Source organism: Nomascus leucogenys, chromosome 18 (genome assembly GCF_006542625.1).
Source record: "Nomascus leucogenys isolate Asia chromosome 18, Asia_NLE_v1, whole genome shotgun sequence".
Taxonomy (NCBI): Eukaryota; Metazoa; Chordata; class Mammalia; order Primates; family Hylobatidae; genus Nomascus; species Nomascus leucogenys.
In genome coordinates this window covers 66,934,194-67,056,089 of record NC_044398.1, presented here as the reverse complement: position 1 = coordinate 67,056,089, position 121,896 = coordinate 66,934,194, and the positions used below count along the sequence as shown (strand labels likewise).

Genomic DNA, 121,896 nt, shown 5'->3' with positions numbered 1-121,896 from the left:
AATGAGACTGGCTTCAGTCATCGATGGAGTTCTTTTGGTAACAGATTGTGCAGACAGTTATCTATTGCAAAATAAAACCTACAAAGTTAATTCTAACATTGACAACATATTTGAATGCTACATATGCATATTAATATTTTGTAACACGATACTTGAGCTGTAGTGGTAAGCATTTCACATTAGTGTGTGTAGTTAAGACATTAATTTTCTCTTCAGAGGTAAGCTCTCTAGCATCTATAATCAGCATCTCCACTTTTGTTCATCTCACATCTTAGAAGACAAAAGTCTTGGCCAGGAATGGTGGCTCACGCCTATAACCCCAGCACTTTGGGAGGCTGAGGCAGGCAGATCACGACGTCAGGAGATCGAGACCATCCTGGCCAACATGGTGAAACCCTGTCTCTACTAAAAATACAAAAAAATTAGCTGGGCATGGTGGCACGTGCCTGTAATCCCAGCTACTCGGGAGGCCAAGGCAGGAAAATCACTTAAACCAGGGAGTTGGAGGTTGCAGTGAGCCGAGATCACGCCACTGCACTCCAGCCTGGTCACAGAGTGAGACTCTGTCTCAAAAAAAAAAAAAAAGACAAAAGTCTTAGATCCAATTTCCCAAAGCTGAGATTCCTAATTTTCTACCTTTTTTGTTTTCTAAGCCCAGGCACAGATCAGAGGTCAAAAGGTAGTCAGCCACAACTCAATAGTCTAGCCCAAATAGTTTTTATAGTTCTTAATAAGGATTTAGTTTTTAAACATCAGGGAATTGCACGTAAAATCCAGATTTCCAGCTTCTCTTGAAAATTTAGAGGATTTGACAATACTGGGCTTTCATTCTGACATGGTTAACTATGACCTCCCTTGTACATGAACTTGACGCAAACTCTTAGGTCCGCCACAAGCCTTGCTGGGGATCTAGTCCCATGGGTGGTTTGAGTCTGTGACCTTTGGGTCATTCATTCATAAAAACACATATTGTGCATTCACTACATGCCAGGTACTATTCTAGGCCATTTATATAGGCTCTTACTTCTCACGACACTGTCACTTTCATTTTATAGATGCAGAAATGGAGGTTCAGAAAGTCAAAATGGGGATCACGTAGCAGGTAAGTGGCAGAACCAGATTTAACCCAGGTTGTATCTCAGGTCCTGTAATCACTGTATCCGTCATTACCTACTTTAAGAGACGCGTCCTTTCGTTTTTAATCACAGCTCAACCTGGCATTTATGCTTATAGCATAATTTAAAACGGCCAAACCATGTCATGACACAGAAAGACAGCAATTTGTGTAAGTTTCCATTAGTCACTGTTTTCCCTCACTGGTTATTTCATGCATTGTTTTATAACAAATGACTTACATCAGCTCATAAATGCAATCATCGGCATTTCCATGAGCACAGTACCCCAACATTTTTCTCATTTCTGACATGAAGACTGTCACCCATTTTATAAAATTATTAATATCATTTAAATAGAATTAAGGAGCAATCGAATTGATTCTATTACTTCATCTGGAAAAAAAACTTTTCTCCAACTTAATATTTTTCTTAAGTGACAGAAATGTACCCTTTTGAAAAATACCCAAAACCTATTTAAAAGACGTACATTTAAAATCAAATTATACTTTGGGAGGCCGAGGCAGGTGGTTCACCTGAGGTCAGGAATTCGAGACCAGCCTGGCCAACACGGTGAAACCTTGTCTCTACTAAAAATACAAAAATTAGACAGGCATTGTGGTGTCCACCTGTAATCCCAGCTACTCGGGAGGCTGAGGCAGGAGAATCCTTTGAACCTGGGAGGCAGAGCCTTTAGTGAGCTGAGATTGTGCCACTGCACCTCAACGTGGACAACAGAGCGAGACTGTCTCAAAACAAAAAAACAAAAAAAACAAAAAAAACAAATCAAATTATACAGAAACTTGAAACCAATGTAGAGAAGCAAAATGGCTTCTGAACTCAGCGACATTAATCATCTTGCATGGAGACTGGTTACATGGGGGAGGGAGATGAGGAAGAATTAAGCAAGTAAGTCAAAACGTTGGCAATAATCGGAGTCATGATTCTCACTGCCTGAGAAGAAAGTTACAAATTTGGAAAAAGGGAAAGCTTGAATGAACCCTGTTGGTGTTGGATTGCAATTGGAAGGTTGGTGTGAGCTCATGGTTTTTATGTGTACGTAGATGGTAGGTATATGTATGCATAGTTTGCAAGTGTGCACAGAACTGTGTATATTCATATATACATTCTAGCTCTACCAAGAGAGCCAAGGAGCGGTGACACCCAGTAGAATTGAGCCTATCTAGCACCCAGATGTTGGTTTTAAAAATACCACTCTCCATCAAAGGAATCAGGGCTTTTTGGGAAAATGGCTGATCCCAGGGCCAAAGGAGACATTGCGTAAGATGGGGCTGAAAGTACGGAAGTGTTCGAAGAATAATGGTGGCTTGCCAAGGACAGAGAAGCTAGCTCTCAGACATTCCTACTGGGCAAATCCGCAACAAGTTGAGCAAATATATGATGATACATGATAAATAAATGGGAGAAGGGAAAGCTCTTCTTTGCAGCAAAATGTTGCAAAGAAAAAGTGAAGGAACTACATCACCACTTGGCAACCATCAGAGTAATATATTCAGGCAAAAAAGCTTAGAGCAGAGTTAAAACTGGGCAAGAAACATCATATTTATGTAGTCTCAAATATCACCCCCAAAGAATACTTTCAATTATAAAGGTGGATTTTAATTATAAAAGGAAAGAGTAACTGTACAGTGTTACTATCAGTTATCACCAGTGACGGGGCAAACGACCTCTATGCCTCCTGACATGACACACCGAGAGGAGCACAGCATCACCTCTGTGATATTCCTGCCAAAAGTGCACACTCTGAATCTAATCAAGAAGCAGCACCAGACAAACTCAATTTGAGGGGCTTCTATAAAACAATAATCTGAAATCTTTCTTTAAAAAATTAAGAAGGCCATTAAGGTCAGGGAAGAACTAAGGAATGGGCCTGGATTCAATGAGACTGAAGAAACATGACAACTGAGAGCAACCTGTGATCCTGGTTTGGATCCTCTTGCTATAAAGGACATAAATGGGCAGCTGGCGAAACCTGACTGGGGTCTTTGGGTGAAGGGTATACAGAAGTTCTCTGCAGTATTCTTGCAACTTTTATATAAGTATGAAATTATTTCAAAATAAATAAAATTAACAATTAACATTTGTTCAAAAACTTTTATTTACTATAAAGACAAAAACACCAAAATAGGTACAAATACTATAAAATCGGTTCAATGGGGTAAAAATTTTAATTAAAATATCTCAATATATTTAAAATAACAAAGGATACATTTAAGCCAAATTTTCTTAACCCAGAGATTTTTTTTTTTTTGTAACATTTGCTTACACAGTAAGGTGCTAATAGAAGTTAGCCCTTAAGCCCTGGAAATCTTAGGAATCATAGTCACACAGCAAATATAATTTCATTGTGAAAGTGAACTTTGGTAGAAGAAAAATCTATAGGACACCTGAGGTAGTAGAAACTGGAATAAACAGTAGTAGACGTTATTTACAACTTGAGTACCAAATAACATTAAGAACACAAAAATAATTACATGATACAATTTCCAGTCCAGCTTTGATCCAAAGAAAATAAGAATATTACATCACATTTGCATTGAAAACAAAACAAAAAACAAAACACCACAATTACCAGCAAGCTGAGGGAACTGCAAACAAACTCAAACACAATGGATTTTGAAATCTGCAGATAGTTTGAGTTTGAAATGTGGTGGGCATGGTGATCTACAAAGTAATACTGATTAGCTGAGGTTCCTCAGTTTATACAGTTTACATTTTTGTCAGACACAGTATTCATCTGACCAATGATCTTCCAGTACATAAAATGGCAAGAGTGCATCCTTTAAAGCTTGCACATGAGAGACTTGGAAACAATCTTATTAGAATTGTGAAAATTCTAAGTAGTCAAAAAAAAAAAAAAGTCAAGTACAACACATTTAGAGCTACCAAACTTCACATTTCTGTACTATTTTTAACTCTTCAAATATCGCCAATCTTCCAAAACAAAGGAATGTAAAATTTCACTAAGAAACATATTCACATAAAAAACAAACTGTCTTTTAAAAATTATAAGCAATATATCCCTGTAAACTTATCTTGTAACTTATTTTATTTCCAATTTGTATTGTACATTTTAAATGTACTCTATATAGCTTATTTAGTTTATCCTGAGTCTTTGAGAATAACCAATTCTATTTCACACTGGCTTCTGAAGAGTTAAAACTAAAATCTCAAAGTTGTATTTAATAGTTAATCAGTACTTGATTTAAAAGACTCACACACACACACAAAGATTAAAAAGCTACCATTTTCCTTCAGGATTCCATGCATCTGAATTTAACTCCAGACTAAAACCATTAGGTAACTGTGCAAAATCCAAGGAATTAGTGTATAAATGAAATTCAATTCCCCGAACACATTTTCCAAGTTCAAAGCGAATGTACTGTTTAAAAACACTACTGATTGGTAGTTGAATAATCTTTTTAAAAAATGATCTGCCAGGCCTACTGTAAAGAGATGATGCATGGTAAAAGGAAAATGGCAGCTATATGTTATTACCAGTAGTGAAGGTGAATGATGGATTGTTACATACAGAGTAAGACTTAAATGTTGTGAAGTTTCCTACAGTTTGACAACCAAAACATCTAAAAAAACTCAAATAAATTTTAAGGTAATCTTGATCTTGGTTGTGAGTTGCATCAGAGAGGACAGTTAATTTTTAGTTAACTTGTACTTAACCTGCACAATAAGAGTGGTGACTGACCCAAATGTAGGTAGTACTTTATTGTATTCCAATTTAAAAAAACAAAATTAAGTCTGTATTTTAAAAACTCTGACAACAGCAAGGTATTTAATGAACTCTACTTCATATCTAGTTTTTTTTTTTTCTGGTTTGAAAAAAAGATCACCTTTCCCTGAATAAACAAAAATGAATGTAAATAAAAATGAAAATACAAAACCATAATTTCCAAAAACGAAATGAATGGGCCAACAGTAAAATGCACAATTAGCCACAATTGCCCTGGTATTTAAGAAAATAAAGGTCAACTGTGGGTCATAAAGAAGTATCAACTTTTAAAAATATATGTATGTATTGCTACTCGTAGCATACTATGACCTAAAAGAGGCAGATACTGATTTTATAGCCAGTGACAAAAAATTTGAACGGAATTGCAGAACCCCCTGCTTGTGATCACTATATGAAATGGAAGAATAATTGAAATATTAAAACAGATCCTGAGCCCCTCAGCCGCTAATATTGCTGAAAAAGTGCTCCAAAAAAATAAAATTATGCTTCTGCAATTTAGTCATGCAAAATTCATTGTTTTCCTGTTCACCTAGGGCCAGTTCTTTGAAAGGCACGGTTTACAGTTTCTGCACTAGTTGTGGGCTTTTGCATACTGAGCTTAGGTACAGATCATGATTTGTCAATCACATACTTAGGTAAGGGTTCCCCACTGTTCTCGTTCATAGCTGTTCAGTGGCATCATGGCCAGTAGAATATCAATGTGGTTCCCCACAAGTTTTTTTCTCTTGTTGAGCATCCTATTTCTATTGTAGTTGATCTGCATAATTGGCTACCACGTAGTACGAAAGACTGGATGCTTCAGTAGCTCTCTTGATGGAGGTCTGTCCTGAGGTTGAAGTTCTAAACAACGAAGAGCCACATCTCGTAAACCAGGAGACAAATGTGAAGGGATCGATGGAGCAGTAGTTGCACTAGCAATCTGTGGAGAAAAAGCCAGAGTGTTGAAGCTTTGCACAACTGGAACTTCTGATACAGAAACACATGTGCATAGACCTCAGAACCCTTACATTTACATCCTGAACAGAGAGGAACTGAAGCAGAAGTGGGAGGATTTTCTGCTATCAAAAAGTCTATGAAAAAATTCATCCACTGGATGGGAGGTTTTCTCTAACAAGCTTTCAAATTTTAGGATTTTAGGATTTGATCAAATATATCCTATTCTTTATTATTTACATCAACAAGGCTAAGTACATCAAAATGTTCAGGTAGATAAAGTATTCACTCAAATGAATTCTGCTGTCCTCATATTCAGTCTCTGAGATGGTTTGTTCTTACTGCACGTTTTCTATTTCTTCAGCATAGAGGGCTATTTAGATTAAGAAAGACTAAAACTGAAGAGTCAATTTAATACACAGAAAATACAACTGCATTGTTTTTTTCCTTCCATGTTGGACAAATTCTGATTCTTAGTATCAAATACACTATGAAGAATGACTTTTTTATAAAAAAAGTTTTAAGTCTGAATATTTTTTTTTTTTGGAAAAAAAATTTTATTTGGTCTTATTTGTAGTTTTTCTAAAAAAATTCAAAATCTGATAATTATTTTTAAATTGTGATACACTCTTTACATTCTAAAATTTGTGCTGTATAACCATATTTTAATTTCAAGTCATATATAAAAATAATGTATTAGTTTTCTAACAAACAATTTTTGAGCACCCATTATGAATCAGAGCTGACTCCAGGCAGAGATAGTGTCTTTCTTGCATATCTGCCTATTAGTGGAATCAATTTTCTTTTTCTTGAAATGCATTCCTAAAAATAATTTTTTTCAGTGAGTGTCTGATGAAGGTAAACTTCCACAATTCTCTTGTGTCTGAAAATATGTCTATTTCATTCTTATTTTTTGATGATCATTTAGCTAGCTATGAACTCCTAGGTTAACTTATTTTATTTCAATCACTAGAAGGTACAATTTGTCTTTTGAATTCTCTTGCTGCTGCTGTATTCTGTCATCTATATAATTGTTATCAATTTTTTTCTTGTAATTTGTCTTTTCTCTTTGGTTACTTCTTGTCTTTAGCATTCTTCAGTTTCATTAAGCTGATAAGCAACTTCAGCAAAGTCTCAGGATACAAAATCAATGTGCAAAAATCACAAACATTCTTATACACCAATAACAGACAGAGAGCCAAATCATGAGTGAACTCCCATTCATAACTGCTACAAAGAGAATAAAATACCTAGGAATCCAACTTACAAGGGATGTGAAGGACCTCTTCAAGAACTACAAACCACTGCTCAATGAAATAAAAGAGGACACAAACAAATGGAAGAACATTCCATACTCATGGATAGGAAGAATCGATATCGTGAAAATGGCCTTACTGCCCAAGGTAATTTATAGATTCAATGCTATCCCCATCAAGCTACCAATGACTTTCTTCACAGAATTGGAAAAAACTACTTTAAAGTTCATATGGAACCAAAAAAGAGCCTGCATTGCCAAGACAATCCTAAGCCAAAAGAACAAAGCTGGAGGCATGCACGCTACCTGACTTCAAACTATACTACAAGGCCCAGTAACCAAAACAGCATGGTACTGGTACCAAAACAGAGACATAGACCAATGGAACAGAATAGAGCCCTCAGAAATAATCCCACACATCTAGAACCATCTGATCTTTGACAAACCTGACAAAAACAAGAAATGGGGAAAGGATTCCCTATTTAAGAAATGGTGCTGGGAAAACTGGCTAGCCATATGTAGAAAGCTGAAACTGGATCCCTTCCTTACACCTTATACAAAAATTAATTCAAGATGGATTAAAGACTTAAATGTTAGACCTAAAACCATAAAAACCCTAGAAGAAAACCTAGGCAATACCATTCAGGACATAGGCATGGGCAAGGACTTCATGTCTAAAACACCAAAAGCAATGGCAACAAAAGCCAAAATTGACAAATGGCATCTAATTAAACTAAAGCGCTTCTGCACAGCAAAAGAAACTACCATCAGAGTGAACAGGCAACCTGCAGAATGGGAGAAAATTTTTGCAATCTACTCATCTGACAAAGGGCTAATATCAAGTCTGAATACTTTAAACTCACCTACCCATAATCACAAGAAAACTCTTTCTTTTCCCCACCCCAGTAATTTCATAAATGCTTTGGGTTAAAAAATGCAAAGTAATATAAAGAAAAATCTTCTAAGGTCTGTGATCCTATATCATGATATACTCAAATGATATATACACATCTTACACACCACAAAAAGGAAAAATACAAAACAAAAAATGAAAGTCCCTCTTCCTTCTCCCCAAATGTAACTTACTGATGATGTGTGTGTGTGTGTGTGTGTTCTGTGGAGAAAAAAAAGGCCAATATATACACAGACTTAAGATTTTCTAAAATGTCTACAACAGAGAAAACTTAATTTAGAGACAGGGTCTCTCTCTCACTCTGTCACCCAGGCTGAAGTGCAGTGGTGTGAACATGGCTCACTGCAGCTTTGACCTCCTGGGCTCAAGTGATCCTCCCACCTCAGCCTCCTAAGTACCTTGGAGCACAGGTGCGTGCCACTATGCCCAGCTAATGTTTTTTTTTTTGGTAGAGGTGGGGTCTCGCTAGGCCCAGGCTGCTCTCCAACTCCTGGGTTCAAGTTTTGTTCTCGCCTCAGCCTCCCAAAGTGCTGGGATTACAGGCATGAGCCACTGTGCTTGGCCAGGATCACTTTATATACCTTGCTCTTTTCACTTATTAATGTGTCTTGCAGCACTTTGTAAATCAACACCAACAGCTTTAAACTCGTTTAATTTCTGTATAGTGTGGATAATTTAATTACTTTCTTGAGTAGAATGAATAATCCTGAACTTGGCACTTGGTACTTCTAGAGGTAATCTTGAGTAAATTCCTAACAATGGGCATAGCTGAGTCAAAGAATAAGTGCATTAAAAATTCTGGCAGATATTGCCAAATCACTCTCTAAAAAAACGTGCTACAGCAATTTATACTACCATAAACAGGGTATGGAAGTGTTTGAGAAAGCTTTGGGGTGCTTCCAAAGACCTCAAAGTATTTACTCCAAGTTAAGGAAACTGAAAATATTACAGTACAATTCTCTTTAAACTCTACCTAGGAAGGAGAATGCAATGAAATCTGTTAAAATATGAACCGTGCCAATTTGAAAATCATTTACAATTGTTTCCAGGGTCTCACCAAAACTCTTAAAATAACATCAAACTTTCAAATTGATCCTAGCCATGAATATTTATTGAGCAACTTCTGTATAAGACTCTGGGAAGAAAAAAATGAATCAGACGTGAATGGACCTCAAGGAGACTTAGTTTGAAACAGGAGGCAAGATAGGAACATAACTAGCGGACAAGAAACAATGTGTCAGAAACAAGTATGTACTAAAATGCTATGAGAATCTCGAAGGAGTAAAAAGGGGGTGCCCAAGCAGGAGAAGCACAAAATGTGGGCCTTAAAGAGAGTAAGAATTTGAACCACGTAGAGAACGGACATGGGACGTCTGAAAGAATAGAGGAAATGAGGTGATAATACGAAACCAGTATTGTCAGAGAAGTGACTGAGGAGGTTATATAGTAAGTGTGGGGAGCACTGGAGGAGGTTACGGCAGGTGGAGCTGACTGTGTGGGCTGAGTGCTTCACTAAGGCCTAGGTGTAATTTTGTTTATCTTCATAATAATCCCACGAAGTACATGCTTCATGGGGTTCTTGCACCAATTTTACGTATGAGAAAATGGAGGGTAGACACAAAAAATAATTTTCCTATGATCACATGTCCATTAAGGGGTAGAGCCAGGGTTTAAAACTAGGTCAGTGTGACTCCAAAGCCCATGATTTCAACCATCACATCTACTGAAAAGCTAAGAATCTCAACCATTACCTATTCTATGGTGGAGAAGCAGAGAATGGATTTGTGAGTTATAAAAAGGTAGGAAAGGTAGACAGGACTGAACTGACTTGGGTGTGAATTTTTTAAATATACAAAATAGTAAATTAGGCCAGGTGTGGTGGCTTATGCCTGTAATCCCAGTACTTTTGGGAGGCTGAGGCGGGCTTGAGGTCAGCAGTTTGAGACCAGCCTGGCCAATATGGTGAAACTCCATCTCTACTAAAAATACAAGAATTAGCTGGGCATGGTGGCGCATGCCTGTAGTCTCAGCTACCTGGGAGGCTGAGGCAGGAGAATTGCCTGAACCTGGGAAGTGGAGGCTACCGTGAGCTGAGATCGTGCCATTGCACTCCAGCCTGGGCATTGCAGCGAGACTCTGTCTCAAAAACAAAAACAAAAAACAAAGAAAATGGTAAATTAGATTTTAAAATTTTTGAATTATGTAAAATGCATGAAGAATTTCACGTTTTTAAAGTGATGGATGGATATATATACACACATACATATACATATAAACGCACTACATATTTCTTCTAGGAGCAGTGTTTTAGTATTTGCTAATTCAACATTTGTAGCAACAGAGCATAACTACCTCAAATAACAAGAAGTGACTATGTATGTCACTAACATTGACAACACCATTGACAATTATCAACTCCTGGAAATACACACACACAGATGCTCTTCAACTTATGCTGAGGTTATGTCATGATAAACCCCTAAGTTAATGATACTGTGAGTTGAAATTGCAGTTAATACACCTAACCTACCAAACATTGTAGCTTAGTCTGGCCTACCTTGAATGTGCTTGTAATACCTACATTAGCCTACTGTTCAGCAAAATCATCTGACAACACAGTCCACTATAGAGTATTGGTTGTTTACTCTCGTGATTGTGTGGCTGACTGGGAGCTATGACTCGCTGCTACTGCCTGGCATCATCAGAGTGTATCATAGCACGTATTGCTAGCTCAGAAAAAAATCAAAATTCAAAGTACAGCTTTTACCAAATTTGTATTGCTTTTGCACCCTCTTAAAGTAAAAAACTTGTGTATCAAATCCTCTCTGAATAAATATACAGACTATTTATTTACCTTCATGCTAGATTGTTAGGGAGAACCCATCAAAATTTGCCTCCTGCCAAATTCTGCTGTACTCCTTTTAGCACAAAGAAGTAATTTTTATCTCACAATTACCTTAAATATCAAAGCAAGATGATTGGAGTGTTTTTCTGCATTCCATGGTGGTTTTGCACAAGCCATTTCTATAATAGCACAGCCAACACTCCATACATCACAGCTCCTTCCATACTGTTGACCTCTTAGTACCTAAAATAAATCAGAGTTAATTTGGAAATAGGACTCATTTGAAAAAGAGAGGGCCATTTTGTAGTTATAGATTCTACTTTCTTACTTTAGGGAGAAAACGTACAAACAGCAATTCTGTGGGCTACCTAATATCTAATTTATTTCATTAATGAGCTTAATTTTCCAGGTAGCACAAAAATATTTTGGGGAATTGTGAGATTCTGAAGCAGAGTCACATCACAGAATTTTGCTCTTAGCAATGGCAAGAGGACAACAAATCATTACTACATGTGAACATGAATAATTATGAACACGACAGAAGAGGCTGAGTCAGAAGAACAACGCTTAAACTCTTTCCACTACAGACAGGACCTGCCTCTGTATGCTCATCTCCTTTTAGAATAGAGAGAGAATATTTTTAAAAATTTGTTATGTGCACTTTGAGTTTACTACAAAACAACTGCTATAAATTACCCCAAAATTCTTTATTAGTAACAGCCCTTAAGCAAATCTATTAAAACCTATTTTTTGAATATTGCCAAAGCAAAGAAAGGTCGGGAATAAGGGTCTGAAAGATATTATTAAAACCGTATTTTAAGGGCCATGGACTTCTAGTTGGTAAGTACATACTGGATACCACTGCAAGATAATTTAGTATAATGCTGTTATACACAACTCCAAAATATTTTCTTTCATCACACTCAAAGATGCTTCTCACCTCAGGTGCCATAAATGCAATTGTCCCCAGTAATTGTCCCTGAAACTCTCCTGCACCAGTTCCTTTTGATGCCAACCTGGCTGCAGCTCCAAAATCTGCAATTCTTAGTCTCTGACCAGTGCTGTCAATTAGCAAATTGGCACCTGTCAACAAACACAGCAAATGACCTTGTATGTTAAAAACAAAATAAGGACATATAAAAAACCCAGTACAATACTAATGAACTAGGACAATGACAAAAGAAAGAAGTGAACTACATGTCAGAGGTGCAGACAGTTATCTCTTTTCCTTTCACTTCATTCTTGCTAAAGGCACACAGCTCTCTCTAGCGTACGCTAAATTCATAATTAGAGCTTAATTAAAAAAGTTATAAAATTACTTCAACACATTATGTCAAATACTAGCTAAAAAGACTAATGACAGAAAACCAAATTTGCTCTTGAGAAAAATAAACTGATGCCAGGTACGGTGGCTCACGCCTGTAATCTCAGCACTGTGGGAGGCTGAGGCAAGCGGATCGCTTGAGCCCAGGAGTTCAAGACCAGCCTGGGGGCAACATGGCAAAACCCCATCTCTACAAAAAATATAAAAAATTAGCCAGGCATGGTGGTGCACACCTGTTGTCCTAGCTACTTGGGAGGCTGAGGTGGGAGGATTACTTGAGCCCAGGAAATGAAAAGTTAGTGTGCCAAGTTTGCAACACTACACTCCAGCCTGAGTGACAGAGAACCTGTCTCCAAAAAAAAGAAAAGGATAAGAAAAAGAATGGGAACTACAAAGGATTTGAAGGAATTTTTCTTAAAAGAAGTTGATGATATCCCAATATCCCAATTATTCTAAATAAAACCAGGAAAAGGAACTTTCTGGGAGTCAGTGTATCATGAGGCCAAGACAGGGAATCTGGAGACCTGTATTGTATACTTTCTGTCATTAACTAGCAATAAAACTGTAGAAAAGGCACAGCCTCTCTTGTATTCAATGTACTTTTCTATTAAACGAGGAAGGCAGATTAAATGACCCCTAAGACTCATTTCAGTTCTAATATTCTGAATTACTCAGAGAAAAAAATCCCATAGTTAGAAACTATCAAGAAAGGTCCATTTTTTTTTTCTTCTTTGAGACAGAGTCTCGCTCTGCCACCTAGGCTAGAGTGCAGTGGTGTGATCTCGGCTCACTTCAACCTCTGCCTTCCGGGTTCAAGCGATTCTCCTGTCTCAGCCTCCCAGATAGGCAGGATTACAGGCATGCGCCACCTTACCCTGTTAATTTTTGTATTTTTAGTACAGATGGGGTTTCACCATGTTGGCCAGGCTGGTCTCGAACTCCTGACCTCAAGTGATCCATCTGCCTTCACCTCCCAAAGTACTGGGATTACAGGTGTGAGCCACTGCGCCTGGCCCCAAATTTTAAAATTAATTTTTTTATTGTCACTAGATAATAATTAAAAGAATTCCCACCTTTGACATCTCTGTGAATGATTTGGTTTTCATGGAGATACGAAAGGCCACGAAGTAACTGTTCAGTGTAGTTAATAACTACTGATTCTTTGAAGGCTCCATATTTACTCAGCAAATGAGCCACCGATCCCCCTATAAGACAATAGAAATAATTATCATAAACTTATGACAGAATTAAAAGTATTTATTACACTTTGGTTTCTAAAGTTTTCACTGCATGAACTCACATTCACATCTGAAATAGAAGAAAAACATTTCAAAACTAACATATTCCTGTATCATCTCAAAAACCTAATTAGGAGACATTTTCATGGAACCCACAGGGAACCAATTTATTGGAGAGTCAAGATTTCAGAAAGCTGTAAAAGTTAACAATTTTGGATTAAACTATTTCTGAAATGTACAATTCACTTCTCTGTCTTCTCAAAATACACAAAACAACTTTATTAATGACTAAAGTAAACAATGTTAACATATTATGTAGTAAAAGGTGGAAAGAATGAGAGGAGGAACAGAAAACCCAGAGTTAGGCTTCATATCCTACCATTTACTAGCTCTGACCTGGAACATGTCTCAAATTTAGCCGCTTTTAAAAGTGTTTATAGTAGTCAACCTATCTACTGTAGTGTAAATCTTTATTAAGACCAACAACAGATAACGTACTTAAGAACTGACTGGTAAAGAGAAATGCACTCTTAAATACACACACAAATCTAAGAAGTTAAACCAAACAATCTGTTCATCACATCAGGTCATTAATTTTATTGTATACATTGTATAATACAAAATAAAACTCAGTCTTCATTTATTTCAGCAGATGACAAGGTTCAACTTTATGCTTCAGTGCTAGTTTACCTGTAATAAGTTTTCAAGTTATATGTTAATTTTGTTTTTATATTGTTATGTTAAAACATTTCCTCATCTGTCCAATTTATCATGGCTACCTGGAAATATACATATCTTATACATATCAGGTATTAAAAACAATGCTATACAATCATTTAAAAACACGCTGGAAAAATTTAAAAGGTAGAGGTAGTCAATATTTCATTTATATTAAATGAAATACAAAACGCAGTATTTGTGGTTCATACTAATATATTGGGGTGATTTGTTTTTAGAAACCCAAACTATTTGATAAAAATAAATTTTAATTAAACCGGTTTTTCCTAAATTTAATTGCAGAAAGTTAAATCCATGTACTATTTTGTAATTTAAAACATTAACATACCTGCCATCCATTCAATGAAGAGATTATAATTGCTCTTCTCACACGTGGCTCCCAACATCCTAATGATGTTTGGATGATTCAGATGGCTCATCATTCTTATCTCTTCTCTTAATGCTTCTACTACTTCTTCTTGCTCAGAAGATGTGTTTCTGACATAAGTCACCTGTTTCAAATAAACACGTTCACAAAGTTTTGCATATTTTCACTAGCAATCTGATCTAAAATGAACAAATGCAAACTAGCATTTTATTAGCAACAGATGGCATTTATGCTCATGGATGCAATGTACTTTAAAAAAACCCAAGTCAAACTCCTTTAAACAATAAGAATCTAGCTTAAGCAGCAGTAAACATCAGAAAAATGACAAAAATATTGGGATATAGTCAATATTCCAATAGTCTCAGAGTAAAGATGAGAAAAGCCCAAATATGGGAGAAGAATCAACATGATTTAAAAATGAAAGTTTAATAATTTTCCTATCCTGATTAAGTATGCTCATTATAAAAAGTAAACCACTGAAACCCCAAGATGGCACTGCACCAGTACACTGTTGAAAGAAGTACCTGAAAACCATACCTCTACTACCTACAAAAAGCAAAACCAAAAAACCTTTGTAAGGCCCATCTTGATATTGTAGTCTTACAATAATCATACTTCAACTTTTATTTTTTTTGAGACAGTCTTGCTGTCGCTCAGGCTGGAGTACAGTGGTGCGATCTCAGCTCACTGCAACCTCTACCTCCTGAGTTCAAGCAATTCTTCTGTCTCAGCCTCCTGAGTAGCTGGGACTACAGATGCCTACCACCATACCCTGCCAATTTTTGTATTTTTAGTAGAGGCAGGGTTTCACCATGCTGGCCAGGCTGGTCTTGAACTCCTGACCTCAAATGACCCAACCACCTTGGTCTCCCAAAGTGCTGGGATCACAGGTGTGAGCCACCACGCACGGCCTCAACTTTTAATAATAACAGAATTCATGATGTTTCTGGTGCTTTAGAAACATCTACTTTGAAACGTAAGTTTCTCAAAGTTTAAAGAACTAAAGTACACACACGTGGACATATCCTTTATTCTTTTTACTGAACATGCTTCATTTTGTGATTTGAATCACTTCATTTATATGCTCACTGGATATTTACCTGTTTAACAGCCATTAAAGTTCCAGTTCCCACATCTTGAGCCTGGTAACAAGAAGAAAATGCTCCAAGGCCTATCTGTTGACCTTTCAGCCATTCAGTGTCTTCTCTATACGGCTGTTTTGCTTTGGTATGTCCTGGTAGAGTCTCTGGTGTCTACATATTAAACGAAAGCAATCTTTTTACTGTTAAAGGAGTAAGATTTTGTGAAATTAGTCTGCAAGATATTATTCTTATTCAGTCTGGCTTCCCAAACCACCTATAAATGTGACCTCTGAATGGAAGGTATTTGTGACCGACAGCAAATGCAAAAGTGATCACCGTTATACAATTAACCAGAAATGCCCATAGGCAAGAATTATTGCTGAATTAGGTTTATTTTAGTATGGTCCAAGGAAGCTCTCTGTGAGACAGTGTCTTGCTCTGTCATTCAGGCTAGAGTGCAATGGTGTAATCACAGCTCACTGTAGCCTCAAACTCCCAGGTTCAAGTGACCCTCCCCACCTCAGCCTCCTGAGTAGCTGGGACCCCAGGTGTGCACCATCATGCCTGGCTAATTTTTAAAATATTTTGTAGAGACAGGGTCTTGCTTTGTTGACCAAGCTAGTTTCGAACTCCTGTGATCAAGCAATCCTTTGGCCTCAGCCTCCCAAAGTGCTGGAATCACAGGTATGAGTCACTGTGCCCAGCCCCAGGGAAGTTTTCTAACCTCTTAAAGAATCTATACTTACATCCTGTTGAATAATGATGATATCTTCTCCATTTTCAACCTGCAGCTGAGGAACTATGGGGAGGGCATCCTGAGATGCTGACATTGCCATGGCAATTGCTAAAGCTTCTTCCTCTTCAGCTTCCATCTTTTCTTTGCACTTTTGATTATGATTCACATCATCTTTGTAAGTATCATCATTTTCAGCCTTTTCAGGAGACAGAACAGCAACTTCTGACTTAAAAGTTACTGTTGTATCACTTGAAGGCATAGATGCTTCAAGAAGGTCCTCAATACTGGAGTTGAGCTCTGTATTGACATCTAATCTGCATTTCTCCTCTACTGGGGTGAACACTGTCTCGTCACTGGGTATAACTGCATTACTACTATTGCTGCTACAGCCAAAGCTGTCATCACATTTGGAACTACTGTTCAGATCAAGTGTCATGCTATTTTTTGAGGGCTCTCCCTGTTTACTTGTATTACCTGGGGTAGGTCGAGATGGCTTTGGCCTGTGTATGTTACTGGAGGGCAAGGGTCTTGACTGAGTAAAGACTGGGGAAAGTTTATCTGAGTCTTTGTTTTCAGGACAGTTTCTGTGGAATTGTAGAGAAAACTTGCGCTGTGTTTGAGGAGATGCAGAAGGTATTCTGCAGGGAACGAATCCCTGAAGTCTGTGCTTAGAGACATCTGTTGCAGTGCCAGCTGGTACAGATGGGGCCGAAGAAGAAGGGGTTGACAAGGCTGGAAACATTAATTGGGAATGATGAGATAAAGGAGAGGAGTTCAAACACTGACTGTGGGGTCTGCCTTTTGTTTGAACCATTGGCTTTGGTTGCTCTGTTGTTGTTGTTGAACTAGAAGGTCCTACTGAAATGCTGGCCAGTCTCTCAGAAATGTCCTCTGAACTGGCACTCAATTTTGTAGCACATAATCCTTTTCCAGTTTTCTCTAAATGGATTGTGCACTCAGGGGAACTGTTCTCTGTGGTTTCCGGACAGTTGTTGGGAACAGATGTCTGCAAGAAGCTGTCCTGTTGACCATCCAAAGTGTCTTCTACGCCCAACTGGATGGCTTCAGCAATTTCCACCTCATCTGCAATAGCCATCAAACGGCGACGCATCCTGGTGAAGTGAGTGGAACTGGAAACACTCAGCATTTCTAACAGTTTTGAAAACACATGGGGTACTGTAGTAACCATTCTTGCAGAACTCAAGTAGATCCTTCTGGAAAGTTTGCCAACCATTGAGTGGGGATTATCAATGGACTGCAAAGCAAAGGTTAAGAGGGACAGCAGCTTCTTATACCTGAAAGAAAAAAACATTCATTACCATATAAGTTCCGATTACTGAAAAATACATGGAAACTTAAAAAATGGTAGTAATTCACAGCATGTATACTTCAAAAACCATTTCAGCATAAAGTATCTATAAATTTTTAATTAAACAGCCCAGACTTTGGGTTTTCATATGTGAATCAAATATTAAGGTATCAGCAACCTATTCATGCTCTGTATTTTCTGAGTCTTTCAAAAATCTAAAATGTGTCATTCCTGAGGAGGGTGTAGGGAGGGTAGGAAGATACAAGTAATACGTTTTCAGAAGAAAAATTACCTGATTTCAACAGGCTCAGCTTGTGAAACATCAGTACTGACAATATGAGGATAAAATTCAGCAGGAAATTCCAACAACAGTCTATCTATAAGACAAAGGCGGCCAAGAAGTTCTTGCCAATTGTTTGATTCAGTTTGGTTTCCAAGAATACAATTTAAGACATAATCAACACCACCAATACCAATGGATCCTACAAAAAGGAAAGTAAAAATAAATGATTAAAAAATGGTGATATTAAAACCTAAAACAAGACATGATTAAATGGTGTAAGGCCAACAAAAATATTCTGAACTATTTTAAAGAATTTCTCTCTCAGAGTAATTCACATTTCTAACTGTAACACAGTGAATCAATTTATAAAATTAACTTCAAAATCCTGTAAACTGCTTCATGAGAGATTATGAGATTAGACAAGGCTGCTCAGGAACATGATAAAATATGCTATATTCATTGTAAGTGAAAAGTTATTACCAGCTTTTAGTATTTCTCTGCCAACTGCCAACTCTCCTGCTTGGCCTTTGCATAGTTCCAACAGTGTTGATATGGACAGCTGACTTGTGCGGCTAAAAGCAAAGGAAAAGCAACATCAATCCTGGATCTTGGCTAAAATACTATACAATATTAGAGGAATAATGCAATGCCTTGTGAAAAAGTGGAGAAATAATGTTTTCAGGAGTATATACTTTTCCACCACTAAAATCACATTGACAATGTCACCATAAATAGTAATATTCATTTATTAGGTCTAATTTCATAAATTTAACATATCCTCTATGTTAAGCACAGAATCTTCAACAATGGCTCTTAGCAAGTACTGATTTAAATACCAAATCCGATAAAAGTCTTATATTTTGTTAAAAGAAAAAACAAGGACCTTGATATTTTGATTTCTGAATTTTCACTAAGAAGCTCTTGAATTAAAAACAAAACCTTCCTATCCAAAAACCCTCGATTTCCTTACATAGCCAAAATGAGGTCTGAATATTATAAAATCTCTCTACAGTATTTCTTATGTTCAGTCATTCAGGTGACCAGGTAAACAACCTAAGTTTAGAGTTTCAAAAAGTGAACAGCACAACAAATACCATGAGAACACTGAATTCTCAGAAATATACCTATTCTAATATTTAAAAATGACATTTTTCCTATGCATTTTGCAAATTACTTGTTAATTTGCAATATTTTACAGATACACAATGTTTTCTCTAAGCAACAAGAAAACATCCAGTATTTTCAATCTACAGAGAAAACAACAGAGGCAAAAGACAGACTTCATGAGATGAGAAATTCATTAAAGGTAGGTACCTAATTTTTGAGACCCAGTGCAAACTAAGTCATTATGACTTGCAGAGGAAGAGAAAGGTTGTACTGGGAGAGCTCTAAATGGGTGAAATGGAAGAGGCAACAGAAGGGAGATTCAACTCTTGCTAACCAAGATCTGCTGGGACAGAAATAGGAACTACCAAATAACTGTTCACAGTAGCTATGATTATTAAATGAAAATTGATCTTTTCCTCCTATTTTATGGAAGGGGAAAATAAAAGAGAACCACTGGTCTGAAAAAAGCATGGCTTGTACTCATCTTTATTGTCACTGTACCTCAATTCTCTACTTCATATTTTTCTTTCCAGTTAGGGTTATTCTTGTTCCCTGTCAATTTTTAAGGATATTGCAGGAATACATAAAATCTAAAAATTTTTTGACAAAACTGTCATAAGTAGAGTAAAATTCCATTACACTGAAAATGAGATGGATTTGTTAATTTTTTATCCTGATAATAAGGCATATGCAGGTGTAATGATTTTACTGGTTCCTATCCTGTGTAACCCATACTCTAAAATGAGATTATAACTTATAGATATAAGTGTCAACTACTGTTCTTATCGACTGGACTTCAGATTATGAATGTTATTAAAGAGAGTAAATCACAATACAATAATGTGGAGATCCATGCAGTTTATTTGCCTGGCTTTTACTTGCCAGTAGTTCTTTCCGCCAGTCCTTAAGACCTTTAAGTGCTGCATTTTCATTTTAAATCTCACATTAAAAGACAATGTTCAAAGACTCATTTAATAAAATGTATCAGATATTCACACTAGGTGTGAGGCTTGCTGCGAGGCACTTTTAAGACAAGAGGGTTTGAAATGGTTCATCAATAAAGCCTTACCTATTGGCATCTGCACATTTGACTAGGATGGTGTCTACAACTGGCTGGAGAAGTCTCTGAAGTTTGATTCTTTCCGCTAAACTGTGGCAAGGAGTATATACCAGCATGGCTCTCAGTGTTTTCTAAGGAAAAAAATCTGAAGGTCAGTTTATGTACACTTAAAAAGCATCAGAGATAATGGCCTAATTTGAGACAATTTGAGCAACAAAATAAGTAAAGATAGGAATGGATTATAACCCATAGAATAAAATAAGAATTCCATGCTTCTGTAATGATACAACTAACTAACAAAATAAATGAGAGGGACAGGAAGGAATTTTCTGAACTCTTTTCTCTGCAATTTTTAAAAGTCTGAATTCATTTCAAGATGAAAAGTTAAAAAAATTATTTTAAAAAAGAAAATGAGAACAGGGGCCAACCTGAAAGAGCTCCCAATGGTCAAGGCTGGAATAATTAGAGCAACAAAACAAATGATAGTAGTGTTGGGTTGCAACCCACAGAACAAAATGAATACCCAGGAGCCTACACCAATATAAATTAAAAATTGAATAGGTACATAAACGGAGAAGCTCTTCTTTATAGAATAATTCCAATTAATTAATGTAGAAGGAATGAGGAAAATAGAAAATCACCACTAGAACACCATTTTTTTTATTATACTTTAAGTTGTGGGGTACATGTGCAGAACGTGCAGGTGTGTTACATAGGTACACACATGCCATGGTGGTTTGCTGCATCCATCAACCCGCCATCTACATTAGGTATTTCTCGTAATGCTATCCCTCCCCTACCCCCCGACCCCCGACAGACCCCGGTGTGTGATGCTCCCCTCCCTGTGCCCAAGAGAGCACCATTTTTAATGGTGTAGTAGTAACAGCTATAGGCAAGATCCACAAATGCTTTTAAAATCAGTGGACAAAATTTTGAGGTGAAATAGGATATTTGCATAATTTCAAAGTAACTCTCACAAGATATCTAGGAATATTAACTTTACAGCAGGGAAACTTGGTAGACATTACCTTAACTGACACCATCACCAATAATAAAAGCCATGGGCATATGTACCCACTGATACGATGCACTGAGAAAGGCCTGTCACCTCTGTGGCATTCTTGTGAAAAATATGTAACTTCCATCTAATCATGAGAAAACATCAGATAAACCCAAATTGAGGGATATTCTACAAAATAACTGGCCAATATACTTTGAAAGTATCTGTCAAGGTCATTAAAAACTAGGAAAGGCTGAGGAACTGTCATGGATGAGAAGACATTAAGGGGACATGGTGACTAAATGCACTGTGGGATCCTGGATTGGATCCTGGAACAGAAAAAAGACAACAGCAGAAAAACTGGTGAAATCTGAATAAAGTCTGCAGTTTAGCTATGAAGGGCACTGTTGGGCAACTGAAGAGATTTGAGTATGAACTTTATAGTACAAAACAGTATTGTGATTAATGTTAATGTGCTGACTGTATATGGAAGAATAAATGGAATTATGTATTTGGTTTTAAGAGACACATATTTAAGTGTCATGATGCCTGCAAAAAACTCTCAAATGGTTCAGCAAAAAAAAAAAAAAAAAAAAAAAAAAAAAAAAAAAATTATATATGCAGAGGGAGGGAGAGGAAAAAAAGGAAGAGACAGAGGAAGGGGAGATAAGGGAAAGGGAAAGGGTGAGCTTTAACAGCAGGAGCCATTTCTGCCTCCATGGAGCCTGGTATCCTTTATACAATCTTTGTGCTCTAGGAACTCATAAGCTAGTTAGGAAACAGTCTGAACTTAAGAAGAAACAACCACAACAGTAAGGCAGTTACGGTGTGTATAAAAAGAGTAACACAGCAAAGGCTTTGCAGAAAAGGAACTAGCAAAAAGAGGATTTTATTTAGTCAAGTATGCCTGAAGGTTTGTGTTGGAAAATACTAAGTAAGAGGCAAAATATTGGGCCAATTGGTCTTTATTCTATAGTATGCTGGTCCCTCCAGATGCTACATGAAAAAACAGGGTGTAGCAAAATAACTCTGGGAAACAATGCATTCTATCCTTTGATCCTTTAGGTTCGCAATATACATTAGCTTACTGAAGGATCCTAGAAGCCTTTCAGTCAACAGACCTAGTTATCCTTGTGTAATCCAGTGTTCACCAATCTTAACTGAATACAGGATTCTTTCTTCAGGGAACTTTTCACAACCCTGCCAAACTTCCACTGAATATGTTTTAGGAATGTCAAAGAAACAGAAACCTCTAAAGGTTTCTAAATGAGTTGGGGGATAATCCAAGTTGTGTTTAAGAAATAATGATAACTATTACACAATATTAAATGTTCTTACAATGTGCCAGGCATATGGTTGAAAGTTTCTACATAATCTAATTTCAAATCTAAGAGGTATTTTCATTATTTTATGGGTGAGAAAACTGAAGTTTATTTAAGAGAGGTTAAGTAACCTTCGTAAAGCCACCGTGCTAGTAAAAGGGAGAACCAGAATTTGAATCCTGGTCTGTCTCTATGATCTTGTTCATGTATTCAGATTGCCTAGGCTAGTCCAACTTTAACCAGCACATTATGCAAGCATTGTGGTTAGAATGATAAATTATGAGATCACTCAATTGTGACTCCAAACCTATGTTCATAACTGTCATGCTGTATTACCTGTCAAGAAGAAGATTCATTAGGCCCAATCGGTAGAGGATGCATTAGAAAAAGACTGAGGGAGGAAGCCTACAGACTGCTCATGAATTTTAAAAACAGACTAGATAAGAATTAAAGTAGTGATTCTGAACTGGGGGCAGTTTTGACCACTGGAGACATTTGGCAATGCCTGGAGACATTCTTGGTTGTCATAACTGGGGGCATGATCGGGTGGGGGTGGGTTTGCTCCTGGTATCTAATGGGTAGAGGCCAGGGATGCTGCCACAGTACACACAGGACAACATCCCTGGCCCTCCCCACACCCTCCAACAAATAATTATCTAACAAATGTTAATAGTACTGAGACTGAGAAGCCCTAAAGAGACATATACGCAGAATGGAGAAAGTCCAGTTAGTCTAAATTACCTCCTTGTCACTCTAATCCACCCAAACTTTTAACAGGTTAAACTGGAAAAGCAACTCAATGATCTATGTCATGGAACTCTTTTCTTTGAAAAGGCTTTTGAATCTCCACATGACAATGTTTATTAAAAATCAATCAAAATGTTTATTAAAAACATATCTTCCTTAATATCTGATAAATTTTTTAAAAAATGAGAATAACGTTGATGACTCTGCCATCCCAAAAAGCATTTTTAATTTTGTCATGTATAAGGTATCTTCTCAGAAAAATGTAAAGATATGAACAGCAAGACATTAAAAAAATCTTTAAAAATTACCAAGCTTGCCTAGCTCGCCCTATTTGTTGTTATTCTGTTTTGTTTTGTTTTAGGCTTTAGCAGCCTGAAGCCGTGGTTTTTAGTCTGTCTCTAGTGGTAAGTGGAAAAGGAGGATGAGGAAGGAGCTTTACTGGCCCAAACAGAAACGGAAACTAAGAAACCATGACTATATTCTCTCCCTTGGATACCCCTGCAAAGCCTTTAAAACAATGAAACTAAAAAGTAAAACAGTTATATAAGAAACCCTGGACATCATAAAAATCAGTAAAATTCAAATAAACAAAATAAAAGAAAAACTGTAATTTCTTGGAATTATGGAATAAAAATAAAATTTGGATTTTCCAAAATTAGGTAAAGTAGCTTTATTGTATCTTAAAAACACTATCTACCAACCATCAAAAAACCCCAAACCCACAATGATATGATTATGGAATAAAGCTACTTACTAAAGCAGCAACGTACACTTTGTAGACAGGGTCAGCACAGACCATTGACAGAACGTTGCAGCATGCCTCCACCACATCTCCTGAGATACTGGTCTGGGAAGACCCACTGGTGGCTCCCCCACTCGGGCTGCTTCCACTGCTGCCCCCAGAATTTCCAGTGCTCTCCCCATTTGCCAACAGCAGGGCCCCACTGACATCATGGGAAAGACGCCTGAGGGCCATCTCTCTCACATTCCAGTTTCTAGAAAATAAGCAGCCAACGAGTTCCATTCCAAACACCTGTATCAAACACACACAATGAATTCAAGGTAAAGAAAAGCTTATGGACCCAGAGTATTTTGAGTTTAGCATCAGTTTTGATTACTACATAAAAACTGGACATTTCTTAAATCTTTACCATCCTTCACAACTTCAAATATATCCAGCCACTTAAGCATCATAAGGAAGAATTTTATATTCAAGTTTAACTGGTAATTATCCAAAGTCATTAATATTTATTAGCTCAGGTAAAATTAATAATAAGCTCCATTAAGTCACTAGATGGCTATACATACATTCTATGCCTCTATTGTCCCACATGCTTACCAAAACGCCAAAAAACTGTGAAAACCTCAACTCTGTATTCATATTAAGGTAGTTTAAAGAGAAAAACTGGAGCAAGACTAAGAAAACAAACAAACAAAACACAAATCAAAAAAGGCACCAGGAGAAGGTTTCAGGATATATGGAGTATTTCTCTTACAGACAAGAGCAATAAGCAAAATGCATTTAATTGGTTTTTGTCTGCACAAAAAGGTTTAAAAAACTAGACAAAACAGGTAGGACTGTAAAACGAATGGAATGGACAAATCAAACAACTGAAGAAAAAATGCTTGTGTTCGAGTAAGCAAAGGATAATTATAGACGAAGAATTATAGTATATGCTGTTACCGTCGTCAATACCATGCCCCAAAAGCCAGAGTCCCTACAGTGAGGAAAGGGTGAATGGTCTTGACATTATGGGCCAATTAGCTAAAAGTAAGCTTAATACCTAAGATAATTCATTATGTGAAAAATGTCTAAATATTAAAGATGAATAAACACAATTTTTGGAAAAACAGATCATAACATACTTATTTACATGTGTTTTGCTATAAAGGGATATTATGGGAGAATGAGCCAACTAGAATATAGTGAGCTTCTGGTACTGTTAAGTAGTGTACCACTACCTATGTTTTAACTGTCTTACCTAACATGCTTAATAAAAAGCTAGGAATGTAGAGCCTAGTCTGACCTAAAGCTTAGGCAAAACAAACTAGACCATATGCTTGAAAGAATGAAATCTAACAGCTCAGAATCAACTTGAGAGTTCTTTGATGGGTCATGAAAGGGCAGGTGAGGGCCTATGTTCATTAATAGTTCATTAAATTTCGTTAATGAACTAGGTACAAGAATATGTGTTTAATATTTTTGCAGATTTTATTAGATTCATAAATGGGTTGCTAATATGCTAAGAGAATTCCAAAGCTGCAGGACTGTAATGGTCACAAAAGAAAAATGAAAGAAATCCTAATGATATATAAGCTCAATGTGTTAATGCATCTGTTCACAAATTTAATTCAACAGAATTTAACAGATTATTGAAAATAATTATTTTACTTTATTATTGTCTACTGGAGACCCGTCTGGTTTTAGATCCTACATTTAAAAAATAATAGACTGAGCATTCAACAACCAAGAAAATCATTACAAACCAACCGACAAAAAAGCCCTACTTACCAAGGATGAAAAAACATTCAATCAGAAGAGATGTTAAAGGGATGGGAAACTGTTCTTACAAATAAAAATGATGAACTCAAGGTAACCATCACATATTTGTTTCTTATTCATCTCCTCTGCCATTATTAAGCACCCATTGTATGCCATTAGGATATGAAAGGAGAAATTAATTTTAAATGGCAGCAAATAAGAAACATGATAAAAGTTCTTGGCAGGCATGGGGATTAAACACTGAGAAAAGTTAGCATTGAAGGGTTCTGGTTTCTATCCTTCTATCCTTGAATAACCCTGTATGTCTGTTAGTTCAGGAAGAGATGTTTCTAGATATGTGACGTGAAACCACAAGAAGTTTTGAAGTTGAAGCTGTACAATAAGCAGTACAGTATTAATACCAAAAGTAACATTAAAATTTCCAGTGGAATAAAGGTCATGATGGAGGCAAGTAAAAGTGTTTTTTTAAATTATAAACAACTGAGGGAAGGAGACAAATACATTAATTGATCTATAAATATTTCTTTGAGAAATGAAAAACAAAGAACTACTTACCTGAATCCATGGCTCAGCTAAATCTTTGTAAGCAGGAGGGATCTGCTGAGTTCCATAATGAGTAAGGTTAAAATTGCTCTCTTGATTCCTTCTTTGTGATGCAGCCAAAGACTGCTGCTGTACGGTTTGCTGCTGTGTGGCTCTGAGGGAAGAAGGGGAATCCACAGGACTTGACAACTCGTGGCTAAAATGAAAAATAACAAAACTTACTTTAAAAAAATAAACAGACTTAAACCACACTTTGAGAAATTTTAAAAAATTAAACATATACATATCATTACTTCAAACTTATTACCTGTAGAAATCATGAGATCTCCACTTAGATCTACAAAGGGGACATATTAAAGGTTCTCTATTTCTTCTACACTCTTCTGCCCCTGAAAAATTACAGATACAAAATCTTACAAAAATGTAAATGCTTAACGTTATTTTTATTTCATAACTATTTATAATTAGTTTATAGAATTTATATAGAAGGAACCTCAAAAATAATCTAATTAAATATCTGAAAGCAAGTAAACACAGCAGGTTAAATGATTTTGATTTGCAAATGCTATTTTATTCATTCTGATAACATGTACTCTGCTTACTATTTTTCAAAACATTCTGCCCTGTTTGACTACTGGGTAAAGTCCTTCCAAACCTTACTTTGATGCTAGCCTTTCTGTAATGCCTGCCCAGGTCTTCTTCCACCTCCTTCCCTTCATGTATACCTTCCAGACTGAAATTGTTTCTAATTCTGTGCACTTCTTCCATTATCACATATGTCACACACACTTTATTGCATTTCTTTGCTCACACAGGTCATCTCCTAAAGATCCTACATTCCCATTTGTTGAAAACTTTTCACATAGGACTTAGGACTTAGATATACTTTTTTTATTCTCTCACCAATTTCCCCTCAAGCCATGTTACACTCTTAAATAACATAGTTAGCTCAGAGAGCAACTGTGTTGAGTAAGCATAGGGAGAAAAAGAGCCACATACAAATTGACATGCAGTGGTGGTGCAGCTTGTTCCTGCAGCCGTCTTCACACACTGTAAGACTTTCTTCATCAAGCATGCCCAATAAGCAAATAGGACACATCTGTTCCTCTTCATCCTTTATGCTATAGAAAAGGGGAAGAAAAAGTATTAAGCATAAAAGAATATAAAGTAGAACTGATATGCTAAAAACACTTTCTGCTTGCTTAGAATATAAATACATTAAAATTCTTATTTAAGAGCATCTTATATAACTAAGAGATACATATTTATGCTATTAATATACAGTAATTTAAAATCAGATTAACACACGAGTACTTATAGATTGTAGGTGTGAGTTAACCTTCTTTGCTATGAAAACAATTCAATACACAGACTACAATCTTAGAAAGAAACATTTGTATCCCCCAAATTCTGCTACTGTACCTTCTGAATAGACCAACAGGTTTGACTATGTACAAAAATATACTACATGGTACCAGTTTCAAGATTTTAAGTACTGGCGGACCTTAGAGCTCAAAGATTCCACATCCTAAATTTAAATGCCTATTTCAGAAATTTCTGGTGGCAGTATGAACTGGTCCAACTTTCCTAGAAATGAATCTAGGAACACATCACATTTTAAGTGTACACAATCTTTCACCTAGACTTCTAGGAATGTATCATAAGGAAATAAAAAGATAAACATATAGAGATATATGTATGAAAATGTCCACCGCAGTATTATTTAGAATAACGAAAAGAAATCAAAACAACCAAATGAAGCCAAAAAGAGGCTAAACAAATTATGGCAAACCCAGACACCTTGAAGCTTTTAAAAAGGAACAGAGAGATCCATAAATGAGGTCAAAATAAAACTACCATGTATAGAATGATTCCATTTATGGCAAAATTGCAACATAATGGTTAATTATACTGCATATACTTGAGTATTTCCATTATACAAAGTACTTTTAAAATCAGTAAGAAAAATACTAATAGATAGTACAATGGACAAAGGAAATAAAAAGGCAATTGGAATAAAAAATAATAGATTGGTAACATCTGGCCCTGATAATGGCACAGAAAACCAGGTTCTCATATAGACTGCTGGTAGGAGTAAAAACTAAAATCTCTGGAAGCAAATTTTGTTAGTATTTCTTAAAATACTACATGTATATATTCATGACCTGAAAATCCTATTTTCTAGGATGTTATCGCTACATATTTTAAGTATGTAAACAAAAAACTGGAGGTGTACTTAATGTACATTAATTAAGGCAATGGCTAAATTATGGTGTACCAACATAATCTTATACAGCCATGAAAAAAAAAAGTATGTAATTTGGTAATGATGTGGAAAAATATTCTTGATATATAAAGTAAAAGTAAAAGAAAATTGCACACCAGAACATATGGCATGACTTTGTATTTATTTAAAAACAGTAAGAAAGTTAGAGAAACATGGATGGGGGAACGTGCGTGCATGTGTTTGCTGAAGTACGGAGTGTGCAAAGAAGAGTTTCATTCCTTGATTTATGTAATTTTTAAAAGTTGTATTAAATAGTTAACAGTAGTTATTTTGTGTGCAGCCAGGCTAAAGAGGGCTTTAGTTTTCTATTTCATAAATGTTTTTATTTAAACCTTCATGATGTGAGGGATGGCTTTTAAAATCAATAGCCGTATTTCCATTATAATGTAAAGACAAGGCTCTGGGATGTTAAATAAGTTGCCTCAAATCATAAGATCAGTTTGTGGCAGATCTATCATTACACTTTTATCTGAGAATAATATGCCATAAACTTACAACGTCTATAAATTTTAGAGTCTGCTAAGCTAGGCCCAATATTGCACTTCTACTATCTTAAACTATTAGGTTGGTGCAAAAGTAATTGCGGTTTTTGCCATTCTAATTTTTTTAATTCTAATTTTGCCATTAGAAGTAATGGCAAAAACGGCAATTACTTTTCCCTGAAAAACAGATCTGCGTAACTACCAGCAAAATAACCAGTTCCCCAAATGCACAAAAAGCTTTCCAAAAAGCTAGTCAAACAAGTCAGCAAAGTCATAATGCGTCATTCCTGTGATGAAGGCACACTTACTAGTCTGTCCCTCCTGATGTACCTGCCCCATCTCTTTTCCTAATTATGGAGCTACTTAGGATGGGGAAAAACTGTCAGACTATGCATGCATTAGTAACAAAGAATTAACAGCAGCATTACAGAAATGATGTATACAACTACCTATAATAAAAATATTCATGGCAAAAATAATCCAAGGTCAACTAACCCTTCAAATAATTACACCAAAATTAAGCTTATTCATAGGGGAAAATAAAGTTTCACAATTTAGTCAAATTATAAGTGCAACTTATTAAACTCTCTGACAACAAAAACAATACCATTCTGGGGTATTTCCTGCCCATCTTTTTTCCAAGTACATATTTTGTAAGCATTGTTCAGATCATTTATATACATATATATGCACTATTTCATATTTTAAAAATTTTTATTATAAAATTGCACTTAAACTCTTCATATACATAATTCTTTTTTTTTGTTGTGGCAACATATGCATAACATAAAATTTACCATCTTAACCATTTTTAAGTGTACAGGTCAGTGGTATTAAATGCCTTCATGCTGTGAAACCATCACCACTATGTGTCTCCAGTATTCTTTTCATCTTGTAAAACTGAAACCGTATACCCATTAAACACCATTCTCCATGATCTCCTTCCTCCAGCCTCTGGCAACCACCTTTCTACATTTTTTTGAGACAGGATCTTGCTCTGTCACCCAGACTGTAGTACAGCGGCACAAGTATAGGTTACTGCAGCCTTGAACTTCTGGGCTCAAGAGATCCTCCTGCCTCAGCCTCCTGATTAGCTGCGACCACAGGGGCATGCCACCCATGCCTGGCTAATTTTTCTTTTCTTTCTTTTCTGTTTTTTTTTTTTTTTTTTTTTTTTTGGTAGAGACAGGGTCACACTATGTTGCCCAGGCTGGTCAGGAACTCCTGCAATCAAGTAATCCTCCCACCTAGGCCCATTCTACTTTCTGTCTCTATGGTTTTGACTAAGTATCTCATGTAAGTGCAATTATACATTATTTGTCTTTTTGTGACTGGCTTATTTTGCTTAGCGTAATGCCCTAAAGGTTCATCCATGTTGCAGCACACTTTCTTCCTTTGTAAAGCTGAGTAATATTCCACTATGTGTATACACCACATTTTATCCATTCATCTATCGATGGACACCTGGGTTGCTTCCACCACATAATTTTTAATGCCATCATAATTTTCCACTGACTAGATAGATCCTGTTTTAAGTATCCATTAATGTTGGACATATAAGCTGTTTCCATATTTTTACATTTTAAGAAACCATTACGGCCGGGCGCAGTGGCTCACGCCTGTAATCCCAGCACTTTGGGAGGCTGAGACGGGCAGATCACGAGGTCAGGAGATCGAGACTATCCTGGTTAACATGGTGAAACCCTGTCACCACTAAAAATACAAAAAATTAGCTGGGCATGGTGGCGGGCGCCTGTAGTCCCAGTTACTCGGGAGGCTGAGGCAGGAGAATGGCATGAACCCGGAGGGCAGAGCTTGCAGTGAGCCGAGATCACGCCACTGCACTCCAGCCTGGGTGACAGAGAGAGACTCCGTCTAAAAAAAAAAAGAAACCACTACAAACATCTTTGTACTCATTTTTTTTTGACATTTCAGATTTTTTTTAGCATAGTTTTTTCTGAAGCAAAATTACGAGTATAGAGCAGGGAGTAATGAACTTATAAGGAAAACAAATCAGCCTGTGGACTACTTGTGTACATACAGTTTTACTGAACATAGCCATCCCCATTCATTTATATATTGTCTTTGGCTATTTTCAGGCCATAAGGGCAGAGCTGAGTAGTTTTAACAGAGACCAAATGGACCACAAAATATTTACAGTTTAAAAAAAGTTACCCATAATAGCACCTCCTATTAATAACCAGTGAAGTTTTTATTCCTTCCGATTTTTACATACTTGTAATACCTTTTCTACATAAAACTGGGTTCATGCATAATACATTATTATAACCTACATTTGGTTTTACTTATCGACATTTTCCCAGGCCATTCAATGTTCTCCAAAAGCATAATTTTAATGCCTACATGACATTCGTAACATGGGCATATGTTAATTTAATCATTCAACTGCGGTTGGATATTTAAACTATTTCTACTTTTTCACCATAATACTATGAGAAACAGTCATATATGATATATGTGAGGCTTTTGCACTTCTCAGATTAAACTTTTACTTAAGAAGAACATTTACTGGATCAATGAATATAAATGTTTTTAAAAGCCGTATTACTTTTTTCTTCAAAAGGCTATATGGCTTTACATACGATCAAGCACATCCTTACAATAACTGAATTACATCATTTAAAAAGTCTCCATTATTTCGGTAAATAAAAACTGGTATCTTTTTTTAAAAAATGAACATTTCTTTGGTTATTAGGTTGACTGAACAGTTTTTGTGTTTCTTAGCCCCTTAAAATTCTTTTTTGGTAGATATTCTCTTTATGCCCTTCATTTTCAATTGAATTTTAAATTTGTTTATCCTAATTGTTTTATTATTGTTTTGGGCATAACATTTAAAATTGTAATCAGATCTCCAGATAAATTTCCTCTGTATTTTCTTTTTATTGATCTTAGATATAAAAATAGTGGTTATACGAAACAAAAATCTATCCATCTATATATAGTACAATCTCAGTAACCGAGATAACTTTTGTGGTTCCTCCCATGGATATGCAAATCCAAATATATATATTTAACCTCAGAGAGAAACTTTCTATTTTAATTTTGACTACTTGGTTTTAAGCATCTGTTATTTTTCTCCACAGTAAAAAGTTACAGAAATGTCACTCAAAAGGAAAAAGGAGCTGGGTGTGGTGGCTCACCCCTGTAATCCCAGCACTTTGGGATGCTGAGGTGGGAGGAATGCTTGGGGCTAGGAGTTCAGGAGGCTGGAGAAATAAAGCTCATTTTTTTCATTTTATTTAGAAGAGATGAGCGGTAAAACAAACATACCCAGGTGGTTCTGGTTATACCTTTCCTCAAATGAGCTGCATAACCTCTTGGCTTCACTTATCGCTGTGTCACTGAGACATGCCAACTAGAAAATCTTCAATGTCTAAAAACTCATAAAACTCTAGGATTCTAATATTATTTCATTTAATCAAAATTAAGAAAATTCAAACATTTACTTTTTCCACAGATGAAGAAAACCTCTCCTCTTCACCGCACCCTTGTTACGACCCTGTCACTTTTTCATTCTTCATGAATTTTGAGGTAGTTACAATACCTAACAGATTAATAGGATGAAGACAGGATTTAACCACTCAGAACAATGCTTCTCAAACTGGGCACTTCGGGAATAATATAGAAGGTGCCCTGGTAAGAGAAGCAGCACTCCTTTGTGGATTTTTAAAAATCTAATTTTTACACTAAAACCAATAAAGCAATATACAGAATAGAAAGAAGATTCACATGAATACTGTAGTTTTTAGCACAAAACGTCTATATACACACACACACTCTCACGTGACCTTTAACAACATACATACATACACACACCCACATATTTTTTAAGAGACAGGGTCTTGTTCTGTCACCTAGGCTGGAGTGCAGTGGTGTGATCATAGGTCACTGGAGCCTTGAACTCCTGGGTTCAAGCAATCCTCCTGCCTTGGTCTCTCGAGTAATTGGGACTACAGGTATCACCACTCCCAGCTAATTATTTTACTTCTGTAGAGATGGGGTATCCCTATGTTGCCCAGGCTGGTCTTGAACTCCTGGACTCAAGCAATCCTTCTGCCTCAGTCTCCCAAGGTGCTGGGATTACAGGCACGAGCCACCATGTCCAGAGAACCTTTAGTATCTTCACCCTTGATTTTAACTTGAAAGCCAAGATTCAATAATTAAATCATTTTAGAGCAACTTAACAAGTAGATATAAAAAACTACCCCTAAAATTAAAAGTAACACTGGATTAATGCTTTGAAATCCTTAAAAAGTACTAACCTGTTTTCTGAACTAGATGTAGAAGTACTAGATGATGACAATGTATGAGAATTTGACATGCGTGAAACAAACTTCTGGATGGTGTTACGAGATGGAGCTTTGATCCTTGAGCTACGCCTACTGTGATATTTCTGGAACAAACTCTCAACCTAACATTGGAAAAAGACAGTAACAATGATATTTGTGCCATAATTATACATATGAAGAGTTCTAGAGGCTGAATGATTTATCTTTTATTTGCATGTTTTTCATAAAGTTGATTTAAGAGCTTCAAAAATAAGAACACATTATAGTTTTTACTAAGGACAACATTCCTACAGGTCAGTGTTTACTGTTTTTTTCAAGCTAGAAGAAAAAGTTTAGTAAATATCTCGAGAACTGTTTATAAGCATCAACTAATTCCTACATACCTTCACACCTTTAAAATGATCACTGCCTAAATTTAATGAAGGATAAATTTTAAGACTATATCATAAGAATATGCTAACAATTTTACTCTAAGCATTTATTAAAAACTACCTCAAAATTCTTTAAAGTTTTTCTCCATAACATTGGGTCTGAAGGTTCTAGTTGAAATACCCGGAGCATCACAAATAGCAGATGAATACAGAATGTTCCACGTGCACAGCTGCAGTTCTAAAGAGTTAAAAAGAAAACCTACAGGTTAATACATCTGTGGTTCATAAGAACTTCTAAATTTATCACTTTTACAATATTTCCAACTTTTTATACTAAAGTTTCTATTAATTCATATTCATTATCTTTGTATATAAGAAAAATCTACAGCAATTTCCATGATTCAATCTCTCATTTTCACTGAATTTATTAAATAGATCAAATTTCAATTCTATGGTATATTAAGATAGCAAAACCTCATAAATACATCAAAGAAAAATATTAGCCTAAAATACATTTTAAGTTTACTTTTGTTTACTATAGGGAATTAATTGATCTAAATTTAAGAACATTATAGTATATAAATTTGAGCTAGTACCATATACTACTACTAATAAAATATAAAATGGTGACGAATCCTACCTGAGGCCCAATAAACACCCGGTATTTATTGTCTGGGCTGTCTCCTCCAATCAGGAAAGAGTTGGGCCCTATCTGCTGCAGTAAGTATAGTCTGGCTCGCATCACTTTGTTAACACGGCGGTTTGTTTCCTCAGGGCTATATGGTGAGAAGCCATCTGGTGAAGGGGCTCTTCGGGGTGGTGTGATTCTGCCACTCTGAAACTTCACGACATTTTTTTATTAGGTACTTTTCTCATTTCTTAATTAAGAAACTATTATCTGGTCAGGCATGGTGGCTCACGCCTGTAATCCCAGCACTTTGGGAGGCCGAAGAGGGTGGATCACGAGGTCAGGAGATCCAGACCATCCGGGTTTAACATGGTGAAACCCGTCTCTACTAAAAATACAAAAAATCAGCTGGGTGTGATGGCACATGCCTGTAATCCAGCTACTCGGAGGCTGAGGCAGGAGAATCACTTGAACCTGGGATGGAGGTTGCAGTGAACTGAGATTTTGCCACTGCACTCCAGCCTGGGCAACAGAGCGAGGCTCCGTCTCAAAAAAAAAAAAAAAAAAAAGAAACTATTATCCAAAGAAGATCATACAAGACAGTCATGTGGCAGATTATAGTCTGAAAAAATGTCAGATTTAAAATATTATGGAACAAAGGCTAAATGATTTTGTCTGACATACTCATCTCAGGTGAACTTTTAAAATCTCAGTCATCCCCATAAATGTTGACAAATATCTGGCTGAGAGAGACAACCATGTGGTAATTTTATAAATTATTCTATAAACATTTGAGTTCTTCGAAACATCTAATATAAACCAAAACAAAAAGCATAAAAAGCATATATCATAAGCAGGCAGAATGCTGTGTCTAGTAGTAAAAATTAAAAATCCAACTTCCTGGGATCTATTGAAGGCTTTATTAATCTTCTTTAACAGGAAATTTACAAACGCTGCCATGGAATGCCTCCCAACGTACACTCTGCAGACTCTTCCTCAATAAAAACAAATTAGTGAAAGGTGACAAAAACGCTCCTAGGGTGAGGGTAATATATAACACTCTCACTATACTAATTTTCCTAGAACTTGGTCTTTCCATCAATGTCCAGTGGAAATTCCAGTTTTTTTGGATCCCTAATTAAATAGTTAAGGGTAATAAATGTTGGCAAGACCACAAAAGCAATCAGAATTCTCATATAGTGCTGGCAGAATGTAAAATGTGCAGCTGGTTTGGAAAACAGTATAGCAGTTCCTCAAAATGTTAAACATATTACCCAGCAATTCCATTCCTAGATATAAACTCAAGAGAAATGAGAATATATGTCCACATAAAAACTTGTACACAAATGTTCACAGTAGCATTATTCATAATAGCCACCAAACAGGAGCAGCTCAAATGTCCATCAACTAACAGATAAACAAAATGTGGTATATCCATACAATATGCTCTGCAATTAAAAATGGAGTACTAACACATGCTATAGCGTGGATGAACCTTGAAAATATGATACTAAGTGAAAGAAGCCAGTCATAAAAGATCACCTATTAAGTGATCCCATTTACATAAAATGTCCGGAATAGGCAAATTATATATATAGAGAAAATAGATTAGTGGTTGCCTAGGGTTGGGAGATACTGTTGTTAAATGGTAAACTTTAGACAAAATAAATTTAACAGAGTTTATTTGAGCAAAGAATGATTCATGAATCAAGTGGTACTCAAAACCACAAGAAGTTCAGAGATCTCTGATATAGGACCTTGAATAGTCAGCTTTTATAGGCTGAACACAAAGCAAAGCAAAGCAAAGGAATTAGCTGATTGGCTACAGCTAGGTGTTTGCCTTATTTGGGCATGGCATTATGCGAAGTACCTAGTTATATAACAAATAGGCTGGCTGGCTGTTTGTGATTGGCTAAAGCTTGGTTTCATTTCCAGGTGTAGAAACAACCCCAGGCTAATGGCCTACTACCTATTTTGCTTTAATACTGCTAATAGGTCTAGGATATCTTATTGGGGTGATAAAGATGTTTAAAAACCGACCGTAATAATGGCTACACAACCCTGTGAATATACTAGAAAACACTGAATTGTACAATCTAAACAGGTGAATTGTACAGTAGATGAATTACACATCAATAAAGCCATTATTTTTAAAAAAGCAGTTACTAAAAAGTAAAAACAAACAAAAAAAGCCAATTATACATGCACACGTCATTTTGACCTGCTAGGTATCCAGCCTGTGGATATGTTCACAGATACAGGTTCACAGATGTACAAATGACATACGTATAAAAATACTTTGGAAGCACTGTTTTCAGTAACAAAAGGTTAAAAAGATTATAAATGTTCATTAGTATATCATTCATTAAATAAACCATGATTTATCCAGCTAATGAAAGGCTATGTAACTGTCAAAAAGAATGAGGCGGTAACTTTGTCTAGCATATATGCCCAAAGTGGGTTTTGGGGGTGGGGTGTGGGGAAGGAAGACAGTTCTGTTTATACTTGCTGTAAACTTTCATTTTGATGGCCCCCATGAACCATACCTCCCAGTATTTACATTCTTGCGTAGTTCCCTATCACATCAATTCTGGGTTTGGGCATGTAACTAGCTTTGGACAATAAGGCATTAGCAAACACAATGAAGTGGAGGCTTGAGAAGAGCTTGCATGTTGAGACTTGCCTCTCGAAACAATACTCGTTGCAACCCAGTCTTCGTGCTAGGACGAAGAGATGCCAACAGCCCCCAAGTGTTCTAGTATCCCAGCTGAAGCAATAGGCATGTGAGTGAAGAAGCAGTCTTGGACATTTCATCTTCAGAGGATGTCACGAAGAACAGAGATAAGCCACCCCTGCTGAGCCCTGCCCAATCTGCAGATTTGTGAGCTAGTAACTGATTATTGTTTTAACAAAAATTAATAGCTAATTTAAAGGTATTTTAACATACAGCCAACAACTACTGTTGGGCATCAGGTTTTACTGTAAAATGTTTTTGCTTTAAATGTACTTTTTAACGAATTTATGTACCTTAATAACTCCAGATCTTAAAAAAAACCCAAATTCCTCTTGTGGTCACTATCTCAACCATTTTTCCATTCAATCATTTGTTCTTCAAAGTTAGAAAGTGAGTCTTGACATGCATTTCCACCACTAGAAGTCTCTTTCTCACATGAATTTACCACCTATCTTTCTGCAAATTTCTTTGATGTTTAGCTTAATATAGAAGACAGCTAAGATTCTCATAGCTGCTTCTGCATTCAATCTGCTGTGATACGATGTTTTGATTAAAGTATATGAAAGAAAGTTTGGCCTCATGTAGATATGTAGATGTAAAAGGAAGGAGTATTTTAATAGCCTTTTTTATTTTATTTTATTTTTTTAGGAGTCTCACTCTGTTGCCCAGGCTGGAGTGCAGTGGCATGATCTCGGCTCACTGCAACCTCTGCCTCCCGGGTTCAAGCAATTCTCTCTGCCTCAGCCTCCAAAGTAGCTGGGATTACAGGTGCCTGCCACCACGCCTGGCTAATTTTTGTATTTTTAGTAGAGACGGGGTTTTGCCATGTTGGCCAGGCTGGTCTTGAACTCCTGACCTCCAGTGATCCGCCCACCTTGGCCTCCCAAAGTGCTAGGATTGTAGGTGTGAGCCACTGCCTGTTCAAATAATGATGAATATTCTTTGGTACTATACCAAAGCTCAAAAAATGGTTTCTTAAAGGCAGTTGTAATGTGGAATCTGAAACCACATCAACAAACTTTTCCTACTGGCACATTAAAAATCCAAATGGTGTATTTTACACTTTGAATGTATCTTTTACCTATGAATGATTTTGTTATTATCACACACTGATCATGTGGAAAATATTGGTTAAGTTACGCAGATCTTCTAAATGTTCACATATTTCATTATAAGCATGAAAATAATCACATTTGTTATCACCAATCTTATCAGAAAAGTCTAAGCACTGGGAGGCTGTCAAGCTCATAGTGGTGGATAGTAGCTTTCTAAAATTCTAATTTTTGTTTTGACATCTCAACTTTTAACACTGGTGAAAAAATACTTAAGTTGCTTTTGTTTCTTTTTGAGATGGAATTTCGCTGTTGTCACCCAGGCTGGAGTGCAATGGTGTAATCTAGGCTCACTGCAACCTCTGCCTCCTGGGTTCAAGTGATTCTCCTGCCTCAGCCCCCCGAGTAGCTGGGATTATAGGCATCTGCCACCATGCCTGGCTAATTTTTCTATTTTTAGTAAAGATGAGGTTTCACCATGTTGGGCAAGCTGGTCTTGAACTCCTGACCTCAGGTGATCCGCCCACCTCAGCCACCCAAAGTGGTAGGATTATAGGTGTGAGCCACCGCTCCCAGCCTTAAGTTGCTTTTCTTGAAGTGACAGTCTCATTTAATTCACCTTAAGAAAAATGTCTTCCAAATACCCAAATCTAAATAATCATAGTTTGTTGTTCACTCATTTCGTGTTCCATGAAAGAAATAACTAGTTCAGCTTGCAACTCTAACAACCACACAAATAATTCTCCTTTAGAAACTACTGGATTTGGGTATGTGGAAGTGCTTTATGCATGCATCCCATTGCATCACACACAATATTACAAAGGCATGTATTTACTAAGAGTTAAGATTTAATAAAATTAATTTATATTTCCTTGTCAAAGGCATTATCAAGTGTAACTGGCATGTTTTTCTTTAATGGCTGATACATAGCAATAATGAATATAGTTTCTACAGTTGTAGCCTTAAATTGGGAAAAGGCACCAGTAGCTTTACCTACCACTGCAAATATCAACGCAGGGAAAGAGGCAAACAACATCCCAGTTTTATCACAAAATTAGTTTTGACCTAACAGACTCCAGAAAGGGTCTCAGGAACCAACCCCCATCCTCACGGGTCTGCAGATCATATTTTGAAAACTGATGTTCTAACAGATGGCTGGCCAGTCTTTTCTTTGTTATAAATGAATCTAAAAATTATAAAATCTAACATATTTGTTGTAACATTAACTTACAGGCACTGGGGAAACTCTTTTTCTCCTTACTCCTGGAGATTCTGATTTCATTGTGCGACCTGATGGGGAGTTGCCAGGAGAAGGACTGCGTCGGCCTTTGGAAGCTGGTGAAGCCGCACTTGCCTGGGCCTCTCCTGGAGACTCAGCTGCTAAGTGATTCATTTCAGATCCATCTCCTTTAACTGGGATTGGTTTTACCACCTGAATCAAAGTATTCCGATATTTTGATTACTTAAAAATATAAAAGGTAAGTAAATGTAAATATCATAGACTAGGAAATAAACTTAATGAGTTTTTGTTATGAAATATTATACCAGTATACCAGACAATATATCAACTTTTATTATTACTTTAAGCTATTGATGTAAAAGACTGTTTTTACCTGCACAAATTTCAGTCATTTAGGATTTAACACTAGTTAAAATGCAACCTCCTCCATTACAATTTTGTAATGCATACAAAACTGTAGAAACGGTATTGTTATTATATATCCTAACTCATTTAACACTCAAAAGCAACAATCAAAGGTGATTAAACAAATGTGAAAAATAAGCACGCATAACTTCTAAAGTCAACTTAGTCAATGATCTAGGTATGTTTTTATTTGTTTTGACAAAATGTAGGACCTTGAAACAACACTGGGCATAATTTCAAATAGTTTGATGACTATGCAATCATTTTGCCCTGCTTTTGTGTGTGTGTGTTTCTTTACAACGTTATATTACAATAATAGGTTAGACATGTATCTCAGAAAACCAAAAGAGACTAGAAGTTTAAAGATCAATTTCTCAAGCAGAAATGCAATTTACAAGACCTGCTTTTTTTTTTTTTTTTTTTTTTTAAATTAAGGCTTTCAGACCTAACCTAGCCATGACCAAAGGCCAAACTCCGCAGCCTTGTACAGCTGAAGCTCAGCAGACCTTTCTGGACTTTCTCCCACTGCTCCTGTTCTATAGCCAGTTGCTGTGTTCACCAAACTTGCCTGACCCTTCCTCCTCCTGTGCTTTCACTCACTCTCCTCCTAATTTAATACTCATCTCCAGCCTGCAGCACCCCAGGCAGTACGCCTTCAAATGAGGAAAACACCCATCTTTCTAGGCTCAGTTAAAATTCTTCCTTTTATGAAACTTCCCTGAAGTCTACCAGCATGACATTCTTTCTCTTTCCTAAGTCCCTATTGCTCTTCTGCCCATCCCACACATTTGGCACCTAGTCACAAGTTGCTTTGTGATATTTCATGTATTACTCTATTTACTATGTATAAGTCTAATTTTCCCATTTGGAGATATTTACACTTTATGTTTCAAGAATGATTTGACACAACTTACTTAAAGTATAAAAACAAACAAAATCAGACCTCCCAAGTAAACAGTAAACTTCTTAAGGATAATATGAAATCTGTAAACCATAAAATGTAGGGTGGCATAATTAAGCTCAAGGACTATGTGTTATGCATCTTATTCCACACATCTCCTCCCTCTTCACTCATGTCTCATATACAGACAAGGTACTTTGGTACTTGCTAGAAAGTGAACAGTATAAAAACCAAAATTTTGTCTTACAGAACTGGATATTCTTAGTTCATGTGTAATAAAGAACAAATGGCTGGCTCGTTTTTAAAAAGTTGTGATTTATGCCCTATGGTATTCTCAAAAGATTTAGGCTCTGTTTGAACACCTCCATCTAAAGGAGCTCAGAAAGCAGCATATTCAAACTTCAGATGGCTCTGCTTGTTCAAAAGTTCTTTATATTGATTGAGTAGTAACACACCCTTTTAACTGCCAACCTTCTACAAGATGTTTCAATAGCACTTTCTCTTCTCTAAGATAAATCCTTAATTTCTTCATATTCATCTTCTGGCACAAATAGCTAAAATGGTGAGGGGTTCCCACCATACCACCTCATGTGAGTAATAAATGGAAGAAATGTAGAAACTTAGCTGTAAAGACAAGGATTCATGGGCCCATAATAACTTAAAAGTGCTGGTATGGAAAGAACAATTAGATTTATTCTGTATAATCCCATCAGTTAGAATTAGAACCAGTGGGTAAAATATTCCTGACAGACTGCAGCTCAGTGATGAGGATATTGAAAGCCACAGGGATTAATGAGTTATTTAAGTCAGACACGAGTCAGTACTACACATCTAAGAGAGCTTTCTGAGGCAGTGAAAATGTGCTAAAACTGCACTGCCTAAAAGGTAGCCATTGGCCACATGTGGCTTACTGAGCATTTGAAATGTAGTTGCTGAGACTGAGGAACTAAATTTTTACTTTTGTTTACATCTAATTAATTTAAATGTAAACTTAAATAGGCATATGGGATGAATGTAGGGCAGACAATCCTTTGGCAGGGGTGTATTTAGACCCTTGTCAAAGCTTAGGTGAATTTTAAGTTGCCATATCTGTTTTAAAAGAACAAAATAAAAACTTGCTGAGAGAGATTAGTGCTAGGATACTGTAATACTACTTCCTTTGTAAGAATGAAGACACACATTTCATGATGGTATTCTTGTAAGAATATATATTCTTATACTATAGCAAAGGACAGAGTATCCCTGCTTTTTAAAATCGAGGACTCTAGATTTTCTTTCATCAAACCCTACACATTTTTAATTTATCTTAATCCCCATAGGTCTATTAAACATTTTTTTCATGTCAAATGAGGATAACATGCTGACATTGTAACAAAGTTGGAGAAACGCACATCTTATGCATGCATGTGAAAACCCAATCGTTACACTTATGAATTACTGCAATTACATGTTTTCTTTCCTAGAAGATTTCTGAAATTAAGATCCTTGGATCCTGTCTTAGAGATAAAACATCTAAAATAAACTGGAAAAATTCTTTTTAAAATTTAAAAGTACAGTATAAAATTCCAAGGAAAGGATTTTAGATACTGACATGAGAGGGCAGTCTTGGTTTAAGCATTTGCCCCTCCACCAAACACAACAGTTAAGTTCCCAGAACAGTTTAAGCTGTTTAATGAGCATAGTTTTAATTATGGTTTCTTCCAAATGACCACAATATCAAGTAAATAAAACTACTACATTTAAAATGAAGAAGAAACTTGCTTACAAGAGGATCTCCTTATGCTTACTTTTCCATTTCCTCCTATGCTTTCTTCCTTATAGCTGGTAACCCATAGCCACTTACCACAGGCCCTCGCCTATTTCTCCTTTCCAACCATTCGTGCTTCCAGGCTGGCATACAGGTTGCCTTCAGTTTTTCCCTGATCATTCGTTCCTCTGGACGATCGTCCATCTTGTGCAACCCTTTGAGAGTCTCTTTATTCTCCATCTCACGACTAAAATGCAGGGAGAAACAAAGAAAATGAGAAATTTATATATGAAAAATAATTTCCAAGAACAAACAGAATGGATGGTTCTATTTTATACTTCCAACGGACATGTAATAAAAAAGATAACTGCTAAAAACCCCAAATGACTTAAAGCTTGAAAAGATTCTGAATTATATACTACTGACATATATCATGCAGACCTATGTTCCACTGTAGTTAACAAAATGAATCCCAAGACATTAAGCACTGTATTAACAAATACATTCACTAAGACTGCATTGTTTTTAATTCTACCACCCAAGTATATAACAAATATTTAGAAGGGTGTATTATTACACTTTTATTCCAGGATTTCCAATAAATTAAGTCAATACAGATAGAATCGGGTGGATATGCTGATTTATCTGAAATAAGCGCAATAAATATTTAATAAGTGAAGTGAAACTTAACGACATCATCTATGATCCCAAAACAATTTTTCATAGCCTACATGATTAAAATTTTTATTTTCATAGAACAGTGACTTCATGACAAAGCACTTGGGGTACTCTATAAAGAATAAAAATTATCCAGTACAAACGTTTGACCTTTACTCCATAAAACGGTGTGGATTTACCAGAATAAAACAATCTCTAAACTAAGAATGTTTGAGAATTAACTCTACAAAGCCTAACAGGCAAAGCATCAAGCTCATGAAAATCACTAATTTTAAAATATACCCACATCCACATGAGCATACACGCATACACGATATGCATAGATTTGAAAATCTGATTTATAAGGATGCAGGTAAAGCAACTGCACCTGTGGATTAGTAACAACTTTAAAAATACTAAGCTAATTTCAGTAACTATTTTGAAAAGTCTATAAAGCTAGAGAACAGTTTTTCTACACTGATAGGAAAAGGAAATACTCAAGGAAATACCAAAGATAGGAACCTCAAGTTTACTAAAAAGACAAATTCAAACTCCTCTAGGAATTTTCCAGCTAATCACAACTATGAAGTACGATCTTCAGAGAATCAGCCAAAGGAAGAAGAAACTACTTAAAGATAAATATTCACTAGAAAGGAAATGGTTAACCCGTTTCACTGAAGCATCAAGACTGTGAGGAAAGTAGAAGGCAACATATTAAACACCTTTGTATCAGCGACTGGCCTAGACATTTTTAGAAATACAAAGAATACATAACATTTGGTTTGAAACTTGCAAATAGGCATTAAGACCACAGAGTAAAATATTTCCTTACACACACACACACACACACACACACACACACTGTTATATAGAAGCAATATGAGATTTTCAAAAAGTATGAAAAAAGGAGGATTATCTAATTTACTTATACGTGCTTGGCTGCTTTTTATGCTGATTATAAAATATAAATGTTAGGGGATGTGTAGAAGAAAGTAAGAGAGGGAGGGAGGAGAAAGAAGTAAAGAGGAAGGGGGGATGGAGAGAAGGGAAGAAGGCAGAGAAGAAAGGAGGAGGAGAAAAAGGAGGAGGGAGAGGAAGGCAAAGAAAGAGAGGTAGGGGTGAAGAACACAGGGGATAAAGTTGTCTTCCAAAAAATCCATCCTGCTCAGTTGGTATTCCAGGAGGCTCAGCTTTGTAGGCAACTGAATTTATGTGGTGACTGCATACTAAAAATTCACTTCCAAGTCTTCAGTATTGAAAGCACTTTCCCCCTCCAGTAACAATGTTGCAAGAGGTGGTTTGGTTCCCAGGCTAGTTCCCAGAAAATAAGCCTCACAGTGGAACTGCAGTGCATTTTTATACCAGAAACTCCTGCACTCCTGGACCAAGGTACTCGGTCGTCTTTCCTCTGGTCCTAGCTGTCTCTCTTCCCCCAAATCTGTTTCAGGAGTATCTCTTCTCTGCTACGGATTTTCAGTTTCTGTTCCTGGCCCCGAGTCAAACACACAAAGGAAGTTCCTTGTCTAAACAAATCTTCCTGGATGGCATGGCCTCCTTAAAGTCTAATTTGTCTCTTTCCTTTCCACTTGTTTGAAAATACTATTATCTTTTAGACCAATTTCTTTTATCATAAATAATAGGGATGAGCATTCTAGTAGCTGAACTTTTACACGCATCTCAGATTCTTTTTTAAATTTCGTTTTACCTTATTTATGTTTAAGGACTATGAGATTTTTTTTTATTTTTTTGAGATGGAGTTTAGCTCTTGTTGCCCAGACTGGAGTGCAATGGCGCAATAGGCTCACTGCAACCTCTGCCTCCCAGGTTCAAGTGATTCTCCTGCCTCAGCCTTCCAAGTAGCTAGTATTACAGGCCTGTGCCACCACGCCTGGCTAATTTTGTGTTTTTAGTAGAAACGAGGTTTCACCATGTTGGTCAGGCTGGTCTCGAACTCCTGACCTCAGGTGATCCACCCACCTTGGCCTCCCAAAGTGCTGGGATTACACCACGTTCGGCCTAAATTATTTCCTTAGAATAAACAACCAGAAATGGAAATCCTGGGTAAAAAATGTACACAAATGAAGACTTTGGTAATATTGGCAAATAATCTTCTAAAAAACATGTCTTCCATTCACACTCCCATCCAGGTCAAGCTGCTCTTAAACCTGCTCTGAACTAGCAACAGGCTCCTAACGAGGCTTCTTTAACTTTGAATCTTACCCAGATTTCACAGTGCAGCCAGGGTTACTTCCTCCATTAAAATCCTCTAGTGGTTCCCCCTGGGCTTAGACTAAAATCCAAAATGTTTAGCCCAACCTAAGTGGCTCTGCACCATGTGGTCTCACCTCAATTCCTGTCACCAGACCTGCACCCCCCACCCCCTTCTTCACTGCCTCAATAACCGCAAGATCTTTCCTACTCGGGGCTTCTGGACAGGCTGCCTCCTTCTGTCTACTTTTTACCTAATTTCTACCCACTCTCTAGATTTTCCTCAACTCTTCGGAGACTTACCCAATTTAAATTAAGAACTCCCAGTTCCATTCTTTCACAGCACTTGTATTTTTCCTTTAACATGGTTAATGCAGTTTGCAAACTGTTCCTCTCTTATGAACTGTAAGCTCCATGAGTGAGGGGACCACATGTTATCTCCATCTATACACTGAACATCTAAGCATGTCTGGCTCATAATAAGTATGAACATATATTAAGTGAATGATCACTTATTAACTCTGGCAGTCCTACAGCCTTCTCAGTTTTAAATTTTAATGACTATTCTTATTATTAACTTTTTTTATAATTCTGTATTTAATCAAGACTAAATTTGCAATTTAGATGTTCAGAACAATTTTCACGGCTCCTAAATTAATCTGCAAATATAAACCAAAGTGTTTTTCCTAGTCTCTTCGTAATAATTACATGTCATTAATTCTAAAATGTGTATTTTTTCACATTTTAATATCTGAAATCTGAATGCCTCTTGCAATCAAAAGTTATTATAATTTAACTGGCAGATGTTATTTCCTTCATAGTATATAAAATAGTGATACAAGTTACAACCACTGGGATCTTTGAATCAATGAAACATATAGTAAATCCTATTATATTTGCCACGAATAAATTACATCTACTCTGTTTAATTTCTCTCTGAAACAGAACCAAACTGAAAAATTTTTTTACATACTTGTATTGTTTTTATTATAATCCTAACATATAATCTTCCATAAACCAGGCATATATAGCGGTTTTTTTACTAGATGAGTGTGTGTGTGTGTGTATGTATGTATGTATATAGCAGTGCTTTATCATCCAATTAATATATCACAGCCATAGCAGGAAAAAAATCTTTTTTTAACCAAAGCTAATCTAAACAGATAGCTGTGAAGTCACTGGGAGATGAGAGCCATCTCCAATTCATGTTGGTTAAACATGAATGTTTCGGGGAGTTATTTTTGCCAAACATTACCCAGAAACATACCTATTTTAAATAAGTGTATATACTTTTGACCTTAAAAAAATAACAGATTTTAGCAAAACAATGTGTTTTGAGAAACTACCTTGAAGACTTAAAGATAAAATTGTGGTCAGAAAAATAAGAGAAACCTAAGCACTATTACAGATCAAGCTTTATCTTCATTTCCTGTTTATTTAGGAAACATGAGGTTTCTTGGTTTTGGTTTCTAGACATTCCAAAGAATGAATTTGTGACTGACATAGAACTTCAAGAATGCTTACTCCCTGAGGTTAGGTTTCTTGTCCTAGACTCTACCTAGACCTACAAAACTCACCTGCTAAAAAGCAAGATGCTTCAAGGGTCCCTTCTCAGGGAAACTGTAGTCAGTCCTCCCTTTATAATGTGGTGTCAGCCACTGTTGATTGTGCTAACTCTCTTGTAGGTCTCTCCTCTACTCTTCTATGAGGTCTTTTTCTCCTAGTTCTGTGTCTAATCATCTTCATCAGTACCGTAAATTAGACCTTCTTCCTGGAGCCCCTTAAATACCAACTATCGCCCTCTTCTCATAGCACAAAAAAACTTCATAAATATACCATGATATTTTACTCCCATCTCTGCAGATGACTTTTTTTTCCCTGCCAGGAATACCCTTTGCCATCTCAATATGGCTTCAGTGAAGAATTTCCTACCACCATTCTATGGCAGTTAGCTGCTCTCCCCCTGCATGGTAAATATTAACTATAATATATCATAAAATTAAGTATATGTTTAAGTATCTGCTTCCCTCTCCACATTGTGAGCTCTTCCAGGACAAGTTACCTCTTATCCATTGTTCTATCACACTGCCCAGTGACCTGACACACTGCGCCTTTCTGGGAAGCCAAGGGTCTGCCCAGCCCTAAGGGTGGTGGCTAATTTAAGGTGCTTTATACATCTGAATCCATCCCACCTTCCACAGCTGCCTGTGGAATGTTCCTTGGTCCAATGACCTTCTATACTGAACGGTAATGTATGCCTGAGTCAGCTCTCTCTCTCAGAGTTTGAAAGTAAAACACACAAATAGTGTCACTGCAGGAAGAATGGCACTTAACACGGAAACAGAGCAAGGTAATAAGTAGAAACACTGAGACAGAAATAAGGGAGAAGAGAGAGAAATTAGAAGAAAGACAGGGATGGAGAAGCAACAAAAGTCAACCTAACAGTTGTACACAGGTCCCTTGATAAGCTGTTAGATATGACAGCCACTTTTATACCACCCCTGGATAATGAATGACTAGTTCTCCAGGGGCCAAGTGTACATGCTGCAATGGAGGAAACTTCTTGGTGGATACTTTAATTTGGAATGAAATAAATTTTAACCCATCTCTGTTCCCTGCAACCTCAAAGAGTCTGACTAAAACACTAGTTCTGCACAATGCCTGGCACACAGGGAACATTTCATAAACACTCAAAAATAGAATCCTGGCCGGACGCGGTGGCTCATGCCTGTAATCCCAGCACTTTGAGAGGCCGAGGCAGGCAGATCAACAGAGGCTGGGAGTTCGAGACCAGCCTGACCAACATGGAGAAACCCCATCTCTACTAAGAATACAAAATTAGCCGGGCATAGTAGCACATGCCTGTAATCCCAGCTACTTGGGAGGTTGAGGCAGGAGAATCGCTTGAACCCAGGAGGCTGAGGTTGCGATGAGCCGAGATCGCGCCATTGCACTCCAGCCTAGGCAACAAGAGCAAAATTCCATGTCCAAAAATATAAACAAACAAAAAGAATCCTACCAGTCTATTGTAATTTTTAAGTTATTTATTAAATGACTCATCTTTAGGAAGGAAATATTATGTTTGTCAACAACTAGCGATATGGAGAAATAACTGCCAGAGTGTCATCACAGAAAAATTACATTACATGCCAGACAATGGATTAGGTGCTTTACATGTATGAATTTACTGCACCCTTCCAGCAACCCTGTGAAGTCTTTTCCATCAGAGGCTTGGGGAGGCTGGGTTATGCCCAGGGTAACACAGTTTATAAGTGAGTGGCAGGGCCACATTCAAACCCCCACAGGTTTGATTCAAGAGCTGTGCTCTTTGCTGCTGTGAGTGTTCACTGCCCAATCTGAGTTTGTTTTTACAAGAAGTCAGCACCTGTGCTGATACCTATTTGATAATAATGCAAACAAGTTTTGTAAGTTTTTACAACAGTGACTATTTGATTAATTATAATAATTAAAGCATATTAATTCTCTTCATTATTAGAGCATTTCACTGCAATAGAGGCAACTAAGACTGTAATGATCGTAGAAAACCTTTCTGGAAATTAATGAGATTTAACCTTAGGTATAAATTAAGATTTCCGTATCTTGATTCTCTTGTTGTCCAAAGAACTTCAAGGAACCCTAGAAAATACATTATTTGGGACAGGCACAATTCAGAGCTAACTAATTAAGGTCCACCTGTGAAGCCTTCCTAGCAGAAGAAATTCACACACTACCAAACTCATAAGCCATATTTGAGGAAGAGGGGAGCAAGGGAGGGACGACCTTCCAAAACAATCCTAGTCCATTGTGGGACACTTAAAGTGTAAGGTTCCAGGTAAAGGGCAAGAGCAGGAATGACTTAACTGAGGATAGGGAGAGCATAATGAAACAGAAAGGCTGACAATTCCTTCCCATGGATAGGGCTAACAGCCACATGGGTTACTCAGTCAATTCTCTTGAGACACGGCTCTTACTACTCCATTTTACAGGTGAGACAAAGGATACAGGAGGTTCAGTTACATGTTCAAGGTGATAAAGTCTATATGTAAAAAAACACTATGACTTACACTCAGATGAGAGTGACTTCACAGTCTGTGTCTTCTAAGAACAAAAGGAAAATGAATATTTACAAGTACTTTTAATCTGTTGACCTAGATCTGAGGCATTTGCAAACAAAACCAAAACCAAAACCAAGCCATCTTTATCTCAATACTAGGACAATTCTATTTTCCAGTAAGATAGTTTCTCCAGAGACATACTGTCTCTGCCAACTGTTGGTCTATTCCTTCTAAGCAAGGAGGATTAAACCATTGGAAGGGCGAATCTTCCATCTTTATATGATACAACATTTATAACATAGGTAGGTTTACGTAAGAAGTAACAATGTATAAAAATGGCTCACATTCTGAAAATTAGTTCCCACAAGATTTTATTCCAGATTTTATTCAGTAAAGTTTGACCCTGAGAACTAAAGACGGCACAACTGCTATTTATTTATAACAAGAAACAGGCCCTACTACTTTTATCCCCCCATAGGGTAAATATCCTCTCTTTAGTACAGCAAAGGATTGTTTCTTCTTTTTTTTTTTTTTTAAAGACAGAGAGGGTTTGGCTCTGACGCCCAGGCTGGAGTGCAGTGGGGCAATCTTGGCTCACTGCAACCTCCACTTCCCAACTCAAGCAATCCTCCAGCGTCAGCCTCCCGAGTAGCTGGGGACCACAGGCACAAGCCACCACGCCTGGCTCATTTTTTTGTACTTTTTGTACAGATAGGGTTTCTCCATGTTGTCCAGGCTGGTCTTGAACTCCAGAGCTCAAAGCAATCTGCCCGCCCTGGCCTCCCAAAGTGCTAGAATTACAGGCATGAGCCACTGCACCCAGTTGAAATCAGTTTTATAGTATGTTGAATCTGTATCAGAAAACTTTATTAGTGGAAAAACTATTTTAAGTATTGTGTGCAAACCTTCCTATTTAGGCCTTTGAGAGATATGGGCATAGAATTCACCCTCAAAAAGCTCATGTTCTGATTAACCACATCAACAGTTAAGTAATATGGAAGTCAAGTAACAAATACAATAACACAACTAATTATAAACAATACATATAAGCAGTTTAATACCACCTTAGTGATTCTGATTGACTCATATTTATAACATATTCCACATGGTCATGCACAACAAATCCATGTACCCTAAATCATGGATTAGTTTCCATCAAAACACCACTCCATTTGAGTTTTAAAATTAAAAGTATTCTCCAGCACAATTACAGGATTTTGAAAACTATAACACAGTATAGAAACATAAAATATATATAAAATTAACCAAAATTAAAATAAGACAATGTATTAATAGATAATCATACTATAAACACACAATCACTGGCTGAACTAGACAAGGAAAGGGTAAATTCTTTGAGGGCAGGGCCTTTTCCTTGTCCTGCAGCTAGGAACAAAGCATCCAGAACAACAGATGTCATGGCCTTGATAAACACTCCCTGATTCAGAGTCAGAGTCAGAGTAGCTGATTATCACTTCTAATCAACAAAGATCTAAGAAGTAACACCATGCAGATGTTACACCATCATTCATAATGGACAAACATAGCCCTTAACAACTTCTACCATAAATTAGTGCCTCTAGGGACATGTAAGTAACTTCAAAGAGAAAAGGTAAAGAACTTCAATGAGAAAAGGAAGAATATTCGAAAGCTTTTATTACTTCCAAATTAGTAAATTTGTAACCATCATCAGGCAACTAACTATAATAAGAGGGAATTTACAAAAGGCAGAGAGCTACTAGTCAGTATCAAATCATTCTTAAAAGTGGCAACTCTGTATGAATTTTTTTTTGCAGTCAATTACCTTTGACTTAGTCTATAAAGTACATGCCCAAATCTCCCTTTAAAGAAGAAAAGTGAATCAAAAGGAAAAATGTATATTAACTGTACAGTTCTCCTATACTAAATGTTCTTACATGCTCAAAATGTATGAATACATTTAAAGCAACTGATCCTCTATTGAATACTGAATAAACTTGAAGGGATTTCTAAGTAAATTATTACTGGTAACTCAAACTCAGTGTGCTATAAATTTCAGACACCACTGGAACATATAAAATAACGTCTGCATAAAATACTGACAACTGTAGACCAGGGCATTATTATAAGCAGAGAATACATTATTAAGTGAAGGAAAAGATTCTCATTTGTCTTCTTGCATGAAGTACATTTTTTTAAAACTCTATTCAAGATTATTTTATGATTGAAAGGCATCTTTCTTGACCACAAATACTCATAAGAATATTCAAAATACGAATTTGAGAAAATTCCCTTGCAGGAAAAGTGTTTTTTTGTTGTTGTTGTTGAGACCCAATGTCATTCTGTCACCCAGGCTGGAGTATAGTGGCAGCATCTCAGCTCACTGCAGCCTCCACCTCCCAGGTTCAAGCGATTCTGCAGCCTCAGCCTCCCTAGTAGCTGGGATTACAGACGCCCAACACAACGCCCAGCTAATTTTTGTATTTTTAGTAGAGATGGGGTTTCAACATGTTGGCCAGGCTGGTCTCAAACTCCTGACCTCAAGTGATCCCACTTCGGCCTCCCGAAGTACTGGGATTACAGGCATGAGCCACCATGCCTGACCAAGTCTTTTTTACTCTTCAACTAACATACAAACATTATGCATGTACTTCAACAGTCTCCAAAGTCATTGACATATTTAAGGTAAAACACTAAGGCTAAACTTTCAGGTGGCCATGTTTATATATGGATAAACATCATCAAACGAAAAGGGCTATATTCGTTGCAGCTGAAACCCAGATAAACACTAAGAAAAAGATAAAATGCAAAAAGGTTTTCTAAATCATCTCTTTACACCTGCCTAGTTCCAGAAAGAAAATAAGGCAGCAGTGTAAAAGCTTGGTTACGGTGTTTCTTTGGCACACTCATGTCTCTCAGAAATGTAGCTTGCAGATTCCATTAAAAACTACCACATTCGGGCCGGGCACGGTGGCTCACGCTTGTAATCCCAGCACTTTGGGAGGCCGAGGCGGGCGGATCACGAGGTCAGGAGATCGAGACCACGTCTCTACTAAAAATACAAAAAAAAAAAAATTAGCTGGGTGTGGTGGCGGGCGCCTGTAGTCCCAGCTACTCGGAGAGGCTGAGGCAGGAGAATGGCGTGAGCCCGGGAGGCGGAGCTTGCAGTGAGCCGAGACTGCGCCACTGCACTCCAGCCTGGGAGACAGAGCAAGACTCCGTCTCAAAAAAAAAAAAAAAAAAAACCTACCACATTCGAGTTATTAATGTACCACAATAAATCAATCCAATACACATTACTAAGCACATCACTAACAGAATTGAGATGTTCTGTCCAAATTTGGAAAAAGAACAGTTCTTCCTTCTAAATGTGTTAATAGATGAACAAAAAAATCAACAAATGTATACAATAATGAAACCAAATATGTACACTTTGTTAAGCCATGGAACAATCATGAGCACTGACAGGTCAAGAAAACGTCAAACTGCAACAGAAGTCAAAACTTGGCAGGAGGAAATATAATTCAGACAAGTCAAATATATATCAGAATTCGGAGAGGGGGACGTGGAGAAATAGCCATGCAGAGACAATCAAGAATATGCAATGACTCTTAAAATTGGTAGGGATTTTAAATAAATCTAAAAGCGATAAGACAAATCAAGTTAGTAAGCAAGTTAACTTAGTAGCGAATAAAAATTCTAGAAGACTAGCAATTTGAGTTAGCGAATGAAAATCCTAGAAGACTATCAATTTGAGTCAGGTACAACTATTTTTTAAAGAGCAGGTGAGGAGAAAAAGCAGGAGGTGAAGGAAGACTTGTTTTCAAGCAAACACCCTTGGTGTACAGGCATAAAAGAAAACAAATTGGACTAGAATGAAGCCAGTATGTTGTTAGTTCTATTGTGACCTAAGACTCAAGTTCAATGAAATCTGCTGACATATCACAAATTATGAACTATAATGTGTGGGTGATATTTACATAGGCAAGTGAAAATTGTAAAAATAGTCAGACCTGAACAGAAATATGAGTTTGGTGATTCTGTATGATTCATCATCTTAGAAAACATATAAAAACATTAGTGACAGAAAAACAACATTGTTCTGCTATTTAAGACAGACAAAACAAATGAATTGTAAAGTTACTGTCTGTCTTAGGAATATTTACTACTTAGACTAATTATTGCTTTAAAACTCTTCTATCACTCATCAGAGTAATCAGCTCTGTAACAGTACTTCTAAATACTAGGACTCCTTCACCCATCTTCCTGGGGGAAGAAACTCAGAACATCCACCAGGCTTAATGTAAACTATTTTCTGAGCACCCAGCAGAGGGAGTTTAAAATCAATACGGTCCCATTTCCCACTTGTTCCTTTCCAACAAAAACCCACAAAAGCTTGTATTCTTTTGATATTCTGTGCTAAAAATTCCACTGTTTATTCTTTCCTTTGTTGTGTCCTTAGTACTTGAGGAAAAACCTTTAGAAACCTTTGGGGAAAAATGAAACATTGTGAGTATCCTCTTCCCTAATTGTTGAACACAGATCAGTAAGTAAAGAAAGATGTTTTTAAAAACAAAACAAAAGTTTTTGGCTAAACGTGTATTTCCTTTTAAGAATCCCCCCTTGCTACTTGACAAATCTAGGGCTGGGAATGTCTACAAGACAACTGATGCATAAACCTAGCGAGATGTTACACTAGAGAAGTAGGCTGGAACTTCCTACACTACTATTGTGGAGGGAGGGGTATTCTCAGCAAGGCCATGCATCCTGGGCACTGGTACAGAATGCATGGCACAGTGAAATGAAAACCTCTGTTCCTTCACCATTTGGGTTTTCATTAAAAAGATCCCAAGTCAGTGTTAGATGAAGGCTGCAGTGCACGTTTTCTCCTATGTTTACTTGTTATCTTTGGGGAAATGTGGCAGTGCAGTTTGAGTATACTTCTAAGTGGTCAACTCAACAGGGCTAGTACATACTTACGAAAGTGGTCTGTTAGTATACATAGGTTATGGCATAATACAACTTACTATAATTCTTAGCCCACTAACAAAATTTAAAGCTTCTGCATTTTAAGAAGAAGTTTTAGATATGTAATATTTTGAGTGAATACCTTCTACTTTAAAAAAGCCCTTAATTGTTTTTAATGCTCTGAGATTAATGGAGAAGAGGGGATAACCCCGAATTAGCATACAAAGCCCTCTTACAGTCTTTGCTAGGAGAAGGATTTCTTTCAAAATTCTACAGAACAGCTAGTACTATACTATTTCCTTCCAGCTGGTAGAAAGGCATGTTAACTGGGATGCTCAGAATGAGGAAGAATGACTTCCTGACAAATGCAGCTTTTCTTCTTTATGCTTTGAATGCTAGCAAACCACTCCGTTCAATGAATGCTGGCACACCTACCACAGATAAGCACTGGCCAGGCAGCAAAGAAGAAAAATTAAAAAATGAAAGATAAAACAGGGTCTCTGTTCCTCCAATCGTTCTGTCTCGCAGAAGCAAGAAAACACAATGTCATCTCTGCTGTAACAAAAGTATTTAACATCCCATAAACAGTTGCGAAGGTGGAGTGATCTCCATCCTTAATTTTATCTAGGAGACTCCTGAAAAGATCCACAGAGGAGGTGACGCCTGAATAATTTTAAAGAACAGAACTGGCAGATAGAGTTGGTGAAGGCCAAAAGATATTCTAAACAGAAGACATAGCTTTGGTAAAATAATATCCTAGGCCGGGCACGGTGGCTCACGCCTGTAATCCCAGCACTTTGGGAGGCCAAGGCGGGCGGATCACGAGGTCAGGAGATCGAGACCATCCTGGCTAACACGGTGAAGCCCCGTCTCTACTAAAAATACAAAAAAATAGCCAGGCATGGCAGCGGGCACCTGAAGTCCCAGCTACTCGGGAGGCTGAGGCTGGAGAATGGCATGAACCCGGGAGGCGGAGCTTGCAGTGAGCTGAGATCCCTCCAGCCTGGGTGACAGAGCGAGACTCCATCTCAAAAAAAAAAAAAAAAAAAATCCTGTAATACTAAACATCGAATGATTCTGCAGACCAAGGAACACTTGATAAAAACGAGTTAGTTGGTTTTATTTATCACAGGATAGCACAGAGCCTCTAATAAGACCTACATGTGTCATTAATCTCCAAGGGGAAAAAGAAGGTATGTAGCATTCCTCACATTCACTTGCCATGGAAGTCCTTTTTTGCAGAGCATCTTTGATAGCGCAGTGTTCCCTGGAACTTACTCTAAGAAACCTGTACTGGCTCATCTCTACAGACCCTCTGGCTCCAGTAAGTCAATATTTCTAAGAAAATTGCAGAGAAAAAACTAACACCAGGAATCTTAATGTCTTAATACTTCTTAAGCTATCACAAAATTTAGCATGTCTGTAGTGCAATTCAATAATTCAAAATGAATATGGGGAGAAAAGATTATTTAGACAGCCAGCGAGATGGGTAGTCTTGTTGTATGAACCCACCCTGAGAGAAGGGGGCATCAGAAATTCAAGCCTGGCCCAATCCAACCACTAGCAGAGGCCACAGTCTGTCACAAAGATTTGCCCTTGGTCCAGTCCACTCATTCTCTGCCAAGCTCTTAGGTCTGGGGCGAAAGCAAAGAAGCCATGAGAAACAAAACAAAACAAAACCAAAAAACCTTGATAATTTATTCTCTCTAAAGGTCTCTATATGGTTACAAGTAAGTCCCAGAATACAAAATAAAATAAATGGGCCTGGGGAATGGTTCTCATTTCATTGCAAAGACCCTGGAGCTCTGCACAGTGGGAACAGTGTGCATCTTCAGCACTGCTGGTGGTGTTACTGGCAGGACTGGTGGGTGAAGCAGGTCCGAGGGGGCGAGGCCAATGTGGCTGAAGGAGGTGATGGCAATGGCCAGAAAGCAGTGCTGACCAGAGACGGCTACTGGGTCACTGGCCAAATTCAGCACATGTAAGACCCACACTGGGGACTTCAGGAAGAACTGGTGGGTGGGGGGTGAAGAGACTGTTAAAGGTACTTATGGAGCAACAGCCACCCAAACGAATCAAATCTGGGTAGCTTCTATCAAAATGACCCCATTTTAACAGGCTGGGGTCACATGAGGAAACGTGTTGCATCTACAACAAAACCAGGAAGGACTTCTTAGTCAATAGAGATCATACCACCTGAAATATATGTTCCTAGGATTGGATAGATAAGGTAAGAAGCCACACCACATACACCAGAAGTATGGCACAGTGATCAGGTGCATGAGTTCTGGAGCGAGACTGCCTGGGTTAAGATATAAGCTCTGACACTAGCTGTGCAATCTTGGTAGAAGTGCTTCTTTGTGCCTCAATTTCCTCACTATAAAATGGGGATAATAGTATCTACCATATAAAGTAGCGACCAGGATTAAATAAATTTATATATATGTAAAGTACTTAGAAGAAAGTTAACTTCTTAGAGTTCCTCCCATTAGTTTATTCTCCTATAAATGGGGATAATAATAATAGCTAATACTTAAGACCCACCTACTACTTGCCACACCCTGTTCTAAGTCTTTTACATACAGTTCATTCTTACCTCACTTTTTAAATGAACGAGGATGAAGTACTTGCAATGGCACCAAATGCCTGGTAGCCCACAATAAACTGAATTACTACTATCACTACTACTATTATTAAAGTTAGCCTCTGCAGTGCCTCCTCTGTTCTAAGTACTACGCTAGGTATTGTCCATACAGTGGCTTTACATCTCACCAAAGCTACAAGGTAAGACTCCTCATCTTCATTGGGCAGATAAAGAAACCTGCAGAAAGATTAAGTAGTTTGATTAACTCTCCATAGTAAGTGACAATTCTGAGTTTCAAAACCAGCTCTCTACGACTTCAAAGTCCTGTCCTCCTCCACTATGCCGTTATTATAACTTCTTTTAACAAGTTATTTGAAAAACAGATGACAGTAGCAAAATAAAACTTTTTTTCTGGTTTCAGAAGGTAACAATGTTGACTAGCAACATCTAGACTATGAAGACTGCTGTACAAGGCTGCTTCTGCTGGTAGGGAGGGAGGAAAGAAGCTCTAGCCAGAAGACAAAGGAGGCTTCAATTGTTTCTTTAATATTAGTTCCTTTAAAAAATACACATCCAACTGCACTGTAGGAAGTACAATAAAATATTAACATTTATTAAATACAGGTGAAGGTTTTCTGGCTGTTTATCATACTATTATCTAATGTATTCCATCTGTATTTTTCTGTATGCTTGAAATATTTCCTTAAAAATAAACATGCACCACTGAACTACTACTCCATACTGTGGGAAGCTTCACGAAACTAAAGGAAAATGACAGGATTCAGGGGTCTGGAAATTCATAATCAAGTCCTGATTGTGCCATTAGCCATGACATGCTCTTAAGAAATTCACAACCTTTTTGAAACTTAAGAACCTATGAAATCAGATCAGACTACAAGATGATAGCTTAGGGTCATTCAGTGTGAACATACAATTCATTTGTCACCACTGCCACATCAATATTATTCCTGTCAGGCAGATAGACAACATCAGAAGATAGAAGGCTCAATAGGACCACAAATTCCTTTTAATTGTTAAATCTGGAGAGTACTTCCCAACATTTTTTCGAGTAAAATAGTCTTTGTCATTCTATAATCCAGTGGCTCTCCATGTTTTCAAATGTGAAAATCCTTTCTTAAGGTATCATCACCATCTACGTGGTACCTAAGTGGATCTGCAGACCCCTTGTACTAACTCAGGCAGTATATCAGTATGGGGGACATACTGTTATGAACTTTTAGACTCCTCCAATATTCACTATCATAGCAATTCAAACTTTATTACTAAAAGAGGCAGGTATTATGTATAAGATTACTCTATCAAAGCTCTCAGAAAGTTCAGACAACTGTCAGGCAAAACATTCAAGAAAGCAGAGAGCACAAAGATTTTAAGATTGTTTTACATGAAAAATATTAACCCCTCTAGTTTTTTTTTTTTTTTTTTTTTTTTTAATGAATAAGCCATACATTTCTCTTCCTTAAACGGCTTAACAATTTTGACCTCAGATGATCCGCCTGCCTCGGCCTTCCAAAGGGCTGGGATTACAGGTGCGAAACACCGCGCCCAGCCAATATGGCAAAACCCCGTCTCTACTAAACACACACAAATTAGCTGGGCATGGTGGTGCATGCCTGTAATCCCAGCTATTTGGGAGGCTGAGGCAGGAGAATCGCTTGAACTCGGGAAGCGGAGGTTACAGTGAGCTGAGAACCCGCCACTGCGCTCCAGCCTGGGTGACAGACAGAACGAGACTCCATCTTTAAAAAAAAAAAAAAACAAAACAAACCTTAACAATTTTGCATTTGCATATTTCAGTGCTATAAGTCAAAAAGATGCAAAGTAGTGGCCTGAAATGAGACATGAAACATGGCGGCTCTCAGACCAAGTTTCAGTTCCAGTTGTTTTTACGTCCCAATGTGAACTCTATTAATAACTACTTCAGGCCAGAGCTCTCTGTAGCCACATAGCTGACTTTTCTCATAATCTGGAATAATGGTATCAGATATGCTTAATCTGGGTCAAGTTACAGAAGTTAGGGTTTTCTGTTTTTAAAAAGAAGAAAAGCTGGGATACAATATTAAAAGTCATACTAGTTTTTTGAGTGCAAATCTGAAAACACAGTTATTGCTAAAATATTTTTGCTTTTGTATTATTAAAAGTTTTGTATTATTAAATAACGTTTTCAGAGAATACTTGCTATTCAGCCAATTAATACTCATTATTTGGCTAGACACGGTGGCTCATGCCTGTAATCCCAGCACTTTAGGAGGCCGAGGCGGGTAGAACACCTCAAGTCTGGAGTTCAAGACCAGCCTGGCCAACATGGTGAAACCCTGCCTCTACTAAAAATACAAAAATTAGCCAGGTGTGGTGGCATGTGCCTGTAATCCCAGCTAGCTGGGAGGCTGAGGCAGGAGAATCGTTTGAACTTGGGAGGCGGAGGTTGCAGTGAGCCGAGATTAGGGCACTGTACTCTGGCCTGGGTGACAGAGCAAGACTCCATCTCAAAAAAACAAAAAACAAACAAACAAAACTCTTATTTAAGTAACATGAGTAGATGTCAATGGCAAGTTACACAATAAGAGAAACTTTGACTTTAAAACCAACTTTACCATAGGCCAATTGATGTAAACAAGTGGGAAAGTTCCTATGGCATATTTCTGGTCACAAAAACATCACCAAACTTCTAGAGATCCCAAACACTTCTAACACTAAACACTGAAAAAATGTGAGCTATAACATACATTTAAGAAACATTAATAACAAGATGATTATTTACCCACTTATTCCAGTTCAGGGTCACAGGCGGCCAGAGCCTGTCCCAACAATTCAGGGTGCCAGACTTGAACTAGCCCTGGGTAGGATGTCATCCCGTTGCAGGGTGTATTAACAAACACCCACATTCTCTCAGTCTGGGTCCTTGCAGACATGCCAATGAACCTAACGTGCACATCTTTGGGGTGTCAGGGGGAAACCGGAGTACTGAGAGAAAATCCACCCAGAGATGGGGGGAATATACAAACTCCATAGAGACAGTAGCCTCTGCCAGAAGAGATTTTTTTTCCTCATCAACTTTTTAGCAAAATTGTCCAAAATGTTCAACTAAATGACATTATTGAAGGATCTGCTGTACTTTAAACTGGAAAAATAAATGGCAACTAACCACTGGTTAATAACATCTAGTGTTTAGGACACAAACTTGACATATTTGGCTTAGAAAGCATAAAATATTTTATGTGGAATAAATGCTAATACCTGACACTATATATGTATTTTTTCACTTCAGGATCTTAATCTATCACCCCTCATGGATTATACAATTAATCTGTACACATAAGCAAGGATAAATCAATTTAGCATACAGTCCACCTCCTTTAAATACCACTCATTACTTGCATAATCCAATCGACAAGTGGAAAGAGCTGGAGATGGCTGATGTCTAGTAGTCAATTAAGCCACAACATCAAAAATGTCCCAATATACTAAAAATAATGACTGGGAAATTCTCAAATGATGTCCTTTAATTCTGATACTGGTGTGTTCGCTGCTGTTCATGTACTCAACCTTTCACTGATGAGATATTATTGTTAGGAACTACAAAAAGAGCACCATATGGATTACTCTGAAGTAGGCCTTTGGATTCGCAACTTGACCTCAGGAATCCCTCCACTGACCTATGGCCAAGTTGTGATCAAGCAATCTCTGTACTAATATTATTCCCTAGGAAAATGAAGTCTCCCCAGAAGATCTCGACCAATGTCATATGCTCTTCAATCCCCTTCAATTATTTTTTGGAATAGTTCATTTCCTCCCAGCCATTTGCTCCTAGCTCAAAACAAAACAAAACAAAACAAAAAACCTTCTGGGCCAGTGAGTACATTAACATGATGGTAAGGTTTTGAGACTTGCCAAGTGCTGAATCATGTTTATGCTTAGGTTTTGTTTCTACACCTGGTTTTGGGGGCATAAACTCCCTCTAAGAATCCTAGCTACCCTAGTCAATCCACTGGAAGATGGGATCACTGCCCAGCAAATGCCACCCACTAAGGATTCAAAGTGAAACAAGATTCTTGGAATTGAATGGAAGAAAACAAAAGCTCTTCATTCAGTAGGTGGCACTCTTTCCTTAAAAATGTTAACTCAGGCAATCATTAATATCAAAGATGTCATCTGCCCACTAATCACTTGAAAGAGAAGGCACATTAACTCCAACATCCTGTCCTAAATATAGTCTGAATCATTACTGTCTTCCTAAATAATGTCTTCCTCATTTCAATGAGATCCTGGAGTTGTTCATAAATATGCCAATTTCTTTTCACTATAGCAAAAGCTACAATTTCATAGAACCAAATAATTGCATTTACTTTAAACTGGCAGGTTTTGACTTATGAATTCCTGCTATATGCTTCAAAAGACATTCATCGTAACTGTTTTCTAATTTTAATGATTTCAGATATAAATGACAATTTGAATGGAAATGGGACAAAGAACTGTACTTGTAATACAGAAATTGTATTACTCCATTTTAAAACAAGACAGCTCTTTTTCATAGGCATGCATATGAATATTCTTTTTAAAAGAACAGCTTAGACTCAATTCATCATCACTCTGACTGATACCGGACCAAAGTTATCAACCTGAAAGCTTTTAAACTGAAAAATGAAAACAGACTGACAGCTAATAAAATGTGAGTTTGCCTAGCATACAGAAGAAGCAAAAAATAAAAATAAAACCCCAGTTTATCTAGTTTTCCTTATGCATATTTCTTGGTGTCAGTACTCTGTAGGGTCCACCTCATTACTGAAGCTCTAGGGTCCCCCTTGGAGAAACCATCCCAGGTGCTGCCTTCAGCCTCCCACACTGGCCACGTCCCCTAAAACTCAGTGTGAATAAATCTTCCTCAGTCCTCACTCAGCAAAGAACACTGCTATAATAATGGCCTCTTACCTGTTTCCCACTCTTGACTTTGAGATCTGTGAGGACGGAAATGGGTCTCAAGTTTATGTCTCCTGCCCCAGCAGAAAGCTTGGCACAAGGGTAGTAGTCAATAAATATGTACTGCATAAAATAATGGACTAATCTTTTCCCCTTGGACTTTTGCCTGAGAGCAAAGCCTTTGTCTTACTCATCTTTCATCCAGACTCTCAAATGCCCAGTATTTGTACATAGGAGGCTGTGAGGAAGCAATGCCTTTCCAATATGAGCTTCTACACCAGAAAGATCTCCAAGATGTAAATAAGCTTCATTGAGGCCTTTGTGTATGCCAAGTATCCACTGTTAGTCCTGGGGCACTGCAGAAAGAGAAAAGAGCTCCCACACCACTCTTGGGAAAAATGACAGCTTTCAACCCCAGGAAAAGACTAAGAGATGGTCAGTAAAGAAGCTAAGAACCGTGAGTCTAGACTCATATATATTTCAGTGAAAACCTAACTTAGGAACTTACCCATGTCTATAATTTTGTTAATGGCTGTTGATTTTTCCTGTGGTTAGTAGGAATAAAATGCCTTGAAGAAAACCCTCAGAGATTCAAAGATCTTGTGGCTGGGAGGGGAGATGCAAAAGCCATGAAGTGCATCCTATTAGGGAAGCAACCTAAGAGGAAGAAAGGGAACTAGCTCAAGGGGTCAGTGAATGGGCATGTCTGGGGGGCAGTGCTGGAATTCCGAATCCGAATTCCTCACACCTAGATTCTCCTAGCTTAAGGTGGGGGGATACTGCTGGCAGGATACATTTGAAATCACAGCATAAGCATAAAAAATGGAGCATCTATTTTCTAGAGTGTCAATTTTATTCCAAGATTTCTGAGAGGAGTACCCTGTGATGGTTTTATGTCAAAGATACAAAGGTGGCTAAAATACAAAATTGAAATGGATTAAGGTAAATCAAAAGACTTGAGACTTGAATCGATTTTTTTCACTGTTCCAAGTAAGCATTACTAGGATGACAGTCCGCACGGACACTCCTGGGTCCCTTTCCTTCAGTCCCCTAAAAGAAGTATGCTGGATGGATGGGGCCAAAATGTTTGACAATAGGCTGAAGCAGCTGTTCTCAACAACTCTGCCATCATAATATGACAGTCACATACACAAGACAAAACTTCAATAAACTGTTTAGGGAGTGCCACACTACTAGCCACATGTAAACAGTAACAAGTCACCCCCGACCCGAAGCAGAGACAAGATAAACCGCACAAATGCCAAAGCGTTAATCACATCTCTACTACTTTCCCCATCCAAGAAAGCCTATCAGTATGCAAGAGAATAAGTATTATCTATATGGGTATTTCTAAACAGGTCCGAAATTATTTCTCCAAAAACTAATCACTTTAACACTCTGACATTATTACCAAAAAAAAAAGTAATTCCTGAATTACCTTCCCACGTGCACTGCCACACCCATGTCTTCAACACCAAAATTTGACTGGCTGCTAGTCAGGTACACATGCTGACCAAGTTGAAATATGGAGAGAGAGTATTTCTCTGAGGTATTTAAAAGCAACAATTAGGAAGAGGGTAGACAAACACAAGAGCCACTCAGAGGGCTCGGACAGAAAACAATTCTCTGAACAACCTGGGATAGGGATGGTCCTTTACAGGAACTGCTCACATCAACCTCAGTCGAGTCCACAAACCAAGCAGAGATCATGAAATGGGTTCTGAGCACACTTAAAACACGTTTTTGTTAGAATATTCTCTCTCTGAAAGCAGGGATTTGTGTCTGTTTCATCACTGCCGTCTTCCTAGTATCTGCATATAGCCAATTCTTTACAAAATTTGTTGAGTGAATGTTTTGTTATACCACAAGCTACAATTTAAACAAAGAGAACACAAACATTTCTATCTACAAATTTCCTATTTCAAAGGTATAGCTAGCTTTTCATCAGACTGGCTTCCTATTAACCATCAACTGACCCCCTCCAAGCCGCCATCTCCTTGAGAAATGACATTTCATAAAAGCATACTCACTACTTTAACCACAAATAAAACTTTTTCCTCTCTGTGCCATCTCTTCACCTTGTAAAATCCCCCCCCTTTTATCTTAAAACAAAAAACCACCAACCCTCAAAATGCTTCATCTTTGCAAATATTCTAGCTTCTACTTCTCTCCCATCTCCCTCCTTCTCCAGGTTTCTCCAGAGTAGCCTATGATTCCGCACCTCCCTTTCATCCCTCCGTAAGGTATGTCCCACTCCCATCACTCCACTAACCCACGTCCTCCGTGGCCCTCAACCAGCAGCATCGCTACTGCGGACCACTGGCTCCTTGGAAAAAGTCCTCTTCCTACCTTCCTGTCTCCTCTTCCCTGTCTTCCTGTCTGCTCTTCCCTGTCTTCCTGTCTCCTCTTCCCTGCCTCCCTGTCTCCTCTTCCCTGCCTCCCTGTCTCCTCTTCCCTGCCTCCCTGTCTCCTCTTCCCTGCCTCCCTGTCTCCTCTTCCCTGCCTCCCTGTCTCCTCTTCCCTGCCTCCCTGTCTCCTCTTCCCTGCCTCCCTGTCTCCTCTTCCCTGCCTCCCTGTCTCCTCTTCCCTGCCTCCCTGTCTCCTCTTCCCTGCCTCCCTGTCTCCTCTTCCCTGCCTCCCTGTCTCCTCTTCCCTGCCTCCCTGTCTCCTCTTCCCTGCCTTCCTGTCTCCTCTTCCCTGCCTTCCTGTCTCCTAACCTGCAGTGGTCTCAGGCTTCTCCGTAGGATCCTCTTCAGCTCTTTTCCAGGAAATACTGGCACTCTTCAGGGAGGAAGCTGAGCTAGTATTTCCCTGCCACCCTTTCTAAGGTATGGATATGAGCCTGGGCCTGCCTATCAAGGAATTAAGATTGCCAATAGAACTATCATTCACTTCTCAACCCTTAGCATCTGTGCCAGATTCTAAGCAATCCAAGGTTCAACGGAGCAAAGGTTCCATTGGAGAGAAACACTGGAGGCCATGAAACTTCAAGCCTGCAGGTGGAATTACCACTAATAAGTAATTCACTTGTATAAAATAAGATACTTAATTTTATATCTTATTACTTGTAAGACATTATAATAATATCTAAAATTAAGTATCTTATTTTATACAAGTTATTCTCTTAAAAGCTGTATATAAGTAAAATATACACAATAAAATCATTTTCAGGAGCCTGACACCATCACCCTTATTCTGGCTGGGGTGTCAACTCACATTTTAATTTAAAAGGCTTTCTTAAAGCACAACAATATTTCTCTCATCTTTTTTCTTTCTTTGTTTTGAGACGGAGTCTTGCTCTGTTGCCCAGGCTGGAGTGCAGTGGCATCATCTCAGCTCACTGCAACCTCGCCTCCCGGGTTCAAGTGATTATCCTGCCTCAGCCTCCCGAGTAGCTGGGATTACAGGCAACTGCCACCATGCCCAGCTAATTTTTTGTACAGTACAGACAGGGTTTTACCATGTTGGCCAGGCTGGTCTCAAACTCCTGACCTCGTGATCCACCCAAAAGCAAATTAACAGGCAGTATTCAACAAGCTGTCCTCATATCCAGGCATACACATAGAATCCTGTCATATCCAGGTAGAACCTACAACTACCCTTCAGTTTCCTCCAAGAGTTTCTTATGAAATTAGCTACAAGCAATCAATAACTAGCCAGAGAACACAAGAATTAAGCTCTCTTTTTATCTCCCCTGGCTCCAGCATTTACCTAGGGCTCACTCAGTTCCTAGCACAGTACGTACACATAGGAATGTATATCAATAAACACGTACTGAGCCGAAGTGACAGTGTTTAAGTTTCCAACCATAAGCAGTTCACATAAAAGACTTATGGGCCAGCAAACTATTATTATTGAAGAAAAAATAATGGCATGTCAGAGACACAGTTAAGGATAAAGTTATTTATCTTGCCTTGAAGGAGATTTCAGTTTTACCTGAGTGACCTTTCTATAAACTAAAAGATAATCTCCTTTGTTGGGAAGGCATAGGGGTCAGGAAGATTACTGAATTCTCTCAGAGTCACTAAGCTCTTTTATAATTATCAAAGAAGGTGCCTGCTGAACACAAAATAAAGGCCCCACATGTGACAGGCAGGCATTCGTTAACTTATTTCACAAGTAAAGAACAACCACTAGTAACAGAATAAATGAACAGAAGTCCATCTAGGCATAACTTAATACTAGATGCTGGCCTTAGATATCATCTTTACTCAAATTAATAAAAGGGCATTACCAACCAAGAATAATTACCAAGAATAATTAATTCTTTTAATTAAAACACATTAATTAAAAGAATGCTTAAGTGTGAAATAAGCCTAAATTTAAAATAACTGGAAATGAAAACCAGCTTTCCCCGCCCCCGCCACGGCCCATTTGTAAAGAGCTTTAACAAGTGTGTCTTGTTGTAAAGACATACATTTCAGAATGCCTAAGGTACTGCAGCAAGCTCCCTGGGAGCATGCACAGAGATACTCAGGTGTGAGCTGAGGCATTGTGGGGGAGGGAGTGTGTGCATAGACAGCAGGAGGTCATGAGTGTTCACTCTCCCCTTACTACTGTGCAAGGCTGCACAGGCACCAAACGTGAAGCATGTCAGATAGTCTGGGCAGGCAGGCACTCTGTGAAGTACTCCAAAAGCGTTAACAATTATTGCTTTTAATGTATGTGCACACCAAGCATATCTCCAATTTTGCTGGCAAAAAATGTATGTATTAACAAAGTTCAACTACATTTTTCCCTGAAGCCGTGTCTCTTCCCTGGCATAGTAAAAACACTGAAATCTAAATGTATTTGTGTTTATAACTTGCTTTATTTTAGAAGAACTTCATATAAAAACCAAAAAATAATGGCAGAGCGTGGTGGCTCACGCCTGTAATCCCAGCACTTTGGGTGGCTGAGGCAGGCGGATCGTGAGATCAGGAGATCAAGACCATCCTGGCCAACATGGTGAAACCCCGTCTTTACTAAAAATACAAAAATTAGCTGGGTGCGGTGGCGCATGCCTGTAATCCCAGCTACTAGGGAGGCTGAGGCAGGAGAATCACTTGAACCCAGGAGGCGGAGGTTTCAGTGAGCTGAGATAGCCCCACTGCACTCCAGCCTGGTGACAGAGCGAGACTCCGTCTCAAAACAAAAACAAACAAAAAAACCCTTAAAATGCTTCACTAATGTTTTCTGTATTTTTGGAAGACCTAAATAGATAATTTAATTTAAAAAGTCATCACTACATATGATTTTGGCTTCATAATACACTATGTGAAGAATGAATAAAAGCTAAGACAAAGAAATGAATAATTTTTCCAAGATAATAAAATTTGTGTTCTGATAAAACAAACTTATCTCGTGATTTAAAAAAAATATGCAAAGATAATCATAAAGGTTAAGAACGCAGGCTTGAAGTCAAACTGGTAAGGTTCAGTTTCAGGCTTTGCCACCCACTAGCTGTGCTACCACCTTGCTAGGATACCTCACCTCTCACAGTCTCTGATTTCTCATATGTAAAATGGGAATCAAAATTCACAAGGATGATGTAAGACTTAAATGAGACAATGTATATAAGGCATCCAGTGTACCAAGCACAGAGGAAGTTAACTATTATTGCCATTTCAGATAAGTACAGTAGGAGAGTGACAATGAACTAGGATGATTGAGGCTGGATCCCAGACCCAGCACTGTACTGAAGTAGGAAATCTCTCAACAACGGCTGAACCCCTTTTCCCTGCCACTTTCACTGCTTAGAGTCAGGAGGTTGTCCTTCCGAATTCTAAAATGCTGTGACCATACATCCTAGTATTTTATTTTTACCCTTCTGAAAGGGTAGGTTTTTATATTCATCATCTCATTTGCTCTTCCCAAATTCTGTAAGTACGAAGGGTATCATTATTTCTAATTCATAGATGAGGCCAAACTCAAAAGAGGTTAAATAAAGTAACTTTACTCAAAATCCTGCCAAAGTGTTAGGACAGTAATGGGGAACGGTCTCACAGGCCTGAGCCAGTGCTAACACTTCATCTACCACAATAAGCAGTCAGACAGTAGGTTAAATATCTTTCCACTAAAGACACCTGGCAATTCCCTCTCCAACAGCTAAAAGTGGAAAGAGGAAATCAAATATGCCCACAAGGCATGTCTAGACTCTTGAATTTCAACTGCAATTCAATTAGGTTTTTTACTTTAACAGACACAGTAAACTGTTTAGTATCAGAGTAATTTTGGTTTTCAAAGTATTATCTATAAAAATCTCACTTTCACATAAAGTAGGTCTCCTTAACTCTTGTGAGGTCAAAAAAGAATTCTCACGGAATTCATTTAATTTTTGCATTAGTGCTACATAAGCAATCATAAGTATCTTGAAATACATGAGAATATTCAAAAGGATTAACGTTTAATGTTCTAAAAGAAAAAGGAAATGATTCTGGATATCATTTAATAAATGCATAAGTTTCAATTTTTGAAAGTGCAAACTAAATGCCTGCCTGATAGTTGGTCTGATTAAACTCGAATTACAAAATGAACAAATAGATAAACATTAGAAATCATGGGTTAAAAAAAAATTAGGGCTAGATTTTTTGTGGTCTGTCTTCCTCTCTTATAGAACCTGCCTAGAAAGAAGCCTGATTAGGTTTTGGAGTTCACTGGTTTGCGATGGATTCTGCCACCTTCCCTTTTCTACCCCCTGCTCTCACTCCCATTCCTAATCCTGCAGGTGGGAATCACAGGGGACACATAATCACAGAGGAAAGACAGTAATGGCTTTCAGGTCTCTGCAGTGACTGCAGTCTCTGAACCTCAAATTCACACACATGATCCTAAAAAAAAACCCAACATTTTATCCCATTTTCACGGGTTAAAAAAAAGTTATAGAAGACAACTGGAATGCAGAAATAAAATTTCTAGGCTATTGTAATGCAAGAATACTGTACTTGAAAAGACCTGACACACATGGCTACCTAAGCATATGGGAAAGAATGAACTAACATTTTAAATATATTATATTCCTTACGCAGAAACTTCTTACAAAACATTTAAGTGCTGTTAGCAATGCTTTTAATGTAGGCAATCTCTTATAGTGCATTACAAAAAAAAATCAATCCTAGATTACATATTTAAAAAAAACAGTAAATGACAACATAAAATTTTCTGTGTCTTTGGGCTAAATTTTGTGACAGATTTTTAAACTCTTTAACCAATATAAGATTTAGCTCACGTGCTCTAAATACACACAAAATGATACAGCTGGGGCAAAAGTAACCCAATAGTATAAGGACAGGAAGTCAGACTAGGTGTAAAAAGTACAGTACAGGTAATCCAAAATATAAAGCAGAAAGACAGCATTTGATTACAAACACAAACCCTATCAATGCTCAACAAATGATTTATAAAATATTTATTTTTAAATAAAGAACTGAGAAATTTACAGAAAATGTGTGTGTACCAGCACTATAGCAACTTTTCTACAGCACAGAACCCAGTGTAAGAGGCTTACTGAAGATCCTGGAACACCAAGTCCCAAAACAACTTGGCCATTTGGAGTGAAAAGGCAGTAATTTAGCAAGACCTGTATATGTATGGGGGTGGGGTAGGTAGTATATATGTGTTTAAGAGAGAGGGAGGGAAAGTAAAACAAGAAGCGGAGACGGAACTTGGGGAAAAAAAATTTCATTTTGGATTATGGTATGGTCAACAGTATCTTCTCAGATAAGAAATGTCTACTAATTTGTTTTTAGTAATTAAAATCTATGACATTTTAAATTTTAAATTCACAATTATAATCTGCAAAATCTGTGACATCTATCGGTATTCTGGGGGCATCTTCAACAAGAAGAAAGCATTATATTACACAATATAATTCTGATCACATTTCTTTAGAAGGCTGCTGGATTCAGAGGTACTTCAGACACTAACGGTTTTGTATCTTATCACCAACACTTGGTCCAAGAAGTAAGAGGGAGAAGAAAAAGCAAGAAGTTCTTGAGCATAAACCTTTTCTCTTTAATGCCAAAACTGCTTTTTTGGACCTGAGCCCAAAAAGGGAAGGCTTTGTTCTCGTGTGTCCTCAGCACTATTTAAAACTCTCCTAGCAAATCATCTTGCAATGGAGGGAATGTCCTAGTATCCACTTAAAAAACTGCAGGATGATTTCAGTTTGCATTGTGCAGATGACAGCTTAGCTGCCTTATTTACTGGTAACAAAACCTACAGCCAGTTATCACCATCAGTCACAACTAGCTACAGAATGGTGCTGAGGTGACCAAGATTCAAAATACTTTGCTCTATTCCTGATCACAGCCTTATCTGGAAATCACGTGCTAGCAGCACAGAGTAAGTGCCCCAAATAAATATCTAATAACTGATCACAATAAGAACTAGCATGGGTTGGGGTAGAAGCAGGAAGGATCAAGCATTCTTTACTACCAGGAATCCAAGACAGAAAGTAATTACTGCTGAATGTCCATGTGCTCTGCAATGAATTATGAACAGTTTCAGTTCTGTGTATAAAAAACAGCAATGCGGGCTTGGCATAGTGGCACACACCTGTAATCCTGGCATTCTGGGAGGCCAAGGCGGGTGGATTGCTTGAGCCCAGGAGTTGGAGACCAGCTTAGGCAACATGGCGAAACCCCGTCACCACAAAAAAAAAAAAAAAATTTGCCAGGCATAGTGGCATGCACCTGTGGTCCCAGCTATGCGGGAGGCTGAAGTGAGAGGATCAACTGAGCCTGTTAAGGTTGAAGCTCCAGTGAGTCATGATCATGTCACTGCACTTCAGCCTCGGTGAAGGAGTGAGACCCTGTCTCGGAAAAAAGAGAAAAAAAAAAAGAAGAAGAAAAACAGCAACAGGCAAGGTGGTTTCTGTGAATACAATTCAACTTGGTGCAATTACAATGATTAAATCAGTTAAAGTCTTATTCCAAGTCTATTTGAAAGTCATAATTTTTTAGAACTTGAGCCCAAAATAATAGGATTAATAGTGAAATGCATTTGCATTTTCTAGTAGCTGTCAACTCTATCCAAATTACATGAAAAAAACCCCTAAAATGTAATTAAATGTAAATTTTCACGATTAGGAAGCAATATGATTGTTACCAAGCGATGCATTTTTAACTTAAAAAAAGATGCATACATATGTTTATTTACAAAAAGGTCTTTATAAACATAGGAAGAAGTCAAAGAAGAAGATTTTTTAGAGGTTATATCCAAAAACGTCCCTTCTTTATACAATTAACATTGAGAAGAAAAAGATAGCTTTTAATAGCAAAGTTGTCAAAAAATTAAAGTTATTTTAAAAATCGCCCCCTAAGGTAGTATTTGCTAAACACAAACATGCTAATGACTTTGACCTAATTTATTTTCTCCAATTTGCAAAATAATATTCTCCTAGCAGTTATTAAGCTTTTTAAAAAACATATTTTCTCATCACTTAATGTTGCTTGACAAACATGATTTCTTTTTTCTAAGCTTCTGTTGCTTTTCATTTGCATTTCTCTTTATAGTTGTTACCCAGGTTTAAAATTCCAAGGGTTTGTAAGTTCAAAAAACTAATTGTTGTTTCAATAATTACAGCTAAATTTAGCCACAAGAAGTAATTTCCAAGTTAAATTTTTGGAGAGTTGCTAGAGCTTGAAGGGAACTGAGAGATTATGTAAACCAACCTTTTCTTTTCAGACGAGAAAACACGACCAAGAAACCTGCATTAGGTCACAGAGATGAGAACCCTGAGGAGATGCTTTATCCCATATCACAGAATTTTGAAAGTTGCCATTTTCTATTTTTCTAGTAAATCATTTCAAAATAACAGGGGAAAATGTATTGTTATCAAGATGATGCATTATCTACACAAACTGCCTTTGCTAACCTAGTGATAAGTAGCACAGCAACCTTGGGGGAGGCTCTTAACCTCATCCTAAAAGGTTAAAGGTTTAAGTAGTGAGCATAGATAGTTACTTGCAAGAGTATTATCTATAGTTAGTACTAACTCAATACTTTTCTGGATCAAGAATGGTGCTTCATTATACCACCGACGATCCCATTTTAGAGAGAAGAAATTCAAGGTTCAGAGAAGTAACTTCCCTGGGGTCCAAGTAGCTAACAGGTCTAATTCCTAGGGCCCAGGTTCTTTTTTTCTTTTGAGACGGAGTTTTTGTCATGTCACCCAGGCTGGAGTGCAGTGGCGCGATCTCGGCTCACTGCAACCTCTGCCTTCCAGTTTCAAGTGATTCTCCTGCCTCAGCCTCCCGAGAAGCTGGGATTACAGGCACACGCCACCAAGCCCGGCTAATTTTTGTATTTTTAGTAGAGACGGGGTTTCACCATGTTGGCCCGGCTGGTCTCGAACTCCTGACTTCAGGTGATCCACCCACCTCAGCCTCCCAAAGTGCTGGGATTACGGGCATGAGCCATGGCGCCCAGCAAGGCCCAGGTTCTTAATCACTACAGTGCATGGTCTCTGAAATGGAAACATGTAGTTCCAAAACCAAATTCAGGACCACAGTGGATGGAATTCATTTTGCCATGAGAACACTTCCCAATCTGTGAACCTCTGAAACTACATGGAGCTACTGAAGTACAAAAGCCACAGCTCCCAGATTTGTGACCCCAGACTGTCTTGTCCCAGCTCTGATGTAAATCCTTCTTGGGGCCTCCTGACCCACTTCCTAACACTCTGTGGTTACCTGTAAAATTACAAAGGCTTTTTTATTTTGTCCTAAATGCTGAGATTCAAGGATTGGCCAGTGGGGGCAATACGAGGCAGAGAGCTCTGCGTGGCCCTCTCTCTGGCCAGAGCCAGAAATCGTGTCCCAGCTTGGTCCCTGCACCCTGCCTCCACTCTGACCGAGTTACCTGAACTACACTTGCAGTCCTCCATGCCATCCTAAGACTGCTGATTTCTGGGCCTGTGTGTTCTCCCCCACCCCCAGGCCACAAAACCTCCTTGCAAGTTCCTTTCACCTGGTTCATTCCTCCACATTTATCGGGACTTGGCTTGGTGCTCCACCTCACATTTCCCAAAAAAGCCTCCTGATGCCTCCCCGACTCACAGTGGACTGGGGCCTGCACTGTCTGTCATCAGGTAAGCTCCTCCACAGGCAAGTGATGGAGACTTCCCTCCTGCTGTGTTCCCAGCACCTTGGTGCCTGGCTGGCAGCTCTGAGTGTTTCTTGAAGGCATGGACATCTCCTCCTCAGGAGTGATAGCAGGACTGAAGACACACGCTCTAGCATGCTTACTGATCTGCCCTTTCATTTCTCAGGAGAACGTCCATAGATCCGACAAAAAGGGATGTGAGTGACCCTCACATCTAATGTGCTTGCTCACCTACAACCTGTCAGCTTGCTGGGACCCTGTCTGTGGAGGTCCAGCAGCTGACTTAAACCTTGTGATGCTTACGTCGTCACCAAGCTCTCTGCTTGAAGTATCTGAGCATATCTGTTGTCTGACCTGTGAAGGTCTCAGATTATTCTCAAGGACAGTAATATGTAGGTTGGCAGCAACATTTTTTCCCTGAGATCACACCTCTGAGCTTTTAACACAAAATAAGAAAATCTGATTCACTTTACAATAATGTGTGCTTTACAAACATCTCTTTGTAAACACTGTCGTTCAGAAAGACCTGACTACATGTACAATGATAGAGAAAAAAACTAAAAAGGCTTAAAAGTAGCAAATATAACTCAGATATCGAGGAACGTTAAACCAGAGTTCGGCAGAATTCACAGCACAGCACTGATTTCTACAAAGCCACGTTTATTTTTTAGTGGAATACCAATAATTCTTTATTGCAAAGAGAATGAAAACAAAACAAAACAAAACCTCACCACGGAGCTGGAAGTAGTATTCTAGATAGAGGTAAGAGCACTGGGCACGCCGAGAAAGAAGGGTGATCAGCTGCAGGATAGAGCTGGAATTCAGCTGTTCAACAGTCCAACCAGAGAAGCCATTTCAAATGCCTTATCTATGTATTCATGCCAATACTTCTTATAAAATAAATTTTTAAATAAAAATTGTTTTCTTAAAAAAAAAAAAAAAAGAAGGGTCAGTTGAGGGACTAAAACTATGAGTACGATGCTGAATGACGGGAGCAGACCATTCCGAGGGGCTGCTGAAAGTGGGCAGACGCCTGAGCCCTAAGGGTTTCTGAACTGCGTTATGGAGTCTGGACTTCATTCTGAGGGTGAAGAAAAGGTTGACAGTGGGCTGACAGTGGCCTGACCCTGGGTTAGCAGTCATGGCAGTGGAGAAAGTTGGATGGATTCTCAGGCTACTAGGAGAGTGGTAATAATAAGAACTGGTGACTGATTGGAAGCTGAAGGTGTGAAAGCCAGAAGAGTAAGAGCACAGCAATTAAAGAGACAATGGCAGTGTTTACCCTGATGGGCACCCTAAACCACATGGAGATCTGAATGCAAGGATGAAGAGGCTGGGCAGGGCAGAGATGCAGCCTGGACATATGACTGCCACAGTGCCTGGCAGAGGGGTCCCTCCTGGAGGAACTATCCTGGAGAAAGTTGTATGCAGGATTCTGTCACAAAAGCCAAGACGTCTTAGGCACCACAATATCAATGAGTCAGCAAAGATACGGCTGACAATCTCTTGACAAATCCTTTTCTTTCTGGTTAAAGACTAGCTTTCCTTCAATCTTTGTACAAAACTTGAAATCTGGTTATTTAAGAATCTAGACCTGGCCGGGCATGGTGGCTCACACCTGTAATCCCAGCACTTTGGGAAGCTGAGGCGGGTGGATTACCTGAGGTCGGGAGTTCAAGACCAGCCTGGCCAACATGGTGAAACCCTGTCTCTACTAAAAATACAAAAATTTAAAAAGTTGGAAGTGGTGGCAGGTGCCTGTAATCCCAGCTACTCAGGAGGCTGAGGCAGGATAATCGCCTGAACCCGGGAGGCGGAGGTTGTGGTGAGCCGAGATTGTGCCATTGCACTCCAGCCTGGGCAACAAGAGCGAAACTCCATCACAAAAAAAAAAAAAAAAAAAAAAAAGAAGAAGAAGAAGAATCTAGACCCTTGGAGCAAGAAAAATATCTTTAAGACTCCGTCTCAAAAAAAAAAATAAAAAATTTTAAAAAAAAGGAAAAGATCAGTATATTAGTGGTAGTGGTGATTATTAAGCATTTTAAAGAAACTGCAGGGTATAAAATGACTCAGGTCAACAATAACAAAAAAGATTTTTCCACACAGATAATCAATAAGACATTTGGTAAAGCAGCATTCATTTTTATGTAATTCTAAAGTACATATTTATTCAGTATCATCAAGGCTACAGCAATACATCTTATAGAAAAGTTAGAGGTTTACCACTTCAAAGATCAAGACACTTTCTGTAACTATCTTGGATAGTAATTTTCCTTAATCTATATTACAAGCTTTCCAACTTCACTGAGTGTATTTTTAAATGGCAGAGGCTACCCTGGGTGGAACTAATTGTACCAATGCTAGGTGGCCCCCGATTGCAACGTTTTGAGTCCTATTCTCCCTCTCTCCTCTCACTGTCAGGTGTGCCAACACTGCTGCCTTTGGGGAACCTGCCTCTTGCAGGACTCACACTGCCATCCCTCCTAACTGGCTGCTTCTAATTGCTGCATGTTAGGAACACCACATGAACAAGACTGCATGAACAACATCTGAAATAAGTATCAATCCTGAGCAAATGCCCTGGGAACTCTTCTAAGTGTAAAGTCAAAGTGCTTCAAAGCACATATTTTGTTACAGGTCCTTTGGCTGCTTAGAGCATTTTTTCTTACTTCTTAGTGCTAACCCATGCTCTAGATGAGAGGCTGCTGCTGGGTTTACTTACCAACAGTAAACTTTAAAATGTTTTCTGTTACATGGGTTCTTGGCTTCTGCAATCTCATGGAGTACTTGCCTAACAAATATTTTCTTCAACGGAAATGTGAATTTTCCTTTATCCCAAGTTGAATTATGATCAAATTAATGAATTTTGGATGAAGTAGGGTTATCAGACAAGAATTCTAAAAATGATATCTTAAGTTTAGATGACATTCTGAGAACTTTAAAAATAATTATATTAATGCATGACACCTTTATGTGTATATTTATTCACACAGATGTGTGAATATATAAATGCATATATATACACACACATTTTTAACTCCCTATTAAGTACAGAATAATTATATACACATAGCAGACTCTTCTTACCTATAAAGTTGTCAGGCAGTATAGCTATTTGCTCTCTACTACATTAAGCTGTCCTGTTTCACTCGAGCCACTAGGCACGTCTACAAGTCCAGGTACCTCTGAATGAGTCTATCACAAATCTACAGTGTTGAAACACCAATAGTCTAGACTCTTGCCATTTAACACCTTTTCAGCTATGTCCTAAACTATGTCTGACTAAACAGGAAAAACAGTGGATCCACTAATTTGAACTGCCATGCCATTATCCCTCTCACTCATTTATTCAACAAATATTTATGCAGTGTCTACCCTATGCCAGGCATCTTGCTAGGTGCTAGGGGGAAGGCAGTCATTCATCAAATGAGATAATAAATGTAAAAGCACAACACTGACATTAGGGACACCCTGCTACAAAGCCAGTCTGGGCGGATCAGGGAAAGCTTCCCTGAGGAAGTGTCAATGAGTTAAGATTTTAACAACGAGGAGCTGACTTTATGGAGAAACGGTGTTCCTGGCAGAGGGAGCACGTGAGGGCCCTATAGCAGAAGGCAGTGAGTGAGTCTGAGGAAATGAAAGCACGCAACCCTGCCATGGAACAAGCGCAAGTGTGAGCTGAGATGGGCCTGGAGAAGCAGACAGGGGCCCGACCCGGAAGGGACTCGGTCAGGCATGTTAAAGATTTCCTGGTCTTTATCCAAATGGAAGGCATCTGAACATCTTAAAATTAAATTACATTTACTTTTCTGTAGGGAGGAAGTTATGATCAGATTTACATTTGGAAAGGATCACTCTGGCCACCTAATACAGAGAACAGATTGGAACGGACAGCAAAGGAGAAAGGACACAGGGATCAGGCAAGCAGGCTACGAAGTTAGTGGAAATGAGAGACAATGGGCACCTGGCTAGGGGTGTGATAACAGGTCAAACTGCCAGCACCTAAGGATGGACTGAATCTGAGGAGGTGACAGGAGGTGTCAAGGGTGACTCCTGGGTTCTGGTTCTGCCATTTAATGAGCAGGGAACATGTTAGGAGAAGGTTTAGGGAAGATCTTTAATTTGGTTTTAGATATCTGACTGCACAGGTGTCATGTAGCCAGGTGTAGGTCTGGACTTTAGGAGAGGTCACGGTTAGGACAATAAACTCTGCAATCATTTGTAAATGGTCCATAACTGATCTAAGGGCATTAATAAGACTGGGGTGGGGATGGACAAGACAGAATGAGAGAAGGCCTAGGACCACTCTGGGAATCTTCCAGTATCAATGTTCAAGAGGATGAAGATGGGCGCCACAGAAGAAGTGTCATGGTTAAGTAGAAAATCAGGAGGGCTTACCAATTAACTCAAATAATTAGACACTTTCAAATACCAGGAATTCAATTTTCTCAATATTTGACAGTTTGGGCATGGCTCCAATTATTTTGTAACTACACTAATTATTAGAAGGCTCACATTATATAAAATTGGTCAATATTATCAATGACTGCTTGCTAAATGCCAACTACTGCTATTAAACATCAAGCAATGGTCTGGGCGCAGTGGCTCATTCCTGTAATCCCAGCACTTTGGGAGGCCAAGGTGGGTGGATCACTTGAGGTCAGGAGTTCAAGACCAGCCTGGCCAACATGGTGAAACCCTGTCTCTACAAAAAAATACAAAAATTAACTGGGCATGGTGGGGCATGCCTGTAATCCCAGCAAGCTACTGGGGAGGCTAGGCAGGAGAATTGCTTGAACCTAGGAGGCAGAGGCTGCAGTAAGCAGAGATTGCGCCACTGCACTCCAGCCTGGGCAACACAGTAAGACTCCGTCTCAAAAATAAATAAATAAATACCAAACGATATACAAAAACTCCTAAAAAAAAACAGTGCTTGCCTTCAAAACTCGTCTTAAGCTAGATCATGATTAAAATCACGCTACAGTAAGTTAATCTTCAGATATACTAATTTAACCACTTTGGGAAAATTAATTCATGTTAACATTTCTGGGCACCTAATATTCATGGGTGCCAGACACTAGTCTAGATGCTGGGAGATGGTGCAAAGAATCAGATAAAATTCTTGGTCTGTTAACGACTGATGTTTAGTATTCAGAATGCCATAAGACCAGTTTGAAGATTATGTGATAACATGTAACTTAAATTATTGTTTAGGCAATGAAGAAAAGTAAAGCCAGACAGAGTGGCTTGCACCCGTAGTTCCAGCTATGTGGAAAGATCACCTGAGCCCAAGAGTTCGACTTCAGCCTGGGCAACATAGTGAGAACCCATTTCTAATTTAAAAATAAAAAAAGAAAAGTAATGATAACACTTGTCAAGAGCAAAGCTTCCACCTACACCCCAGTACTGACCCTGTTCTCACTCCACATCTATCCATCATTATGCTTACAGGTGACGAACTTAGTTAACGCACTAACCACAGTACTGTGTAGGCTGTACCATGTGGCTCCAGGCACTTTCTCCAGTCTTCAAGAGGTCTGATGGTTTAGTAATTCCCAGGTGACAGATGTGTACTTGCAGAATTACACACTTGGTGAGTTTTAACAATTCCTCTTAGTATTCTACAACATCTCGATCAAATTAACATCTGCATCAAACCAGCCTGGTATTCCAAAGGACTCAATCACTAACAATACAGAACTCCCTTCCATACCAAACATAACTCAGTCACCTATGACATGCCATAGAGTAAATAAAGACAAGGCTATCTTCTTGATCATCTTATGCCCTAAAGAATATTTTACATTTCTCCATGTTGTTTTCGTAACTAGCAGAGTTGCTGTTACTAATAATAAAGACAGAATTTCAGAACTAGCAGTAGCAGATGTTGAATTTCTTGCTCCCCATGTCTCCTTTTTAATTTTCTCTTGGAAGAAAAAAAAATCATGTCTGAACATGCAGTTTTGTATATATTCTTCTTATGAGAAAATAGGCAGAAATAGTTTGAAACTAATATGTTGTATCCCCTCTGTATCCCCATCTCTCTTAAAGCGCTTAATACAGTATTGTGAAATATGTTCATACTACAACCCACCGACAGAAACAGCTTGTGCACTCGTGATCTTTTTCTCCACCACCCAAGACCACCACCTTGCAGAAGTTCATAAATGTTGAATGGATGAAATCTACAACAATAACAAAGGGGTAGGGTCTAGCAATACTAAAAGTTTCTCTTCCTGTGTGATTACCATGAATGAACCATGTTAATTTCAGCTTCTTTATCTCCTTTATGATTTAATACAGCACAAATCAATAAATCTAAGAAACATTCAACACTAATGACTAATCCTCTTTGGCTGACATGATAGGGTGATCCAAATACAGTTTACTTGTATTACATACACAAGGCCAGGTTACAGAAACATACCTATTATACATATTAACAGGCAAACTTAGCACAGGGTAGAGACCTAGCTCATGGTCTATCAGAATGCCTGCAAAAGAAATTTCTCCTCAAAAATAATCAATTAATTTGATTATTAATTTGAAAAAGAAAATGGAAGAAGCAGAGTAGTGGAAAGAAATGGACTGTGGAGTCAGACTGACCTGGGATTGAATCCTAGCTGTCCTCTAGTTGTGTAATCATGAGGCTTTACCATCTCAGATGAGTTTGCACCCCCAGAAAACAGAAATTATACTAGGGGGCTGCAGTGATGATCAAATGAGGTTATATATAAACACATATATAATACATATAATAGATATTATACACACACACAGAAGGCAAAAAAGTTGATTATATAAAAGGTATCTAGGCATATCTATACGCTCAATGAGTATGTTTTAAGCCACAGATAAAATCCTAACATATTTTTGCAAACTGAAAAGAGTATCTGACTAATCTCACGCTTTGCGATGAACCATTTACTAATTCCGGCCCTGATTATTTCTTTCATGATTAAACATGTTCTTAAATAACTTCTTAAAGACAACTTTGGGTTACTCCTAATCTCACACATTTCCTCACATTAATAGTCTACCATTTACATGTTTAAGTTGCTTTAGCTTTTAACTTAGGATATAGAAAGAGACGAGGACTAAGGAAAACAACCAAGTCTATACTTGATATATTTGATAGAAGCAAAGAATTCCAAGATTAGAGGTGTAATATATACGCAGTTCCTAAGCAGCCTCTAGACACTACTACTTTTCCATGACACATTTTCCCATCGCCTTCTGTATAACAGACACAGCCCTCAACCCAAGATGATGACTGGAGTACAAAATGCAAAAGTGGTGCTTTCTACCTGAGAGCATTTCTGAATGCCCCATATTTTTCCTAACGGTAATCCATTCCCCATTAACTACCTTGCCACCCCCTCGTTTCTTCCTTTGGGATGCACACAGCCAGTGTCAAGGACTGATTAGCCGACTCAGCCTAGGCAAGCTGTAGCCGGTTTTTTTTTGCTCTTGTTGAAAGCAAAAGAACACTCCTTTCTTCCCACATTTTGAAATCTGCAAGTTGACAAGTCAGTGGCCATTTCTAAAACATGCAACATATTATGCTCGAGGTACTATGGAAGTTGTAAAAGAATATCAATGAACAGGGCTACTTCCTGTTTTTCGTATCTAACAAAATGGAGTTATAGTGTATTGGAAATCGTACATTAAGGAATGTTGGTTAACCAGTCACTCTTGCCAAAATCAGATATGAAAAGAAAATAGAAGTTGGCAACAATTCTAGCTCTGATATTTCTCTTCCAGAATTATATTTATTAAGGTTCATCTTTGAAGAATGCATTAATTTTCTTACCTGATTTAAAATGAAACTGAGACCATTCTTAACTAAAAACTTACAAATTCATGGAAGACTAACTTATGTGACTACCTTTATTTTTATAAAGTCACCCACTTAACATTTTAAGAGTAATTTTTAGGTAATAATACTCTTATACCTCCTCTTTAGTAAAAGGTCACTAAATTGTATTTTTAGCCTAACAGCTTTAAAAAGGAAGTGAAATCTGAGGGCCATACGAGGATATAAAAGCAGCCTGTGAAATATCTTTAGTTTTAAACAAAAACTAACATTAACAAGTACAGCATATCTTGTTCTTTCACGGGGCCAGCAAATTGATAGTTTGGTTTTTTAAGTTACAAAAATAGGATGGGGTAATTATATCTACCAAACTCACAATAGGCTGTTCAATGGAGAGTAACACTGTAATTTTTCTTCAAAGACAGTAAATAGGAAGAAAAAGCCCCTAAATTCTGTAATATAAGGAAAAATTCCAAACCCTTGGGCGCCACTTACAGGCACTTTCACTGATTTCAGCTATTACCCTGAAAATGTGGGACAAACTTAAAATCTTCTATTTAAATACAAGTATTATTTATTTATATAACTTCTAATTCAAAGTGTATTTTCTACATTCAAAGATCAGAAGGAAATTCTAAAATTAAAAGATCACAGAACTCTCAAATATTTCAAAATCTTAGATTTTCCTCTTGGAAGTATGAATGTAACTTAACAACTGTCAAAAAAAAGTAAAACATAAAGTTCAATTGATATTTTATTGAGTTGGCTATAATTAAGGGGTTTTTTTCTAAAACTTTAATTTAAATGGTAAGTAATAATGTAGCATAACCAACATGCAATACAAAATATACACACACAAATAAGATATAAGCCCTTTCCCCACAAAGTTTTATACCAACAGATTCAAATGAATTTCAACCCAATTGTTAAGAAAAAAAATTCACTATATTTCATAAGGTTAGAGAATCAACATTTTACTATAAATGGAATCTTTACCTATGACATTTGGGATAAACCAACAGCATTCTGACTAGTAAAAATAATTTCTTTAAAAAAGATTATCCTTACTAGCCCATTATTTTCTTACACTGTGCAATTATAATCTACACCTTAAGCAAAGGGGAAAAAACCTCGGTTATAAAACGCAAATACTAAGCATAGATTACTTAGTCCCTAAATTCTATCTGCCTCCACCTTAGTCCTCTTATTTTGTGTCAAGAGACAACATTAAACAATTTCAGTACATTATTGTTACAGTGGATGATCTTCTACTATATTCACAGCTCATTAAGAGGACTAGAATGCTGACGTTTGCTAAATTATTTATTGTATCCAAAAAATTAGGTCTCATAAGAATAGATACAATTTCTTAAACTTGGGGTTAAAAATTTTTATCTGGAATTCATTTAAAGTAGAAGTTGCCTTCAAAGAATTATTCTAGTTAAGTTTTAATACAATCTGCACAGAAACAGGAAAACTATAGAGGTACATAACTTTTGTAAGAATAAATTACATGTACAAGTGCACACACAACTGTATCAGTCACAAATCTCCTTTGGTCTCAGCAGTGCCATGGTACAGTGCGAAGCATATTTTTTAGTTCTTGGGGGGAGGAAGGGGACTTCCAAATATTAAATGGATCGTGATTTTAAGCAAATAATCAAGTGCACAAAAAATGCCAGATCACTTTAGATAATTAATCCAAACCAAGGACTCCTACTGTCAAATTCGTCTCACAAAATGACACGCTTTATTCTCATAATAAAGGTCAGGGAATTCTACAGGGCCACGAGGGACTATCACAAAAACATTTCCAGCAACTCAAAATACCCATCAAGACTTTGTGCTTTGCATACGTTAATCAAGTTTTTAAAAAACAAACAAACAAGGATGTAGCTGTCACACTTAAAAGAATTTCCTTTAACATAAAAATTTCCAGTAGCCAAAAATGGACGAGGCCAATAAACCGCTGGTCTGAATTACCTTACACATACTGTACTTCATATGCACCAGAAGACGCATCTGAGCCGAAGCCCACCGCACTGTGGCCCTGGAATTCAGCGGGCGGCCCGCGCCAGGGCACCGAGCAGGAAGCACTGCACCCGCGCCGCGGTCACCGGGCCAAGCCGGAGGGGCTGCGGGGAGCAGTCACCACTGCTTTGAAACTGAATGGCTGACACATCCGGTCCTGGCTCTTACACCACTCCGCCAAATGCAAACTTCAAAGGCCAAATTCAAACTCCAAACAGAAGTCACTCAAGTGACTTAGCAGTGCAGTTCGCATTCCCAGGAACACTCAGAGCCCCTTGGGGGCTGCAATTAGACAAACCGCACTTCCTAAAGGACTGCAAGCCTCCGTGAGTGTGCAACCTCCCGCCGCACCGCTTTGACAGGCGTTACCGAGCCGTCCTCCTGGAGCCCTGCGGCCGGCGCTGGGGGCGCGCCGCCTGCGTCCGGGCCCAGCCCGCGGTACCTGCCTAGGGACTCGATCCCGGGCGGGCCGAAAGGCTCTGCCTGTCACGGCCGCTGGGACCTGCTATTTTCTCTTCGGCCCTCTCAGTCCCCCACCCGACCTCGGGCTTCCCACCCACCCCGCCCCTCTTCCGACCACCGCCCGCCTCAGGCTCGGGCCTCGCCCCCCAGTGTCTTTGCCCCGGGGACACCCGTCCGGGGGCGCCACCGCAGGGCCGTGCCCCGCCCCCGGGCTCCTCGGAGAGCCCCGATTCCAGGAGTCCCACAAAGCCAGCCGTGGCCCCCTACACCTTTTCGCAACGGTTCCCCGCAGAGAGGCTCGCACGCCTGTCACATGTCTCCAAACAATAACAAACTCTTCCGCACGTCCCCGTCCGGTCCCCCAGGCTGGGGCCGGGGCGCCGCCCGACTCCGAAGGGGTCGGGGGGTGCTCAGGGGCGTGGGTCCCGGCGAACGGCGCGTAGCCTCGCTGCGCTGAGCCCCGGGACGCCGTGCATGGTGCCCGAGGTTCATTCATTGCCCTCTGTCCGCTCTCCAAGTCCCCGCCGCGACCCCGGCCGCGCTGCTCACCCGGCGGGGGCCGCTGCAGGAGACGGCTCGGCGGCGAGCGCCCGCTTCTCCCCGGGCTCGGCCGCTGCGGGACTCGAGGCGCCGCTGTCCGGCGCCGCCACCGACTCGGCAAGGTGGGCGCCGCCGCGGCTCGCGGCTCCGTGGGGCGGCGGCACCGCCACAGGCTGGAAGCCGGTCCCACTCCCCGCTGCGTCCGGGGGCTCCGGCGACGGGGAAGTCGAGGAGGACGGCGGTGAGGCGGCAAGGAAGAGCTGCTGCTCAGGCAGCTGGTCCAGCTCCACACTCCGCACTTTGCGCAGCTGCCGCCGCCGCCAGTCCGCCCGCTCGCGGCCCCCGCTGCCCGCCTCCCGCAGCAGTCCCGCGGCCGCCGCGGGCGCGCTGCTCGCCTTGAGGGCTCCTCCGCCGCCGCCCGCCTCAGGGCTCGCAGCCCCGGCGCCCGGGAATCCCGACGACGAGGCGCGATTCCCCGCCGCCGCCGCCATTTTCTCTCGCGGGCTACATTCGCTCGGCCCCTGCGAGGGAGGGAGGGGGCGGGGAGAGCGCAGGGGGCGGGCACTGCGCCGCTAGCGTAAGGCCTCCTGCGCCAACTGCGTGAGCGCGGCCCACCGGGCGCCTGGCCTGGACTGACCGACGGGCGGGCGCACTGGGTCCGGCCTGCGGCAGAGGTGCGGGTGGAGGGCGGCCCGGCGGCCGCAGGTGGGAGGGAGTGGGCTGTGCTCTCCGCCGGGCGAGAGGGCGGGCGGGAGAGGTGGACTAGGAGGCGGAGGGGGCGGGGGCGGGGGCGCGGGCGCCCTGGACTCTGCGCGCTGCACGCGCCGCGCCGCCAGGTAATCCCGGCCACACCGGCGACAGGAGGAGCCTTGGCGGCAGCGCTGTGCCGCTTGCTCTCCGCAATCTCGGCCCGGCTCCGCGGGAGGTCGCCGGAGGGGAATTGCAGCTTCCCAAAGAAAGAATTAGTTCCAACTTGGGTTTCTGGTGCTTGAAGGGGACGCAGGCGAGAGGATTTACAGTCTGTCATTCGCACTGCCTTTTGCAGTGGGCGTCGGGGGACCCGGGCGTGGACCAGCCTCCCACCGACGCGCAGGTGGCGCCCGGGACCGTCGCCTGCTGCAAAGCGAAAGCAAGTCAACGTTCAGCAGATAGGCTGCCGCGGACCAGAAAAATAAAGTTTTGTTTGTGTTTTCTTTTGAAAAGAAAACATTCCTTCTCTATTGTCCCACCCCTGTCCCTGTGCTACAGATAACAAAACTTCAAAGTTTTCTGTAATACTTTACATCCTGAAGCTGCTGATTTGGGACAACTACCTCCTACCCGCACCGAGTCCCCACAGCCTCTGAGAAACCGTGGGGGCGAGAAAGGGAGGCGGGTGTCCCCGTCGATCTTTAGTTTTTCCTTGGCTGTCTTTGGGAAAGGCAGTCCCGTACAGGACCACATATAGCGCGTTTGGGGAGGGGACCAGCGCTGTGCCAGGAAGTGCTCGGTAATGTCACCCTCGGCCAGGTCCTGGCCCTCCCCGAATCCGATGCTTCTTGCCGCACGTCCTTCTTGCCTGCAAGGTCGGGCCACCGGCCGGGTTCCCTCTGTCCCCACTCCTGCAGGGCCCGGCTGCCCATCGCGGCGTTGTGAATCCTCCTAGTCCCTAGAATCTACGTGAGAAGGTGGTTTGGGATGGAAAAAGCAACATTTACACGTTAATGATTTTTGACCTTTTGTCAACTGAGGAGAACTTCTGTGTTGCGTTTATTTCTTCCTTCCTTTCCTTTCCTCCAGGTGGTTTGTTTAGGATGGGAATCTCCCAAAACCCAGGAGGAGCGTCTATAGATTTACTTTGTGAAACATGATTAAGGAGGGGGGAGGTTGAGGTGGAGGGGGTGCGGATTCTCACGGAGATAATCTTGTCAGTCTTCACGTATTTAGACAAAAGCCTGAACTATTTACAGAATAATTCCATTGAGTTCTGGAGACTAGGTAAAATGAAAGCCCCTTTCCCAGATACAATGTGAACTGCGTAACCAGGTTAGATAAGAGGGGTTTTAAAAAGTCCAGATTTCGTATTAGCCCAATGATTTGAAAACTGCTGTAACATCTCCCGTAAGATAGTTATAGATCGTTACACCCAATGGTACAAATTTTGAAAGTTCAGATAAATCTGTTAAAAATTCAGTCTACATTTAGGCTATAATTATATGCTCTTTGAATGGCAGTCAAATGTATCGTTCAAACCAAACAGTAGTTATTTCCCAGGTCTTCCCGGATTGCCACACCCACCAAATCCTAAACTGAAACGGATAAACTTTCCTTGTTCCTATTTAGATCTAAAGACTTTTAAATTTGCACGCACATATTCAGGTACCTGTAAGTGAGAAAAGTAAGTGGAAGACTTCAGCCAGAGTTGCAAAGTAAAAAGGAGATTCCAGCAAAACTGATTTTTGACTGTTTGTACAGTGGTTGAAACTGGGGATCAAAGGGAGAGGGCTACCCAGCCCAGCACTGTCAACTAGCTACAATTCTCGTGGTTTTTTTTTTTTTTGAGGCAGAGTCTCACTCTGTCGCCCAGGCTGGAGTGCAGTGGCACAATCTCGGCTCACTGCAAGCTCCGCCTCCCGGGTTCAGGCCATTCTCCTGCCTCAGCCTCCCGAGTACCTGGGACTACAGGCGCCTGCCACCACGCCCGGCTAATTTTTTGTATTTTTAGTAGAGACGGGGTTTCACCGTGTTAGCCAGGATGGTCTCGATCTCCTGACCTCGTGATCTGCCTGCCTCGGCCTCCCAAAGTGCTGGGATTACAGGCGTGAGCCACCGTGCCAGGCCAACTAGCTACAATTCTCTAACTTCCTCCATCCACCACATACTACCATGGAGAAACCTAAGTGTTGGTATTTTCCCACAGTTTTTGTTGCTTTGAGTCATTTTTTTCTTTGTTTACTTAAATATTCAAGTTGTCATTATGCATCTGCATATGGACACACTGATTTCTTAAAGAGAGAATCAAAGGACATGCTTAACTGAAAAGGGTGTTCTCCCTCTGCCGTATGTTAATAGAAGTTTCTGAGTCTTATGTGTGATTAAGACTCTAGCTCTGGTTTTGGTGCTGTTCAATCCTGCTCTGTGTTACTGCAGAGAGGTGGATGTCAAATATCAAGTACTGTAGGCTCTGAATTCTCTTAATATGATTTCTTTAATAACATTCAGGAGACTTGTATTTCTTCCAAGGTTGTTTCTAGACTGAAAGCTCCAATTCCTGTTTCCAAGCTCTTCATTTCCATCCTCACTAGGACGTAAACCTTGCAATGATTTCACGCATGCAATTTCATGACAATTTCAGTAACCTTAATACCAGTGCATTACAGATCACTGCCTCCACATAGTGCTTCTGGAAACTGCCTACATCACGCTTCAGTTCCTACAGCATATTCACGTCGAGGATCCACTTTGACACTGGGCATTTCCTCACTGTACATAAATATCACAAATATTAGAATGAGCAGACATAATATACATTGGGAGAAATATTTCAGCCTGTACATTATTCATCATATATTTAGTAAGCACCTACTGTGCATATGCAGGAGTTTTTCTCCTCTGAGGATATTGTTTGTTGTTTTTCATTTCTACAAAAATGAATAAAATATTCCGATCTACAGATATTTTTATTAGTGGGTATTTATCAGGCTGACTGGTAGAATTCCAGATCCATCAGTATGTGAATGTATTCACATATTCATGGCTGTTTGTGAGATCTATACCTCAGATAAACATAAAAGACTAATGTAACCTTGAGAATAGGGTAAAAGCTGGTGTTCTTTCAAGCTTACAAATATTTATTATGGAAAACTTGCAGGAGTGCTGGGGCTAGAATTTGGTTTCTGCATGCTCTTTCCAGACAACATACTTCCCAGGTGTTTTCAGATGTTCTAAGTCAGAAAATCCTGTCATCACTGGGATAATTGGTTCCGTACAAGGGCACTGTAAACGACATTATAGTAGAAGGTCTCTTAACCAGCCTGCATTTAGCTGACTCATCCAGTAACAGATACCAGCCATTACTGTGTGGTGTACAACATGCAGAGGGATGATACAGCACAATAAATGCTCAGGCCAGCGGCTGGTGTGCACCTGCATACTTCTGTTCCCACTAGGTGAGTTATGGGTCCCATGAGGATCCATTGTTCCCAAACTTGATTCCACCTATTACAATGTTCTCTGTGAAATTTAATTAAATATTACACGATTATTAAATTAATAAAACATGAGTATGTGTGTGCAAAAAGAAAGTTGTTCCAGTGAAAACGAAGTGAAATGCTTTGAGAGAAAAATTATTGAAACTGGGGATCAAAGTGAGGCGGTACCCAGTGCAACACTATCAACTAGTTAACAATTCTCTAACTTCTTCCCAGCCACCGCATATCACCACGGGGAAACCTAAGTGCCAGTCTTTCCAATAGTTTTTGATGCTTCTAGTCATTTTTATTTTAATCACTTATGTGAATATTCAAGTTGTCAGTATGCATTTGCATATGGACACACTGATTTTTTAAGAGAAAAATAATCAGAGGACATGCTTAATGGAAAAGGTGTTCTTCCTTTACCATATGTTAATAGGAAGTATTTGAGGCGAGGCACTGAAAAAATCTGTCAAATTAGTTGTGGGTATGACCACTGTGAAAGATTGGGAAGAAAGCATTCAAGCCTAGAATTTACTTTTCAGGTATCTATCAGTTGTCACTTTGCTTTAAAGAAACTAAAACTGAAAATTGTAGACAATGGGAAAGGTACATGGAACTCTAAACGGTGGACCCACATTCTAAAGACTAAAGCCCTACAGCCAAATATTGACCAAAAAAACCCCAAACCAACCAAAACAAAACACTGTTGTTTGTATGTTTTAAGCTGAAGTAAAATACTTAAGAGATATATATGATTCCCTTTTATTAATAAATCTTCTAAACATTTTGCATGTATTTGCATGTTCTTAAAATCAGAAATTAATTTTTATAATAAATAATGAAAAGTACTTGAATTGGGATTTTATATTTAAGAACACAACTACAACTTATTAATTTAATTTGCCTCAGAGTAAGCAAAATTCTTCTCACTTTACAATCTTGCACTGATTCTTTGAATTCTTTGGCCATCATAGTTGCTGTTTTTTGATGCATGCTGAGATATTCTTTTTCCATTTGACGTTTGTGGCTTAGTCAGGGCTATCATTTTTGCAAACAATATTTGAAGGGTTCATACATTTTCCCAAAATCCTCCTGTAATACTCAATTGCTTTCTTTAGACTAGTGTCCTTGTCAGTTTTTTCTTCCTTTTACCAACTTCCTGGTCCAACTCTGCTGAATCCTGCATTCACAAGGCTTTGCATGTGACCCGAGCAGTTCAGGACCACTTTCATTGGCTCTGTTCACTTCTGCATCTTTTGCAGCATTCGCACCTTCACTTTGCAATTGATTTCCATTGTTTTGTGGCCAAAGCTGCTATAAAGAGATATACAAAGTTGGCATGGGGTTGGGCACAGTGGCTCATGCCTATAATCCCAGCACTTTGGAAGGCCGAGACAGTAGGATTACTTGAGGTCTGGAGTTTGAGGCCAGCCTAGGTGACATAGTGAGACCCTCATCTCTACAAAAATTTAAAAAAAAATTAGCTGGGCATGGCGGCACACGCCTGTAATCTCAGGTACTCAGGAGGCTGAGATGGGAAGATGGATTATGCCCTGGAGATCCAGACTGCAATGAACCATAATCACACCACTGCACTCCAGCCTGGGCCACAGAGCAACACCCTGTCTCTAAAAATAAATAAATAAATAAAAATTTTCAAAAATCGTCATGCACTAGAAGAATGCTGTCTAACAAAATATAGTGCAAGCCACATATATAATTTTAAATTTTCTAGTAGATACGTTTAAAACCAGGTGAAATTAATTCAAATAATATATTTTATTTTACATATATTAATTATTTCCATGAGTAATCAATCAATGTATAACGTATTACGAATGAGATAGTTTCTCTTTTTGGCGCTTTGAAATCTGGTGTGTGTGTTACACTGACCATTTCTAACATCTTAATTCAGACTGGCCACATTTTGAGTGCTCAAAGGCCACAGGTAGCTGGCGTATTGGACAGTGCAGACCTAGAACTATAGTACTGAACACCAATGAGTTTTGTGGATTGTTAAATGCTTGATTAGGTCAGGATTAATATATAAGAAAAATAATCCACATGTATATGTTCAGGAAATAAAGAAGAAATGCAATGGATATAAATTATAGTTATGTGCTACATGATGAGGGACCACATATATGATGGTGGTCCCAGAAGATTATAATGCCATATTTTTACTGTACATTTTCTATGTTTAGATATATTTGGATACCCAAATACCTACCATTGTGTTACACTGCCTACAGTATTCAGTACAGTCACATGCTATATAGGTTTGTAGCCTAGGAGCAATAAGCTATACCATATAGCTTATGTGTGTAGTAGGCTATACCATCTTGATTTGTGTACATACACTCTATGATGTTCACACCATGACAAAATCACCTAATGATGCATTTCTCGGAATGTATCAAATGTATCCCAGTCATTAAGTGACGCATGACTGTAGTAACATATAACTAAGAAAATTCGTCTTTCCACCTCTCCTAGCTACCTTTTCAAATACATTTTAGCCACTATTGTTGGAGTTACCTTTCTCAACTACATTTCTGATTCTGTCCTCTCTCCTCAAACTCTTTAATGGTTCCACATTGCATAGAGTATGGAATCTACATTCTTTGATTCATTCAACAAATATCAAGTGCATTACCTCCTATTAGACACTGTGCATACCCTAGAGATCAAAGTAGATACGACTTTTACCCTCGTGGAACTCCCAGTCTATCATCTCCCTTACTTTCCACCGTTGACAGTTCAGTTCTCACCATAGCACATCCTGTCCTGAGGCCTGGGCTCCAGCCACAAATATCTGTTCCCCCTAGTTAGGAATATATCATGCTCTCTTTTCTCTTCTCCTGAAAACACTTCCTTAAATCCACTTCACCCCTAAAACCCTCACTACACCACCCCTGGGCCAATCCCTTTCCTAACATTTGCAGGGTCAGGGTGAGAATACAGATAGAGGCCCCTTACAACATTTTTAATTATCTAAAAGTTAAAATATAAGCCGACAGTAAGTAAAATATGTTTTAGGTTCCCACTTTGATAAGTATACTTTTATAAGGACAAAATTGAATATTATATGTAAAGTTATGGCTTTTATATGACTGATATGACAAAATATCAAAGACAGTTGTATTTAATTGCAGCCCATTAATGGGCTGACAATGTTTGAATGAGGAATAAAGACACGCAATTTGCAATTTTTTTATGAAATTAATTTTCTAGCTTTAATTTCAACAAAATTACTAATTATGTTGTTATATTAAGATATTTCACATAATTTGTGTTCAGTCACTTGAAACAGTCCAATGATCTATTATTATTAAAAGGTAAAAATCAATTCAAAATACAAATTTGACAAACATCAAAATTTTAAATAAAAATGATTTAAATAAAGTTGAACTTCTAAAACTTTTAAAAATTTGATTATTAAATATTTTATTAAAATAAAACTATTTGAACTTCTAGCATTCAAGAGCCACATAGTTGCTAATGTATGGACAACATACTTTAAATGTTTTGTCAAATCTATATAAATACAAATCTAAGTCACACATAATGCTTAATACTGCAAAATATTCCTTAGTGTTTGTGTGCAAATGTTGTTAATATTGCCCATATATTGTGAGTAGTTAGGGATCCATGAAATGGAACACAAAGGGAAACAAGAACATGGACTCTCAGACAACCAGGACGTGACATGTTATTCAGGAATCCATTGCGTTTCTGTTATGTGAGGGAAGAGATTTGACAAGTTAGCGGATTTTTCTCTTCTCTTATTGAACACTTCTACCAGTGAGGTACTCCCTGTGTCCAAAGTGGCCCAACATCAGTGGCAGCATCAACATCCACAAAACTTTTTGACATTTGAAGGCCCTGGGGCAAGGCATCTGAAGCTGCGCTTCCCTGGGGCTCACTAGTGTTGATCGCCAGAGCAGATGTTTGTCCAGCCACCACTGTGCACTAGATCCCAGTGATCAGGGCAGCTGTGTGTTCTTGAGTCAATTTCTATTTCCAAATCTGTGACATATCATGTACTCTAAAACACAGAGGGCAAGAGGTAGTCTCCTGCCCAAGTCCAAGGGAGGTACTGCTAAGCACCTGCTAAGGGGCAGGCCCTTTTCTGGGAGGAATAAGAGGTGCTGGGAGCAGAGAAAACAGGACAATGCCCTTTTCCTCTGGATATTTACAAAGCCTGCCTTGCATTGGAGCCACTTGTGTCTGTGTGCACATTTTCCAATTCCTATGAGACCCTGGAGCAGAGACCATTTTGTTTTAATCATCTCACTCCACAGGGTCCCTACCTTGGTGCCTTGCATGCAGTAGATGCTCAGTGAACAGGAGTTGATTTAGATGGTTACAAAACATCAACTGTTTAAGAGTTCTTAGGATTTGACCTTTAATCACAACACTCCCTCCCTAACAGGAAGTTCCCCTTCCTTGAAATAAAACTACCTCATCTGCGAATTCGATTGTGCATTCATTTTAGAAAAAGGTAAGAATTTATCTCTATCTATATTCTGAGTCTCTTACTGGGGGCAATTGTTGGGAATGGGGGATCAGGGAAACTGGGAATCTAAAAGGCAGAAAAATAGAATGGCAGAAAAGAAGCAGAAAGTTTTGCAATGAAGACTCAGGAAAGTTTAATGAAAATGAAGGGTAGTAAACTCAGGTCTTAAAAGTGCACATCAGGGGCCTCTGTGAGGAGAAGGGATTGTTGGTAGAGTGAGGGAAGAGGTGGACCCTTGAGAAGTAGACTGTGGTCAAGATGGAGGTGCGGGTCATAGAATCGACAGGCATTGAATATTTGGATAGAAGCCCATACAAGGAAAGAAAAATGTGTCTAGATGTGTGTACCACCTGCAACACAAAACAAACCTGAAAGGTTTGGGGAAGAGGATCCTGGAAGTTTCTGGAGAACAAAAGGTGTTTAAAATTATCATTAAATATAAACATGTATTAAACATTTACTATGTGCCATTATAGTGATAAGTGCTTCATGTATATTAACTTATTTAATCAACACAATAACGCTATGAGGTAGGCACTGTCATCATCGCCATTTTCCAGGTGAAGAAACTGAAGCAGAAAGGTTAAGTAACTTAACCAAGACTATTCAGAGTCAGTGGGGGTGAGATTTGAACTTAGAAATTCTGGGCCCACAGCCCATTCTTTTAATCTCAAAGCTGCAGTGTGTATCCATTATGATAACATAATATATGTAAAATATCTTTGTTGTTTTTCTATGGTTAGCTGCTATTTTCTTAGTGAGAAACTTATTTATGAGTTCTTTCAGTGTTCTTGCTTCAATACAGCTTTTATTCTCTAATGCCTTAAGCTTCTCAAGTGAAAATATTACCATGAAGGCCTTCACCAATACATATCCCTTTGAATGAAGAAAGGGATACTACACTCTGCATGATTTTTGTAACCCAAAGTAGCAAGCTGTTTCAAATTTTATTTTTGAAAAATCTTCATAAACTAGACATAAAAATTTACCTTTGAATTACTATAGATATTAAAATTCATTATACAAGGAAATGGAAAACAATAATATCCTAAAGACTCTATGGGAAACTGTGATAGAGAGGGTTAGCTGCCAACCAACGTCCTTCTCCCCACCCAGCCATTGCCACGCAGCTGTAGTGGGGAAGCACTTGCCTAGCCCGTGGCTAAGTTTTCCAGCCTGCCTTGCAGCTAGCTATGGCCGTGCGACTAGTTCTCATCAACAGCATGTGACCCATAGATTTCAAGAAATGGCACAGCTGAATACAGATGACTATCATGGCCCAGAGGATGGCAGAGAAACAGAGTGAAAGGGTCCCTGAATGACTGGATGGAGGACAGTCCCCTAGATAACTCGAGTTCCCACCCACAAATATAATTCCTTTGTCTTAAGCCATTGCCTATTTAGATCTACTTGTTAGAGCAGACTAATTGACCCTAAGTAACACAATACAGTTTTATTCGTTCACTAAGGCATTGTGAGATGTACAGCTTTCTATAGGAGGAACAGCATGACACAGACTACAAGCCTTTGCTATCAGCCAGGTCTGTGTTTGAATCTCAGCTCTTCCATGATTGTGTGACTTTTGGCAAGCTGTACACACTTTAGTCATCATTAATATGGGGATGTAGTAGTCACTGTTGGGGCCTCGCCCTTTTCCTTTCACCTTACCACTACCTTGGTGCATGTAAGCCAGATTTCCATGGCAGCACCTGTATCTGTCTGGCTTGTGACACTCAATTTGCTGAGTATATGGCCGGCTAGAAGTGAGCTCTGCTCCTGATCCTAAGCAGTCCTTAGCCAACGATGCGAGTTGCAGATGGCGTGCTGGAGGTGGCTTGCATCAATGTGAGAGCCTAGAGTGCATACCTCTTCCAAACTCTAAGTTCAATGATGTCACATTGGTGCTTGAAATTGGCCATGGTGGGAGCATTTACACTACAGAAACTGGCAAATGCTACAAATCAGAGCTCTCCCATCTTCTTCCAGAGCTGGCTGCTAAAAACTGACCTACATACTACCTTTCTTGCCCTTTGGGTAGGACAACTCAGATATGTTCTACAGCGGCTTCTGGATTTTATTTTCCAGCAGGGTTAGGCTTTAGTCGCCTACAGTAGTAGCCAGTTTGGAAAAACGCCTTTACTGGCTGCCTTCTCTGTCCCACTTTCCCACTCCCATGCAGTGATGCAGTGTTTCCTTCACCTCCTGAGTCAACTTTTTGAACTGGAATCCCATCTGAAGGTCCCCTTTTGGAGGAACTCAAAGTAGCGCAGGGGATAGCAATAAATAAAGTTGAAATTATCTAAAATGCATAGAATTTAGTAGGTTCCTTGCAAATATTAGCTCTTCCCTAGCTGAAATAATATATGGCTGAAACAAACTCAACAGAGTTATTATAGGTTAACTAACCATAATAGGAGTTTCAATTGTGCATTTAAAAGCCACTTGTCCTAAATATATGAATCACCTTCAATGACTTTTAACTTTCGTTATTTTAAACAGTTTTATTATAATAAGTAAAAACTATACATGTGAAAACTTAAGGTAAATCTCTAACATATCCAAAGAGACGAAGTTAACTCTGTAATGTAGTCTTGTGAGATCTAGATGTCCAGGCTCCCTTATGCTGCTGGTAGGTGTAGGCTTCTAAAAAATTTAAGATCTCTGACACTTTTTATTAATTGATTTTTTTTTTTTTTTTGAGATGGAGTCTCGCTCTGTCACCCAGGCTGGAATGCAGTGGTGGGATCTTGGCTCACTGCAATCTCTGCTTCCTGGGTTCAAGCTGTTCTCATGCCTCAGCCCCCCAAGTAGCTGGGATTACAAGGGTGCACCACCACACCCAGATCATTTTTGTATTTTTAGTAGAGATGGGGTTTCACCATGTTGGCCAAGCTGGTCTTGAACTCTTGATCTCAAGTGATCTGCTGCCTCGGCCTCCCAAAGTGCTGGGATTACAGAAATGAGCCACTGTGCCTGGCCTATTTATTGGTCTTGATTTTGTGTTAGCAACTCTCAGTTTTGTTTTGTGTCTTTTAGATACTCATGCTGACCTCATATTTTATGTCACCTTGAACTAGGATCCCAGTATTCCAGAAATAAATTGCAGTTTGGGACACTTCAGAAAGCTCTCTCCGGAGCTCACCATAATAATGTTTACTACAAAGATATGTCTCTGGATATTTTTCTTTAAAAAATCGTTCTTTGTGATGCCTTTATGGTGAAATTATAACATTTCTTATTTCAATAGTAAATGTGGTCTTATAAGATACCACGAGTGAGGATGTTGTGGGAAAGCCAAATGATCAATTTCTGAAGAAAGGACAACATGACTTAGCAGGAAAAGCACCAAAGAGTCAGGAGTTCCAGGCCAGGGCTACCCTTGTCTGTGTCACCGGTGGCAAGTCTCTCCATTACTTCTCTTCACTGGGTCTTAGTGTCTCCGTTTTTCTAAGCCAGGATACTCAACTTGGTGATATTTAACATCTAGTCTATCTCTAACAGTTTATGAAAGTCCGTCACATATAGACAAAGGCCCAAATTCAAATAATACCCATCATTTCCTGGTCCTGTCTTAACATTTCAAGAGCTATAAAGTAGTAGGAAAAGACTTCTGGTATGTTGTTTCCTTGGCATCATATTTGTGGTGTGAAAATCAGAAAGTAATACCTTCATCTGGTTTGGGGGAAGAGGCAAAGTGTTGGTTTTTATCTTAGGAGAAACTACTGATTTTTTATTGTGGTTTACTTGTGATTTTTAAAAGTGTTTTCTCTTTCACTTACTAATAATCACACATGCAAATGAAAACAGTGAGATTTATTTCCTGCCAGACTGAAAACACTTTAAAAAGTGGATAATGTCTGGTATTTGCTAAGGACAAAAAGAAACAGTCACCATTGGTAGGAGTTTAATCCGTGTCCCTTGAAAGCAGATCCTGAGATGAGGAAACAGGAGTGAGGGAGGTGAAAACCAGGCCTGGGGGGCCTTATCCAGTTGATTTCCACAGTCATGGATGGTTGGGGCTCAGTCCCTCTGGGCCCATCTGGGGAGCTGTGTGGAAGGTGCCTCACATTATACGCCGGAGAAATGGGAGAGGGTAGGGTACCATTTACCCATTAGCCCCTGTCTTCAGTGGACAAGCTCTGGACCAGGAGGTGTTACCCTTCCACATTTTAAGCTTTGTGCCTGTGCAGAAGGTAATCGGCTTACCACTGGCACCTTCACCTGGGGCAGAAGTGAAACATAGCAGGGTGGGGCTAGAGTGAGATGCTGTGGGGCCACAGCGAGCTGCCGCCAGAGCAGAAGTGAAAGGTAGACCAAGAAGATGTGAGGTGCTAACCTCAAAAATCAAACTGAAAACAACACATGAGATGAGAGAATCTTGGTTTTTGGTTTTAATTTAGTACTGCTCTGCACATCCTAAGACGATACTCATCATTGACTTCCATCTCAAATTACAAAGAAAAATAATTTCTAACATGAAAAGCTAAAAGTATCATTGCAGCAAAAGCTCTAAAACACAGGAAATCTCTGCAAAGAGCCTCCCCCTTCACAAATATTTATTGGCAATTGTGGGATCCATCTGTCGCTTCAGATGATTTAGTGGGCAGAGAATCTGCTGGGCCAACTGTAGTAGAACATGGTAATCTGTGGAAGCTGAGACAGAAGCTCTTCACTCTGTTTCGTGGACTACAGAGCGAGTCATATCCTATCCCAGTCTGAGAGAGGCAAAATAAACTAAGAATGATTTTTCTTTGAGGAGTGCTTCAAATGCTGGTAAAATCACAAGGCTATCTTCTTTATTTCTAAATAGATTAGTATAAAATCCATGAGCATTGTTGTTAGCTCATTAGTGTATGTGAAAACATTGGGATGCCAACTCATTTAAAGGGAAGAAACCATTGGGTTAGGCAAAGTAAGACCATGGAAATACAATTTTTCATGTTATTTTAGATCACTTTTGATATCTCGGAGGTTCCCTAAATTTTGTCTTAATGATTCACCTCCTCCATTAGAAATAGGTTATTGGCAAAATGAGTAGAACCTAATTCCAGGAAGATTTAGGTTTTTAAACTTTTTTCAAATATTAACATGTTCAAGAGTGATATTCTATAGGGATGTTATTGGAAATAAAAAGCTTCTGAAATATAAGAACAATCCTAAGCTGATTTTTAAATGGCTATCTTTTTCTAAAAGCAGTTCTTTTTCTTCCTGAAACAGCTAACTATATACCAGTACTTAGATTCTGAATTGATGACTGAGGAGACCTAGGACATTTGCATTTTTCTATTCTCCAACTGCTTTGCAGGCTTGTTGGCTGGGACCAGTGCCCCTCCCTGCAGTTTCAGGCCCAAGCCCAGCTATTCCTATTCATGTGTCAGTTGCTAATCATCATCTGGTCTGGCAGAAGGAAGGGGCAGCTCCCAAACTGCCTGGCCCATCACATACTGGAGCTGTCAGTCTCCTGAGAGGCTGAGCATCTGTTTAGAGTGGCCCCTGCTAACTCAGCTGATTTTTGACCTCTTTGCTTGTATTTCTTCCTTACTCCTTGGATGCTGTTTTCATCTTATTTGAAGGGAAGTATCTCAGCACTTGTCATCCTTCTCATATTAATTTAATCAAGGATGATAATATGAGCTTAGGTAACTGTCAAGAGGCCATTCTTAATAAGAGGATGGCATAAAAGTACAATGGGTTGGGTTCTCTCTGAAAGTCTGCAGTTTCCCTTACATAGGGAAGTTATTAACATTATTGGATTCACTGCCTTCCTTGACAATGTACACCAAAAAGTCTGGGCTGCTCTGTGAGCTTATTCATATCACAAAGATTTTAATTCTTTTTATTGCCATTGCAATATTTAATATTCCTTTTATTCTTACTTGCTTCTGTACTTTGCCCAAAATGAGTTGATTATTTTTGAAGGGAGGAAGACTACTCAATAATCCAGAAAACAAAATAAACGTATCAAACTTATTGATGGAAAGACTAAAATTAGAGACGAACTCCTTCCCGAGAACGAGTAATCTAGAATTCAATTCAACTAGCATTTGCTGAGGATTCCTGTGTGTCAGGCGTTTTGCATACTGTCACCCCATTTAATTCTCCCACAACCCTTCTTCAGGGTAGACATAATTCTTCCCATTTTACAGACTTGAAAATAGAACCTCAGATTTTAAAAATATTTTCCCAAATCACTTAGCTGGCAAATTGGTCGGATAGGCTTCTAATTCTAAATTCCATATTTTGTCACTACACACTGCTGCTTCCAGGAGGAATAAATATACCTTTGTACTATAATCAGGCACTGCTTAATCAGTCAATAAATATTTATCAAGTGCCTATCAGGTACCATGCAGTTGAAGGTCTTTTGAATAGCGATAGTGTAGTAATCACTCACAGTCTTCAATCAGTCCTATTTCAAGGAGTAGCATAAAATTTCCCAGCAGTTTGCTAGGGTTAGAAGGTTAGTTGGTGGCAAAAGTGAATTTCTCTGAATGATCCTGAATAACTCAAACAGGGACCACAACTGCCATCTCTCCTCATTAGAATTATGTTTTAATGGGGCACTGGAGTTTCAACACAGATTTTTACCTATTTCTCTAGAATTATTCAACATGCATAGTGGGTATTCAGGACACTCAAATACTAGTATAATACTTGCACTTTTATATTTTCTCAGCTTTGCAAACTAAGTTCTTCACATTCACCTTCTTAGTAAGTCTGTTTCAAAGTTTGGCTCCATCCTTTCCTCCTCCTTCTTCTAAAAATACTTGCATGGATAAGGAAGGGAAAAAAATCTAACAAAGGTGCCAAGAAAACACTTTGCTTTATAAAGGCCTCGTAACCGAAGGAATGTTAATCAAACTTTCTCCCTAAATTAAATTTTGGGCTGACTCCAATATGGAGAGCTCCAGCTGCAAAGGATATAATCCCAGAAATTGTGAATACCTGAAAACAGGCAAGGGTTTTACTTATTCTTTGTCTCTGATGCTAATCTTTGCTATTAGCTTCCAGTATGGCTGACACAAGTCCTTTGGAGATGGACAAATGGTCAAAACTGAAAAAATATGGGAACAAAATGAGCTCATAAAAAAGCATTGTTTCATCATTAGTGAACAGTAGCAGATGAAAATCTCATTGTTCTTCAACTCTTAATTTTGGGAAAATCCTTGGTGAAATGTCACCTCTCCTTCCCCATGTGTCTCCTTTTACTGAGTAAAAATTTAATTGAACTCAAAAGGACAGAATAGGCCTTCAGCATTTTACACTTGAAGTACAATCAGTATCTAATTTGTTTAAATGCATGGTGAAATGGAGAGATATACAATAGCACTTGGCATATGTTTTTTAAATCATTTTCCCCTTGGATACTTAACGTGTCACTGAATTAGAAATTACATCATAAAATAGTGGTTTTAGCCAGATGACCCGAAAGCCAAGTCAGTACATCCCAAGTCTGGCTTTTCTTGAAATGATGATGAATCAACTTTACAGCACTTGAAAACCCACCATCAGAATCCATGTGCAATTCTGTCTCTTCCTCCAGGGTCCCAGGGGGAAAAAAGGGGATAATGCAAATACAGCAAAACATTTAAGAAACCTCAAAGGATTGGTGACTTGATTCCAGGACAGGAGAGGAAGTGAGAAGCTTAAGATGGTGTTTGGTTTATTAGTCCAATAAGGAAAAGTGCAGCTCCTAAAGGTGGCAGATAGCAAGTTCTAGCAGTGGAGAGTGAAACAGGTAGGTTTGGTAGAAAAGGAAAAGGACAATTAGTGAGGTATCTTAGGATCAAGGTATGTCCCTCCTAGCTCCTTAACCAGCCACCCGTCGGGCCATGGCAGATATACCAGGGATCTGGAGCTGCAAGATCTCCCCACAGTCCCACAGCAGAATTTAGAGCAGCGCAGCACGTTACAGTGGAGAATTGTATCACAGAACACGCAATTGGAATTACAATCGTTTTCTCGAAAAGTGTTAAACATATGTGTCTGGTTCTATAGGAATGTTGGCCTTCCACTATATAATCAAGTTTAAACAGGTTTGCTGTTATAAGGTTTTCTAAACTGCAGGTTTAAGCCAGTATTTTTTTTAAGAAAAGAAGAAAAAATACAATAGAAAGTATCAGAGTGCATTGTCTGAAGTAAGGACAATGTGAGTCTTTTGTTTCTTGTGTGTGTGTGTGTGTGTGTGCGCACACGTGCATGTGTGCGTAGTTATGGTGTAAAGTGTATTCCTTACTACAGGTTGCAGTAAAAAAGGATTCAATATCATTGGGTTGGGGGCTGCAGAATGGAATCAGTGTTTACACATTTCAGTTCCAGATGTTGAAGCAGGCCCACATAGCAAAAATCAATTCATTGGCAGTGAGTTTGCCACAAGTCAGTTTACCAAAAATCAATTCCACAAACTGATTTGCTGAGGCATCAATTTATCACATTAAGTGGAGACTTTCCCCACATTTTAGTTTCCTTAGAGCTTTATTATAGCACTGTAGCTAGAGATTTGTTAGACTCCTTAAATATCTATCAATTTGGGCTGCCAATCTCACAGCTTAGACACCTGTGTCCCTTTCTGCTCCTGGCTGTGTGGATGTCTCTTGGGGTGACACTGCTACAAATGAATTTTCTGACAAATTTTAGCAAATTTGTCATTTGGCAAATAGATTATTTGATAAATTGACTGTTAAACAGAACTATTGCCTGCTCATATTCTCTTTCCTTTGGAATTATTTCCCAATCATTTTCATTCATAATGACTCTTTTCTAATCCCGTTCCCATTCTCTCTCTGAACTGCACTGTCCATTGTGGTATGCTGTGCTATTTGCCAATTATGGATACTACATAATGATCATGTTTATGATGTAATTCATGAAAATGATAGCCCTGTACAAATAAAGTGCTAAATTCTACATTACACAATTAGAAAACAATGTAGTATATGATGCGCTAATTGCATGAGATTGACAATGTGGGTGATATGTTAAGTTTATTTTTCTCTAAATATATCCTATTCTCCTAACAAACTGGCTTGAGACTTCAACCATCTCAACCTCTCTCTTCCACATTCAAGCACTAAATCTTTTCCATGTTTCCTAAGAAACTCCTTTCAATTCCAATTTTCCCCATTCCATCCTTTTATCAGAGTTTAGTTCTTCCTGGATTATTCAGATAGTTTACTCATTTGTTGTCTCAATTCCTCTCCCCTCCCCTCTTGTTCTTCCTCCTTCTTTTAAAAAGTTTTATCAATAAAAGTAGTTTAAGAACTCAAATGGTTCTGTAAGTTTTGATATAAAAAGTAGCGGTCTTCTGCTTCCCTCCCCACATTCCCACCTCACACCCCTACCAAAGAGATGACTGCTGTCATCTGTTCTCCTTCGGCTGCTTATTTTTAATGTTTATCTTTATGTATCTATTAATGTACTGTGTTACCACTTATTATTTCGTTCCAGTCATTCTCTGTTGTCTTCTCACTAGAGTAGAAGAGGATCTAGTCCCCTTTCCTCCCTCCCTCCCTCCTCAAGATATTACCCCCATCCTCCCAGTAGAATTAAATTGTAATTTGAGTTGTGTAAGGGATCAGTGTTTACATGTTTATGGCCACTATTCATCCATCAAAACAATTTTTTTCCCTAAAGTGTTAGCTGTGATATTGCTGTTTTCAATTTCTAAATGTCTTCATCCAGTTCTGCTCCTCTGTGGTTATTAATTCACTCCTTAGAAGCCCAGGGTTTATTTCTAACCCTTCTATACAGAGCAGGAGTTTTGTTCTTGGGAATGTGTATTTATCAAGATTACCCCTGTATCATAACATATCCTTTCCAATATTCATGACTGGTACTTTACACTGTTCTAAAGTGTCAAGTAAGTTAGTGACTTCATCTGTGCATTTGTACACTCAGAATTCCCAGGTGGTCTATATCTGTAAATGTCCTTCTTTGTCCATTGGTGAAACCTATGGGGTGCTTTGCAAATCACAATGGCCCTGCCATCAGACAGCCCCTTGAATGTGCTCTTCTTGGCCCTTCCATAAACCTGGAACAACTGCTCTCCACGACATGCCTCAGTGGCTACCTTCTGAAAATCTCGGCTTGTGTTCACTCTGGCTCCCTATCCAAACTTCTTCAGACCCTTTTGCAACTCCTCTGATGGGAGATGGAAAATTTGGGGAAGGTTATCTTGGACTGAAATGTGTGGGATTCTCAGGCAGCCTAGTAATTCAGCACTTTCCCAACAGGTATTATCTAAATATTTGGTCAGTGCTCATCTAGTGAGCATGTAAAACAAAAAAAAAATGTTATACTAATAAAAACTGAATACCTCAATTTATTTCCAAAATACTAAGAGGGCATTCATGAGTGGTATAAGGCAAGTGATTTATTATGGGCATAAATAGCATGTCTCTTGTTTAGCCTGTTGTCAAGTCATGTCAGTTTTCTGTCACTGTTACCTGAAGAGCCTTGGCCACTCCCATTCACCAAAGATAGAGGTGACTTGCATTGACACTGTTACTCTGTTCAAAATAGGCAGAGGGAGCCTCTCCAAACACCATGATTTTTATGTGAGCAAAGTGTTACTCACTTTTTTTCAGCTTTTTGGAAAGTATTTTTACTGTTTTTTAAAAACATAATTTCTTGAGATATATATTGGATAGTTTAAAATTTTAGAAAACAACGAAGTCTGTCATTCCAGGTAAATCCACTCACCACACGTTACTTTGCTTTCAGAATTTTAGCTAACAATCACAAATGGTACCAGGCAACAGCTGGCCACTAATCTCAGGGTTGGTGGCATAGCCCTTCTGGTAGCACCAGGGAACCCGTGCTCCACAAGACACGAAAATAGTCAACAGAGATAGCCTAGTGCCAAAAAACAGGTAAGGGGCTGTTTGAAATTAAAATGTACACTCCGTGGGGGATCAAAATCAAATTTACATTTTGCCAGTTATGAAAGGAGTTGTATGAGGAAAACACATATATACACATATATATGTTTATGTCTCTCACAATATTATTTGCATAAATTACATATATATGTACATAGCTATATCATGATTTGTGCTTTTTTCTCTCTGTGCATTTTGTATATATATATATAAATTTTTTTTTTGAGACAGAGTGTCTCTCTGTCACCCAGGCTGGAGTGCAGTGCCGTGATCTCAGCTCACTGCAACCTCTGTCTTCTGGGTTCAGGTGATTCTCATCCCTCAGCCTCCTGAGCAGCTGGGATTACAGGCGAGCACCACCGTGACTGGGTAATTTTTGTATTTTTAGTAGAGATGGGGTTTCGCCACGTTGCCCAGCCTGGTCTCAAACTCCTGGCCTCAAGCGATCCGCCTGCCTTGGCCTCCCAAAGTGCTGGGATTATAGTCATGAGCCACCATGCCTGGCCATATATACATATCATTTTAATATATTCCACAAAAGTCTATTATTAAGGCATTCACTGAGTTTCAGTTTGAGCAGTTCAAATGGAATGATCAGAGACACAGCAACTGTCCCGAAGTTCTCGAGAGGTTTAACAAAATTCTATGTCTAAGATTTTAAAAAATTAAAAGTAAAAAAACAATGCCAAGGGAAGGGACCTGGTTTAAGAACAGACTTTGAGAAAGAAGGAAGAGTTGCCACCATCGCAGAAAGGGTTTGTTCAAGAGTGTTGCCTCAGTCAGCTCTAGCAAGGGGACCTTTGGGTCTATGCCAATCCCAAAAGAAAATGGCCAGAATATCTCTACAAAGAAGAAAAGACAGTTTTTAAATACAATTATTACAGGGACTTCGATTTAAATCAAGGACATGTGGTTAAAAAATAAAATATGTTATAAATCAAAATATATGCACCCAAACTATCTTGAAAAAGAAGAAAAAAGTGGAAGACTCACACTTTCTGATTTCAAGCCTTACAATCTTTCAAAGCAGTAATTAACACAGGGTGGTACTGGCATAAAAACAGACATATAGATCAATAGAATTGGGAATCTAGAAATAAACCTAGATGTGACACTAAAGCCACAAGCAACAACAACAAAATAGACAAATTAGACTTCATCAAAATTTTAATAATTTGTGTTTCAAAGGACACTATCTGGAGATTGAAAAGACAATCCTGATAAAAGACTTCTATCCAGAATATACAAAAAATTCTTACAACTCAATAATAAAAAGATACAAATTCAATTTATAAATGGGCAAAAGATTGAAATGGACATTTTTCCAAAGAAGATGTACAAATGGAAATGGGCACGTGAAAAGATGCCCGACATTGTTACCTATCAGGCAAATACAAACCAAAAGCACAATGCAATACCATTCCATACCCACCATGATGGCTAGAAAAAAATGGACAGATAGTAAGTGTCCATCTCAGTGAGATTATAAAGAAATTGCTGGTGTAAATCATCTAGCCACTTTGGAAAACAGTTTGATGATTACTCAAATTATTAAATATAGAGTTACCATATGGTCCAGAAATTCCACTCCTAGGTATACACCCATGAGAATTGAAAACATATGCCTACACAAAAACTCGTATATGAATGTTAACAGAAGCATTATTCATAATAGTCCAAAGGTAAAACAACTCAAATGTCCATTAACTGATGAATGGATAAAGTAAAATATGATAAATATATACAATAAAATATTATTCAGCCATAAAAAGGAATGAAGTACTAATAAATGCTATAACATGGATTAACCTTGAAAACTTGCTAAGTGAAAGGAGACAGACAGAAAAGACCACATGATATATGATTCCAATGATATGAAATGTCCAGAATAAGTAAATCCATAGAACCAGAAAGCAGATTAGTGGTTGCCAGAGTTTAGGCAGAGGGGGGAATGGGGAGTGGCTCCTTAGTGAACACAAGGGTTTTTTTGCGATGATATAAATATTGTAAAATTGATTGTGGTGATGGTTGTGCAATTCTGGGAATAATGAATTGTACACTTTTCAATTTAATTTAATTAAACTGCACTGAATTGTACACTTTTTAATTTAATTTAATTTAATTTTGGAAACAGGGTCTCATTCTGTCACCCAGGCTAGAGTGCAGTGGCTCGATCATAGCTCACTGCAACCTTGACCTCCTGGGGTCAAAGGATCTTCCCTCCTTAGGCCTCCTGAATATTTGGGACTACAGGCACCCACCAACATACCTGGCTAATTTTTTTTTTTTTTTTTAAGAGATGGCAGCTTGCTCTTTTGCCCAGGGCGGTCTCAAACTCCTGGGCTCAAGTGAGCCTCATACCTTGGCCTCCCAAAGTGCTAGAATTAAAGGTGAGCATGCCTGGCCTAAACTGTACACTTTAAATGAGTGAATTAGGTAGTATGTAAATGATATCTTCATGAAGCTGCTACAAAAAATACAGGCAAAACAATAATATGCATTTTGTAGGAACATGGAAATGTCACCATACACATTAAACACAGCAGAATGGCTGTCCATGAGGAAAGGGGGAAAAGTGAGTGACACATGGGGATAAAAGGGAATAAGTAAATGAGTACATAGAGAAACAAGGGCTCTTCCACTGTCTGAGGACTGTGTGGTGAGCTGAGGTGCATGATTAGCTCAGCTCTTGACACCTGTATTTAAAAAGCGAGGATATAAATTTAAAACATTGAGTTCAATGGCACCATATTGTCAATATTTCAAATGATAGATATTTTAGGTTCCCCAGAAACTGATCCTCCGATGTACCCCTTAATCTGCTCTAAGTGTTCATCTCTGTTGTTCTTCCTCCCATCTCCTGTTCTCAGGAAGGTGTGCAAGGTGCCCTCTGTATTTTGGTTTTTCAAGCATAGCTTGTTTACCCCAATCATTCTTCAATTCATGATCTTAATTAGCTATCTGAAAGACGTGTAAATACCCAATAGTTTTGACCTACAAATTTGGCCGTAACATTGGAGCAAGGGAACACTCTTGCCAAACTGTTGTGAGGCTGCTGTGTTTGCCTCTTTCAGTGTTTCTTGGTTAAATAATGAAACTTTCACATACACAGTTTTGCTCTGCAATGATTTCTCTTCTGAAAGCATTATTTTTGTTTCTTTGCTTTTGAGACAGGGTCTTACTCTGTCACCCAGGCTGGAGTGTGGAGGCACAATCTCTGCTTACTGCAACCTCAACTTCCTGGATTCAAGCGATCCTCCCCACTCAGCCTCCCAAGTAGCTGGGAATATAGGCACATGCCACCACGCCCAGCTAATTTTTGTATTTTTTGTAGAGACAGGGTTTCATCATGTTGCCTGGCCTGGTCTCAAACTCCTGAGATCAAGAGTTCCACCTGCCTCAGCCTCCCAAAGTGCTGGGATTACAGGCCTGAACCACCATGCCCGGCCACACTATGTTTACTTAGTGTTTATATTACTGATTTGACCACTGGTCATCCATTTCTTCTGTCTGCTTTTGTGTTGCTTTTCTATGTTGCAATATATGTTTTAATGTACTTAAGCATTTCTTCCTGACCGAATTACAAACTAAGGGCAAAACCTATACCTTATGCTTTTTAATATTCTACTCAGCTGGGTGTGGTGGCTCACGCCTGTAATCCCAGCACTTTGGGAGGCCGAGGTGGGCGGACCGCCTGAGGTTGGGAGTTCAAGACCAGCCTGACCAACGTGGAGAAACCCCATCTCTACTAAAAATACAAAAATTAGCTGGGCGTGGTGGTGCATGCCTATAATCCCAGTTACTCAGGAGGCTGAGGCAGGAGAATCGCTTGAATCCGGGAAGCCGAAGTTGCTGTGGGCTGAGATCATGCCATGGCACTCCAGCCTGGGCAACAAGAGTGAAACTCCGTCTCAAAAAAAAAAAAAAATATATATATATATATATACATATATATATTCTCCTCGGTAACTGTCATGATTCTTTTCATATACAGTAGTTCCTTCTCATCTGTGCTTTTGCTTTCTGTGTGTGTGTGTGTTTTTAATCCACAGTAAACTGCAGTCCAAAAATATTAAATGAAAAATACCAGAAACCATTCACAGGTTTTCACTTGCATACCATTCTGAGTACCACGATGAAATCTCAAGCTGTCCTGCTGTATCTTATGTGGGATGTTTCGCCTGTAGAGGCCCACCCGTTACTCACTTAGTAACTGTCTCATTGATCAGATCCGCTGTTTCAGTATTACAGTGCTTCTTGTGTTCAAGTCACGTTTATTTTACTTCATAATGGCCCCAAAGCACAAGAGTAGTAACGCTGATCTATTCCTATAATTGCTCTATTTTATTATTAGTTATTGTTGTTAATCTCTTACTGTGCCTGATTTATAAGTTAAACTTTATCATAGGTATGTATGTATATGAAAAAGCAGTATATACTGCATAGGGTACTATTTGGTACTATCCATGGTTTCAGGCATTTACTGGGGATCTTGAAATGCATCCCTCAAGGATATGGGGGGACTACTGCAACAGGAATTGATAACACAGATTGATACATTGATTGATTGACAGCTCATGGATTTATCAAACCATCTTGGAGGCTCAAAATACTTTTGTAAAAAAAGGCCTCAGCAAATATTTTTCATTTAGTATAATGTGATTCGTTTTTAAAAAAATCAGTGTATTGATCTTTTAGAATTACATAATTTTAATTTATATACTTTTTTTTTTTTTTTTGGAGATGGAGTTTTGCTCTTCTTGCCCATGCTGGAGTGCAATGGCACGGTCTTGGCTCACCACAACCTCCGCCTCCTGGGTTCAGGCGATTCTCCTGCCTCATCCTCCCAAGTAGCTGGGATTAAAGGCATGCGCCACCATGCCTAGCTAATTTTGTATTTTTAGTAGAGACCGGGTTTCTCCATGTTGGTCAGGCTGGTCTTGAACTCTTGACCTGAGGTGATCGCCCGCCTCGGCTTCGAAAAGTGCTGGGATTACAGGCGTGACCCACTGTGCCCGGCCAGCTCATTTACTTTTAAAAGTTTTTACCTGACTTGAAAACAAGTGACTTGTTACGATGTGCAATGTAATAACCGAATATTTATCTTGCCACCTCCTTAGGTTCTATATTAATCTATTTGTGGTGCTACAACAACATACCTAAGACTAGGTAATTTATAAAGAATAGGAATGTATTTTCTCACAGTTCTGGAGACTGGGAAGTTCAAGATAAAGATGCCAGCATCTGGTAGGGGCCTTTTTGCCACATCCTTCTATGCAGAAGGCAAGAGAGGGCTGAATGCTGTGTGAAGCCTCTTTTATAAGCACCTTAATCCCATTCTTGAGGGAGGATCTATCACCTCTTAAAGGCCCCACCCCTTTTTAAAATAGGTTTTTGGGGAACACGTGGCATTCGGTTACATGGATAAGTTCTTTAGTGGTGATTTCTGAGATTTTGGTACACCCATCACCCGAGCAGTGTACACCACACCCAATGTGTAGTCTTTTATCCCTTGCCCCCTTCCCACCCTTCTCCGCTAAGTACCCAAAGTCCATTGTATCACTCTTACACCTTTGCATATTCATACCTTAGCTCCCACTTATAGGTGAGAACATACGATGTTTGGTTTTCCATTCTTGAGTTACTTCACTTAGAAAAATGGTCTCGATTCCATCCAGGTTGCTGTGAATGCCATTATTTCTTTCCTTTTTATGGCTGAATAGTATTCCATGGTGCGTGTGTGTGTGTATGTGTGTGTGTGTGTATATATATACACATACACACTTATATATACATATATATACACACATAAATGTGGTATGTGTATATATACATATATACACATAAATGTGGTGTGTGTATACATATACATATATATGTATGTACACATGTTCACTTTATCCATTCATTGACTAATGGGCATTTGGGCTGGTTCCATATTTTTGCAATTGCAAATTGTGCTGCTATAAACATGCGTGTGCAAGTATCTTTTTCGTATAATGACTTCTTTTCCTCTGGGTAGATAACCAGTAGTGGGATTGCTGGATCAAATGGAAGATCTACTTTTAGTTCTTTAAGGAATCTCCGCACTGTTTTCCATAGTGGTTGTACTAGTTTACATTCCCACCAGCAGTGTAAAGGTGTTCCCTTTTCACCACATACTATTTTTTGATTTTTAAATTACAGTAAAGGCCCCACATCTTGATACTGTTACATTGGCAACACTTGAATTTTGGAAGAGACACATTCAAACCATAGCAGGTATTGCATAGAATAACATAGAAAGACAGTTTCTGCCTGCAACAAGTTTGCTAAAACAAGTTCATAAAAATAGCCCTTTGGTAAGATTGCATAGACTTAAAATTAATTGGTTTAAAGCTATACCCACTGGTACAACTAACTTTATTTCTGAAACATAAATGTTCATATTCTTACATGACCTTTATTTGCAAAGATATCTGTAGCATTGGCAATGTTCTTTTAGTAACTGCATTTTATCAAACACAACAGACAGTCCTGAGGCTGTACAGTCTCTTTTAAAAAACGGTTCGTGTAGCATATTCAGAAGGTCACAGTTCGAAATTCCACTGATGTCGGCCAGGTGCTGTGGCTCATGCCTGTAATCCCAGTACTTTGGGAGGCTGAGGCGGGTGGATCACCTGAGGTCAGGAGTTCAAGACCAGCCTGGTCAACATGGTGAAACTCTATCTCTACTAAAAATATAAAAATTATCTGGGCATGGTGTTGCACACCTGTAGTCCCAGCTACTCGGGAGGCTGAGGCAGGAGAATCACTTGAACCTGGGAGGCAGAGGTTGCAGTGAGCTGAGAGTGCGCCACTGCATTCTAGCCTGGGGGACAGACCAAGACTCCGTCTCAAAAAAGAAAGAAAACAAAATTCCACTGATGTCTTACATTCTAGTCTTGTGACAAAGAGTGGAAGAGTGTGAATGAACATTTCCGTGGTAGGCTTCAGCTGTGTGGTATTACTCAATTACTTGGATGTTTGCTGCTTCAAACTAGAATCTGAGTCTTGAAACTGGTGAGAAAACTTAACAACCTTTAGTAGTCTTTCCTAGTCACCTGGTAGGTTTAAAATTATGGATTGCTTTAAAGAGCCCTTTAGCTCCCTAATTGATAGCTGAGCCAGTGCAAGATACCCAACGGATTATGACATGTTCAGGGCACCAGCAAAGCAGGGGCACCCCCATCCTAAAAATAAACAAGTTAGCTTTGACAGATTTGTTCAGAACTTTGCACAAAAAAATGTTGGAAGAAACTCTATTGATTTCAGCATGCATGGAAATTTTGCATCATAATAAAATGTTGAATTACCACTGGTGGGACGGTAGGACTCCATAATGTTTTCAATGTTTAGGGCCTCCCAAGGGTCTGGCTACAAGAAGCCACACACTATAGGTATAAAGTCACATGAAAATTCTTTAACTCTCAATACACAAATTGAATCCAATTTTTGCAGGTATTATCTAAAATTAAGATAATGTTTTAGAGGCTGAAAGGAACTATGAGAAGTATACATGTGGAGATCTTTTCCTACCAGAAAGAAATCAATTGGAATTAGGGCCCAGATGTTTCTGAAAGCTGAACAACCACTTCTGTCTTTATTCAAGAAGTGCCCTCTACGTGGATTTTTGGGGGATAAATTACTGACCTCTTTTGTTCCTTTATAGCCTTTAAATCCATTACTACACCCCCCACCCCCCCCAAAAAAAAATTCAGGAAATCCTCTTCTTTTGTGTTTACCCTGCTCCATAATCAGCTAAAAGGTTTTGTTTGTACATTTTTTTGTTTTCATTTGCTTCATAATTTTATAGACATTTCATATCATAACAAAAGTTGAGAAAAATAAAGTTTTCTACTTTTTTTATTACTTTTTAAAGAACGCTTTTCTCGGCCAGGTGCAGTGGCTCACGCCTGTAATCCCAGCACTTTGGGAGGCCGAGGTAGGTTTATCACTTGAAGTCAGGAGTTTGAGACCAGCCTGGCCAACATGGTGAAACCGTGTCTCTACTAAAAATATAAAAATCACCCAGGCATGGTGGTGCACACCTGTAATGTCAGCTACTCAGGAGGCTGAGGCATGAGAATCGCTTGAATCCAGGAGGTGGAGGTTGCAGTGAGCCGAGATTGTGCCATTGCACTCCTGCCTGGGTGACAGAGTGAGTCTCTGTCTCAAAAAAAAAAGCTTTTCTCCTATGTGCTTAAGGAAATGTACATTTAGTTGACTACTTGAAACAAAATTTTACGAACACAGAAATAAATGAAACATTTTTTTTTTTGAGATGGAGTCTTGCTCTATCACCCAGGCTGGAGTGCAGTGGCACAATCTCGGCTCAGGCAACCTCCGCCTCCTGAGTTCAAGTGATTCTCCTGCCTCAGCCTCCCAAGTAGCTGGGACTACAGGTGTGTACCACCACGCTCAGCTAAGTTTTGTATTTTTAGTAGAGATGGTGTTTCACTAGGTTGGCCAGGATGGTCTCGATCTCTTGACCTCGTGATTCACCCCCCTCAGCCTTCCAAAGTGTGGGATTACAGGCGTGAGCCATGGCACCTGGCCAATATTTTATTTTTAATATTGTAAAATTATATAAAATTACAGAAAGTGGTGGCAGTAGTAGAGAGTTTGATACCAACTAGTTTTATTTTTATTCGATTTATCCAACTAGTTTTAATATGTGCTAATATTTTGCCACTCTTGCTTCAAAATTTTTTTTAATAAAAAACGTAGATATAGATGAAGGCCTCCCTTTCCTATTATCTATCCAATACCCAATGGTAATTGCCAGCCTGAGGTTGGTGTATATGCTTCTGGTCCACATCTTTTATGCTCTGACTATATATTACACTCCCAATACAAAATATTGCTTTATGACTTGTATATATTAATCTTGAAACATTGATTTTGAGATTTAATCATGTTGATGCAAGTAGTACTATCTCATAGGTTTTAATATTCTATAGTGTTTCACTGTGTAAATGTACTTAATTTATGTATTGATATGTCAATTAACATTTGAGTTATTTCCAATTTTTTCCCTAAAACAAAGGTTGCTACTGGGGAAGATCCTCAGATAGCTTTCCTATGACGATGCCTACAGGTACTCTAGCTCAGTTCCTAGAAGTAGAATTGCTAGTTTGTAGGGAATGCAAATCTATTTGATTAGATATTGCCAAGTTTTACAATTGACATTGGGGATGCTCATTTCTCTACACACTCCTCCATCAGACTTTAATTTTTCTGCCAGTCGTTGAAGTATCAAATAGTGTTTCATGTTGTTTTCATTTGCATTTCCCTGATTGCCAATGAGAAACAATCTTTTCACATACCATTCTTATGTGAACTATCTGTTCTTACTCTGCCTGTTTTTAAAAAATAGTTGTCTTCATGTTGATTTGTAGGATTTTAAGACATTTATGCTAGGGATACTAGATTTTGAGAACTTTACATTGCATGTATGTTCTCTTAGTAGGTGATTTGTCTTTTAATTTTTTGTATGATGTCTCTTGTTGCCTAAACACTTAATTTTAGTGCAGTCAAATGTTTTATGTTTATTATTTACATTTATATCTCTTTTTTTGTTGTTGTTTTTTGAGACAGAGTCTCGCTTTGTCACTCAGGCTGGAGTGCAGTGGTACAATCTCAGCTCACTGCAACCTCTGCTTCCCAGGTTCAAACAATTCTGGTGCCTCAGCCTCCCGAGTAGCTGGGATTACAGGCACCCGCCATCATGCCTGGCTAATTTTTGTATTTTTAGTAGAGATAGGGTTCTGCCATGTTGGCCAGGCTGGTCTCGAACTTCTGGCCTCAAGTGATCCACCCGCCTCAGTCTCCCAAAGTGTTGGGATTACAGGCATGAGCCTCTGCGCCTGGCCATATATATATATATATATATATATTTTTTTTTTTTTTTTTTTTTGAGATGGAGTCTCGCTCTGTTGCCCAGGCTGGAGTGCAGTGGCGCCATCTCGGCTCACAGTTTTAAACGTGTAATGTTGTGAGGTAAGCCCTAATTTATTGTTCCTGATTTAATACGGCCTAATTTACTGTTCCATATGGATTGCTAGTTAGGATAGTATACCCCTTCCTCCACTGATTGAGAATTATTGTTACTGTGCTGTATAGAGACTGCAGTGGTTCTAACATTGTAACATATATCAGAATCACCTGAGGACTTGTTAAAAATGTAGATTTCTTGCCTCCGCCCCAAGTTTTTGATTCAGTAGGTCTTGGGCTTGGGTGTGGTCTGAAAATTTGTTTCTCCAATAAATTCCCAGGGATGCTGATGCTGCTTGTCCTAGGACCACACTTTCAGAACCACTTACATAGAGGAACCAACATGTTTTGTTAGTATCTCTTGACATCAATGCCTTGAGGAAACTTAAATTTAAACCTATTTTATAGATGAGGAACCTGGTGAGGAAATCAATTAGGTGATTTTGCAAGGTTTGTACTAACAAGTTAGAATTGGAGACTGCTGGCCGGGCGCCGTGGTGCACACCTGTAATCCCAGAACTTTGGGAGGCTGAGGAGGGCGAATCACGAGGTCAGGAGTTTGAGATGAACCTGAACAAGATGGTGAAATCCCGTCTCTACTAAAAATACAAAAATTAGCCAGGCATGGTCGCGCACACTTGTAGTCCCAGCCAGTCAGGAGGCTGAGGCAGGAGAATCATTTGAACCTGGGAGGCAGAGGTTGCAGTGAGCTGAGATGCACCACTGCACTCCAGCCTAGGCGACAAAGAGAGACTCCGTCTCAAAATAAATAAATAAATAAATAATTGGAGACTGCTGTAATTTCTTGGTTTTGTTTCCTACAACATGTAACTAGTATTAAATCATAACAAGATTTAAAATTTTTTAAAAAACACCAGTTTTTTCTTTACTTGAAAATTATATCTTTACATATTTGGTTCTATCTCTTAAAAATAACTATTTCAAATGACAGTTGTCTGGCCTTAGGTAATATGACAAATAGAATGCATAAAATGAATACAAAGGTTGAATGTAAAATTATCAAAACAAATTGAAGTACTATGCTCATTAAATAGAAAAGAATAATAAACAGAGAAGTCTTATGGTCTATCTAAATTCAAATAACTCAATCATAAAAGGATTAGTCATAGACTATGTGCTAAGTAAATCTTTATTTAACAACTACTTATCTTATTAAATCTCTTTGTTTTAGTCAGATACATGGTAAGTGCGATATCATCATGGGCTCTTTCCCTAGGTCTTGCTACTCAGGAGGTGGCTTGAGGACTAGCTGTATAGACATCACCTGTGAACTCATCAAACTGCAGAATCTCGGGCCCCACCCCAGACCTCCTGAATCAGAATCTGCTTTTTAACATCCCCAGTTGGTTCAAATGCACATTAAAGTCTGAAAGTTCTGCGATTCTGCATTTCTAAGATGCTCGTAGGTGATGCCTATGCTGTGTTGAGGGTCCTCTTAACTACACTTAATGTGGCAGAACTCTGCCCTCCTCTCTACTCATTAAAACAAACAATATCTTTAAAGAATACTAACTTTGCTAAGTAGTTTAATAGTGAACCCCTTCATTAAAGATTTATGGACACTACAGTGGATACTGTCCTGAAGAGAGAAAAATAAAGACAAAACAGGCACAGCTCTCAGAGTGAAATAACAAGTTTGGTAGTCAGTGTTATAGAACAATGGTAATTGTATCTGATTGCTAAAAGAAAGCCCCAAAGAACAACACTAATCAGCTGAAATATAGTTATAACAAAGGAAGTCCAGAATTTGACTTCTATAGAACTGTTTTCCATTTGAGAGAATATAAAGCAATGGAAAACAGACAAAATTATACATTATTTAGATGAAACCTATCACATTACATTAAGTACATCATTAGACTTGTAAAAGCAATTCTGCAGTTGCTGTTTTGATTCAGAGGCTTTTGTATCTTAAGCTACACTAAGTACAGAAGTAATTGGTATGAAATATATACACTTTTTTTTTTTTTTTTGAGACGAGGTTTTGCTCTATTGCCCAGGCTGGAGTGCTAGAGTGCAGTGGCATGATCTCTGCTCACTGCAACCTCCACCTCCTGGGCTTAAGCAAGATACACATTTTAATAGAATGTGTATTTGAATCAAAGTGCCTTGAAGTTTTTCCAGCTTCAAATATAGGAGGAAACTTTTCAAGGTTTAGTTCCCATATCTCAGCGCTGATTTGTGCCACTCAAAATGAATAAAACATGGACTCTTGGTTTGAGTATAAATGTCCAGCAGTCTTACAGTCTGGGTAGTTCGTGTTGTGACAAAGCATATTACTAATGCAACTGTTACCACATACAGTGGATTAAGACTGGATTAAAACCTGGATTCCACTTCAGAAAAGGCAAGTCTATTATCCATTCATTCATTCACTCATCTTTTTTTTTTCCCTGGAGGTATCCAGGCTACATTTGTAATGAACTAAGTTTCCTGTTGACACCAGAGCATAAGGCAGATTCTCTTTTTGTTTTGTTCTTTTTATGAGATAAAACACAAATTCCTGACAAGACATACTATTTCCATAAACAACATGCCTTTCTTTTTCACCTTTTTTGGTTTCTGCAGAGTTTGAAATGCTCATGAGTGGGATAGTATTTCCTCCCTGAAAAGGCTTGGATAACATCAGAGATAATTTTTTTTTTCTGATAATGAGCAACAGAGCATTATCTCATTAAGAAGAAAGTCTGTGAATATTTTTATTGGCAGGTGAGATTTTCATCCCTATTTCAAGGACATTCAAATTCCAATGGCTATCTAGTAAATTGGGATAAATCCATCTATCCATCTATCCATTTTTAAAAACTGTTTTTTCTTTCATCCAACTATCCATCCAACAAGTGCCTACCACATACTTTTTAGGTACCAGGCACTGTGCTCAATACTGTTATGTAAATATAAAACTACTTCAGTCGTTGTTCTAAAGCAGTTTTCAGTTTAGCAGGGGAGATAAGTATTCAAAGCAACAATTACCATATGCTAAGATACATGCCATTGTGCAGGTGTTATGGAAGCTAATGCATAGGCATCCTGATTACTTACTGATTAGTATGATAATACCTTGCCAGGCCTTCAGGTTTTAGATGAGCTAGAGTCTAGCTCCAGACTGCCTAGGTTTAAATCCTATCCCTGATACTTGGTAATTGTGTGGCTATGGACAAGTTAGGTGATCAGTCTGTACCTCAATTTCATCATCTGTGAAGTGGAGATAATAATTATACCTGTTGCATAAGGCTGATACCAAGGTAAAACAAGTTAATATATGTAAAGCACTGGAATTAGTAATATTTAGCAGTATTTACATACACTATGTAAATGTTAATTATAGAGGAGGTTCCAAGATGGCCGAATAGGAACAGCTCCAGTCTGCAGCTCCCAGTGTGAGCGACGCAGAAGATGGGTGATTTCTGCTTTTCCAACTGAGGTACCGGGTTCATCTCACTGGGGTTTGTCAGACAGTGCAGCCCACAGAGCAGGGCAGGGCATCGCCTCACCCAGGAAGTGCAAGGGGTTGGGGAATTCCCTTCCCTAGTGAAGGGAAGCTGTGACAGACGGTACCTGGAAAATCAGGACACTCCCACCCTAATACTGCACTTTTCCAATAGCCTTAGCAAATGGCACACCAGGAGATAATATCCTGTGCCTGATTTGGAGGGTCCCACACCCACGGAGGCTTGCTCACTGCTAGCACAGCAGTCTGAGATTGAACTGCGAGGTGGCAGTGATGCTAGGGGAGGGGCGTCCACTATTGCTGAGGCTTGAGTAGGTAAATAAAGTGGCTGGGAAGCTCGAACTAGGTGGAGCCCACTGCAGCTCAAGGACACCTGCCTGCCTCTGTAGACTACACCTCTGGGGGCAGGGCATAGCTGAACAAAAGGCAGCAGAAACTTCTGCATACTTAAACGTCCCTGTCTGACAGCTTTGAAGAGAGTAGTTGTTCTCCCAGCACAGAGTTTGAGATCTGAGAACGGATAGACTGCCTCCTCAAGTGGGTCCCTGAACCCTGACCAGCCTAACTGGGAGACACCTTCCAGTAGGGGCCGACTGACACCTCATACAGCCTGTGCCCCTCTGAGACAAAGCTTCCAGAGGAAGGATCAGGCAGCAACATTTGCCATTCTGCAATATTTGCTGTTCTGCCGCCTCTGCTGGTGATACCCAGGCGAACAGGGTCTGGAGTGGACCTCCAGCAAACTCCAACAGACCTGCAGCTGAGGGTCCTGACTGTTAAAAGGAAAACTAAGAAATAGAAAGGACATCCACACCAAAACCCCATCTGTACATCACCATCATCAAAGACCAAGGGTAGATAAAATCACAAAGACTGGGAGAAACCAGAGCAGAAAGGCTGAAAATTCTAAAAATTAGAGTGCCTCTTCTCCTCCAGAGGAACACAGCTCCTCACCAGCAATGGAACAAAGCTGGACAGAGAATGACTTTGATGAGTTGAGAGAAGAAGGCTTCAGATGATCGGTAATAACAAACTTCTCTGAGCTAAAGGAGGATGTTCGAACCCATCACAAAGAAGCTAAAAACCTTGAAAAAAGATTGGATGAATGGCTAACTAGAATAAACAGAAGACCTTAAATGACTTGATGGAGCTGAAAACCAAGGCATGAGAACTACGTGACACATGCACAAGTTTCGGTAGCCGATTTGATCAACTGGAAGAAACGGTATCAGTGATTGAAGATCAAATGAATGAAATGAAGTGAGAAGAGAAGTTTAGAGAAAAAAAGAGTAAAAAGAAATGAACAAAGCCTCCAAGAAATATGGGACTATGTGAAAAGACCAAATCTACGTCTGATTGGCATACCTGAAAGTGACGGGGAGAATGCAAACAAGTTGGAAAACACTCTTCAGGATATTATCCAGGAGGACTTCCCCAACCTAGCGAGGCAGGCCAACATTCAAATTCAGGAAACACAGAGAACGCCACAAAGATACTCCTCGAGAAGAGCAACTCCAAGACACGTAATTGTCAGATTCACCAAAGTTGAAATGAAGGCGGGTGGATCACGAGGTCAGGAGATCGAGACCACAGTGAAACCCCGTCTCTACTAAAAATACAAAAACAGCCGGGCATGGTGGCGGGCGCCTGTAGTCCTAGCTACTCGGAGAGGCTGAGGCAGGAGAATGGCGTGAACCCGGGAGGCGGAGCTTGCAGTGAGCCGAGACTGCGCCACTGCACTCCAGCCTGGGCGACAGAGCGAGACTCCGTCTCAAAAAAAAAAAAAAAAAAAAAAAGAAATGAAGGAAAAAGTGTTAAGGCAGCCAGAAAGAAAGGTCGGATTACCCACAAAGGGAAGCCCATCAGACTAACAGCAGATCTCTTGGCAGAAACTCTACAAGCCAGAAGAGAGTGGGGGCCAATATTCAATGTTCTTAAAGAAAAGAATTTTCAACCCAGAATTTCATATCCAGCCAAACTAAGCTTCATAAGTGAAGGAGAAATAAAATCCTTTACAGACAAACAAATGCTGAGAGATTTTGTCACCACCAGGCCTGCCCTACAAGAGCTCCTGAAGGAAGCACTAAACATGGAAAGGAACAACCAGTACTAGCCACTGCAAAAACATGCCAAATTGTAAAGACCTTCAAGGCTAGGAAGAAATTGTATCAACTAAGGAGCAAAATAACCAGCTAACATCATAATGAGAGGATCAAATTCACACATAACAATATTAACTTTAAATGTAAATGGGCTAAATGCTCCAATTAAAAGACATAGACTGGCAAATTGGATAAAGAGTCAAGACCCATTGGTGTGCTGTATTCAGGAGACCCATCTCATGCAGAGACACACATAGGCTCAAAATAAAGGAATGGAGGAAGATCTACCAAGCAAATGGAAAACAAAAAAAAAGCAGGGGTAGCAATCCTAGTCTCTGATAAAATAGACTTTAAACCGACAAAGATCAAAAGAGACAGAGGAGGCCATTACATAATGGTAAAGGGATCCACTCAACAAGAAGAGCTAACTATCCTAAATATATATGCACCCAATACAGGAGCACCCAGATTCAAAAAGCAAGTCCTTAGAGACCTACAAAGAGACTTAGACTCCCACACAATAATAATGGGAGATTTTAACACCCCACTGCCAACATTAGACAGATCAATGAGAGAGAAAGTTAACAAAGATACCCAGGAATTGAACTCAGCTCTGCACCAAGCAGACCTAATAGACACCTACAGAACTCTCCACCCTAAATCAACAGAATATACATTCCTCTCAGCACCACATCACACTTATTCCAAAATTGACCACATAGTTGGAAGTAAAGCACTCCTCAGCAAATGTAAAAGAACAGAAATTATAACAAACTGTCTCTCAGACCACAGGGCAATCAAACTAGAACTCAGGATTAAGAAACTCACTCAAAACCACTCAACTACATGGAAACTGAACAACCTGCTCCTGAATGACTACTGGATACATAACGAAATGAAGGCAGAAATAAAGATGTTCTTTGAAACCTATGAGAACAAAGACACAACATACCAGAATTTCTGGGACACATTTAAAGCAGTATGTAGAGGGAAATTTATAGCACTAAATGCCCACAAGAGAAAGCAGGAAAGATCTGAAATTGACACCCTAACATCACTATTAAAAGAACTAGAGAAGCAAGAGCAAACACATTCAGAAGCTAGCAGAAGGCAAGAAATTACTAAGATCAGAGCAGAACTGAGAGAGATAGAGACACAAAAAAACCCTTCAAAAAATCAATGAATCCAGGAGCTGGTTTTTTGAAAAGATCAACAAAATTGAGAGACTGCTAGCAAGACTAATAAAGAAGAAAAGAGAGAAGAATCAAATAGATGCAATAAAAAATGATAAAGGGGATATCACCATTGATCCCACAGAAATACATACTACCATCAGAGAATACTATAAACACCTCTACACAAATAAACTAGAAAATCTGGAAGAAATCGATAAATTCCTGGACACATACACCCTCCCAAGACTAAACCAGGAAGAAGTTGAGTCCCTGAATAGACCAATAACAGGTTCTGAATTTGAGGCAATAATTAATAGCCTACCAACCAAAAAAAGTCCAGGACCAGACGGATACACAGCCCAATTCTACCAGAGGTACAAAAAGGAGCCAGTACCATTCCTTCTGAAACTAGTCCAATCAATAGAAAAAGAGGGAATCCTCACTAATTCATTTTATGAGGCCAACATCATCCTGATACCAAAGCCTGGCAGAGACACAACAAAAAAAGAGAATTTTAGACCAATATCCCTGGTGAACAACAATGCAAAAATCCTCAATAAAATGGTGGCAAACCAAATCCAGCAGCACATCAAAAAGCTTATCCACTATGATCAAGTTGGCTTCATCCCTGAGATGCAAGGCTGGTTCAACATACGCAAATCAATAAACATAATTCATCATATAAACAGAACCAAAGACAAAAACCACATGGTTATCTCAATAGATGCAGAAAAGGCCTTTGAAAAAATTCAACAGCCCTTCATGCTAAAAACTCTCAATAAACTAGGTATTGATGGGACGTATCTCAAAATAATAAGAGCTATTTATGACAGACCGACAGTCAATATAATACTGAATGGACAAAAACTGGAAGCATTCCCTTTGAAAACTGGCACAAGACAGGGATGTCCTCTCTCACCACTCCTATTCAACATAGTGTTGTAAGTTCTGGCCAGGGCAATCAGGCAAGAGAAAGAAATAAAAGGTATTCAATTAGGAAAAGAGGAAGTCAGATTGTCCCTGTTTGCAGATGACATGATTGTATACTTAGAAAATCCCATCATCTCAGCCCAAAATCTCCTTAAGCTGAGCAACTTCAGCAAAGTCTCAGGATACAAAATCAATGTGCAAAAATCACAAGCATTCTTATACACCAATAACAGACAAACAGAGAGCCAAATCATGAGTGAACTCCCATTCACAATTGCTTCAAGGAGAGTAAAATACCTGGGAATCCAACTTACAAGGGATGTGAAGGACCTCTTCAAGGAGAACTACAAACCACTGCTCAACGAAATAAAAGAGGACACAAGCAAATGGAAGAACATTCCATGCTCATGGATAGGAAGAATCAATATCGTGAAAATGGCCATACTGCCCAACGTAATTTGTAGATTCAATGCCATCCCCATCAAGCTACCAGTGACTTTCTTCACAGAATTGGAAAAAACTATTTTAAAGTTCATATGGAACCAAAAAAGAGCCCACATTGCCAAGAGCTAAAAGAACAAAGCTGGAGGCATCACACTACCTGACTTCAAACTATACTACAAGGCTATAGTAACCCAAACAGCATGGTACTGGTACCACAACAGAGATATGGACCAATGGAACAGAATAGAGCCCTCTGAAATAATACCACACATCTACAACCATCTGATCTTTGACAAACCTGACAAAAACAAGAAATGGGGAAAGGATTCCCTATTTACTGAATGGTGCTAGGAAAACTGGCTAGCCATATGTAGAAAGCTAAAACTGGATCCCTTCCTTACACCTTACACAAAACTTAATTCAAGATGGATTAAAGCCTTAAATGTTAAACCTAAAACCATAAAAACCCTAGAGGAAAACCTAGGCAATACCATTCAGGCCATAGGCATGGGCAAGGACTTC

The 121,896-nt window shown here is 38.9% G+C and overlaps 1 protein-coding gene and 1 non-coding gene across 2 annotated transcripts; both read right to left on the bottom strand.

Moving 5' to 3' along the window:
* Positions 1–3,213: 3,213 nt before the first annotated feature.
* On the bottom strand, positions 3,214–84,173 carry MAP3K1 (mitogen-activated protein kinase kinase kinase 1). The gene is made up of 20 exons (XM_030798282.1): positions 83,673–84,173; positions 42,440–42,590; positions 39,282–39,482; positions 34,277–34,477; positions 33,758–33,874; positions 33,239–33,387; positions 27,186–27,307; positions 26,494–26,575; positions 26,199–26,382; positions 23,895–24,173; positions 20,081–20,202; positions 18,385–18,476; positions 17,914–18,103; positions 16,323–17,607; positions 15,595–15,747; positions 14,456–14,618; positions 13,225–13,356; positions 11,768–11,910; positions 10,939–11,070; positions 3,214–5,800 (listed from the first exon to the last, which is right to left on the bottom strand). The coding sequence occupies exons 1-20, from the start codon at positions 84,152–84,154 to the stop codon at positions 5,651–5,653; spliced, it is 4,530 nt and encodes a 1,509-aa protein (XP_030654142.1). The 5' UTR covers positions 84,155–84,173; the 3' UTR covers positions 3,214–5,650.
* On the bottom strand, positions 41,937–42,040 carry LOC115831385. The gene has a single exon (XR_004026898.1). It is a non-coding gene; the product is annotated as a small nucleolar RNA U13 (small nucleolar RNA).
* Positions 84,174–121,896: the final 37,723 nt, after the last annotated feature.

Coding starts and splice junctions, on each gene's coding strand:
- MAP3K1 (XM_030798282.1), bottom strand. CDS start 84,154: ATGGCGGCGGCGGCGGGGAATCGCGCCTCGTCGTCGGGATTCCCGGGC. Junction 42,591..83,672: donor CCTGCAGCGGCCCCCGCCGG/GTGAGCAGCGCG, acceptor CCTGCATTTTAG/TCGTGAGATGGAGAATAAAG. Junction 5,801..10,938: donor ATCTTGCTTTGATATTTAAG/GTAATTGTGAGA, acceptor TTTTCTCCACAG/ATTGCTAGTGCAACTACTGC.